General features: G+C 43.3%; 1 protein-coding gene across 1 annotated transcript; it reads left to right on the top strand.

The window, feature by feature from the left end:
- The first annotated feature begins 40,936 nt into the window (after positions 1-40,936).
- On the top strand, positions 40,937-143,424 carry GPC1 (glypican 1). The gene is made up of 9 exons (XM_069727799.1): positions 40,937-41,242; positions 126,176-126,334; positions 128,586-128,980; positions 131,585-131,750; positions 132,981-133,111; positions 135,019-135,138; positions 140,630-140,763; positions 140,855-141,030; positions 142,878-143,424. The coding sequence occupies exons 1-9, from the start codon at positions 41,077-41,079 to the stop codon at positions 143,087-143,089; spliced, it is 1,659 nt and encodes a 552-aa protein (XP_069583900.1). The 5' UTR covers positions 40,937-41,076; the 3' UTR covers positions 143,090-143,424.
- The last annotated feature ends 755 nt before the right edge of the window (positions 143,425-144,179 follow it).

The raw sequence follows: 144,179 nt of genomic DNA, 5'->3' as shown, positions 1-144,179 counted from the left end.
TTAATGAGCTTCTAATGACGGGGCACTAATTGGGTCATTAGGGTTTGTGGAAAGGATTCAGCATCAGGTCCCTCATTAATGCCCGAGCGATGTTACTTTGTAGCACAGATCTGTTGGGGCCGCAAAACCAAACAACGTTGTTTATGTAGAAAAGTCTTTGTTTCATAGAAAAACTCAAAACAGAAAAGATTTTCTGATACAACAACGCCCTGCTCACGACACTGCACAGCACCTCTCCTGTATATATACACTGCACAGCACCTTTCCCCCTGTATATATACACTGCACAGCACCTTTCCTCCTGTATGTATACATTGCACAGCACCTCTCCTGTATATATACACTGCACAGCACCTTTCCTCCTGTATATATACACTGCACAGTACCACTCCTCCTGTCCTGTATATATACACTGCAGAATTTACAATAGCTGTCACTCATGTAAGAAGTGAAATCTGGCATTGTACTATACATTTCTCTGCCATATCTGTGCATCATAAATCGGGTATGTGTTAAAGGGGGGGGCCCACTGAGACTCTTTCGCCCGGGGCCCTCAAAAACCTGGAGCCGGCCCTGACTATATGTTTAATAAATTATCTTTTGCATCATTCTTTTGCTCCGGTTATACTCCTTTCTTCCAATGATCTATATGGAGTTAGTTTGCCTTCTGGCTTTGGGCTTTTTCAGCGCTATTTAGTGCTTTAAATTCCCTGCTAATATGTTGCCTAGTTTTTTTGTTGACACCTAGTAGAGCAGATGCACCAAATCAGACACAGCCAGACTTCCCATAGAGAAAGCAGATAGGGGTTATTGCCGTCTCTGCCTTCTCTATCGCTCTATACACACCGCTTAACAAGCACTGTGTATTCATGAATAGGGAGCAGTAATGCCCCTTCCTCGTCCGGACCCAATGGTCATGTTATCGCTTGTAGGCAGAGAGCAGGAGCTGCAGAGTCTTAGGAGGCCCTGATCAGCTCTACTATACAGACAGGAGGCTCTATTGCCATTGTAACTGAGGCTATTATACCAATCACAGTTAAATGGGAAGTCAGATTGAAAAAAAAAGATTTGATGTGGAAATGCCCCCCCCCCCACCCCCCCCCCAAATATCTTTTTATTAACTTATGTGGGGCACAGTATGTAAAATAAATGAAAATAAATAAATTAAAATCAAATAATAATAAAAAAGCCTCTACCAATCATATGAAAAGGGAAGAAAATTTGAAAATGTTTTCAAGAATCTTAGACCATAATAACAAAGTGTTTAAAAAATGTGAAACAGATAAGTATTTTCTTTATTTTCCAACTGGTATCGCCTGATATCGGTAAAGAAATAAGAAAAGAAAGTGTGAAAACAAATAAAATTGTGCCGCACGTATCATGAAACAAAGATGGAAAAATTATTTGAATATGTGAAGGAAAATATTTTTTTTTCAATTCTTTAAACCGCATGTATGTAAAAAACACCTGATGGGAACATGGCCTATGGGTTCGAGTCACACATTTTGGCTCTATGCCACTTTGTGCTGTATGTTTTCTAAAAAGTATAATAAAGGGGCTGAGCGCGGGTAACCACACCAAGGCAAATTTTCAGTAATACAGAAAACTGGAAAAGTTTACAGATGAAATCTACGACAAGTATGAGCTAACAGAAAGCCCAAGAGACGCGCCAAATTTAATAAGAGTCTTGTGCCTTTTAGTAAAGTGGGCGCACCTCATAGCACAGGCTTTTGCTTCATTGGCGTGGGAAATCCCAGTCTTGACAAGTTCTATTGCTCGTTTCAGTGGAAGTACATGGTGCACCTGCAACTCTATAGTAAGGAACCATCGGGATTCCGCGAGCTGCCGAGCAGCCTCCATGCCCGTTGCTTGCTCTGTACATGAGGCCTAAATTTTGCAATATTTATGTATAAATAGTAAGCTGATATAATGCATGTTGTAAGGGCAGCCCCAACATGCAGATACATAAGGCCCATACAGGCCGGTCTTAGTAGTAAGATGCACAATATGACATGAATTAGCGTCTGTAAGCTGCCATAAGCCGTGCTTTGAAGTAGTTTTATTTTTTTTTATACTTTCTTTCCTTCTCTAAATCTCTCTTGGCCCACATTCACTCATGTGGTAATGTAAAATAGGGACATAGGTCTGCATCTTGTTACATGGGTGACCCAATCAGCGTATTTGCATGAATCGAGTGCTTTGTACATCGTGTCCTTTCTGACTGGGCTGAGGGCATATTGTCTTGTACTTTCTGTAATCTTTGAGAGCTCTGGTTGTGACGGACACATGGGGATCGCAGCATGAAGGCGTACCTGGGCTGGTAAGCCCTCAGACAGCCACGGGCGCTGCGTTTCTTCTGGTATGTCAGTTTATGAAACTTTGTGGCTTCAAAGCGACGATCACAGACATCTGCACAGATCCTTCATATTGCCGTGCACCACAACAGCTGCAGCATTTGCATTCTGTACCAGGGAAACAACACTGTTTCCGAACGCCACATTTTCTGGGTTAAGATATTTCTCCAGCTGCTATGGTAGGACACCCTGGGGGCACGGCTGCTGAATGTCAGTAAATTTACTGACAGAAATTTTCACGTCATAATGAAAACAGAAATAAAGAAAATCATGACAGAAAGATGATCAAATCTGAGTAATTATGGGTGCTGTTGCCATTTTCTTATTGCGATCAGAAAAGGGCCAGAAGTGGACATACCATTGGGCCACACAGGGCCACACAGGGATCCAGGAGAGAAGGGTCCCACCTCCAGCTCCAAAACTGCACAGACACATAAAGGGGTGCATTATGATGAGACCATCAACTTTTCTGGCACAGCGGTCTTCTTCTGTCTATGTCTGACCCTGTAAATATATAGATAAAGTTAATATATGAACATTATATTCAGTATCTATCTACAAGGTCTATATTGTCTATACAGCAGCAGAATTAGACAGGGGAGCAGGAAGCTCGGGTGTAACATTTGTGGTTGCAGAGGGTGCAACAGTGACCAGGCCAGGGTGGGAGGGGAGCCCACCATGTCTCAGCGCTGCAACACACCCCGCTGGCCAATCAGAGGCCAGCAGCTGACGTCGGCGTGTCAGTCACGAGGGGTGCACGGCAGAGACATCATGCGCTGCCCATGCCGCCACATTGAAGTCAGGTAAAAAGAGGACGCCACACATGATAGGAGCGAAGGAAGGTACGAATTATTTATCTTTTTTTATTTCATGTATTGGAAAAGACCGGCAGAACATTATACCAGGGATGGGATGGAAAGTATTACACAAGGAGGGGGCCCGGAATGAGGAGCATTACATAAGGAAGGGGCCCGGAATGTGGAACATTATACAAGGAAGGGGACCAGGATGGGGGACATTATACAAGGAAGGGGCCCGGAATGTGGAACATTATACAAGGAAGGGGACTAGGATGGGAATGAGGAGCATTACATAAGGAAGGGGCCTGGATGGGAAGCATTATACAAAGAAAGGGCCCAGGGTGGGAAGCATTATACAAGGAAGGGGCCACGAATGAGGAGCATTTCATAAGGAAGGAGCCCAGAATGTGGAGAATTATACAAAGAAAGGGCCCAGGGTGGGAAGCATTATACAGAGAAGGGGCCCAGAATGGGGTGGATTATACACTGAAGGGGCTCAGGTTTGAGAGCATTATACAGGGAAGGGGACCAGGATAGGAAGCATTATACAAGGAAAGGGGCCCCAGATGGGAAGCATTATACAAAGAAGGGGCCCAGAATGGAGAGCATTATACAAAGAAGGGGCCTAGAATGGGTAGCATTATACAAAGAAGGGGCCTAGAATGGGTAGCATTATACAAAGAAGGGGCCTAGAATGGGTAGCATTATACAAAGAAGGGGCCTAGAATGGGTAGCATTATACAAAGAAGGGGCCTAGAATGGGTAGCATTATACAAAGAAGGGGCCTAGAATGGGTAGCATTATACAAAGAAGGGGCCTAGAATGGGTAGCATTATACAAAGAAGGGGCCTAGAATGGGTAGCATTATACAAAGAAGGGGCCTAGAATGGGTAGCATTCTACAAGGAAGGAGCCCAGGATAGGAAGCATTATACAAGGAATGGCCCTGGATGCAGAGCATTATACAAAGAAAGGGCCCAGGGTGTAAAGTATTATAAAAGGAAGGGGCTCAGGATGGAGAGCATTATACAAGGAATGGGACCAGGATAGGAAGCATTATACAAGGAAGGGGCCCCGGATGAGGAGCATTATACAATTATACAAAGAAGGGGCCTAGATTGGAGAGCATTATACAAGGAAGGGGACCAGAATAGGAAGCATTATACATGGAAGGGGCTCAGGATGAAGAGCATTATACAAGGAAGGGGCCCAGGATAGGAAACATTATACAAGAAAGAGGCCCCAGATGGGGGACATTATACAAGGAAGGGGCTCAGGAGGGAGAGCATTATACAAGGAAGGGGCCCAGGATGGAGAGCATTATAAAAGGAAGGGGCCCAGGATGGAGAGCATTATACAAGGAAGGGGCCCAGGATGGAGAGCATTATACAAGGAAGGGGCCCAGGATGGAGAGCATTATACAAGGAAGGGGCCCAGGATGAGCATTATACAAGGAAGGGGCCCAGGATAGGAAGCATTATACAAGGAAGAGGCCTCAGATGGGGGACATTACACAAGGAAGGAGCTCAGGAGGGAGAGCATTATACAAGGAAGGGGCCCAGGATGGAGAGCATTATAAAAGGAAGGGTCCCAGGATGAACATTATACAGTCTATCAGACTCTAGTTACGCCACAGATGAGGATTAATCTGATTCCACTGTAACACTCCAGTTCTAGTAACAGATCTTGCTTTTAGGATGACAATTATGATTACATGGTCCTTTAGTTTTAGCCAGTAGCATTTTGTACAATATGAAATAGATAAGTACAGTAGATGTTCACCAAGAGTTCAGAACAATAACACTTTGTCCTATTTAGTTTTGTTTGTACTTACTAGGGAATGGAAAAAAAAGTTGACCTAAGTTATATCAGTGTAATATTCTGGAAAATCGGAAGATCCAGCCCTACCCTTTCTGGTCACACAGATGCTGCATTATTAGAAGGTTAATGTGTTTGGGTGTGTAGAAGATGAGTATAACAGATATTGCCAACAGTTTTCAAACGGACTCATAGAAAATCCAATCAAAGGCTTTTAATCAGATTTCAAGCAAAAAAAAGCTTTGAAAAGTCTAATTTTTTGCGCAAATGCGAGGTTGCACAAAAAGGCGGCTTTTGCCGTGTTCATGCCATTCTCACCCCAGCTCCAATAAATTGGTGGGGTGGGCAGAAAAGGAGAGTGAATCTTGCTTGTCAAATCCATGATGCGGTGGCTGGAGTAAGATTTGTGGCGAACCGCACATAGCAGCGCACACCACTACGGACTTTACCTAATTAAGAGGCGTGAGCCACTTAATGAATCAGGAACATTTGCTCCAAAACACCCCCTCTCTCGCCGGTCTTGAAATATCACCCCAGTAGTCCTTGATAACATGAAGGCTCCAAAGTGTGCTGCAGTACCAGACACAGCCACATGGGCTAGAGTTGTGCAGTGTCATGTTTTGCAGTATCAGGATTTTGATTAAGGGTGCTATACTATAAAGGCATAGGTGCTACATGCTGATCAGTGCATGTTTTCTGATGTTATCACTATTTTACATACTTCAATAAAGTCTGACATTTTTTTACCCCATCTTCAGCTAGATCTCCTCTGTATTCTCAAACATTTGCCGTCCATCGCAGTGGCAATGTTCTGGGCTCCGGAAGATGTCTTGCTGCATTGGCGAGCTGGCTTTTTCCCTTTTTTTTTTGTTATATTAAGAAAATATATTTGCACCGTCCCCCCCCTCTTACCCCTTTAACCTCTTTAAGCCTAAAACAACATTCACACTGTAGTATTTTAGTCAGTACTAGTTCATAATCTGGAAGCAAAAGTGGACTTAAAATATAGAAATAATGTAACTGTTTCAATTATACTATTATTATATTATTGGCTGCTTAACCCCTTAATGACAGAGCCAATTTGGTAAGATTACCTTGCACAGGCATGCACTACGGAGGACAGAGAATGAACTTCAATCCAATATTGCAGCCAGCATGCAGCCAGCGGGTAAGGAAAGGGTGAATCAAAAACCCCAAAACCCCGCCTCCATGGCTGAAGATTGTTCCCTCCAAATTCAGGTGACAGTGTCCCTTTAATGACCGGGCCAATTTTTGCAATTCTGACCACTGTCACTTTATGAGGTTATAACTCTGGAACGCTTCAACGGATCCCGCTGATTCTGAGATTGTTTTTTCGTGACATATTGTACTTCATGTTAGGCCTCTTTCACACTTCAGTTATTTGGCGTCAGTCTAAAACCGCCATTTTCCTCAAATAACGGATCCGTCATTTTTTTTTGACGAATCCGTTATTTTCCCATAGACTTGCATTAGTGACGGATTGTGACGGATGGTCGTCCGTTCCATCCGCCATGCGACGGATCCGTCGAAATTTGGCGGACGTTTTCTGAAAATAGACGGACATTGGAACGTTTTTTGTCAACGCCGAAATGGCGGATCGCGACAGATCCGTCGCGTCCGCCATTCCATAGAATGGGCGCCTATGGGCGACGGATCCTCCGCAACCGTTTTTTCGGCGGATCCGTCGCCCCAATCCGTTTTTTCAATTGCGCATGCTCCAAAAAGTAGATACTTCTCCCAGACAACCCCCAAGTAACGGATCCGTCAAAAAAACGGATCCGTTAGAACCGTTTTCGCAACAATTGTGACGGATCCGTCAATCCGTCACTATGTCGGTAGTGACTGACGCCAAAAGACTGAAGTGTGAAAGGGGCCTTAGAGGTAACATTTCTTCGATATTACTTTCGATTATTTATGAAAAAAACGGAAATATGGCGAAAATTTTAAAAATTTTGCAATTTTCAAATTTTGTATTTTTATGCCCTTAACCCCTTCATGACCTTGGGATTTTTCATTTTTCCGTGTTCGTTTTTCACTCCCCTCCTTCCCAGAGCCATAACTTTTTTATTTTTCCGTGAATTTGGCCATGTGAGGGCTTATTTTTTGCGAGACGAGTTGTACTTTTGAACGACATCATTGGTTTTACCATGTCGTGTACTAGAAAACGGGAAAAAAATTCCAAGTGCGGTGAAATTGCAAAAAAAGTGCAATCCCACACTTGTTTTTTGTTTGGCTTTTTTGCTAGGTTCACTAAATGCTACAACTGACCTGCTATTATGATTCTCCAGGTCAGTACGAGTTCATAGACACCTAACATGACTAGGTTATTTTTTATTTAAGTGGTGAAAAAAAATTCCAAACTTTGCTAAAAAAATAAAAATAAAAATTGCGCCATTTTCCGACACTCGTAGCGTCGATCTGGGGTCGGTTGAGGGCTTATTTTTTGCGTGCCGAGATGACGTTTTTAATGATAGCATTTTGGTGCAGATACGTTCTTTTGATCGCCCGTTATTGCATTTTAATGCAATGTCGCGGCGACCTAAAAAACGTAATTCTGGCGTTTCGAATTTTTTTCTCCCTACGCCGTTTAGCGATCAGGTTAACCCTTATCCGGCTGAATAGGTACAATTGTAACTATTCCGTTTTAAAATTGCAATAACTTTTTTTTGAAAAGACGTAGAGGGCTGAAATTTCGTGACATCTCTACATTTTTGGTCCAGAATATATTGGCCAAATTTCAATAAAATATCTCCACCCGCTTCCGAGATAAGGGGTCGAGATCTTTTTGCATCCATAACAAGCTGCATAGGTACAAATGTACCTCATATATTTTGAATGAAGATAATGCAAGGGAAAAAGCATAAATTTTTTTTTAATGATAATGCTATTTAACTATTATAAACAAGTAAAAAACTGTTCATTTACATTATAAAAGAAAATGTAAGAAACTTTTTTTTATTGATTTTCTTTGCAAGTAATGCATGTTGGCTTTGCTACAGAGTGTTCATCGCAAATGGGTTTCACACAAACCACACAAGACTTTCTAGTCTTGCGTTGTTTTCGCCTCAGGTCTCTGCAGACATAGCAACTACCAACAACAGGGGAGGGTCCACGACTACCATGAGGTATTTTGGGGCCAGCTGCTGGCTGCGATGCTACCACAATGCATCGTCCAAGCACCATTTCTACTGCACCTCGAAGAAAATGGTTTCTCATTATCATTTTGTTTGTACTACGATCTTCAATTGCAATCATACACAGCTGATTTGCGAGATCTTTCAGGAACTTTCTTCGTTGATCCTTTGCCCTGAAGCTTGGATTGTGTTCTCTGTAGATGATGTAGGATGCTAACCCACTGACATCAATCATATTGTAGAAAAATGCCAAAGTCCAACGTGATGTTCGTCGTTTCACAGTGTACTCTCCCAACATTTTATCCATAACATCAACGCCACCTTTTGTTATGTTGTAGTATTTTATTATCTCTGGCTTGGCTGCTAGTGTCTCTTCAACTTCTCCCGTCATGTGCATAGATGATAGAAGCACGACTGATTTGTTCTTCTTTGGTACATATGAACAGACTGTTGCATCATGATTGTAGGCAAAATTTGTCGAGTATACAGGCCTTTCTTTGGCAGGCTGCATGTTGTTAGGTAGGAACCTTTTGTTTTTTTCTCACTGTACCAACTAGTGTCATGTTCCAGGAGTTCAATACCTTAGCTAGTTCCATGGTTGTAAAGAAGTTATCGGTGGTGACATTTCCTCCAGAGCCTTTATACGAGCTCACTAGGTCCAATACTGTTCGTTCTCCAATGTTTACTTGTCGAGGACCATCAGTTGGTTTCCCAGTGTAGAGCTGACCTTGTAAAGGGTAGGCATTTGATGAGTCACAAGCCCAGAAAATCTTTATGCCATATTTAGCTGGTTTTGAAGGTATATACTGGGTAAATTTAGTATGACCTCTAAATGGAAATAATTGCTCGTCGACGGTGATACAATGATATGGCTTGTAGGCTCTCTCCAGATTACTGTTCAGCATTGTCCAGATGTCCCGTATTGGTGCAGCTTTATCTGTTTGCACACGTTCTGCACATGTATTTTCGTTGTCAAACCTGATAAATCTGAGTATCATCTTGAAGCGGTCACGAGACATGGCTGCACGTATAAGAGGCAGAGCAGCAACATTCCACATTTCCTCCAGATTCTCTTTGTTGGCTCTGTGCACACCAGCAGCAATCAGTATGCCCAAAAATGCATGAAGTTCAGTTTCAGTAAATTGCTTGAATGTTTTTTGTGGTGGCCGTTTGGAAGAATCAGGAAAACGTTGTACCAGTTCGTTGTTGTAAGCATCACAAACTCTCTTGGCCTTTCGATTCGTTTCCCGTAATATGATGTCACACATCTCGGGAGTCATGATGGACTTGAATAGCTCTTTTGCTGTATATAGGTTGCTGATTGCTGCAGGGCCACCTCTTTGTCGTAGGACATTACGAGATTTTGTTTGTGCATTTGGCAGTGGATTACTGCACCATTGAGTTTCATCCTTAGCAGTCCAAATGTCGCCTGCACTTTGAGGCACAGAATCATCCTCAACACTTTCGTCTGATTCGTATTCATTTTCATGCTCTATGACCATTTCTTGTTCAATGTCTGAATCTTCTTCAGTAACATCCACTTGTGGTACATAGTTTTCATCATCAGATGGAACATATGGTTCATCCTCATGCTCAGAATCAGATTCTTCTAGCATTCGCATTATTTCGTCAGACGTAAATCTGTAAATATGAAAAAATGTAAAATAAATAATTTTCCGAAATACTGCATTATTGGCTTTTCACAAAATTATACTAACCTGCAAACACGTTTTCTTGGATTATGGCGGAAACTAGATCCAGCATTACTATCACTCATGATGACTTGCTAGATGAATTTTGGCTTCGTATTTTGTGCTGAATATAAATAAAACATCGTAAAACAATATGTAGATACTAATTATTATCCATTTTTCGTATAAAAATTATACCTATAGTGATAAGTTTCATACAAAATATATGTAAGCCAAGTCCAGGCTGAAAGACAATTTGACTGTTCTGTCCCCACATAATGAGAATAAAGGTATAACTGGCTGTTAGATGCTGTGAGACTTTCCTACCTTCGTTTCCAAGAAATTGAAGACTTCACAAGCCTAGAAATGTGTGCTCACAGCAATGAGATGAACAGCAAAATGGCTAATGAGAGGAGGGAGGCAGGAAGACAAGTAGAAGCCACTCCCAGTTTGAATTAACTTAATTGACAGCAACATAAGTGACCAGTAACAACACTGAACAATAGATATCAGCATAACATTTGTAGCTGAATGAACTTTAGTTTCTGAAACCAAGTAAAGTCTTCCCACAGTGGAGGTATATGTGAAGGTACAATTGTACCTATGCAGCCTGTTAAGGTTGTAAAATTATGCAGCCTGACAAGGGTTAATGCTTTTTTTTAGTTGATAGATCGGGCGATTCTGAGCGCGGCGATACCAAATATGTGTAGATTTGATTTTTTTTAATTGATTTATTTTGATTGGGGCGAAAGGGGGGTGATTTAAACTTTTATATTTTTTTTATTTTTTTCACATTTTTTTAACTTTTTTTTTTACTTTTGCCATGCTTCAATAGCCTCCATGGGAGGCTAGAAGCAGGCATAGCACGATCGGCTCTGCTACATAGCAGCGATCTGCTGTTCGCTGCTATGTAGCAGAAATGGAGGTGTGCTGTGAGCGCCGACCACAGGGTGGCGCTCACAGCCGCCGAGAATCAGTAACCATAGAGGTCTCAAGGACCTCTATGGTTACAATTCACAAGCATCGCCGACCCCCGATCATGTGACGGGGGTCGGCGATGACGTCATTTCCGGCCCTCTGGCCGGATGCGGTAGTTAAATGCCACTGTCTGCGATTGACAGCGGCATTTAACTAGTTAATAGGTGCGGGCAGATCGCGATTCTGCCCGCACCTATTGCGGGCACATGTCAGCTGTTCAAAACAGCTGACATGTCCCGGCTTTGATGCGGGCTCACCGCGGAGCCCTGCATCAAAGCAGGGGAGCTGACCTCGGACGTACTATCCCGTCCGAGGTCAGATAGGGGTTAAATCAGAGAGATATGTCACGAAAAATAGTTAATAAATAACATTTCCCACATGTCTACATTACATCAGCACAATTTTGGAAACAAAAATTTTTATTGTTCGGGAGTTATAAGGGTTATAAATTCACCAGCAATTTCTCATTTTTACAACACCTTTTTTTTTTTAGGGACCACATCACATTTGAAGTCATTTTGAGGGGTCTATATGATAGAAAATAACGAAGTGTGACACCATTCTAAAAACTACACCCCTCAAGGTGCTTAAAACCACATTCAAGAAGTTTATTAACCCTTTATGTGCTTCACAGGAACTGAAACAATGTGGAAGGAAAAAATTAACATTTAACTTATTTTTGCAAACATTTTAATTCAGAACCATTTTTTTTACTTTCACAAGTGTAAAAACAGAAATGTAACCATAAATTTTGTTGTGCAATTTCTCCTGAATACGCCGATACCCCATATGTGGGGGTAAACCCCTGTTTGGGCGCACCGCAGAACTTGGAAGTGAAGGAGCGCCGTTTGACTTTTTCAATGTAGAATTGGCTGGAATTGAGATTGGACGCCATGTCACGTTTAGAGAGCCTCTGATGTGCCTAACCAGTGGAAACCCCCCACAAGTGACACCATTTTGTAAACTAGACCCCTTAAGGAACTTATCTAGATGTGTGATGAGCACTTTGAACCCCCATGTGCTTCACAGAAGTTTATAACGTTGAGCCGTGAAAATAAAAAATTGCATTTTTTCTACAAAAATGATCTTTTTGCCCCCAAATTTTTATTTTCACAAGGCTAACAGGAGAAATTAGACCACAAAAGTTGTAGTGCAATTTCTCCTGAGTACGTCGATACCCAATATGTGGCGGTAAACCACTGTTTGGGCGCACCGCAGAGCTTGGAAGAGAAGGAGTGCCGTTTTACTTTTTCAATGTAGAATTGTCTGGAATTGAGATCGGACGCCATGTCGCGTTTGGAGAGCCCCTGATGTGCCTAAACAGTGGAAACCCCCCACAAGTGACACCATTTTGGAAACTAGACCCCTTATGGAACTTATCTAGATGTGTGGGTAACAGGAGAAATTGGACCGCAATAGTTGTTGTCCAATTTATTCCGAGTACACTGATGTGCCATATGTGGGGGTAATACACTGTTTGGACGCACGGCAGAGCTCGGAAGGGAAGGAGCGCCGTTTTGGAATGCAGACTTTGATAGAATGGTCTGTGGGCGATATGTTGCGATTGCAGAGCCCCTGATGTACCTAAACAGTAGTAACCTACCACAAGTGACCCCATTTTGGAAACTAGACCGCTGTTATGACCTGGTGGTTAGGAGCACCCGAAATGACCTGATAGTTAAACCTCATATAGGACGAGCTCTGGGATGTGGGAGCTCTGCTGACCGCAAGCCCTAATCCTATCACACACACTAGAAATAGCCGTGGAGCGCTCCTGACCAGACCTAGGCGCCTCGTCACAGCCTAAGAACTATCTAGCCCTAGAGATAGAAAATAAAGCTTACCTTGCCTCAGAGAAATTCCCCAAAGGTAAAGGAAGCCCCCCACATATAATGACTGTGAGTAAAGATGAAAGTCACAAACGCAGAAATGAAACAGGTTTCAGCAAAGGGAGGCCAGACTTACTAAATAGACAGAGGATAGGAAAGGTAACTTTGCGATCAGCACAAAAACCTACAAAAGACCACACAGAGTGTGCAAAAAGGACCTCCGCACCGACTCACGGTGCGGAGGGGCCACTCTGCATTCCAGAGCTTCCAGCTAGCAAGGCAAAATCATGATAACCAGCTGGACAAGAAAACAGTGAACAAATAAAGACTATCAGGAACTTAGCTTCTGCAGGAGAAGGCAGGTCACCAGAGAGATCCAGGAGCGAACTGAACAAATGCAAAAACATTGACAGCTGGCATGGAGTAACGATCTGAGAGGAGTTAAATAGAACAGCCAACCAAAGGATAAACCACGTCACCTGTGTAAGGAACCTCAGAAGCAGCAGCTTCACTCATAGCCACCAGAGGGAGCCCATAGACAGAACTCGCCGAAGTACCATTCACGACCACAGGAGGGAGTTCGACAACAGAATTCACAACAGTACCCCCCCCCTTGAGGAGGGGTCACCGAACCCTCACCAGAGCCCCCAGGCTGATCAGGATGAGCCAAATGAAAGGCACGAACAAGATCGGCAGCATGAACATCAGAGGCAAAAACCCAGGAATTATCTTCCTGACCATAACCCTTCCACTTGACCAGGTACTGGAGTTTCCGTCTCGAAACACGAGAATCCAAAATCTTCTCCACCACATACTCCAACTCCCCCTCGACCAACACCGGGGCAGGAGGATCAACGGAGGGAACCATAGGCGCCACGTATCTCCGCAACAACGACCTATGGAACACATTATGGATGGCAAAAGAAGCTGGAAGGTCCAAACAAAATGACACAGGATTAAGAACTTCAGAAATCTTATATGGCCCAATGAAACGAGGCTTAAACTTAGGAGAGGAAACCTTCATAGGAACGTGACGAGATGACAACCAAACCAAATCCCCAACACGAAGTCGGGGACCAACACAACGCCGGCGGTTAGCGAAACGTTGAGCCTTCTCCTGGGACAGTGTCAAATTGTCCACCACCTGAGTCCAAATCTGCTGCAACCTGTCCACCACCGCATCCACACCAGGACAGTCCGAAGGCTCAACCTGCCCTGAAGAAAAACGAGGATGGAAACCAGAATTACAGAAAAAAGGAGAAACTAAAGTAGCCGAGCTGGCCCGATTATTAAGGGCGAACTCAGCCAAAGGCAAGAAGGACACCCAATCATCCTGATCAGCAGAAACAAAGCATCTCAGATATGTCTCCAAAGTTTGATTAGTTCGTTCAGTTTGGCCATTAGTCTGAGGATGGAAAGCCGAAGAAAAAGACAAATCAATGCCCATCTTAGCGCAAAAGGACCGCCAAAACCTCGAAACAAACTGGGAACCTCTGTCCGAGACGATGTTCTCTGGAATGCCATGCAAACGAACCACATGCTGGAAAAACAAAGGCACCAAATCAGAGGAGGAAGGCAATTTAGATAAGGGTACCAAATGGACCATCTTAGAGAAGCGATCACAAACCACCCAAATGACCGACATCTTTTGAGAAACAGGGAGATCAGAAATAAAATCCATAGAAATATGCGTCCAGGGCCTCTTCGGGATCGGCAAGGGCAAAAGCAACCCACTGGCACGAGAACAGCAGGGCTTAGCCCGAGCACAAGTCCCACAGGACTGCACAAAAGAACGCACATCCCGTGACAAAGAAGGACACCAAAAGGATCTAGCCACCAAATCTCTGGTACCAAAGATTCCAGGATGACCAGCCAACACTGAACAATGAATCTCAGAGATAACTCTACTAGTCCATCTATCAGGGACAAACAGTTTCTCCGTAGGACAACGGTCAGGTCTATCAGCCTGAAACTTTTGCAGCACACGCCGCAAATCAGGGGAAATGGCAGACAAAATTACCCCTTCTTTAAGAATACCCGCCGGCTCCGGAACACCCGGAGAGTCAGGCACAAAACTCTCCGGCGTCAGCCTTCACATTCTTAGATCCCGGAAGGTATGAAACTACAATATCAAAACGGGAGAAAAAGAGCGACCATCGAGCCTGTCTAGGATTCAACCGTTTGGCAGACTCGAGATAAGTCAAATTCTTGTGATCCGTCAAGACCACCACGCGATGTTTAGCTCCTTCAAGCCAATGTCGCCACTCCTCAAATGCCCACTTCATGGCCAACAACTCTCGATTGCCAACATCATTATTGCGCTCAGCAGGCGAGAATTTTCTAGAAAAGAAGGCACAAGGTTTCATCACCGAGCCATCAGAACTTCTTTGCGACAAAACAGCCCCTGCTCCAATTTCAGAAGCATCAACCTCAACCTGAAAAGGGAGCGAAACATCTGGCTGGCACAACACAGGGGCAGAAGCAAAACGACGCTTCAACTCCTGAAAAGCCTCTACAGCCGCATAGGACCAATTGACCACATCAGCACCTTTCTTGGTCAAATCAGTCAACGGTTTAGCAATACTGGAAAAATTAGCGATGAAGCGACGATAAAAATTAACAAAGCCCAGGAATTTCTGCAAGCTCTTCACAGATGTCGGCTGAGTCCAATCGTAAATGGCCTGGACTTAAACAGGGTCCATCTCGATAGTAGAAGGGGAAAAAATGAACCCCAAAAATGAAACCTTCTGAACTCCAAAGAGACACTTTGACCCCTTCACAAACAAGGAATTCGCACGAAGGACCTGGAACACCATTCTGACCTGCTTCACATGAGACTCCCAATCATCCGAAAAGACCAAAATGTCATCCAAATATACAATCAGGAATTTATCCAGGTACTCTCGGAAGATGTCATGCATAAAGGACTGAAATACTGATGGAGCATTGGAAAGCCCGAATGGCATAACCAGGTACTCAAAATGGCCCTCGGGCGTATTAAATGCTGTTTTCCATTCATCGCCTTGTTTAATACGCACAAGATTATATGCCCCTCGAAGATCTATCTTGGAGAACCAACTAGCCCCTTTAATATGAGCAACCAAATCAGACAGCAACGGCAAAGGATACTGAAATTTGACTGTAATTTTATTAAGAAGGCGGTAATCAATACAAGGTCTCAAAGAACCATCCTTCTTGGCCACAAAAAAGAACCCTGCTCCTAACAGTGATGACGACGGGCGAATATGGCCTTTCTCCAAGGATTCCTTTATATAACTCCGCATAGCGGCGTTTTCTGGCACAGATAAATTGAACAATCGGCCCTTAGGAAACTTACTACCAGGAATCAAATTAATTGCACAATCGCAATCCCTATGAGGAGGTAGGGCACTGGCTTTGGGCTCAACAAATACATCCCGATAATCCGACAAAAACTCTGGAACTTCAGAAGGAGTGGAAGACGAAATAGACAAAAATGGAACATCACCATGTACCCCCTGGCAACCCCAGCTGGACACAGACATAGATTTCCAGTCCAATACTGGATTATGAACCTGTAGCCATGGCAACCCCAAAACAACCACATCATGCAGATTATGCAACACCAGAAAGCGGATATCCTCCTGATGTGCAGGAGCCATGCACATGGTCAATTGGGTCCAGTACTGAGGCTTATTCTTGGCCAAAGGCGTAGCATCAATTCCTCTTAATGGAATAGGATACTGCAAGGGCTCCAAGAAAAAAACACAGCGCCTAGCATACTCCAAGTCCATCAAATTCAGGGCAGTTCTTAGGACAATCGGAGATAGCATGAGTGGAATCACCACAGTAAAAACATAGTCCATTCCGACGTCTGTGCTCTTGCCGTTCAGCTCTGGTCAAAGTCCTATCACATTGCATAGGCTCAGGCCCATGCTCAGATAGTACCGCCAAATGGTGCACAGCTTTACGCTCACGCAAGCGTCGATCGATCTGAATGGCCAAAGACATAGACTCATTCAGACCAGCAGGCATGGGAAATCCCACCATGACATCCTTAAGGGCTTCAGAGAGACCCTTTCTGAAGATTGCTGCCAGGGCACATTCATTCCACTGAGTGAGCACAGACCACTTTCTAAACTTCTGACAATATATCTCCGCTTCATCCTGACCCTGACACAGAGCCAGCAAGATTTTCTCTGCCTGATCCACTGAATTAGGTTCATCATAAAGCAATCCAAGCGCCAGGAAAAACGCATCAACATCACGCAATGCCGGATCTCCTGGCACAAGGGAAAATGCCCAGTCTTGAGGGTCACCATGTAACAAAGAAATAATGATCTTTACTTGTTGAACAGGGTCGCCTGAGGAGCAAGGTTTCAAGGCAAGAAACAATTTACAATTATTTTTGAAATTCAAGAACTTAGATCTATCACCAAAAAACAAATCAGGAATTGGAATCCTAGGCTCTGACATCGGATTCTGAACCACAAAATCTTGAATGTTTTGTACCCTTGTAGTGAGATTATCCATCCAAGAGGACATACCTTGAATGTCCATGTTTACACCTGTGTCCTGAACCACCCAGAGGTAAAGGGGAAAAGAGAGACAAAACACAGTGCAAAGAAAAAAAATGGTCTCAGAACTTCTCTTATCCCTCTATTGAGATGCATTAGTACTTTGGGCCACCTGTACTGTTATGACCTGGTGGTCAGGACAATAATCGACCTGGTGGTTAAGAGCACACGGAATGACCTGATAGTTACTGATAATAAAGGACGAGCTCTGGGACGTGGGAACTCTGCTGACCGCAATCCCTAATCCTATCACACACACTAGAAATAGCCGTGGATTGCTCCTAATGCTCCCTATGCAACTCGGCACAGCCTAAGGAACTAGCTAGCCCTGAAGATAGAAAAATAAAGCCTACCTTGCCTCAGAGAAATTCCCCAAAGGAAAAGGCAGCCCCCCACATATAATGACTGTGAGTAAAGATGAAAATACAAACACAGAGATGAAATAGATTTAGCAAAGTGAGGCCCGACTTACTGAACAGACTGAGGATAGGAAAGGTTGCTTTGCGGTCAGCACAAAAACCTACAAAAAGACCACGCAGAGGGCGCAAAAAGACCCTCCGCACCGACTCACGGTGCGGAAGCGCTCCCTCTGCGTCCCAGAGCTTCCAGCAAGCAAGACAACAATAAAAATAGCAAGCTGGACAGAAAAATAGCAAACCAAAGAAAATACAAGCAGGAACTTAGCTTCTGCTGGGAAGACAGGTCACAAGAACGATCCAGGAGTGAACTAGACCAATACTGGAACATTGACAGGTGGCATGGAGCAAAGATCTAAGTGGAGTTAAATAGAGCAGCCAGCTAACGAATTAACCTCGTCACCTGTGGAAGGAAACTCAGAAACACCCACCAGAGGAAGTCCATGGACAGAACCAGCCGAAGTACCATTCATGACCACAGGAGGGAGCCCGACAACAGAATTCACAACAGGCCCCGTACCGACATAAGTGTGAAAGAAGCCTGACCCTAAATTTAGCCCCAACCCTAACCCTGAATTTAGCCCCAACCCTAACCCTAAATTTAGCCCGAACCCTAGCCCTAACCCTAATTTTAGCCCCAACTGGTCTTCTCCTGCTGGCCGGCAGATGGCGATAGATGGCGGGCGCACTGCGCATGCGCCCGCCATTTTCTTTTCCCCGGCAGCCAGGAGGAGCAGCAGGAGGACCCAGGGACACCGGTGAGTATGATAGGGTCCCCGAATCCCCCTATTTCTCTGTCCTCTGATGTGCGATCACATCAGAGGACAGAGAATTACACTTTGCTTTTTTTTTTTTTTTGCGGTCGCCGGTAAACAGTTAATTACCGGCGATCGCAAAACAGGGGTCGGTAAAACCGACCCCGATCATGTTCTTTGGGGTCTCGGCTACCCCCGGCAGCTGAGACCCCAAAGATTCTCCCGGTGCCGGCGGGCGCACTATGCATGCGCCTGCCATTTTGAAGATGGCGGCGCCCATTGGGAGCCACGAGGAGCACCGGGGGAGATAGGTAAGTATTGGGGGGGCTACCTGGGACCCCATTTCTCTGTCCTCTGATGTGCGATCACATCGGAGGACGGAGAAATTAAAAAGAAATCTCGTTTTTTTTTGCGATCGCCGGTAAACGGTTAATTACCGGCGATCGCAAATGTGGGGTCGGTAAAAAAAAACCCCGAATCATCTTCTCTGGGGTCTCGGCTACCCCCTGCAGCCGAGACCCCGGAGAAAATCCGAATCGGGGGGGCCCTATTTACTTTTTTCACAGCGCCGTTAATTAACGGCGCTGTGGTTTAAGTGCCCTTAGTGGCCGCCGTTGAACGGCGTATTGGCGGTCGCTAAGGGGTTAAGAAAAGTTGACAATAATCCAAAAGACAGATGACAATTTAGAGATGAGTTGCTGCCCAGCTGCTGTGACTAGAAAAAGTCAAACCTTAAATGGTCAAAACCATGTTAATAAGCCACAGAAGTTAATGATTCTGCTCTGTGAAGGGATAAACCAAGACTGGCACTTTCAGGTGCATTCATCAGTAAAATCTTTAGGAGGACAAATGAAGCACGCACTGAAAAAACCAGCCTGCCTACAGTGAAGTATAGTGGTGGGTCAGTGATGCCTACAGTGAAGCATGGTGGTGGCTTGATGATGTTCTGGGACTGTTTGCTTCCTCTGTCACTGGAAACCAGCAGTACTTAAAGGGCAAGAAGGATTGAATCAAATATTGAATCAAATATTAGTAGTGTCAGGGAAAAACGAGCCTTCTGTGAGGAACCTGAAGCCTGGGCGTCACTGGATCTTCCAACAGGGTGATAATTGCAAACAAACTTCAAAGTTTACCAAGGCTCTTATTCAGATGTTTTACAATATTCTAGTGACCATCACAGTCTTCTGAATTGGACCCCACAGAAAATATTTGGTGGGATTTGAAGAAGGTGGTTGCAGCTTGCAAACCCAAGAATATTCCATGAGGAATGGGCTACGATTCCTCAGTAATACCTGCTTATGCTTCAGTGTTCTGCCATGCATCACATTTGCATCAGGTCATAACAGCCAGTGCTCAACTATATACTGAAAATGCATGTCATGAAGGGATGAACATGTTTTGGGCCTGAAGTAGTCAGTAAAAGCGACATTTTGTGTTGAATTAGGAGAAACCATGTGTTATATAAGTTATGTTTTTTTAAATTATTCTTGTTTCACAATTTTTTGGCAAACAGCAGAATAAGTTTTGGTAATAAATTTGCAATGGGGGGGGGGGGGGGTTCAATCATTTTGATTAAAATTAAAGTTCTTTTGGAGATGGAATTCTGTACATTCTTACCACTGGATGAGTCAAATAATGTTTGGTTGCCCCTTTCCAAGGGCTCCTTAGCAGCCGTTTGGCCTGTCTTCATGAGATGTACGGTATGTACATTGCTGGTAGAGTCTTGATTTTAAGGATTCATGTTTAACACAAGAGAAAGACCCAAGAATAAGCCAAGGTGGCATTGTATTTCGGAGTTCTGAACTATATGAAATCTTCCTCAGCTTCCCATTACATTGAACATATAGCTCTATGGCCATAATCATCTTAATATACCATAGCTAGCTCATTATCTGTGTCATGGTGCAGACTTTTTATCAAAGTTTTTGCCACCCCATCTAGGGGCAGAGACCCTAATTTCCGTGATGTGTCACTTACTAGGCTGCTTGCAGTCATTTTGATAAAATCGGTATTCATCTGTTGCAGATTTAGCAGGGTTCTGAATGCTCAGCTCTGTATAACCCTGTCCACACCACAGAATGGCAGCTTTCTGAATACACTGTGCATAGGCAGAAAGCTGCCAAAGAGTGATGCGTGCGGGGTTATACATGCTCATGAATATGGAGGACTACCTGGCAGCAGGTTTACTAGTCCTCTAATGATAATATCCTGCTTATAAATGAGTTATTTTACCAAAACTACAGCAAACGGCCGGAGTAAGTGACACATCCTGGGAATCAGGGTCTCTGTCTGTACATTATACTGCTATCAGATTAGGTAGCAAAAACCTGATGAGAAATTCCCTTAAAATATATATTTCATAGGACAAATGACAGGGAATGAGGGCAATTACTGTTCTGCTTGTGTCTAAATTTTTCCAAAATGGCAAATAATATAATATTCAATTCTCTTCTACAACTCTGCAAACAACACTTAGCCATGAAAATATGGGAAATGTGATGATTTATCAGTTTGTGAAATACATTTCAACACTCCTGACACAGATACTTGGTGATAAATATTCATGGATGTTTTTGTTTTCTTTCACATCCCATTAGCATTTACTTACACAGGAATATGTCTACCAATTTGTAATATTTAACCCCCCACAGATGAAAGAGGTCAGAGTGCAGAGGCCATTAGAGGATTTGACCAGGTCACAGTCAGACTGGACAGGTCAGAGGGCAAACCTTTTTTTTTGCCATGGAGCCTAGTGCCTGCTACAAATGTCTGTGTCTTCATATATTTATATCTCCCCAGTGATGGACAGTGACTGCTTGGGGATGAAGGTCGGCAGAATCTATTGCTTGTTACAGCAGTGGTTTCTTGGACCATAACTAGAAATACAGATCGAGCAATAACTAAATATTTAAGGGAACCTGTCAGCAGGATTGTGCTCAGCAACCTACAGTGTCAGGTTGGCGCCGTTATACTGATTACAATGATACCTGGGTGATGAAATCCGTCTTGTGGTTGTTTAATCTTTATTCTCAGTTTTGAGTTGATGATATGCCCGTGCTCCGGGGCGGCCTGTGGGGGTCTTCATGTGGTGCTCTGATTAGGTATTCATGTGTACGGCTTCTGACGGGTCACTGATCCCTCACTGACCTGCCCCTATTTTACATAATAAATATTAGATATATATTTTTTTTTAAATCCCCTTCTGCAGGCAGGCGCTGGCGCTGTACCATGATCGCATTCATAATATGCAGTTAATTAGTCTTTTTGATGGTATCCATAAATTTCTAAAAAAAAAGTTTCAAAATCGCGCCGGCCGCGCCTGCACAGTAGCAGCTATCAACGATCCGATAGCTGCTACTGTGCAGTCGCTAGCGACGCTATCTTTGCTACAGAAAAAAATTGCCTCTTCCAAGATGGCGGATCGCCGATAGATGCTACTGTGCAGGCGTGGCCGGCACCATCTTAATAGCGACATTTTTGCTTTCTCTCTAGTAAGACAGCGCCGCCGGCGCCTGCGCAGTAGCAGCTATCAGTGATCCGATAGATGCTACTGTGCAGGCAGCAACATCCTGGAAAAAGCTATTTTTTTCCCTAGCAAGATGGCACCGCCGGCGCCTGCACAGTAGCAGCTATTAAATCGCCGAAAACTACTGCTATCAAACCATTTTCAAACTGTTTTTTTTTAGGAATTTATGGATACCATCAAAAAGAATAATTAACTGATCCCAGTGCAGCGCAGGCGTCGCCACCAGCTCCTGCCTGCAAAATGGGGATTTTTTTTAAAACAATATAACCAATATTCATTATGTAAATGAGGGGGCAGGTCAGTGAGGGATCAATGACCTGTCATAAGCCATACAGATGAATACCTAATCAGAGCACCACGTGAAACCCTGCCTACAGGCCGCCCCAGAGCACGGGCATATCATTAACTGAAAATAAAGATTACACAACAACCACAAGACAGATTTCATCAACCAAAGTATTATTGTAATCTATATCTCGGCACCAACCTGACACTGTCTGTAAGTAACTGTGCACAATCCTGCTGACAGGTTCCCTTTAAAAATTCATAGTATCTTTAGATCAGGTATGTCAAATACACAGAGGGCCAAAACTAATAGCTTGGACAAAGTCTTGGGCCAAACTTCATATTTATTAAAAAAAACTAGATGGTGGCCCGATTCTAACGCATCGGGTATTCTAGAATATGTATGTAGTTTATTTATGAAGTTTTCAGATGAATGCAATTTATACACAGGATTCGGCCGGCCACGACCAATTAGCGAAGCGTGGTTCAAATTCCGCTCCAATTTGCGGGCGGACTGCGCCTGTCGCTGATTGTTCATGGCCGGGTGTGACCAATCAGTGAAGACAGTGCCGGCTCCAGGTTTTTGAGGGCCCTGGGCGAAAGAGTCTCAGTGTGCCCCCCTCTTTAACACATACCATGATTCATGATGCACAGATACAGCAGAGAAGTATAGCACAGCCAAGTAGCATACAACACAGCCCACGTAGTATATAACACAGCCACGTAGTATATAGCACAGCCACATAGTATATCGCCCAGCCACGTAGTATATAGCACAGCCCACGTAGTAAATAGCACAGACACGTAGTATATTGCCCAACCACGTAGTATATTGCCCAGCCATGTAGTATATTGCCCAGCCACGTAGTATATTGCCCAGCCACGTAGTATATTGCCCAGCCATGTAGTATATAGCACAGACACGTAGTATATAGCAGACACGTAGTATATTGCACAGCCACGTAATATATTGCACAGCCACGTAGTATATAGCACAGAGACGTAGTATATAACACTGCCCATGCAGTATATAACCATGGGCAGTGTCATGATCCAGGTCAGAGTTTGCCATGTTTCTCCTGCTCCGGCCTGGTCATGGTGGGGTTAACTATTCCTGCCTCTCTTTGATTTGGGAGTGGCTATTTCTTGGTTCTCTTGCTGGCAGTTTGTGTCAGTGATAGTTTTGGGCTTGCTGGGACTGCTACCTGTGAAACCCCTGTGTTCCTTTTGCCTCTGACATCCCTTACCTGTACCTGACCTGTCTCCTGTACCCGACCTAGTTTGACTCTGGTGTGTATCCCCTCCGTTTGTGACTCGGCTAAAACTCTGACTTTGTCTCCTGTTTCCCGTCTTTGTTACCACACGTCTGTCTGGCTTTTTGGCTTATACCTTTGCTCCTGGCTGGTTCGGACCCTCGGCTTGTATTTTGACCACAAGTTCTATTTTCCCCTTCAAACTATACGCTTACCGACTGTTACGGACTTGGCTTGTTTTGACCACTCTCTGTCGCCACCTGGGGCGCAGTGCAGTGTGCACTGGGCTGCGGTGTGGCAAGTGTGACCTCCTTTTCTGTCACCCACTCTCCTTCGTGGAGTCTGCACATACCTGCATTGCTGCAGCGTGACACCACATAGTATAGAGCACAGCAATGTAGTATATTGCCCAGCCACATAATATATCACAGCCACATAGTATATAGCACAGCCAACATAGTATATAGCACAGAGATGTAGTATATAACACAACCCACGTAGTATATAGCAATGTGGGCACCATATTCCTGTTAAAAAAATAATTAAAAGAAAAAATAGTTATATATTCACCTTCCGTCGGCCCCCTGGATCCAGCCCAGGCGTTTACCTATGCTCCTCGCGACGGTTCGGTCCATGTATTGCGGTCTCGCAAGATGATGACATAGCGGTCTCGCGAGATCGCTACATCATCATCTCGCGAGACCGCAATGCATGGACCGAACCGTCGCGAGGAGCGGGAAAGGCGCCGGAGTATATAATGATTTTTTTAATTTTTTTAAAATTATTTTTAGCATTAGATCTTTTTACTATTGATGCTGCATAGGCAGCATCAATGGTAAAAAGTTGGTCACACAGGGTTAATAGCAGCGTTAACGGACTGCGTTACACCGCGGCACAACGCAACCATTAACCCTGTGTGAGTGCTGACTGGGGGGAGTATGGAGCGTGCACTGACAGCAGGGGTGTAGGGAGCGGCTATTTCGCGGCCGCACTGTGCCTGTCGCTGATCAGTCAAATGGCCACGACCTATCAGCGACTTGGGATTTCCGTGACAGACAGAGACAGAAGTGACCCTTAGACAATTATATAGTCGATGTCTACAATTGAGGACATGATAACTGATCAGGAACAATCAAATGTAACTAAGAACTTTTTCATATGGAAACAAACTTAAAGGGGTTGTTACACATACAAAGTACATTTTAATTAATAGAACTTAGAATAAAACATTGGAATACTATTATATGTTTTGTAAGAGCAGTAACAAGCATATCGCCCAATGGCTTAATTTAAATATTAAAAAACAATAAAAACCTTGAAAAATACAGATAATAAAGTATGATTCAAATAAAAGTGCCCCCGAACATGGTATGATACCCCAACAGTGAATTCCTCCACAGTACCTTCCACACGCACGGTAAGACAACAATACTGTACCACCCTCCCTCAATTTCCCCGACAAAGAATGATGAACCCATCGCGGTATGATTCCCCAAACTATAATACCCACACAGCCCTCCATACAATATAATGGCCCCACACAGTGCTTCATACAGTATAATGGCCCCAAACAGTGCTCCATACAGTATAATGGCCCCACACAGTGCTCCTTACAGTATAATGACCCCACACAGCCCTCCATACAGTACAAGGGCCCCACACAGTGCTCCATACAGTATAATGGCCCCACACAGTGCTCCTTATAGTATAATGGCCCCACACAGCCCTCCATACAGAATAATGGGCCACAAACAGTGCTTCATACAGTATAATGGCCCTATATAGTGCGCTGTACAGTATAATTGCCACACATAGTGCTCCATACAGTATAATGGGACCCAAAAAATGCTTCATACAGTATAATGATCTCACATAGTGCTCCATACAGTATAGAGGGCCCCACATTATGCTTGATACAGAATAATGGGCCCCACATAGTGCTCCATACAGTATAATGTGCTCCATAAAATGCTCCATGCAGTATAATGATCTCACATAGCGCTCCATACAGTATAATGGCCCTATATAGTGCTCTGTACAGTATAATGGACCAACATAGTGCTCCTTACAGTATAATGGCCCCACACAGCCCTCCATACAGAATAATGGGCCCCACACAGTGATCTATATAGTATAATGGCCCCACACAGCCCTCCATACAGAATAATGGGCCCCACACAGTGCTTCATACAGTATAATGGCCCTATATAGTGCTCTGTACAGTATAATGGCCACACATAGTGCTCCGTACAGTACAATGGGACCCAAAAATGCTTCATACAGTATAATGATCTCACATAGTGCTCCATACAGTATAGAGGGACCCACATTATGCTTGATACAGAATAATGGGCCCCACATAGTGCTTCATACAGTATAATGTGCTCCATAAAATGCTCCATGCAGTATAATGATCTCACATAGCGCTCCATACAGTATAATGGCCCTATATAGTGCTGTGTACAGTATGATGGACCCACATAGGGCTCCTTACAGTATAATGGCCCCACACAGCCCTCCATACAGTATAATGGCCCCACACAGTGCTCCATACAGTATAATCGCCCTATATAGTGCTCTGTACAGTATAATGGCCCCACACAGTGCTCCTTACAGTATAATGGCCCCACACAGCCCTCCATACAGTATAGTGGCCCCACACAGTGCCCCATACAGTACAATGGCCCCACACAGTGCTCCTTACAGTATAATGGCCCCACACAGCCCTCCATACAGAATAATGGGCCCACACAGTGATCTATATAGTATAATGGCCCCACACAGCCCTCCATACAGAATAATGGGCCCCACGCAGTGCTTCATACAGTATAATGGCCCTATATAGTGCTCTGTACAGTATAATGGCTACACATAGAGATCCATACAGTATAATGGGTCCCAAAAAATGCTTCATACAGTATAATGCCAGAGAGAGTAAAAATAATCCCAAAATATTCTTTAACTACATAAATAGTAAGAAACTAAAAAATGATAGTGTTGGCCCCCTTAAAAATAGTCTGGGTGAAATGGTGGATGAGGATGAGGAAAAAGCCAAGACGCTAAATGACTTTTTTTCATCAGTATTTACAAAAGAAAATCCCATGGCAGACAAAATGATCAGTGATGACAAAAATTCCACATTAAAGGTACCGTCACACTCAGCAACTTTGCAACGAGAACGACAACGATCCGTGACGTTGCAGCGTCCTGGATAGCGATCTCGTTGTGTTTGACACGCAGCAGCGATCTGGATCCCGCTGTGCCATTGCTGGTCAGAGCTAGAAGTCCAGAACTTTATTTCGTCATCAGGTCAGCGTGTATCGTCATGTTTGACATCAAAAGCAACGATGCCAGCAATGGAGCTAACAACCAGCGAGAACGATAAGTGAGTCGCCGTTACGTCACTGGATCGCTCCTGCATTGTTCTGGAGCTGCTGTGTTTGACGTCTCTACAGCGACCTAAACAGCGACTCGTTGTCTATATCGCTGTAGCGCCGCTGAGTGTGACGGTTCCTTAAGTGTCACCTGCTTAACCCAGCAGGAAGTACGGCGGCGTCTACAAATCACTAAAATTGACAAATCTCCGGGCCCGGATGGGATACACCCCCGAGTACTGCAGGAATTAAGTACAGTCATTGATAGACCATTATTTTTAATCTTTAAAGACTCCATAATAACAGGGTCTCTACCACAGGACTCTTTTCAAAAAACCTGATCTGCACATCCAAACATAGACACAGTGTGAACAGGTGCTGAACCCAGAGTCGCCAACTCGTATATATTTAAGTAAATAGGGCAGCACACTGCAGCGCCAAAACATGCAAACTTGAAAACACAAAATTTGAACTGCATTACTGCACTGAAAATATGAAAAATGAGAGCTTTTAGCGCATAAAAATGGCCAATTTTATGTGTACCTCGTAGCCACTATAAGGCATCTCTCTTATACGAGGCCCTACGCTTGACCTACCTCTCTGAGAATAAACGTCTCCATCTGAATGGGTACATGTGAAACCTCTCCTTGGACTCAAATTCTCTCTCACTGTGGAGGGGTATTGGACCTATTATAATTAAAACACCTGAAGCTAGGAGGCGGGGAGTGCACGATCAGAAGGCTAGAGAATACATTTCAAAAAACCTGATCTGCACATCCAAACATAGACACAGTGTGAACAGGTGCTGAACCCAGAGTCGCCAACTCGTATATATTTAAGTAAATAGGGCAGCACACTGCAGCGCCAAAACATGCAAACTTGAAAACACAAAATTTGAACTGCATCACTGCACTGAAAATATGAAAAATGAGAGCTTTTAGCGCATAAAAATGGGCCTCGTATAAGAGAGATGCCTTATCGTGGCTACGAGGTACACATAAAATTGGCCATTTTTATGCGCTAAAAGCTCTCATTTTTCATATTTTCAGTGCAGTAATGCAGTTCAAATTTTGTGTTTTCAAGTTTGCATGTTTTGGCGCTGCAGTGTGCTGCCCTATTTACTTAAATATATACGAGTTGGCGACTCTGGGTTCAGCACCTGTTCACACTGTGTCTATGTTTGGATGTGCAGATCAGGTTTTTTGAAATGTATTCTCTAGCCTTCTGATCGTGCACTCCCCGCCTCCTAGCTTTAGGTGTTTTAATTATAATAGGTCCAATACCCCTCCACAGTGAGAGAGAATTTGAGTCCAAGGAGAGGTTTCACATGTACCCATTCAGATGGAGACGTTTATTCTCAGAGAGGTAGGTCAAGCGTAGGGCCTCGTATAAGAGAGATGCCTTATCGTGGCTACGAGGTACACATAAAATTGGCCATTTTTATGCGCTAAAAGCTCTCATTTTTCATATTTTCAGTGCAGTAATGCAGTTCAAATTTTGTGTTTTCAAGTTTGCATGTTTTGGCGCTGCAGTGTGCTGCCCTATTTACTTAAATATATACGAGTTGGCGACTCTGGGTTCAGCACCTGTTCACACTCAGTCTATGTTTGGATGTGCAGATCAGGTTTTTTGAAATGTATTCTCTAGCCTTCTGATCGTGCACTCCCCGCCTCCTAGCTTCAGGTGTTTTAATTATAATAGGTCCAATACCCCTCCACAGTGAGAGAGAATTTGAGTCCAAGGAGAGGTTTCACATGTACCCATTCAGATGGAGACGTTTATTCTCAGAGAGGTAGGTCAAGCGTAGGGCCTCGTATAAGAGAGATGCCTTATCGTGGCTACGAGGTACACATAAAATCTACCACAGGACTGGCGTATAGCAAATGTGGTGCCAATATTCAAAAAGGGGACAAAAACTGAACTCGGTAATTATAGGCCAGTTAGCTTAACCTCTACTGTGGGTAAAATCCTGGAGGGCATTCTAAGGGATGCTATGCTGGAGTATCTGAAGAGGAATAACCTCATAACCCAGTATCAGCACGGGTTTACTAGGGACCGTTCATGTCAGACTAATTTGATCAGTTTCTATGAAGAGGTAAGTTCCGGACTGGACCAAGGGAACCCAGTAGATGTAATGTATATGGACTTTTCAAAAGCTTTTGATACGGTGCCACACAAAAGGTTGATACATAAAATGAGAATGGGGATAGGGGAAAATATGTGTAAGTGGGTTGAGAGCTGGCTCAGGGATAGGAAACAAAGGGTGGTTATTAATGGAGCACACTCGGACTGGGTAGCCTTTAGCAGTGGGGTACCACAGGGGTCAGTATTGGGCCCTCTTCTTTTTAACATATTTATTAATGACCTTGTAGGGGGCATTCAGAGCAGAATTTCAATATTTGCAGATGACACTAAACTCTGCAGGGTAATCAATACAGGGGAGGACAATTTTATATTACAGGATGATTTATGTAAACTAGAAGCTTGGGCTGATAAATGGCAACTGAGCTTTAATGGGGATAAATGTAAGGTCATGCACTTGGGTATAAGTAATAAGATGTATAATTATGTGCTTAATTCTAAAACTCTGGGCAAAACCGTCAATGAAAAAGACCTGGGTGTATGGGTGGATGACAAACTCATATTCAGTGGCCAGTGTCAGGCAGCTGCTACAAAGGCAAATAAAATAATGGGATGCGTTAAAAGAGGCATAGATGCTCATGAGGAGAACATAATTTTACCTCTATACAAGTCACTAGTGCGACCACACTTAGAATACTGTGCACAGTTCTGGTCTCCAGTGTATAAGAAAGACATAGCTGAACTAGAGCGGGTGCAGAGAAGAGCGACCAAGGTTATTAGAGGACTGGGGGGTCTGCAATACCAAGATAGGTTATTACACTTGGGGCTATTTAGTTTGGAAAAACGAAGACTAAGGGGTGATCTTATTTTAATGTATAAATATATGAGGGGACAGTGCAAAGACCTTTCTGATAATCTTTTTAATCATAGACCTGAAACCGGGACAAGGGGGCATCCTCTACGTTTGGAGGAAAAAAGGTTTAAGCATAATAACAGACGCGGATTCTTTACTGTAAGAGCAGTGAGACTATGGAACTCTCTGCCGTATGATGTTGTGATGAGTGATTCATTGCTTAAATTTAAGAGAGGACTGGATACATTTCTGGAAAAGTATAATGTTACAGGATATATACACTAGATTCCTTGATAGGGCGTTGATCCAGGGAACTAGTCTGATTGCCGTATGTGGAGTCGGGAAGGAATTTTTTTCCCCCAAGGTGGAGCTTACTCTTTGCCACATGGGTTTTTTTTGCCTTCCTCTGGATCAACATGTTAGGGCATGTTAGGTTAAGCTATGGGTTGAACTAGATGGACTTATAGTCTTCCTTCAACCTTAATAACTATATAACTATGTAACATCACTCTCTGAATTAAGGGCATAAAAATTCAAAGTCTGAAAATTGCAAAATTTTCGTTATATTTCCGTTTTTTTTTTCCTCATAAATAAACGCAAGTCATATCGAAGAAATTTTGCCACTAACATGAACTACAATATGTCAGGAAAAAACAATCTCAGAATCAGCGGGATCCGTTGAAACATTCCAGAGTTGTAACCACATAAAGTGAGAGTGGTTAGAATTGTAAAAATTGGCTTGGCCATTAAGCTGCAAATTGGCTCCGTCACGAAGGGGTTAAACTCACAATACAGGGACCTCCCATGGTTTAAAGTCATATCCTATGGTAATCCAAGGTATATTCTATAGAACAAGGAGTTACCTGCCTGCTGCAACCATAATGGGGTCACTAAACTGCATCCATGTTATACTGTAGAACCCCAGGCAAAAATTATGAAATCACCGGCCTTGGATGATGTTCATTCAGTTGTTTAATTTTGTAGCAAAAAGCAGATCGCAGACATGGCACAAAACTAAAGTCATTTCAAATGGCAACTTTCTGGCCTTAAGAAATACTAAAAGAAACCAAGAACAAAAAATGTGCTAGTCAGTAATGGTTACTTTTTTTAACCAAGCATAGGGGAAAAATTATGGAATCACTCAATTCTGAGGAAAAAATTATGGAATCATGAAAAACAAACAAAAAAACACTCCAAAACATCACTAGTATTTTGTTGCACCACCTCTGGCTTTTATAACAGCTTGCAGTCTCTGAGGCATGGACTTACTGAGTGTCACACTGTACTCTTCATCAATCTGGCTCCAACTTTCTCTGATTGCTGTTGCCAGAGCAGCGTTGTAGGTTGGAGCCTCGTCATGGACCATTTTCTTCAACTTCCAACTTCTCAATTGGATTGAGATCCGGACTATTTGCAGGCATGACATTGACCTTATGTGTCTTTTTTCAAGGAATGTTTTTGGATCGCCCCCAGACACAGGTTCTCGGTACCGGGCCTCTCTGGTTCGGTGCTGAGGCTATCACGGTGGCTAAACCCGGTCCGCGACCCTGCCAAGGGGCGTCCAATCAGTGGCGTAGGAAGTGGGTGCGGGGGGGGGGCGGGCCGCCCCGGGCGGCACAATGCGGGGGGCGGCCGGCGCTGCAGGAGGAGAAAAAAAAAAAAAAAAGACGCGGGCACTTTAAATCTTCGGGCGGCGCCGTCCGCCGCCAAGACCAGGCTCCCCCCACCCCTGCTCTAATACTCACCTCTCCTGGTTCCTGCGGCGCCGGCAGCTGCAGCGTCTTCAGCGCCCTCTGACTCTGCGACGTCTCAGGGCAGAGGGCGCGATGACGTCATCACTGTGCGCGCCGCTCAGCCTCTCTGTCCTGAGCGTTGCAGAGACGGAGAGACGCTGACTGGCTGCACCGGACCTGCGCTAGGAACGGGAGAGGTGAGGATTTTTTTTCTCTTTATGTCTGACTCTGGGGGCAATGCTGGAGACACTGGGGCAATACTGGAGACCATGGGGCAGATTGCTCGACACACCGGGGCAATACTGGAGACCATGGGGCAGATTGCTGGACACACTGGGGCAATACTGGAGACCATGGGGCAGAATGCTGGACACACTGGGGCAATACTGAAGACTATGGGGCAGAATGCTGGACACACTGGGGCACTACAGGAGACCATGGGGCAGATTGCTGGACACACTGGGGCAATACTGGAGACCCTGGGGCAGATTTCTGGACACATTGAGGCAATGCTGGAGACCCTGGGGCAGACTTCTGGACACACTGGGGCAGATTTCTGGACATACTGGGGCAATGCTGGAGACCCTGGGGCAGATTGCTGGACACGCTGGGGCAGATTGCTGTGCACGCTGGGGCAGATTGCTGTGCACGCTGGGGCAGATTGCTGTGCACTCTGGGGCAGATTGCTGTGCACACTGGGGGCAATGCTGGACACACTGGGGGCAATGCTGGAGACCCTGGGGCAGATTTCTGGACACACTGGGCAATGCTGGACACTGGGGCAGATTGCTGGACACTGGGGCAGATTGCTGGACACACTGGGGGCAATGCTGGACACACTGGGGCAATGCTGGACACACTGGGGCAATACTGGAGACCCTGGGGCAGATTGCTGGAGACCCTGGGGCAGATTTCTGGACACACTGGGGCAGATTTCTGGATATACTGGGGCAATGCTGGAGACCCTGGGGCAGATTTCTGGACACTGGGGCAATACTGGACACTGGGGCAGATTGCTGGACACGCTGGGGGCAATGCTGGACACTGTGGCAGATTGCTGTGCACACTGTGGCAGATTGCTGTGCACACTGGGGCAGATTGCTGTGCACACTGGGGCAATGCTGGAGACCCTGGGGCAGATTTCTGGACACACTGGGGCAATGCTGGACACTGGGGCAGATTGCTGGACACACTGGGGGTAATATACTGGACACACTGGGGCAATGCTGGACAACATGGGGGTAATATGCTGGACACACTGGGGGCAGGACTTGAGGCATGGGCAGAATGTAGATACGGGGCATGATTGGAGACACGGGGCAGGATTGGATCATGGGGCAGGATTGGATCATGGGGCAGGACGGATACGATGGAGGCTGGTGGGGCAGGATGGGGAGATCATATGGGGTAGAATGGATACTCATGAGGGCAGGATGCGAGAACATATGGCTGGAGCCAGGAATGAGATAAACGGGACCAGGGTGGGGAATATTATTACCATAGGGGGTAATTAAGGGATATTATTACTGCAGTGATGTATTTATTTTATTTTTTGAGTATACTGTTTTAAATGAGGGGGCGGTCCTGTTACTGTGCAGAGTGACACTATGTCACCTTTTTTTCTTCATGTGGTGTAATGTAGAAGTTGTGAAAAATTAAGTAATGTGTTCTGCAAGCGGAGCTCGAGATAACTGTGTTATTTCCTGCAGAAACGAGTCCTGGCTGGAAGGAATGATGGCGGTCTGTGCTGGATGAAAGATGAAGGACTTCACCTAGAGACGTCACTGGTGAGTCAATGTTACCTATACACTGACACTATACACTGTATACTATATACAGCGGTCCTGTGTACAATGTCACCAATGATCACTGTGTTATCTATACATTATATACAGAGTTCCTGTGTATAATACCACCAGTGATCTCTGTATTACCTCTACACAGACACTGCATACTAAGTACAGATCTCCTGTGAATACTGGCACTTATGGTGATAGTATTGTGTTTTTTGTTTTTTTTTTATTATTACTGATCAGTATTGTAGTATTCAGTCACTATGTGGTGGTAATATGTGGTCTGGAAATGGTGCGGTGGTATTTGTCCCTTGTATGTAGTATGTATGTAGTATGTAGTATTTGTCCCTTGTATGTAGTATGTAGTATGGAAAGTCTACTTCTAAAGCAGATAGATGAAGCTGCAACCCATAATGAGGTCCTGGTTATGGGGGACTTTAACTACCCGGATATTAACTGGGAAACAGAAACCTGTGAAACCCATAAAGGCAACAGGTTTCTGCTAATAACCAAGAAAAATTATCTTTCACAATTGGTGCAGAATCCAACCAGAGGAGCAGCACTTTTAGACCTAATACTATCTAATAGACCTGACAGAATAACAAATCTGCAGGTGGTCGGGCATCTAGGAAATAGCGACCACAATATTGTACAGTTTCACCTGTCTTTCACTAGGGGGACTTGTCAGGGAGTCACAAAAACACTGAACTTTAGGAAGGCAAAGTTTGACCAGCTTAGAGATGCCCTTAATCTGGTAGACTGGGACAATATCCTCAGAAATAAGAATACAGATAATAAATGGGAAATGTTTAAGAACATCCTAAATAGGCAGTGTAAGCGGTTTATACCTTGTGGGAATAAAAGGACTAGAAATAGGAAAAACCCAATGTGGCTAAACAAAGAAGTAAGACAGGCAATTAACAGTAAAAAGAAAGCATTTGCACTACTAAAGCAGGATGGCACCATTGAAGCTCTAAAAAACTATAGGGAGAAAAATACTTTATCTAAAAAACTAATTAAAGCTGCCAAAAAGGAAACAGAGAAGCACATTGCTAAGGAGAGTAAAACTAATCCCAAACTGTTCTTCAACTATATCAATAGTAAAAGAATAAAAACTGAAAATGTAGGCCCCTTAAAAAATAGTGAGGAAAGAATGGTTGTAGATGACGAGGAAAAAGCTAACATATTAAACACCTTCTCCACGGTATTCACGGTGGAAAATGAAATGCTAGGTGAAATCCCAAGAAACAATGAAAACCCTATATTAAGGGTCACCAATCTAACCCAAGAAGAGGTGCGAAAGCGGCTAAATAAGATTAAAATAGATAAATCTCCGGGTCCGGATGGCATACACCCACGAGTACTAAGAGAACTAAGTAATGTAATAGATAAACCATTATTTCTTATTTTTAGGGACTCTATAGCGACAGGGTCTGTTCCGCAGGATTGGCGCATAGCAAATGTGGTGCCAATATTCAAAAAGGGCTCTAAAAGTGAACCTGGAAATTATAGGCCAGTAAGTCTAACCTCAATTGTTGGTAAAATATTTGAAGGGTTTCTGAGGGATGTTATTCTGGATTATCTCAATGAGAATAACTGTTTAACTCCATATCAGCATGGGTTTATGAGAAATCGCTCCTGTCAAACCAATCTAATCAGTTTTTATGAAGAGGTAAGCTATAGGCTGGACCACGGTGAGTCATTGGACGTGGTATATCTCGATTTTTCCAAAGCGTTTGATACCGTGCCACACAAGAGGTTGGTACACAAAATGAGAATGCTTGGTCTGGGGGAAAATGTGTGTAAATGGGTTAGTAACTGGCTTAGTGATAGAAAGCAGAGGGTGGTTATAAATGGTATAGTCTCTAACTGGGTCGCTGTGACCAGTGGGGTACCGCAGGGGTCAGTATTGGGACCTGTTCTCTTCAACATATTCATTAATGATCTGGTAGAAGGTTTACACAGTAAAATATCGATATTTGCAGATGATACAAAACTATGTAAAGCAGTTAATACAAGAGAAGATAGTATTCTGCTACAGATGGATCTGGATAAGTTGGAAACTTGGGCTGAAAGGTGGCAGATGAGGTTTAACAATGATAAATGTAAGGTTATACACATGGGAAGAGGGAATCAATATCACCATTACACACTGAATGGGAAACCACTGGGTAAATCTGACAGGGAGAAGGACTTGGGGATCCTAGTTAATGATAAACTTACCTGGAGCAGCCAGTGCCAGGCAGCAGCTGCCAAGGCAAACAGGATCATGGGGTCCATTAAAAGAGGTCTGGATACACATGATGAGAGCATTATACTGCCTCTGTACAAATCCCTAGTTAGACCGCACATGGAGTACTGTGTCCAGTTTTGGGCACCGGTGCTCAGGAAGGATATAATGGAACTAGAGAGAGTACAAAGGAGGGCAACAAAATTAATAAAGGGGATGGGAGAACTACAATACCCAGATAGATTAGCGAAATTAGGATTATTTAGTCTAGAAAAAAGACGACTGAGGGGCGATCTAATAACCATGCATAAGTATATAAGGGGACAATACAAATATCTCGCTGAGGATCTGTTTATACCAAGGAAGGTGATGGGCACAAGGGGGCATTCTTTGCCTCTGGAGGAGAGAAGGTTTTTCCACCAACATAGAAGAGGATTCTTTACTGTTAGGGCAGTGAGAATCTGGAATTGCTTGCCTGAGGAGGTGGTGATGGCGAACTCAGTCGAGGGGTTCAAGAGAGGCCTGGATGTCTTCCTGGAGCAGAACAATATTGTATCATACAATTATTAGGTTCTGTAGAAGGACGTAGATCTGGGGATTTATTATGATGGAATATAGGCTGAACTGGATGGACAAATGTCTTTTTTCGGCCTCACTTACTATGTTACTATTCGGTCACTATGTGGTCTGGTCATGGTGTGGTGGTATTAAGTCACAGGTTTGGCATGTGGGGGTGACACCATTAGGCCCAGTTTAAGTTCTACAAAACAGGAAAACCATTTTTGGTAACCTTTGTGTGTATTGAGCCGGGGGAGGTGGGGGCGCCAAACTCGGGAACAGCCCCGGGCGGCAAAAGCTCTAGCTACGCCTCTGCGTCCAATGAAGGTGGTGGTACAGTCTGTCAGGGGTTCGTGACGCCACCTGTGGTGTTCGGTCAGGGTGACCGACGCTGCTGTGGGGTCCGCTGGGGTGATGGAATGGCAGCCGGATGGTATACCTTCCCACAGGTGAAGTATGTCCCCAGGGCTTCCCAGTGGTGTAGGTAGTGATGGTGTGAGGTGCAGGCAATAACGAGGACACAGGGTTGCAGTCTCTTTACTGTAGACTTCAGGATCCACAATCCAGGGCACGCTTAACAGGGCTATCTGAGACCGGCCGGTCCGATGGGCACATCCAGAGTTTCCTTCGCAGATGGAAATCGTTGCCTACCACTAGCGCCTGTGTGTTGTAGTCCTACCCTGCTGAGCATTCGGAATAGTCCTCACAACTGTTCTCGTTCGTTCTCTACAGCTCTCTTTCTTGTTCTTTGGAGGTCTTGCGGGACCCTAGAGACGCCCCTCTCCCAATGTTGCCCCCTATGTCTTCTTAGGGAATTAAAGGTAGACAGTCAACCTATAATTAACTGTCCGGCGGAGTTTGAAGTAAGGCCTGAAGTCAGTTACTCCTGTGGTGTTCCGGCCACCGACTACGCGCCTCAGTAAGATGTTGCCTCTCTCTCACGGCACGACTCCTACTGGCTCTCCTTTGTGCTTGATCTCGTTTACACTGTTCCACAATATCCTTCCCTTCGTGTCTCTCTCCTGGATACCGCCGCAGGGTGTGCAGGCGCGTTTCCGTTACGTTCTGTTCGCTAGGCACCTGCCAGGTTCCCACGCCTGACAGGGACCCCCCTGAGCCTTCTCCCTGCAACACCCCCTGCCACGGGATGTTGCCTGAATCCAACCCAGTCAGCTTCTGACTAACTTCCTCCCCAGCCCCTAGTTTTACCAATGTGAGGAGTGGCCTAATAAATAAAGCCTTTTTCTCCCCCTAGTGGCCGGAGTGTGAAGTGTAATGTGTTCTGGTGATACCTGGTCAGGAGAACTCCTTAGTGCCATCAGACGTACCGCCACTCTCCTTAGCGGCAGAGTGCCATACTGCAACGACCAGGTCTCTGGGGCGCTGCACTTTCACAGTTTTTGCTCTATGGCAGGATGCATTATCATCTAGAAAAATGATTTCATCATTCCCAAAAATCCTTTCAATTGATGGGATAAGAAAAGTGTCCAAAATATCAACATAAACTTGTGCATTTATTGAAGATGTAATGACAGCCATCTCCCCAGTGCCTTCACCTGACATGCAGCCCCATATCATCAGTGACTGTGGAAATTTGCATGTTCTCTTCAGGCAGTCACCATTATAAATCTCATTGGCACCAAAGTTCCAGCATCATCACCTTGCCCAATGCAGATTCGTGATTCATCGCTGAATATGACTTTCATCCAGTCATCCACAGTCCACGATTGCTTTTCCTAAAGGCCCCTTCACATTTAGCGACGCTGCAGCGATACCGACAACGATCCGGATCGCTGCAGCGTCGCTGTTTGGTCGCTGGAGAGCTGTCACACAGACCGCTCTCCAGCGACCAACGATGCCGGTAACCAGGGTAAACATCGGGTAACTAAGCGCAGGGCCGCGCTTAGTAACCCGATGTTTACCCTGGTTACCATCCTAAAAGTAAAAAAAAACAAACACTACATACTTACCTACCGCTGTCTGTCCTCCAGCGCTGCGCTCTGCTTCTCTGCTCTCCTCCTGTACTGTCTGGGAGCCGGAAAGCAGAGCGGTGACATCACCGCTCTGCTTTCCGGCTCACAGACAGTACAGGAGGAGTGCAGAGCACAGCGCTGGAGGACAGACAGCTGTAGGTAAGTATGTACTGTTTGTTTTTTTTTACTTTTAGGATGGTAACCAGGGTAAACATCGGGTTACTAAGCGCGGCCCTGCGCTTAGTTACCCGATGTTTACCCTGGTTACCAGTGAAGACATCGCTGGATCGGTGTCACACACGCCGATCCAGCGATGTCTCCAGGGAGTCCAGCGACGAAATAAAGTTCTGGACTTTATTCAGCGACCAACGATCTCCCAGCAGGGGCCTGATCGTTGGTCGCTGTCACACATAACGATTTCATTAACGATATCGTTGCTACGTCACAAATAGCAACGATATCGTTAACAATATCGTTATGTGTGAAGGTACCTTTAGCCCATTGTAACCTTGTTTTTTCTGTTTAGCTGTTAATGATGGCGTTCGTTTAGCTTTTCTGTATGTAAATCCCATTTCCTTTAGGCGGTTTCTTCCTGTCCGGTCACAGACGTTGACTCCAGCAGTTTCCACCCATTCGTTCCTCATTTGTTTTGTTGTGCATTTCCTGTTTTGGAGACATATTGCTTTACGTTTCCAGTCTTGACGCTTTGATGTTTTCCTTGGTCTACCAGTATGTTTGCCTTTAACAACCTTCCCATGTTGTTTGTATTTTGTCCAGATTTTAGACACAGCTGACTGTGAACAACCAACATCTTTTGCAACATTGCGTGATGATTTACCTTCTTTTAAGAGTTTGATAATCCTCTCCTTTGTTTCATTTTACATCTCTCGTGTTGGAGCCATGATTCATGTCAGTCCACTTGGTGCAACAGCTCTCCAAGGTGTGATCACTCCTTTTTAGATGCAGACTAACAAGCATCCTCTAAGGCTGGTGATTCCATAATTTTTTCCAGGGGTTGTATTATATTATGAAGATAGGAAGAAGTAGAGAAAGAGGAAGAAGGACTTAAGGAATAAAGGATGACATGAACGAATGTCAGACATCTGAGCTTTCAGTTTCCTTCTGTGTATTTTGCTGTTTTCTAGAATTCTCCCATTCAGTTTTCTTCATTTTGCTGAGATAAAACACCATAGTAAATAACAATAACGAAGTGTGAGACTGTAGAGCTGATATCTGCCGCTGTCTCCATCAGGCACATCGCAGTATTAGACAATTATTATTGTCCCCCCATAGTGATGTGTCATACCGTTCACACCTTCTATGCCAGCATACCCCACTCTCACACCCCAGCATACCCCACTGTCACACTCCGGAATACCCCATTCTCACATCCCGGCACACCCCACTCTCACACCCCAGCATACCCCACTCTCACACCCTGGCATACCCACTCTCACATCCCGGCATACCCCACTCTCACACCCCGGCATACCCCACTCTCACACCCCGGCATACCCCACTCTCACACCCTGGCATACCCCACTCTCACTCTGGCATACCCCACTCTCACACCCCGGCATGCCCCATTCTCACATCCCGGCACACCCCACTCTCACATCCCGGCACACCCCACTCTCACACCCCGGCAGACCCCACTCTCACACCCCGGCATACCCCACTCTCACTCCGGCACACCCCACTCTCACACCCCGGCAGACCCCACTCTCACTCCGGCACACCCCACTCTCACACCCCGGCAGACCCCACTCTCACTCCGGCACACCCCACTCTCACACCCCGGCACACCCCACTCTCACACCTCGGCAGACCCCACTCTCACTCCGGCATACCCCACTCTCACACACCCCACTCTCACACCCCGGCATACCCCACTCTCACTCCGGCACACCCCACTCTCACACCCCGGCAGACCCCACTCTCACTCCGGCACACCCCACTCTCACACCCCGGCACACCCCACTCTCACACCTCGGCAGACCCCACTCTCACTCCGGCATACCCCACTCTCACACACCCCACTCTCACACCCCGGCACACTCCACTCTCACTCCGGCACACCCCACTCTCACACCCCGGCACACCCCACTCTCACTCCGGCACACCCCACTCTCACACCTCGGCAGACCCCACTCTCACTCCGGCACACCCCACTCTCACACCTCGGCAGACCCCACTCTCACCCCGGCATACCCCACTCTCACTCCGGCACACCCCACTCTCACACCTCGGCACACCCCACTCTCACACCTCGGCAGACCCCACTCTCACACCCTTCCACACTCCACTCCATCCCTCTTGCCGGCCGGCCGCCACCACCCAACCAGGACACACATGACTCCGCTGCAGGGCTGCCTGTGATGGCGCCTGTGATTGGCTGATGCTCCCCAATGTGCTCCGTGCAGCGCGCAGTGGCCGCTTCAGTCTGTGGAGGGAGCGGGGCTGTCAGCATCATCCTCCTCTGCAGCAGTAGCAGCATCGCCCCGGAGCCGCACAGGTCAGCCGGCAGTGACACGTCTCCGCAGCCGCTGCCAGCAGCACATTGTGGAGGGACCTGCGGTGACACAATGGGGGAGGATCCTGCACACTGACTGCTGGAGCGGAGCAGGTACCGAGAGGCTGCAGTGAGCCAGCTGTGCTGAGGCTGGTGACACCGCTCTGTGCTGCCTGCAGCTGGATGTCACTGCCCTGGGAGAGGACTGCTGCTACTAGAGGACTACACCCCTCAGCACAGGCTGAGCACCCTCCTGTGTAGTCACCAGCTCCATGTAGACACTGTGGACATGCCCTGTGCCAGCCACCCTGCCTCTTCATAGCCTGGGGCCCCCAGTGCCCCTGATGCCACATGAATGCCCTGCAGCCCCATTAATGATGTGCTAGCTGGTGCTTGTGCTGTCTGTCAGGTGCCCTGAGCCACACAGGACAAGATCTCAAGGGCTTCTTCCTGGTGACCTGTGCATGTTGCCTCCTTTGCCTGTGGTCAACATATTTTACTTCCACAAGTTTCTTTTATTTTGGCCTCTCTGCATCTCTCATCCACTGAGGACATGGAGTGGTCATGTGGGCATTTGTGGTGGCATCTTGGAATTGTCTTCTTTGTGCACTGGGCAGCTGGAGAGATGGGGAACAAAGCCAAGAGCTGTGAAGCAGTGAGACAGGTGTACAGTGCCAAAAGCTTCAGCCTAAGCGGGGTCCCTCAGTCAGAGATCTCAGGTGAGTGTGCACTGGGGGGCTTGGAGCTTTCTGGGGCTGCCCATACATCTATGGAATAAGAGAACAATGGGGGTCATGGGGAGAAGGAAATGGTCCAGAAACCACCAATAAGTGCAGTCTAGTTAGATGTCACTTCTGCAATGACAACATATGGTTAATAGAGGGTTAGCTATAAAAGAGTGCCTTAAGGAGACCAGAAGATGGCTCCCAATATAAATGGTCACTTGTGTATATGTACAGCATGAGATATCTCAGCCGCATACTATGGCATTGTGAGACCTTACATGTGGTGGAACTACTTGGCTTAACTACTTCATGTATTGACAATTCAAAGAATAGACTCAATTTCAGATTGAATAATTAATAATGGATGAAGTTTATATGTTTATATTGTATGAGGCCTCTGTCCTTGTTCTTCCATAACTGGCTCATCAGTAGAGTTAGTGTCCTCGTCTATGGTGTCATTACACTTTAGTGTCCTTTAAATTGGTCTTGCAGATTGGTGTCCCAATAGAAGGAGTAATGATTCAATCAAGAAGAACTCAGACTAATCCTGCAGCCTCTTCATAATGTCTTCTTCCAGTTTCCGGTCACTGAAGGAATGTTCTGCCTAAGGTCCTAATGCTCTGCCTAAGGTCCTAATGCTCTGCCTAAGGTCCTAATGCTCTGCCTAAGGTCCTAATGCTCTGCCTAAGGTCCTAATGCTCTGCCTAAGGTCCTAATGCTCTGCCTAAGGTCCTAATGCTCTGCCTAAGGTCCTAATGCTCTGCCTAAGGTCCTAATGCTCTGCCTAAGGTCCTAATGCTCTGCCTAAGGTCCTAATGCTCTGCCTAAGGTCCTAATGCTCTGCCTAAGGTCCTAATGCTCTGCCTAAGGTCCTAATGCTCTGCCTAAGGTCCTAATGCTCTGCCTAAGGTCCTAATGCTCTGCCTAATGTTCTACATAATGCCCTACCTAAGGTCCTAATTGAACTGATTCCTTGTATATTACCCATGATATGTAGCAGGCACTTCGAAGTTTAGTTATGCTTTGTGACCTAAGTTCCTCAGTTACGCGTAATATATGGTCTAACAAATGTCTCAAGGTTATAAAATTCTTCAGTGACACTCCAAAGATCTCCTCCATCTAATTTCTTCACAATTGCGTATCTTAGTTTGACATCTTTGGTGAGTTATCAGAAAGATCTAACCTGCATACCCTGCCTGCCTGACATCTCAGGTGTGTTCTCAGTCTATTTGAAGTTGGTGCCCCTGATTGACATTTTATAGGTGTGTACTGTAATAAGATTTCATCTGTGTACCAAGCCTGACAGCTTTTCTCTATGTTCTCTGGAAGATTCCAGGTGTGTAGAGAAGGATAAGTCATGAGCAGGATCCTGTTGAGACACGTAGCTGTATGCACTAGGTTGATCTCAGGCCAATGACACATCCTTGGTATTGTACTGGATACAGGTTCTCGAGGTATAGAAAACCCATACATGCTTGCCCACTCATCAGTGAAGGCACAAAGTGATGGCTGGCTACTGCATCTTACAAGGTTGTCACGGTTCATTATTTGGCCTTTATGTGCATCACTGAATGGCTTATAGGCAGTGTTATAAGTTAGTGAGGTCAGCTTTATGGGGTAGTCATTGATTTTATAGGACTTATTTATGTGGCTGATTTATGGGTCTGATGACACAGACGCTTGGTTAGTATACCAGTCTTCATCCTTAGCAAGTGCTTGTTTTCAGAGTGTTGGGAACATGGGGCTTAACGTTCACCTTAAGGGGTTATACAGAGCTCATGAATATAGAAGACTACATGGAAGCAGGTTTACTAGTCCTCTAATAATATCCTGCTGATAAAATTGTGATTTTATGAAAACTACAGCCATCAGCCCAGTAAGTGACATATCTCTGGAATCAGAGTTTCTACCTGCCCCTACATTATGCTGCTTTCAGATGCAATAGCAAAAATCTGGTGACAGTCTCTTAGGGTGGATTTTTGTTCCATTTGCAATAACCCTGCTTATGTCCATTTGGTAAAGATCCCGCCTGTAAGTTTAGTAGGTATAATAATAATATTAGCAAACACCTCCAGTTAGAAATGTAGTAGAGTTCTTCTGATTTGCTGTGTCCCTTACCCCCACGTGCAGGCAGTGCAGTAGCTTAGGTATCCATGATTACGACTGCTTACAGCTCACTAACTGTCAGTATATGAGTGTTCGCAACCAGGGATACCTAAGCCAATGCCTGCACATGGGGCAAAGTATACAGTGAATCAGAAGAACTATTCTACAGCAACATAGGTTATCAAGAGAACTATACTACATTTCTAATTGGAGATATCTGCTAATATTAATATTCTTACACCTACTTTATATTGAGATAGGATCTTGAGGCCTCACATATAATTTAGATAGCTGTGGGTGTGATCCTTTTAATCTTTGTCCTCTATTCCCATACACCTTAGATAGCTGTTGGCCGAACCATCGTTTAGCCGATCGTTGGCAGCGATCTCGCCCCGCTCTCCCATACACAGGAGTGTTTGCTTGGCCGAGCAATCCTGAGTTCTCTATGAGAAAGCCTCTGCCAGATGTCAGTGGCGGCAGCTCATCTCTAGAGAACAAAAGGATCTGCAGTCTAAAATTGGACATGTCAGATCCTTACCAATCATCTGTCGGACGCCCATACATATAGGACTGTTGGCCGATTCCATCGATATTGACCAATCTTCATCTGCAGACCATTGGCAGATCCAGTATCCAATGTCTGTTCTGGCCATACACAAAAGACTAATATCAGATCCAACTGATATAAGCGGAGTCCGCCGATGGTCAGGGTTAAAATAAATATGGATACCCTCGTTTATTCCCACTTTCAAGATATTATAAGGAAAAACCTGCACGGAAAAGCTGCAAGAGATAAAAAACTCCCCTGGTGGTGTGATACTCTCTAATTGCATTCTATATGAAGCTATGTCTGTGCGCTATACAGATATGTGTGTGTGTGTGTGTATATATATATATATATATATATATATATATATATATATATATATATATATATATATATATATATATATATATATATATATATATATATATATATATATATATATATTATACCAATTACCTTAACGCCGTTGGTAACAATACATACAGAAACTGGGGCACAATAAGTGTAATAAAAACCTTAAAAACAATATCAGTACCAGTTCACACTGTGACGTAAGCTCAGCACATAGTTCCAACAAATGATACCCGCTGCTAATATGAGCTGTTTATATAAGCATAAAGGTACATATGGTGGTAATACGAATTGTGCGTATTAATGGTATTGGTGACCGTTCACACTGCGACACAGATAAACTTGGATAATTGATAAAATGGTACCAGCTGTTATGCATAGAAATATAAAGTTGCACTAGACCGTAATTATTACCTTGTCACCAGTCAAATGTGTACAGGAATAATATACCAATGCTAAATGGTTGTTAAAAAGAGGACTTTGAGTCTGATTAGGCAAAAAGAAAAAAAAAATCAAAATGTATTGGCTGCAAAGGAAAAAAAATCTCACCAAATATTTCAATACATAATTATAGGTACAATTGTGATGTACTCCCAATGTAAAATGTTTTGACCAAGGAACAGATCAGGACATGATAGGTAAAGTACGTACAATGAAAAACATATGAGTAATCTGTCAGGAATTCATATAATCCAAACGTAAAAAAAAAGTCTAGATAGTGAAACAGTAGCTCAATGTCTGTTAAAAAGTAACAGCAGATTCATTCTGGACGTATTAAGTATTAGAGAGGTAATAGAAGAAGTTATTTATCCATTGTGTTAGATAGTCCTGCCTGCTCCCCTGAGGAAGCGACATTGACGCGAAACGCGCGTTGTGGAAGTATCGCTCCTTGCCCCTAATGGAGTTCACAATCTAGGGCCAATTCCCTTTGAAGCCAGTTATCCTATCGGCATGGCAGGAGACCGAACATACAAACTCCATGATATTGCTCCTAGTTGGAATTGAACCAAGGAGATTATCACTATACAACTGGTAAATCTGCTGCCACCATGTTCATTAGTCCTGTATAACCCCGACCCCAGCACTAATTGGCAGCTTTCTGCCTATACACAGTACGCACAAAAAAAAGAAAAGCAGCAGTGTGAATGAGGTTCTACACAGCTCAGCATTTAGAGAACTGGATTGACCTGAAGTTACGGGGTATATTGCTAGAATTGGGGTCTGCGCCCCTGCTTCATTCTGCTCTCAGATGGGGTAGTAAAAACCTGGCGACTGATTCCCGATAAATCCTTTACTGTTCCAGTGCAGCCGCTCCAGCGCTTCCTGCAGCAATTACATCACGGTAATGCATGTGACTGCTGTAAATGATCACTGGGCTTTTTCAATGTTATTTTATTATTTTATCACCTTTACATCCTCTCCCCAATGTGGACACTCTTTTGCCGAACTTGGAAGATCCCTTTAAGTTTTGGCACAGTGCCTTTTCTAAATACGATTAGACGTGTATTTGTGGCTAAATCACTAAGGTCTGGTCCTTTTGGGTCTTCTGAACTTGTACATTGTTTACTGTCCCAGCGGAGCTGCAGGATTACTGTACTGTGCTTGTTCCTTAAGGCGATGTTCTCACTTTCCGTCAGACATTTCACTTTGTCTGTTCTATCCTTAGGAACACACAGAATTGATGTGTAAAATTGATCCGTTGCATAACTGACGGAAGCAGGAGCCGAGTGACCTCATTGATTATTGTGAGGTCTGGATTCTCTACTTGTCCGTTTGTAGAACGTGAGGAAATGCGCAGCTGCTCATCTTTTTTTCTGTTTTAAAAACTGACACAAAGGGATCCCAAATAGATCCCAAAAGAATCAAGTGACCCTCTGTTTGTTTGCACATTTTGGACACAGGAAAGATATATACTGTATCTTGGTACCGTGTTAGCCAGTAGATAGAAAAATACTTAGAACTGAGAGTCCTCAGTGGTTGATACCTTTTAATGGTTAACTGAAAAGATGGTAACACATTGCAAGCTTTCAAGACTACTCAGGTCACTTCATCAGGCATGGACTAATACAAAATCTGAAGAATATTTATACCCAGCACAGAAGTAATATCATAGATAAGACAAGTTACATGAAGCAGAACTATCATTATAGGAGAGGGATAAACCGTTGTGTTCATAAATATTGGAACAGTTTATAGATAAGGAGTGTGAAAGTTTTATTGTCCTCTGATATGGATTTGTCTTTTTTCATCAATTAATGAATTTGTTCCTCAGACCTTGTGGGGGCATCACAACACAGAACCAGACCCCAATCACAGGACAATAAAATTTTCATACTCCTTATCTATGAACTGTTCCAATATTTATGGCCACCACTGTTTATCACTCTCCCATAATGGTAGTTCTGCTTCACGTCTCCTGTCTTATCTATGGCATTATTTATGTGCTGTGTTGTGCATAAATATGTGATTCTTCAGATTTTGTATTAGTCTTGCCTGATGAAGAGATCTGAGTAGTCTCAAAAGCTTGCAATTTGTTACCTTTTGATGGCTAAATGAAAAGATGGTATCAACCACTGAGGACTCTCAATCCTAAATACATTTCGAACATTAATCTGTTTGTCTGTTCCTAAAAACGTATTGGACAAAGGGAATGTCCGAATAGAAGTGTGAAAGTAGCCTTATTTTCACGCCTTCTCTGCCCTGTTTTCCAGCTTGTTGACTCCAGTAGGTTGTTAATATCGAGGTCGGTGATCACCATCAAGCAATGATCTGCTATGACAATGCTGGAGATGAAAGCTATTGCTGCCGGTAATCTTTTCCCCTCTGTGTTGCTCCTGAGAGTTGCTGACATTTACAAGGCAGTGTTGTTTAAGCTCAGTCAGTTTGCCCAATGCTTTATTAATCAGGATCTAGGAGAAACACGAGTTCTTTTCCTCCGCTTCACTATTTGATGGAGAAAACTATAGTGTTCGGGAAAACTCAATCACATGTGAAGACTGGGTGACTTTGTCACAAACAAGACATAACTTCAGATTGATTTCTGTGTCTTGATTAATGAGGAAAAATAGCTGTGGGGGGGAAATTGAGATGAAACAAGCAAATAAATCTGTAATCGAGGAAGTCATCAAGGGTATGAGATTTCCCCCTGAGGTTATCAGAGGAGTGAGTACAGGAGTGGGGAATGTGTGAATCATTGAGCTGCCGAGCGTCTGACGAATGGAGACGAGGTAAGACTTGTACTGCTTGGAATAGAAAACCAAAGATCTAACATATTCTCAAAGTGCAAAGAAAAGAAAGGCCTGATGAAGGTATATGGGGAGCCAACTCTACCATTGCTCTACGGCTGCCATCCTAACGTCAACCTGCCCAGAGGCCCATACTGCCCGCACCATTGGCAACATGAAGCAGATACTCGCTGCGTAACTGTAGTTGTGTTTGTTTTACACTGAAGTATTTAAAAGAAAACACTGTGGCCTCAATTCGTCAAGACTGGCATTGTTCACAATTTGAGTTGCACCTAAACTTTGCAATTTTGCAAATTGAAAGCTTTTATGAATCAAGCTCAAGGGCTCAATGTGTCTCTGATGACTAGTCCAAGGCAGGTACCAAGAGGTGGCTTCTATTTACTCATCTCCCAGTTAGTCTACGTGAGCAGGAGAGAAAGAACCCAATGGGACACCACCTCAAACTGGTCAACTGAGTCACATAGCCCAGCTGGCTTTCAAAGTATGTAATGATTTAGAAGGAAACGTAGAACGTAGACGACTGTGTCTAATGCTTTTTGTGGCGCGAGCGATATGAATCTGCTGACAAGCTCCCTTTCAGTTGCCCATATCCATTATATAAATACTCAGCGAATAGCCACCTCTCCCAACTCCCTCATCAATATGAACGCTCACCTCATGTGTTTTCAATGGGAGAGTGGGAAATAAGTTGCTTCCAGACACCTCTGGTGGTTGCTTATTTTCCGTGAGAGCTAAAGGAAGCAAGAAAAATAGAGTAAAATGACAGCACAAAAATACAAGACACCACGGCCCGATTCATCAAGACCGACAGCAATGTTCACTCCAGTGTTGATGAGGGTCCATGTTGGAGTTAGTCCCGATTTATGAAGAGACAATGAATCAGGAGTGTCCGCAGGGGTGGATTAAGGGTAGCCAGGGCCCCGGGCTGTTCAGACACTGTGGGCCCCCCCGGTCATGTGACGGGGTCATGCGAAGGGGTCATGCGACAGGATCATCATATACCTGAACCAGATTATTCCAGAAAAATAGTTGCTGTTTGAAACTATAACCTGTCAAACATCCATTGATCTAGTCAATTTACCCTTCAGTTCTGTGTATAGTATACAGTGTATAGTGTCAGTGTATAGGTCACACAGACTCACCAGTGACGTCTCTAGGTGAAGTCCTTCATCTTTCATCCAACACAGACCGCCATCACGTCATCCAGCCAGGACTCGTCTCTGAAGGAAATAACACAGTTATCTCGAACTCCGCTTGCAGAACACATTACTTAATTTTTCCCAACTTCTAAATTACACCACATGAAGAAAAAGAGGCAACATAGTGTCACTCTACACAGTAACAGGACCGCCCCCCATTTAAAACAGTGTCCTCAAAAAATAAAATAAATACATCACTTTAGTAATAATATCCCCCATCCTGGCCCCGTGTATCTCATTCCTGGCTTCAGCCATATGTTCTCCCATCCTGCCCTCATGAGTATCCATAATGCCCCATATGATCTTCCCATCCTGCCCCATCAGTCTCCATCGTATCCATCCTGCCCCATGATCCTGCACGTTCTGTCTCCAATCCTGCCCCATGTCTTTCATTCTGCCCCATGTCTCAAGTCCTGCCCCCAGTGTGTCCAGCATCTCTGCCCCCAGTGTGTCCAGCATCTCTGCCCCCAGTGTGTCCAGCATCTCTGCCCCCAGTGTGTCTGACTCCAGCAATCTGCCCCAGTATGTCCAGCATATTGCCCCAGTATGTCCAGCATATTGCCCCAGTGTGTCCAGCTTATTGCCCACAGACAGTGTTCAGCATTCCGGCCCGCCCTGGCCCCCCGGATTGCCGTTTGCAAAAAAAAACAAAAAAAAAACAAGTTCTCCTCACCTGACCTGCGCTCCAGTGGCGAGCTTCCTCCAGCAGTGCGCACTCGCCAGCGACTGACAATGACGTCAGACGTCGGCGACATGTGCGCTGCGCCTGCGGCCGACTTCAGCCGCCCCTGAGTGTCCGACACGTGGTGTGCACCTCACCACAAATCTTACGCCAGTCGGGGACTCCTCATGAATAGGAGAAGTTGTGGTGTCACGCTGTCGTTCCGCCCAAGCTCTGTCCATTTTGGTGGAGTTGGGTAAAACTGGTGCAAACATACACAAGGTTGAAAATTTTCAGAATTTTCAAAGTGATTTACGAGTAATTGCTCTGAGTCAGGGCAGCTTAGAAAACAAAGAACACTGAAAAGAAAGTAAAGTAGAATGTAGCATAAAAGCTCTCTAGAAAACCATATTATCCATATTCCTCCATGAGCCAAAGTGTTGTGATACTAACAAAGCAGCGGCAGTCATTGTGCCTACTTGCTCCACATGGGAGGCCCTTCATACCGGCCACATCTTCTCCAGCAACATTTACCGGGGATTCCAATCTGTCGAGACAGCCCATTTTTGCCTCTTTACTTGTACCATACAAATGTTTGGTTTGTTGCTATGGGTTAATATGTTTCATTGCATTAGTCATCCATAGTGACAGTAATGATCGTGAGCAGGGGTTTATATACACACAGACAAGTTGGCAATGCGGTTAACAGAACATTCTAGAATCATGAAATTGGAATTTCCATAATAAGCAGATCAGTAAACAGGGTTTACTAAAATGGGTGACAAATAATACTCAGTCTCTTTTCCATTAGTACATTTCAAAAACCTGACCTGCACATCCAAACATAGACTGAGTGTGAACAGGTGCTGAACCCAGAGTCGCCAACTCGTATATAGTTAAATAAATAGGGCAGCACACTGCAGCGCCAAAACATGCAAACTTGAAAAAACGAAATTTGAACTGCATTACTGCACTAGAAATATGAAAAATGAGAGCTTTTAGCGCACAAAAATGGCCAATTTTATGTGTACCTCGTAGCCACGTATATATAAGAGAGATGCCTTAACGTGGCTACGAGGTACACATAAAATTGGCCATTTTTGTGCGCTAAAAGCTCTCATTTTTCATATTTCTAGTGCAGTAATGCAGTTCAAATTTCGTTTTTTCAAGTTTGCATGTTTTGGCGCTGCAGTGTGCTGCCCTATTTATTTATTTATTTATCTTTTCCATTAGTGTCACCATTAGAGGCATTTTCCATTTTATCCATTAAACTCGTAAAAAATGGGAATGATGCGGATTGTTCTAATGCCGTAACAGAGCACGTAAAAAATAATCTTGTCTGTCCGAGTCGCTCTCTGTGGCGGCAGCCAACTAAGCCATGTTAGTAAACAGAGGGCACGGACACTGCTCCTTCAGGAAGCTCCATGTTTTATCCCATCCAACCACAATATGAATAAACATCCCGGCCGTAAAACCAAGTACAAATTTATGTTACATTTCAGCCAAATTGTAAGTAATGACCTCGGTATAACATCTGTGCAATGAGACAAGTATAGAACATATCATGGAATGTGCAGAGGGAAGAGCCGTTCTCTTAAAGGGAGCCTGTCGCCATCACCTTCATATGAGAGCGGCATAATGTAGGAAAAGAGACCCTGATTCCAACGATGTATCACTTAGTTTACTGGGTGCCGCAGTTGTGACACAATGTAGCATGTAGCAGACCTCAGAAAGGTGCCCCTGCCCACAGCAAGGTCTCTATCTACAGTGTCATGTAAAAGTTTGGGCACCCTTGGTCAAAATTACTGTTATTGTGAACAGTTAAACAAGTTGAGGATAAAATGATCTCTAAAAGGCCTAAAGTTTGTATTTTAGGCAAATATACAGTACAGACAAAAAGTTTGGACACACCTTCGCATGTAAAGATTTTTCTGTATTTTCACGACTATGAAAATTGTACATTCACACTGAAGGCATCAAAACTATGAATTAACACATGTGGAATTACATACTTAACAAAAAAGTGTGAAACGACTGAAAATATGTCTTATATTCTAGGTTCTTCAAAGTAGCCACCTTTTGCTTTGATGACTACTTTGTACACTCTTGGCATTCTCTTGATGAGCTTCAAGAGGTAGTCACCGTAAATGGTCTTCCAACAATCTTGAAGTAGTTCCCAGAGATGCTTAGCACTTGTTGGCACTTTTGCCCTCACTCTGCAGTCCAGCTCACCCCAAACCATCTCGATTGGGTTCAGGTCTGGTGACTGTGGAGGCCAGGTCATCTGGCGTAGCACCCCATCACTCTCTTTCTTGGTCAAATAGCCCTTACACAGCCTGGAGGTGTGTTTGGGGTCGTTGTCCTGTTGAAAAATAAATGATGGTCCAACTAAACGCAAACCAGATGGAATAGCATGCTGCTGCAAGATGCTGTGGTAGCCATGCTGGTTCAGTATGCCTTCAATTTTGAATAAATCCCCAACAGTTTCACCAGCAAAGCACCCCCACACCATCACACCTCCTCCTCCTCCATGCTTCACGGTGGGAACCAGGCATGTAGAGTCCATCCGTTCACCTTTTCTGCGTAACACAAAGACACGGTGGTTGGAACCAAAGATCTCAAATTTGGATTCATCAGACCAAAGCACAGATTTCCACTGGTCTGATGTCCATTCCATGTGTTCTTTAGCCCAAACAAGTCTCTTCTGCTTGTTGCCTGTCCTTAGCAGTGGTTTCCTAGCAGCTATTTTACCATGAAGGCCTGCTGCACAAAGTCTCCTCTTAACAGTTGTTGTAGAGATGTGTCTGCTGCTAGAACTCTGTGTGGCATTGACCTGGTCTCTAATCTGAGCTGCTGTTAACCTGCGATTTCTGAGGCTGGTGACTCAGATAAACTTATCCTCAGAAGCAGAGGTGACTCTTGGTCTTCCTTTCCTGGGGCGGTCCTCGTGAGCCAGTTTCTTTGTAGCGCTTGATGGTTTTTGCCAGTGCACTTGGGGACACTTTCAAAGTCTTCCCAATTTTTCGGACTGACTAACCTTCATTTCTTAAAGTAATAATGGCCACTCGTTTTTCTTTACTTAGCTGCTTTTTTCTTGCCATAATACAAATTCTAACAGTCTATTCAGTAGGACTATCATCTGTGTATCCACCAGACTTCCGCACGACACAACTGATGGTCCCAACCCCATTTATAAGGCAAGAAATCCCACTTATTAAACCTGACAGGGCACACCTGTGAAGTGAAAACCATTCCCGGTGACTACCTCTTGAAGCTCATCAAGAGAATGCCAAGAGTGTACAAAGTAGTCATCAAAGCAAAAGGTGGCTACTTTGAAGAACCTAGAATATAAGACATTTCAGTTTTTTCACACTTTTTTGTTAAGTATATAATTCCACATGTGTTAATTCATAGTTTTGATGCCTTCAGTGTGAATGTACAATTTTCATAGTCCTGAAAATACAGAAAAACCTTTACATGAGAAGGTGTGTCCAAACTTTTGGTCTGTACTGTGTGTGTGTGTGTGTGTGTGTATATATATACCGTATTTTCCGGCGTATAAGACGACTTTTTAACCCCTGAAAATTTTAAGTTAGGGGTCGTCTTATACGTTGGGTGCAGACACCAATGTGTATATGGTGGGTGGGGGGGAGTGGTCCCGATGATGAAGAGGGGGCGTCTCACAGGAAAGTGTGAGTGGAGTATCCCCCATTACCTCATTGTAGCTGCAGCGTGGGGTCTCTGTGCTGGGAGCGGCGGCGGCTGCTCCTTTGTGCCGCGTGGGTGCTGTGCTGTGGGGTGGCGGCTCCTCTTCGTGCAGCGTCTGGGCTCTGTCCTGTGGGACGGCGACGTATCTTAGTGCATAGTCAGTCGGGGCTACTCCGACATTTCCTCAAAGCCCGGAGGCCCCGGCAGCTCCATTGCTGCGATGCGGTGGTCTCCAGGAAAATGGCCGCTGGGGGCGGCGCATGCTCAGATTCAGATCTCATCCTGGGAGATTCTACCACAATTTCCTATTTTTTTTTTCTTACATTAAAACTGAATTAAAGCCTTTTATGAATATCCTCCTATAAACCTATCATTAGGCCACTAAAGAGGAATTTCGCATTATATGGCTGCCACCGAACACACGGTACACATGGATTTGCTAGGTCTTGGAAACACTCTTCTGATATGTTCACGTTGTGTTTTTGGCCTACATTTAAAGGGAACCTGTCACCCCCAAAATCGAAGATGAGCTAAGCCCACCAGCATCAGGGGCTTATCTATAGCATTCTGTAATGCTGTAGATAAGCCCTCGATGTGTCCTGAAAGATGAGAAAAAGAGGTTAGATTATACTCGCCCAGAGGCGGTCCCGGTACGATGGGCTTCGCGGTCCGGTCTGGGGCCTCCCATCTTCTTACGATGACGTCCTCTTCTTGTATTCATGCTCCGGCGCAGGCGTACTTTGCCCTGTTGAGATTCAACAGGGCAGACAACGTATGCTTGTGCCGGAGCCACAGCGTGACTAGAAGAAGAGGAAATCATCGTAGGAAGATGGGAGGCCCTGAACCAGACCGCGACACCTATCGGATCGGACCGCAGCGGGACCGCCCCTGGGTGAGTATAATATAACCTCTTCTTCTCATCTTTTAGGTTACATCGGGGGCTTATCTACAGCATTCCAGAATGCTGTAGATAAGCCCCTGATGCTGGTGGGCTTAGCTCATCTTCGATTTTGGGGGTGACAGGTTCCCTTTAATATATAAGCCATACATCATGGAAAGGCCCCAAACCTGTATATTAGTGGCTGTGATGGATGCCTGGACGTGGCGTCAGCCAATGAAGGAAAAGCAATAGTGTGCAAAAAACACACCATATATATACCCCCTGGCTCAAGACAGAATCAGCTGTGGAGGATATCCACTAATAAAACATAACTTTTAATATTAAATGCTAAAAACTGCACATCCAACAGGACACAAACGAAAAAAACATACAAAGTGCTCAGGTGAACCAGTGCTCAATAAAAAAGAATGGTTGGATCTCACCCAAGCTGCCGGACACTGTATACTTCCGTACGACACAGTAGAGATCCAATTAGATGAGGAGGGGCAGGGCTGAAGTAGTATGTCTACCCTGTAACCCCTCTGTAACTCCTGTCCTGACAAGGACAGGCCCCAAATGGACCTTGCTCTAAGGGACCAGCCCACCCAATATGTGTAAAGGCAGAGTCCCAAAACCTCTTGAAACGTAGAATCTTCCTCCCTACGCGTTTCAACTCCGGTCATGGAGAATCATCAGGGGAGTCATATGGAAAAAAGTGCCAACGGGCACAGAGATGTAAGTCCGTCTAAATTGTGGGGCCTGCAGTGGCTAGGTAACCCACGCTGGAGATGACCGTCTGTGTCCACAGTCTCTGGTAGAGTACCAAAGCCAATGAAGGACTATAATGGTATTCTTTTCCCTGATACATCATGAAAACTAATGAAAAGCTTAGTGAATGCCTGCGAAGGAGGCCGTACATTGGCTTACTGTACTGTACCACATGCTGCCATGTATACGGTGTGGTATATTTTATTTATCTAGAATTTACGTGGGAATCAATAGCAAACTCTGCTACCTGTTTCATAGCTTTTCTTGTATAATGACCCATACCCGTTAGTCAGAGGCCAAACTATGCAGGGGTGTATATTGGTCGATTTCCCAGCATACACTACAGATATACATGGTTACAGATATAACCAAAACCCTTCATGCAGGCAGACATTTAGATGGCGTTACTCATTTGTGACTCAGATTGAGCAGAGAACCCCCTCCGTGGTGCCTACATGCCCAATACAGCACCATTACAGGAAATGCTTTTTATTTTTTAAAGATCACATGCTCTCGGCTGCATCCAGTTCTTTCATTGCGGGAATACCCCTTTAATTATAATTCCATTAAGCCTATATGCCAACATAATCTATTTAGGAGCTATGGAATATTACTTTCCCATAGTAAGCTGATGTACATTATCTAGATGGGTACACATTATATAAATGGCCTCTGGGATGTACCCAGCATTGACATACATACGCACATGGGAACTTGCCTTCCAGTTGTTATGTTATAACTAGACAGCATTTACAGCTGCACAGGAAGAAATCCATGGTCTATGCACTTATCCTGACAGTTGTTGTCATTGCGTAGCAGTCACGTGGCTGTCACTATTCTTGGACTTGGGTCTTTCAATTATGGTGTTGTATTATATTCGACAGGATCCATTTGTCTATTTGATTGACGCAATTTGAAGAGGTTGTCCACTATTACATTGATGACCTATCCTTTGAATAGGTCATCAACGTTTGATCAGCCGGGGTCTGACACCTATCAACCATGCTGATCTGCTGTCATCGGTGGTGGTGTGGGCTGCGGTACCATTCGCCGGCCACTACCAGAAGACAGAGCAGCTCAGCAAGTGAGAACTTCCTGCCGGCTGCCCACGCCGCCGATAACAGCTGATCGGCGGGGGTGCTGGGTGTCGGACCCCATCCAATAAGACTTTGATGACCTATTCTAAGGATGGGCCATCAATGTAAAAGTAGTGGACAATGTCTTTCTTTTCAAATATAAAGGGGTATTCCCCACGAACAAAGTACATTTTAATCAATAGATCTTTGAATAAAAATAATTTTCACAATTGGATGTGTTTAAAAAATGTTCCTGTGCTGAGAGAAATGTGCCCCCTGCTGTGTACTGTGTAATGGCCGTGTCTGACCATGCAGGAATATGGTCTGATAATACCACAGCTCCTGGGCAGGAGAGGAAGCACAAGAGAGTAAACAGACATGACAGCACAAGATCACAGCTGATTCTTTCTGTGAGGTAGAACATGTTTTTAAACAGGCCGGGAAATGTTTTACCTCACAAAAAGAATCAGCTGTGATCCCGTACTGTCCCATCTGTATCCTTTCTTTTTTTCCTCCCCTGCCCAGTAGCTGTGGTATGATCAGATCATGTCTCTGTACGGTGAGACACAGTTATTACATAATACATATCAGGGGCGCATACAGTATATAAAATTATCTTGGCACAAGAACATTTTTTTAACATCCAATTGTGGAACTTATTTTTATTCTAAGATCTATAGGTTAAAATGTACTTTATAGTAGAGAGAGAAAACCATCTCACCTGGGCGGCTTGTGTGTAGAAGCAGGTAAATTTGTGGCCACGTGAAAAATCCAGGAAAAAAGGAAAAGAATCCAGCTTCTAAAATTTCCAAAGTTTATTTAGTAAAAATATTAAAAAGCTCAATGGCAAGATTACATTGTGTGATCTTATCTGAGAGCAACGCATTTCAAACACTCTATGGCGTTCTCACTCAAAAGCTGAGCTTTTTCTTAAAATGTACTTTGTTTGTGGGACAACCCCTCTAAGTGTATGTGTTCATGAGATGTAGCTACAGTTAAATCTGCAGTAGCAAAATACAACATGGATCTGGGTGTAGAAATGGCAGATTGAACCTTTTTTTATTGCATTTAAAAAGTTGGCTATTTGTGCTCTCTCCTATAAAAGAGCCTTCCACCAAGGACAATCTTTTTGACCAATAATTCCAATGGAAAATTTGAGACATAGTCTAGTGAAAAGTCCCATAATACAAATACATATTTATACAGTTGTGTGAAAAAGTGCCCCCTTCCTGATTTCCTATTCTTTTGCATGTTTGACCCACTTAAATGTTTCAAATCGCCAAACAAATATTTGACAAATATAACACAAGTATACATAAAATTCAGTTTTTAAATGAAGGCCTCTATTACTAAAGTAAAAACAAATCCAAACCTATGTGTGAAAAAGTGATTGCCCCCTAAACCTTATAACTGGTTGTCCAAACTTAGTGTAATGACACCAAAGGTGTCACTGGCGCAGCCTAGGGGGTGCTATCAGAGGGCACGGGAACGAACGCCAGGAGTGGGGGGAACAAGGCACGCAGTGCACAAGGACCTGAGACTAAGCAGTGAGCACAGGACCTGGAACAAAGCAGTCATGTGATGACAGGTGGGCGGAGTCACCAAGCGTGCGGCCAGGGAAAGCAGCTGGGACCTCGGAGTACAGGGCACAGAACATAAACGTAGTCAACGTAGAGCCAAGGGTCAAAAGCCAGACGAGAGCGTAGTACAAAGGGACAAGACAGAGAGTAAACCGAGATGAGCCAAGGGATCACAAAACCAGGAAGGACAGGGCAGTACAATGCAGGATACAGAGGCAAAGTCAGAGGACAAACCGGGTCATACACAGGAAAAGCTGAGACACACAGAGGCACAGCGATTACGAACGAGTAACCTGGGTCAGCAACCACATACCGAGTATACGGAAGTTACAACAACACCAAACCCAGGAACTATTAGCCATCCCAGAACCAAAGAGAGGCAGACTAGAATTAACCCTGACCTGACCAGAATGGAGATGGAATCATCCTGTCAGAGTCACGACACTTAGCAGCAACAACTGCAATCAAGCGTTTGTGATAACTAGCAATGAGTCTTTTACAACACTCTGGATGAATTTGAGCCCATTAATCTCTGCAGAATTGTAATTCAGCCACATTGGAGGGTTTCAGAGCCTGAACTGCCTTTTTAATGTCATACCACAGCATCTCAGATTAAGGTCAGGACTTTGACTAGGCCACTCCAAAGTCTTAATTTTGTTTTTCTTATGACATTCAGCAGTGGACTTGCTGGTGTGTTTTGGATCATTGTCCTGCTGCATAACCCAAGTGCGCTTCAAATTGAAGTCACAAACAGATGGCAGGACATTCTCCTTCAGGATTTTTTGGTAGTCAGCAGAATTCATGGTTCCATTTACCACAGCAAGTCTTCAAGGTCCTGAAGCAGTAAAACAGCCCCCAGACCCTCACACTACCACCACCATATTTTACTGTTGGAAGGATATTCCTATTCTGAAATGCTGTGTTACTTCTACACCAGATGTAATGGGACATACACCTTCCAAAAAGTGAAACATTTGTCTTGTCAGTCCACAAAGTATTCTCTCAAAATCTAGGGGATCGTCCAAATGTTTTCTGGTAAATCTGAGATGAGCCTTTATGTTCTTATTGCTCAGCAGTGGTTTTCATCATGGAACTCTGCCATGCAGGCCATTTTGCCCAGTCTCTTTCTTATGGTGGAGTCATGAACACTGATCTTAACTGAGGCAAGTGAGGCTTGCAGTTCTTTGGGTGTTGTTGTCAGGTCTTTTGTGACCTCTTGGATGAGTTGTCACTGCGCTCTTGGGGTAATTTTGGTCAGCCGGCCACTCCTGGGAAGATTCACCACTATTCCATGTTTTTGCCATTTGCGGATAATGGCTCTCATTGTGCTTTGCTGAAGTCACAAAGCTTTAGAAATGGTTTTATAACCTTTTCCAGACTGATAGATCTAAATTACTTTGTTTCTCATTTGTTTCAGAAGTTCTTTGGATCGTGGCATGATGTCTACCTTTTGAGAATCTTTTGGTCTAATTCACTTTGTCAGGCAGGTACTATTTCAGTGATTTCTTGATTGAGAACAGATGTGGCAGTACTCAGGCCTGGTTTTGGCTAGTGAATTTGAACTCAGCTTTCCAAAGATGTGATAAACTACAGTTAATTTATGTTTTAAAGGGAGGGCAATCACTTTTTCACACAGGGCCCTGTAGATTTGTATTTCTTTTTCTCTTAATAATAAAAACCTTCTTTTAAACTTCATGTTGTGTTTACTTGTTATCTTTATCTAATAATTAAATTTGCTTGGTGATCAGAAACTTTTAAATGTGACGAGGCAAAGACTTTTTCACACAGCTGTGAATATATATGTATATGTATCGTTAGAGGGTCAGTGGAAATGTATATGAGTGGAGATATGTATCACAAACCATGATGTCAACCACCAAATTTTCTCTCCTGCATGTTATGTGCTAAGAGGGGTTAATCAGTCATGACAAGGTTGTTTTTTTTTGTGACTAGCTGTAAGAGATGGGTGGGATGGCCACTCACCATATCTTCACCCCAATTGTGTGGTTCAGCAAGTTAAATGTCCAGCCACTGAGTTTTTTTACTCACTATCTGTGTGTTGGAAGACAAGTAAAATTCTCCAGCCTGGAGCTCCAGTGGGAGCTGAAGTTTGTTACATCCTGAGCAGGCAAATCCGACAGACATATGGACTGTGCTACAACTTATCTTGTTTGCCATTATGCCAGAAAGGCTATGTTTATTCTGTTACATCCTGCACTGGTTTATGCCATGTTTAACTAAACCAGCAGAAGAAATCTTCCTGTGTCTACCTCTGAGAGCAGCCGACCTACCACAATATTATATAAAAAACTGATATGAAAAATTGTACACAAGAACCCAAGATGTAAAAAAATACAAATTTTATTGAAAATAAAAAACTAAAAGACAAAAATACAAACATAATAGGCATTAAAAAGTGGGAAACCAAAAATTGGCAAAGGAACCCACCATGCTATCAAAAGAGGTACTATAGAGAACCAAACAAGCCAATGTAATGCACATGGTTAAACGTCAAACACCAAAATCTATAAATATAGTATAAAATATCGTTAGACGTGGAAGTACTCATCAAAGAGTTCCAATAGTAATGTGCAAATAGTTACCTCTGGTGGGTGCCAACGCCTGCCCCTACGCACGTTTCGGCGAACAGCCTTCTGTCTTTTTATTTTTTATTTTCAATAAAATTTGCATTTTTTTACATCTTGGGTTCTTGTGTACAATTTTTCTTATCGGATTTTCATGTGTTTTTGTACTGAACTGTTACTACGCCCATTGTTGGTTAAATAGGTTTTGGCATCCATTTAGTCTAATTAGATTTTGTTTTGTGCGTGGATACCCCTATTTTTTTATTCAACTCCTTTGTCTTCACAAAATTATATATAAATATAATGTCTACTACATTTATTCCATGCAGCAAAATTAAAACATATGTTGATGCATACTGGTCCGTCCTACATGGAGTAGGCAATTTTTGGCAAGCATAGGATACCTTTGGCATCAAAGTGCATATGCCAAAAAAGGGCCAAAATGAGAAATGAACTGAGTCCTCACCCTGTCATTTCCACACTTTATGATTACATGTGACTATTTTGTCGATGATAAGAAGTGACCATCAGCTGCTGTCACATCTCTGACCGTCACACGCCATGATATTCTGAGGTTTCTGATGAACTGATAACCTTCAGCAATTGTATTCGGGAGCACGGACAGTCCCGAATTATCTGACAGAAGCCATACGGTTGCTGTCGACCTGCAGCACCTTGTATTCAGCAGGAGACTCAACGACTGGTCCTCTCCTGGGATTTAATGGCAAGACACAAGGGACGTGGTGTTACCTCAGACACGGGAGCTGTCAGAAGCCATCTGATGATTTCACATGAAACATACCATATGCTCCTTCTATTCTTCCTGGGACATTCAGTACTGGTGTGCTCTGGATCAGGTATTTCATAGAAAGCCTTTAACTGGTCTTTTCACCCCTGGAGCAGAATGTAAGATTAATGGCGCTAAGCCACTAGGAAACAAAAGGACCTGTCAGCTATTGTAGTAGCGAGCAGACACAAAAAGTAACAATGCCGGGTGGAAACTCAATAGCAAGAGGCATTAGCAGTAGAAAAAGACGAGTGCTGAATGTCAGAGACAGGCCTTTTTAGGAATTGATTAGCGCATATACTGAATTTTTAGCCCCTCGAAGAGAAAAGGGTGAAGGGGCAAGCCTAACTAGCGGGAAAGTGAAAAGCCTCCCCATTGTTTCTTATATATGGAATATAATATCATCACTTTAATTGTATCTTGAAGAAATATCCATAATCCGCGGTATATTAATCTGCAGCTGAAGCATCAGATGTTCTTATGACAAGACAGCCATCAATTCAAGACACAGTGGTACAGAATGATTGCAAAAAGGATTAATTATTAGCCAAAAAAGCATCCCACTCAGATACGTGCGCACCTGCCGGTCTGGCAAATGCATTTCGAAGGGCGCACACAATTTTTTTTAGTCTTTGCAAACACCCCTACAAAAGCATCTTGTGTCCTGATCTACAGAGAAACCGCCATAGAAATTGGGAACAATAAAAGTGACACATCAAAAGCCGGACTCCTTTTTAGGACTGGTCAATTCACTATATTCATTATTGTGTCTTTTTTTTTTTTTCCTTTAATCTGAAGTAACGATAATTTATTTCTCAAAGAGTTTCTCTATCTTCACACATCCGACCTTCAGGGTCTGCGTATGATCTGGCTGCAGGATTCTTATATATGTCTGAGACCTGAATGTTGGCAGTGTTAGGCCATGTTCACACATTTAATCACGAGTGCAACAATCAGAAGAAAGTGTGATAGAAACACGTCACCACTTCGCCATAATTCACCCACTCCTGGTTTTGGCTTACAAATACTGAGGTAAAATACTGAACGTGTGATTGTGGCCTGGAAATTGTGATTAGGGTGAAAAAGAAAGTCTAGTAAGGTAGAGGAGGAGTATAACATGTAATCCCTTAAAATTCAAATACTTTAATATAATATTATTTTAAAAATACCTTATCCCAGTGCAAAACATAGTAACACAATAGGTCTATTACAATAACCTAGCAATTTCCCTATACTTAACTGCTATCCCTTCCTAGCAGTGGAGGTTGGCACCCTAGTAGACACGATTCTTTGGCGCCCCCACTCCGCGACGGCTGTCCCCGCCTAGCCCTATTAAACACTTACTTCGCTATAGGTGGGAAAACAATAAGCAGTATAAAGAGATGAAGGGAAAGGGCTTATTAGAAGGTAATTGTACAAAATTAAATAACCCCCATCCAACAAAATGCTAGTCTCTCAAAAATGAGATGTAGCCTATAATGCCAATGCATATGAAAGAATCAATATACACCAGGTAATTATAATGACAGCTTCACAATTGAAACGAGTCCCAAACCCCAAGAAGAAAAAAGGAAGGGGGGAGGAGAGGGGAATTCATATAAACCAAGAGATGATGGGTTAAACAGCCTGGTTCAAATAACGGTCATCTATACATTATAGTTCACATGGAGACATAGAAAGATAAACCAACTTGCAAAGATCAATGAGTGATACAGAGAAGACAAGTCCGGTGTTAACCCAAAAAGACTTGGCGTCCGCCACAGCCTCCAAATTAGCGAACATCATTGAATATTTCAAGAAAAGCATGTCCGGGTGTTAACCCAACACTTAGCTTCCAGCCACAACCTCGATTTATTTTTTTTAAGGTAGAGGAGGAGTCCACTTGAATAGATATCTGCTCACTGATGCCAAGAAATATGGTGCATGATCTCTGAAGCTACTGATTGACTGCAGAAGTCACATGCAATGGTAAGCAGGTAAACAAAGTTGGGCAAGTAAGGTAACCACAAGGGCCTCTGCCCTAATTTGTTGGGGGATTAAAAAGTTGAGTACAGATTTTTTGTTGTTATTTTAGGTCTTTAAGCAAAAAAAAAAGGAAAGTTCTCAAGGTCTTAACACAGGCAACTCCATGGGACCTCTGAAAGAGCTAGGAAAATCCACAAATAGCTCTCAGACCAGATATCCAACGCATAAAGGTTTGTTCTCTGCTCAGAAGTAGATACAGTCCATAATTTTGGAAAAAAGTAAAGCGGCACCTGATAATAGAAAAACATGGCTATTTTATTAGAACATGGACAAACTATGCCGGGCAAACACCATACCAATAAGCTAACGCCATTTTCAGCACATGAGTAAGTGTGTGTTCACGCAAAACGGCGTTGGCCGATGAGTGTGGTATTTTCCCGGCATAGTTCATATAAAATAAGCACATTTTTCTACTATCGTGGGCCGCTTTACTATTTTTTCCAAGATCATATTTTAGATCTTTTGCTACTCATCTTTTTCTTTCTTTTCCAAAGAGTTGGAGAACTTTGTTAATTTGCTGCTGATTGGCTGCTCCACTCTTAGGCTCTGGTAACCTCTCCACTCTGACACTACATTTGTCTGTTCCATCTAAGGCTAGGTTCACATTGCGTTTGTGGGTGTCCGCTAACGGACTCCGTTACATGGCACAATTGTCGCAATTAACGCTATGTAACAGATCTGTTAGCGCACCCATTGACTGCAATGTGCTAACGGATCGCTAACGCATCGCAAACGTATTCCATTTTTGGCATGCGTCTGCAATGTGCCCTTAGTTTTGGACGGACCTCGAACGCTGCTTGCAGCGTTCAGGGTCCGTTCCTCGCTAGCGCAGATCGGGCATCTGTGCTAGCGGGATTGCCAAACGCAATCCCTTTTTGGACATTGCGTTAGTGCAATCCGTAGCGTATCCGCTAAACAGATTGCACTAATGCAATGTGAACCTAGCCTTAGAAACAGTCTAACAGAATAAGTGACCCGTTGATCTAGTTAGACACATGATGGCAGAGATGCCCTATTAATTATTATGTGGTCCATCTGGATTCTGATTTTTGGAACAGAAGAAAAAATGTTGCTGCATGCTCAACTTTATTTTCCATTCTAAAAACAGAACACTTACGGTAACTGCATTGACACCATATTTGAAGTATTTCGTGGTGCCTGGCACAATTATCTGACAAATTCTGCATTGATTCTATTTTTCTCCTGGCCCTATTGTTTGATTTAGGGTATCTTGACACGTCAATGATTTTCTTAGGAAAGTCCATGGCAAATCTGGCAGCTCTGAGCAACAATTATCCCCATTGTCATCAGACAGATATATTCTACAGCAAGTGGAATATAGAAGATCTGCATCTTGGTTAATATTCCGTAGGTATGTTACTGTACACCTAACTTCTCAATCAGTCTTGGACATGTGAACAATTGCAACAGAGGGGAATATCTGCAAGGTATAGACTCTGTAACATTGTAGTGTGAGAACAATCTTTTATGGTTGCTACTAGAGTTGGTACGAATTGGTTTGCATGACCCGGTCCGTCAGCCATGTTAGTGATCTTTTGCCACTATATGGGAGCTGTGAAAACTGCCTTTTACTTGACAAAATCCGCTCTTTTGGTTACTTGGCCAGGCCAGCTACTCAAAAGAAGAGCTTCATATGCCATTAATTAAAAGGCGGTTTTCATGGCCCTCATCCAGCATTAAAAGATCACTGGACCGGGTCATGCAAATTGATTCACACCAACTCTAATTGCTACTTAATTGAACAATTCAGGGACATTACAAGGTCATCCTTGCTGACTTTTTGTTTGGCATGTGAGAATTAGTTGAACATTTTTAGATGTAGAGCCATTTTCAAGGTCACGCTTCCCCAAGACTACTCACGTGAAGATTTGCCAACACATGAGGGAGTTCAAGCAGCTTCCCGGAGATTCTGGGAGAGTTGACAAGTATTTACTAGCTTTGGGTGCTAGGGCTGAGAACGCTGAGAATTATCTTGACGTTATAATAAGAGTTGGTTTCGAACCGGTTAAAAAACCCTGCTGTGGCATGTGTCTTAATGCTTTTATGATTGAAGCTCCTTCGGCTAACCACAAGTGGTATGCACTTACAAAAATTCTAGGCAAAAGATCATAAAACATCTGAAGTACACCAGGTACTTTGGACCATCCAAGTCCTGAAACAACATTCATTTTTCTCCTGACATAAAGGGTTTAAAATACATTATTTTAGGTTCTTGTAACTCAAACTGGCTTATATGAGGTTCGTAGGTCCTCAAAATATCTGCACAGTATTTAAGTTTTATCTTTTGGCCTGAAGATAAAAGCCTCATTGTATTCTCTAGGGGAATATTGCGTAATAGCCGACATTTGATGAATAATATATGAGATCACATGTGTTGTGTGCAATAAAGGTCACTAATGGTGGGTAATGTGTATGTGAATTGGGCATTGGGATGGGGACCATGAGCTCTCGTGTGATACTTCAGTGTAACACCGTGCTATCGGATCGTTCCTTAATAAGTATGCATACCTTTGAGACGTATGTTTGGACAGGCGCTCAGATCTTATCTGCGGAATGTGAACGCATCGAGTCAGTGATAGAAGACACATGTCCTGAGATAGGTCGCCATGTCTGCTTTGATGATCAGGTGCATGGCATATGCCATTGGTGTGATGTAACCTACTATAAACAATACATCATTGTACCTCGGCACAGTCAGTCGCGGATAAAATTGTAAGTATCAAAGGAATAGTCGCCTCCTTATGGAGTGTGATTTTAATTAGTTCTTGTGTCTCTTTCGCACCATATTGGTTTTTGGAGTACAGTCAAACTGAGACATCCCGTTGAATTATTTATTTAGTAGCCCTCGAGGACATCTGCCTTACAAGCAACTAGCTCATCAATATTTCTTCAGCCTAAAAAACAAGCAAACAGTATAGTCATACACAGTGTACCATAGAGAGGTAAGATCCGGTGCTGAGATCACATCTTACCCAGCATATGCCATCTGTTTTGAACAGCTGACATGTGCCTCTAACAGGCGCAGGTGGAATCGCAATCCACCCGCAGCTGTTAAACGCCGCTGTCAGTCTCTGACAGCGGCATTTAACTCACGCTTCCAATAAGCGCACCAGAAATCCCACCCATTGGTGACCCCTTCACGTGATCGCGAGTCAATAATGGGTTGGCATGACAAACAGAGGTCTCCAGCAGACCTTTATGGTTGTAATAGCCAGATTGCTATAGCAAGTGAGCATTTCTGCTACATACAGGCGATCTGATCATTACCTGTATGTAGCAGAGCCGATCAGACAACTGCAGCTTCTAGTCTCCCATGGATACTATTGAAACATGCAAAAAGTAAAAAAAAAAGTTTTTAAAAATATTTAAAAAATAAAAGTTCAAATCACCCCCCTTCGCCTCATTCAAAATAAAACAATTTAAAAAAAATGAAATATACACCTATTTTGTATCATCGCGTTCAGAATCACCCGATCTATCAAGATTAAAAAAAACTAACCCGATCGCTAAATGGCATAACGAGAAAAAACCTCAAATATGTTTTTTGGTTACCGCTACATTGCAATAAAATGCAATAACGGGCGATCAAAAGATCATTTTTACACCAAAATGGTATCAGTAAAAACGACAGCTCGGACCACAGAAAAATAAACCCTCACCCAACTGAAGATCATGAAAATGGAGACGCTACAGGTCTAGGAAAATAGCACAATTTTTTTTTACCAAAGTTATTTTTTTTTCACCACTTAAAAAAGAACCTAGACATGTTTGGTGTCTCATAATGCCAGGTCAGTTGTAGCATTCAGTGAAAATGATAAAAAAAAATACCCCCAAAACAGCTGTGGAATTGCAGTTTTTTGCAATTTCACCTCAGTTGGATTTTTTTTTTATGTTTTCCAGTACACAACATGTTAAAACCAATGGTGTTGTTCAAAAGTACAACTCGTCCAGCAAAAAACAAGCCCTCACCTGGCCATTTTAACCAAAAATAAAAAAGTTATGGCACTGAGAAGGGGAGTAAAAAACGAAAACGCAATAGCGAAAATACCTCCGATCATGAAGGGGTTAATGGGTTGAGGAAGCTAAGAAATGTTGTTTCATATTAGAAAAACAGATGCAACAAGCATTGTAAAGACTAACATTCTGTATGAACCAAAAGTGGGTGCCGTCCAGCACATTGAAAAAAATACCAACCGTATTCCACATTTGAGGCAAAAAAGATGCGTTAATCCAGCCTTACGCTTGAATATATCTAGGGGATATCTTCAGGCAGACTCAGCCCACCTGTGTGGTGCACATTCAATGGCCGATCATGTAATATATGAATAGATTAGGATCCATTTACAGCAACACTTGCATTGGCAGACAGGAAAGAATCCCTGCAGTAGGAGGGAACTCAACTCTGATGTCCATATGCTTTAGTAGGGCGAATGAAAGAGGGTTATCTCAGCAGATGTGAGGAGAACACTAGTTAGTAATGGCTCATTCAGACGTCCGAATTTTCCACATACGACAAAAACAAACTGATTCTGTTCATACTGTGATCAGAGTTTGATCAGAGTGTGGTCTGAGCGTTATTCGATGTTCTCATACATGGAGAAATTTACAAGAATAATTTTCTCCACTTCCTCCTTTCTAACAATCAGTGAAAATTGGATGTTATCCGAGTGCGGTGCAATTTTTTCACAGACCCATTGACTTGTATAGCTTATTTTGATCTGACTCTCGGATCAAAATTGGACATATCTTTGCGATTTTGATGAAAACTCATGGACCTGTGAATGGCCCCAAAGAGTATCACAGGTACGAGTCCTATCCGTGAAAATCACAACTAGCACTGGTATGTGAAAATCGGACGTCTGAATGAAGCCTATCGCTGGCCATACACGTTAGATGGCTATGGGCCAAATGATCAGCTTGGCAGCAGCTAATCTGTAGAGAGAACAAAAGGATCAACCACTGAAATTCACACTGCGCGATCCTTATCTCATCCGACATCATCTGTCGGGGAAGAGTTGGTAGGACGCCATATGCACATTGGATGGTAGGTTGATTGACTGTAATCAAATGTGTGGGAGCCTTAAAACTGTCCAAAATTATTTCTTGGAAACTTTGGTAGGTTTTATATTTTCCAGGATTCTCTCTTAGACCCCTCAGTTCCACATCTTTATTAGTTCCGACACAGAAAAGACTAATTCTGAAGTGCACCATTTACCTGTCTACATAGTTTCAATAGCTAAACAAGCCCCTTTCTCTAGTGCGACTGACCCAGAGACAGACAATCGGCCTGGTAAAGCCATTAATTAAGCCACTCAGTCTACGTCCTTCATTGCAGGCCGATAAGGAGGACCAGGAAAACTCAATTCTAATGTTTGAACCAATGTATAAGTGGGATTGCTCTGACCAGGACAGTGGTGCAGAACTTATGGCAGATTTAAACAATTTAGTAAATGTAACTATGAAACATTTCATACATACCGGAAGATATTTTTATTGCACTGAATAGCTCCTTTGAGTTTCTTCACTTGGGATAACCAGCGGCCCAATCCCAAACATCTGGAATATGGCTTTTACCACAGATTTGTGGAAACCCTTTTTCACACCCAATTTTGATATATATATATATATATATATATATATATATATATATATATATATATATATATATATATATATATATTAGTTGAGTAAGCCAAGGAACTGCCTTGAATATGACAGTGTTGTCTCAGGTGATATCAGTATATAGGAACCTTCAATATCTGTGTTGCCTTCATTTTCTAGGCAGGAAAGATCATGTGTGTGCAGATTAAGGGGGCAGAGAAAGATCACATCTAATTAACATTAGGGCTCATTCACACGTCAGTATTTCTCCGTCAGTATTTCATCAGTATTTGGATGCCAAAACCAGGAATGTCTTTAATCTTTCAATTGTAGTTTTTCTCTGTAAGTTCCACTCCTGGCTTTGACACTGTTGCAAAATACTGACCTGTGAATGAGGCCTTAATAGGATTTTCTTGTGTAATTTGAATAAAAAAGTGCGGTTGAAGGGTCGCAATGTACTAATTCCTAAACATTTTCTAGATTTGTGCTTACTGTCAATGAAAGAGAGCATTCTTGGGTACACCAACATGGACCTAGTAGTGCCCAGTCCAGACAATCTTCTGTGAACTAAAGAGCCAGGACTGGAATTGATACGTACTACCTACATTGGATCTAAAGTATTTAATAGATAGACAGGTCAGGATAGAGATTTGAGTGGCTTCTTATATATTCAACTCATAAAGGATGTCCAAGCTTGATACTTTCATTCTCTACAGTATTGCTGTTGACAGTGGAGTACGCCACTCTGCTTCATTCTCGACCTACTGTCCAATCAGACATTAAGATCTAATCTCCATAGGATGGGGATGACTTACTAATCACTTGAGTCCGACCCCTCGGACCCTCACTGACCCTCACTCTACAAAGCTCTGTATGACTAAGGCAGAGGTCAAGCACGCGCACCTCCACTCAGTTTGTATGGGTGTGCCAGAAATAGACAAGAACTGCACTATCATATTCCACAGCACTTTACAGACATCATCACTGTCCCCATTGGGGCTCACAATCTAAATTCCCTATCAGAAAGTCTTTGGAGTGTTGGAGGAAACAGGAGAGCGAGGAGAAAACTCACGCAAACATGGGGAGAACATACAAACTCCTTGCAGATGTTGTACTTGGTGGGATTTGAACCCAGGACCCCAGTGCTTCAAAACAACAGTGCTAACTACTGAGCCACCGTGCTGCCCGTACAGTGCTCAACTATCAGTCAATCACGCAGAGAATGAATTGGTAAAAAAGATCAAGCTAAACCATCCTCTGTGAGCTAAATACATAAGAAGCAGCACTAATCTCTGCCCTGTCCTGATTTATATTCTGTGTATTCCATGTAGTAGTAAGTGCTATCTCCAGTACCGGCTTTTTAGCTCACAGAGGATTATTTAGCCTGGACATAGCTACTGTATGTTGGTGTAATCAAGAAAGCTATCATTCACTAAGAGGAAGCAGATCCCTTGAAGTTGGTTAATTCTGTGCATCAGTGCAGGTTCCAATGGATGGGCCGCCAGCTATCAGTAAATTATCCCATATCCTATATCGGAATGAGCGGAGGTCGAGCATGAGCAACTCTGCTTTTCTCACCTTTTCCATGTAGCAGTGATGGAATCTGCTGAGAATCTGAATTACACAGTGTAATCTTCCTGCAGACTTTGCTGCAAATTCATCAAGGTTTATGGTGAAATACATAATGGATTTTTTCTGATATACAGCTCTGGCATAAATTAAGAGACCACTGCACAGTTTTATAAAAATCAGCTTCTCTACATGTCTGACAGCCATTCCATTCCACCGTCAGTTGAATTCCAACCAGAGTACACCTCATTCTACTTAATGTACTTATGATTAGGTGATCACGTGAACCAAATCTTATTTAACGAAGGAAAGTATAAAAAACACTGCTGTGGCGTTCACAATCCACTCGCAATAGGACAAGCTGGATGGCAAAACAAGTGCTAGTAATATCCCAAAAGTAATAGGAATGAAAATATAACTTCTAACCATGCCAAAGGTGAAGAAAAGTCTTGAGTAGTGTTGAGCCATCTCCCTAGTATTCGGGTTCGGTTTGGTTCGTCGAAAAGGGACGTGTTCGACGAATGTTTGTCGAATGTTCGAACACCGTCGTACCCCATTGAAACCAATGGCAGGCAAACACATACAAACACATAGAAAACACCTTAAAAGGTGTCCAAAAGCTGACAAACTGCTCAGAAGACACAACAAACACATGGAAAAGTCACAACTACATATAGTCATGCGAAAAGAAAAGAGGTGGAGGAGTAAAAGGAGGAGGAGACACAGATATAGGCATGTCATGCCCTTCTAAAATCAAGAAAGGCTGGAGTAAAAATCTAAAATCACTCTACCAACACCCAGACGTCTTGACAAAAAAAATTAAAAAAGAAATATCTTTCGGTAGAATGGTGGCGGGTCCATTCAGAACACTTTCCTTAGAAGACGTAGTGGTACCCCTGTTGGGAGTTGTGCCAAAAAATGAACCCAATACACTCTCAGACTAATCCACCATTTGTCATATCCAAGGGGCAGGTCAGTAAATGACAACATCGACGCGGAACCAAGTACAGTACTATGTACTGTACCTCCTTTGATGAGGCAATCAGGCGGGTCAAGTAGTTGGTAAGGGGCACCCTAATGGCCAAAACAGACATTGAGGGGGCGTTCCGGTTTCTACCTGTGCCTCCGAATAGTGTCCTCCCATTGGGCTGCTTCTGTGAAGGAGCATACTACATAGATCGCTGTTTGCCCATGGGGTGCTCCATATCCTGCTCACTATTTGAGGCATTTAGTTGCTTCCTCGAATGGGTCATCATGGACGTTTGTAAGGCGGCACATATTATCCATTACCTCAATGACTTCTTATGCCTGGGCCCAAAAGATTTGCCAGTGTGAAAACACGCGGTAGTCCACCTGTGAGAAGGAGAGAGGTGGATGGAGAGTGGACACCTGTTGTGAATTCTGCTCTTGGGCTCCCTCTGGTGGTTGTAAGTGGCACTTTTGTGAGTTCTGCTCTTGGGCTCCCTCTTGTGGTTTCTAGTGGTATGGCTGCTCCTTGGAGTTAGCTGTCATCAGCTGCCTCCACTTATCTTCTCTTCTGCTCGGCTATTTAGGCCTGGCTCTGTCTTCAGCCAGTGCCACTTGTAAATGGTTTCTGGTTGGATTCACATCTCTTTGGAGTTCCCTGTTATCCTGACCAGTTCAGCTAAGCTAAGTTTTTGCTTGCTCTTTTCTGTCCATAGATTGTGGACTTATCCATTCTGTGTTTTCTATGTTTGTCCAGCTTATCAGTGTGAATTTATTCTGTCTTGCTGGAAGCTCTGGGAGGCAGATTTGCCCTCCACACCTTTAGTCAGGTGTGGAGTTTTTTTTTGTAAACTCTGCGTGGATTTTTGTAGTGTTTTATACTGACCACACAGTATTCCATCCTGTCCTATCTATTTAGCTAGACTGGCCTCCTGTGCTCATCCTGGTTTCATTCTGTGTATGTCTTTTCCCTCTCCACTCACAGTCATTATTTGTGGGGGGCTAATCTATCCTTTGGGGATTTTCTCTGAGGCAAGATAGTTTTCCTGCTTCTTTCTTTAGGGGTAGTTGGCTCTTAGGCTGTGACGAGATGCCTAGGGAGAGTTAGGAGCATTCCACGGCTACTTCTAGTGTTGTGTTGAGCTTAGGGACTGCGGTCAGTACAGTTACCACGTCCTTCAGAGCTCGTTCCGTGTTGCTCCTAGACCACCGTATCATAACAGACACCCCAGAACCGAGGGGTTAGATTGAGAAAGGAAGAAGGCGGTGTAGCTTGCTTCATGGGTGGGATACTCTGCTGAGTAGCAGAAATTGCTACTAGGCCCAAAAGGATTTCCTGGGCTAGATGCCGTTACAAAATAGTAGTTGGGTAAACAGGCGGTGTAGCTTGCTTCATGGGTGGGGTACTCTGCTGAGTAGCACAAAATGCTGTTAGGTACAAAACAATTTCCTGGGCTAGATGCAGTTAAAAATTAGTAATTAGATCAACAGGCAGTGTAGCTTGCTTCACGGGTGAAGTACCTTGCTGAGTAGCACCAAATTCTACTAGGCCCAAAAGGATTTCCTGGGCTAGATGCAGTCACAAAATAGTAGTTGGGTAAACAGGCGGTGTAGCTTGCTTCATGGGTGGGGTACGCTGCTGAGCAGCACCAGATTCTACTAGGCCCAAAAGGATTTCCTGGGCTAGATGCAGTTACAAAATAGTAGTTAGGTAAACAGGCGGTGTAGCTTGCTTCATGGGTGGGGTACGCTGCTGAGTAGCACCAGATTCTTCTAGGCCCAAAAGGATTTCCTGGGCTAGATGCCGTTACAAAATAGTAGTTGGGTAAACAGGTGGTGTAGCTTGCTTCATGGGTGGGGTACGCTGCTGAGTAGCACCAAATTCTACTAGGCCCAAAAGGATTTCCTGGGCTAGATGCCGTTAAAAAATAGTACTTAGGTAAACAGGCGGTGTAGCTTGCTTCATGGGTGGGGTACTCTGCTGAGTAGCACCAAATTCTATTAGGCCCAAAAGGATTTCCTGGGCCAGATGCCGTTAAAAATAGTACTTGGGTAAACAGGCGGTGGGTGGCTGGGCTACTCTGCTGACTAGCAGACACTGAAGCTTTGGAGCAGACCTCTACATCCCAGGCCATAGTATGAGTAAACAACTCTGCAGACGACCCCACCCACCTGGAATTGACGATGGCAACATCATGTAAAACTCAGCAAGGGCACTAAAGAGTCTCCATTTTTTCCAAAAATTCGGCCACAGACACCACTTAAATGGCATCAATTTCGCCAGAGTTTTTTAAAACGGCTGGTGAGGTGATTTTCAAAAATCATCAAGCTTTTAGTCTCCCCAAGATGACACAGGGGTAGAAAGGTCCTTGCGGATCCAGGATTTGTTCATCTTGATGAACGTTAGTCTGTCTACATTGTCACTGAACAGCCGCGTGCGCTTATCTGTCATCACACCACCAGCAGCGCTGAACACACGTTCAGAGAGAACGCTGGCTGCGGGGCACAACAAGATCTCCAAGGTGTGAGTGGCGAGCTTAGGCCATTTTTCAAGATTGGAAGCCCAAAATGAGCAAGGGTCCATAGTCATGGCATCGATGTTAACTTGGAGATACTCTTGTACCATCCTCTCTAGGGTTGGCTGTGCGTGAGGCTTGTCTCCTGTGGCCTTGCAAAGGATGGTCTAAAAAAATCTTGAAACGATTGGAAAAATTGCTGTTACCACCAGATACAATGTTATGTTACGGATTGAGTGATGACTCGATAGTCCCACGGTTGGCAAGTTAGAACTCAGAGACTGACTACGTGCACCACTGGTGTTTTGGGGAAAAGCAGATGTTAGATTCTGTAACAGTGTCTGCTGATACTCCTGCATGCGTGAATCCCTTTCTATGGCAGGAATTTTCGCCAAATTTACTTTTGTACCTGGGATCTAAGAGTGTGGCAACCCAGTAGTCGGCATTACTTCGGATTCTGACAATCCGAGGGTCATGTTGCAGGTAGTGCAGCAAGAAGGCACTTATGTGTCTTGCGCATCCAGGAGGACCAAGTCCTTGTTGTCTTGGTGGTGGCGAGGTGAGAATCATGCTTCCTTCCTCTGCCCTCTCCCCCCAACCTCGCACAACAGAAATTTGATCAAGGTCTCCCTCATCTGATGAGTCTTCCATGCCCAGCGCCAGTTCGTCCTCCACTTCTTCTTCGCCTCCTGCACCTTCCTCATCAGTTTGGCTGCTACCATGCGCCCTCGATAATCCCTCTCCCCCAGCCTCCAATGCCAGCCACCTTGGTGCTGCCAACCTTCTTGACCTTGGAGATATTATCCCTTCTGCATATGACTCCTCCTGTTCCTCCTTTTCCTCCTTTTGTTCCACCACCTGACTCCGAACACTGTGTAAGGTGTGCTCCAGCATGTAAATCACCGGAATAGTCATGCTGATAATTGCATCGTCAGCACTAAACATCTTCGTTGCTATTTCAAAACTGTGCAGAAGGGTGCATAGGTCCCTCATCTGAGACCACTCCTGCAGCGTGATTTGCCCCACCTCTTGATCTCGGCCCAGGCTGTACGTCCTAACGTATTGCACCAGAGCTCATCGTTGCTGCCACAGTCGCTGCAACATGTGCAGAGTTGAATTCCACCGTGTGGGCACATCGCATTTCAGCCGGTGAACTGGCAGGCCCAACGACTTCTGTAGAGATGTAAGTCGATGAGCTGCGGGATGCGAACGGTGGAAGTGAGCACACAGCGACCGTGCCCTCTGCAGAAGCCCTTCTAGTCCGGGATAGTGGGATAAAAATTGCTGGGCAACCAGGTTCAAAACATGAGCCATACAAGGCACGTGTGTGACATTGCCCCGGCGAAGGGCCGCACCCAGGTTTGCAGCATTGTTGCACACAGCCTACCCTGGCTGCAGGTTGAGTGGAGACAACCATTGATGGAACTCGGTCTCCAGAGCTGACCACAACTCCTCAGCTGTGTGACTCACATTTCCCAGACATTTCAATGTAAACATTGACTGATGCCGTTGAGCCCTGGTGACAGCATAGTGAGGAGGTGTGCAGGATTCCTTCTATGTAGTTACAACGCGGGTGGCATTACCAGACAGGCTTTGGGTGCAGGTGGAGGACCGAGAGGAGGTTGAGGAGGCAGAAGCAGTGGAGGAACTTCTAGATACAGAGGATCGATGAGCAACTCGTGGGGACGGCAAGTCTTGGACATCAGCCCCTTCTCCTGATGTCACCGTAGTTACCCAGTGCCCAGTCACTGACATGTAACGCCCCTGTCCATGTCTACTCGTCCAAGTGTCTGTGGTGAAATGCACCCTGTCACACACAGAGTTTCTCAAGGAAGTGGTGATGTTGTGTGCGACATGCTGGTGTAGCGCAGGCACAGCTTTCTTTGAGAAGTAGTGGCGACTGGGCATCTGGTACTGGGGCACTGCGACGGACATAAGGTCTCAAAAATCCTGTGTCCACCAGGCGGAAAGGCAGCATTTCTGTAGCCAACAACTTGCAAATGGGGAAAATCAACCTCTTAGCTTTGTCATGGCTAGGAGGAAATGGTCTTTTACTTGTCCACATCTGAGGGACTGAGGGCTGGCTGCCGTGCTTAGACGGAGTTGAGTAGGGTATCCCCGGCAAACTGCTGGTCTGTGAGGAAGGTGCAGGCGGAGATGTTATGCTGCCTTGATCAAATTGTGTCGATGTAGGAGAGCGTTCAGCAGCAGCAGGTGTTTCCACTTGCAAATGTCCTGACACCTGTCAATCACACTGGCTGTTGCGGGTAAAAAGGTGTAAGTTCTGCGTCCAAAACCATGTGCGACTGCTGTCCCCACAGTCAAAGAGGATGAAGAGGACGTGGATGCACTTGATGGGGCAAATGGTGGTTGAGCCGGCCCTCTAGGCCGCATTGTAGCACAGTGAGCTTCCCACTGCAACTTATGCCTCATATCCATGTGACGGTTCATGCATGAAGTACTCAAGCTAGTCAATTTTTGTCCTCTACTGAGATTTTGTTGACAAATCTTACAGACAACATGAGTTGGGTCATCCTTTGCAATGTCAAAAAATGCCCAGGCTATGCAAGGCTTAGAGCCCGTGCGATCTGAAGAGCCACCATGACTTCTGGTCTGAGGCACAGTTGGGGTTGAGGATGCAGTTGTTGCCGTGCTTCCAGTACTCCGTCTCTGTCCAGGAAGGCGCAACGTAACCTCGTCGTCAGACTTGTCACTAGCATCCTACTCCACCTCCTCTGCTGACCTCATGGACTGGCGGACTGGGGGTTGACAGTAAGTGGGGTCTACAACCTCGTCATCATCATCCTGTGTGTTCTCACACCCATCGTCCTCAGAGCCAACCTCTTCCTGCCCCAACCGAAAAGTCAAGCTTTCGTTCCAATCAGGTATCTCAGTCTCATCATCATCTTCCTCATTGTGTCCACCAACAGGAGTTAGTTTGGGAACAAGGGTCTACATTATGCTCAGAACCTTCTTCATCTGGACCTTGATCCGTCTCACAAAGATTCTGGGCATCAGTGCAGATCATTTCCTCGTCTGGATTCACAGAAGCTCTGGAGCAGACCTCTGATTCCCAGGCTATAGTATGCGTAAACGGCTCTACAGACTCAACCGTGTGTGTTACCCCATGCTCAGGCGGGCAGCTGGAGACTTGGGAGCTGTGAGGAAGCAAGTGCGATTGGGGTGACAACTCTGAGGACTGGAGTAGTTGTGATGAAGTTGACATGGAGGAGAGCCCACTTGAACGAGCACTTGATATCCGTTCAAGCACCTGCTGTTTTTGTGCCTCATCTGGAATTTTTGGCGATGCTTGTAGCAATGGTCGTAAGAAAGGAATCATATCAGATTGTCCACGAAAAGAAGTAGACATCTTACTTTGGCTGGAAGATGGTCTTTCTTCTGCAGATGTTACTGTTGCTTTACCACCTACCCCACGGACACAACCTTTTTTCCCTTTCCAACACGCCTATTCCCCTTTCCACCAGCAGCAGGCCTTTTGGCACTCATTTTAGTGCTTAACTAACTGTATCTGTAGTTGTTGGCACAACAACCGATGGATGAAAACTGAGCAGAACTGAGTGGCCAAACTGTGGTACAAGGCCCAAAACTATTAACTGGGTTAGATGCTGTAAAAATTGAGATACACAGGCGGTTTAGTTAGTTTCACAGGCGGGCTAGTCTGCTGACGTGCAGACACTGTTCCTAGGCCCAACACTATTAACTGGATTAGATGCAGGAAAAATTTAGATACACAGGCGGTATAGTTGGTTTCACAGGCGGGCTACTCTGCTGACGCGTGGACACTGCTCCTCGGCCCAAAACTATTAAGTGGATTAGATGCAGTAAAAATTGAGATACACAGGCGGTGTAGCTAGCTTCACAGGCGGGCTACTCAGCTGACTATCAGACAATGCTACTAGCCCAAAAGGATTGGCTGAGCTAGAGTACACCAAATGCTGTGGCAAACACTTGCAAGCACTGGCACAGACCTGCCTGGCCAACAGTGCTATGAACTGCTGTAACCTACCCTGAAAAGGGCTGATATTGCAACTAGTCCCGACTCCTCCCGACTCCCTAAACCTATCTCTCTGAAAATTTGCTCCAAAAAAACACTTAGACTGTATAGCGCCCACAGCAGCAGCGGTGCCGTCTAACACTAAGCTGCAGCAGTGAGGAAATGGTGGCGACGGGGCAAATGACTGGTTCCTATAGGGCAAGGACATGTGACATACACAGCCAATGACACATGCCCTTGCTTGTGTGCATCACATGCACATTGCTGTGTGTGTGTGCACTGCTGATAGGCTGAGAGACTGCACCGCCCCACTGTAAATACGGGGAAAAAAAAAATGGAGATCAGCGTTATTTCAGCACAGATCTATCCCTCGCTCCCCCCTCCCCCCGCCCACTATACACTGAAACAGTCTATTAACAATGATAAACAGTTTTAATGTGCATATCAAGTTAGGGTTTTGGTGAACGAACAGTTATCGAACAGAAACTCGAATAGCCGAATTTTAAGCAAATTGTTCGAGTTCGTCGAACGACTTGAACACTGCCCAAAACAGCTCGAATTTGAAATTGGCTTACAGTTCGACTCGACCCGCTCATCTCTAGCCTTGAGTGAGGAGAAGGAGGGCTTAATTCTGGCTTTACTAGCAGAGGGACACAGTGAGCGTCATGTTGGCTCCATTCTTAAAATTTCTAAGACGGCAATCCATTACAAGGTCAAGCAGCAGATATTGGGGACAACAAAGCTACAGACCGGTAGAGGGCAAAAACGACTCTCCACTGACGGGGATGACCATCATCTTATTCGAATGTCACTCTGCAACTGCAGGATGACATCAAGTGACCTACAAAAGGAATGGCAAATGGCAGTTTGGGTGAAGTGCACGGCAAGAATAGTTTGTAACAGGCTCCTAGAAGCAGGGCTCAAGTCATGTAAAGCTAGAAAAAAGCCTTTCTTCAATGAGAAGAAAAGAAGAGCCAGGCTGAAGTTTGCCGTAGATCATAAGGATTCGACCATAGAGGACTGGAGTAAGGTAATCTTCTCTGATGAGTCTAATTTTCAGCTTTGCCCAACACCTGGTCATCTAATGGTTAGACAGAGACCTGGAGAGGTGTTCAAGCCAGTGTCTTTTACCCACTGTGAAATTTGGAGGAGGATCGGTGATGACCTGGGGACACTTCAGCAAGGCTGGAATTGGGCAGGTTGTTCTTTGCGAAGGACGTATGAATCAAGCCGCATACAAGGTTATCCAGGAAAAACAGTTGATTCTTTCTGCTCAGGCAATGTTCCCCAATTCCGAGGACTGGTTTGTCCAGCAGGACAAAGCGCCATGCCACACAGCTAAGTCAGTCAAAGTGTGGATGAAGGATCACCACATCAAATCCCTGTCTTGGCCAGCCCAATCTCCAGACCTGAACCCCATTGAAAACCTCTGGAATGTAATCAAGAGGAAAATGGATAGTCACAAGCCATCAAACAAAGAAGAACTGCTTAAATTTTTGTACCAGGAATGGCATAAGGTCACCCAAAAGCAGTGTGAAAGACTGGTGGAAAGCAAGCCAAGACGCATGAAAGCTGTGATTAAAAATCAAAGTTATTCCACAATATATTGATTTCTGAACTCTTCCTGAGTTATAACATTAGTGTTGTTGTTTCTAAATGATCATGAACTTGTTTTCTTTGCTTTATTTGAGGTCTGAAAGCACTGGGTTTTTTTTTTTTTTTTTTCATTTTGACCATTTATTTTTTTCTTTGTCAGAAAAAAAAATTACAAAATGTATTGCTTGGAAATTCAGAGACATGTTGTCAGAAGTTTATAGAATAAAAGAACAATTTACACTTTACTCAAAAAAAATCTACCTATAAAGCGAAAAATCAGACAAACTGAACATTTTGCAGTGGTCTCTTAATTTTTGCCAGCGCTGTATATGTTTCCAGTGGACTTATCCTTCCATTACCTCAATGAAATGTGCACTGAAAACGCGGTAGTCTGAGATTACGGTATGTAAGACCACTTAGAGGAAATAGCAGGCTGAAAGATTACTGGACCCCATGCATTGACAGGGAAAGTGAGACCACCTCTGGAACTGCAACCAAACTCCGGAGCAAAGATAAATGGACGTACACTGCCTCCTGAATCGAATGGAAGTGGGCACACGTCTAGTCTGTAATGTTAACGCTATATGGTCAATTTCTCCCCGTAGACAGGACTGGTGAGCTTAATTCTCTATTTTATATACTTGGGCGGGTTCTTCTAGCTAGTCTTGACCCTTTCATGTCACTGGCTGTTCATGTGTTACCTGCCTGCGGGGTACAGAGCTGCTTTCCTTTCACTCCTATTTCAAACACTTTTATGACAATTATTCTGTATTTCGAGACCTGTCTGGGAGGTTTTCTTAAAGAATGAAGCGATGAAAGGCAAGCAGAATGGCTTTTGAAGTCTTCCAGTGTGAGCTAATGGTGTCTGCATGGCAGGGAGCTGTAGACTGCTGGATGAGGTCATGGAAATCAATTTGAAATGCAATTTGTGATATAATAGGAAAGCCGAGGGCTGAGTTATGGGTCATATTTATGGATCTCAGGAGCTGCTAATTATTGGTGGTTCTATAATTCCTCAGCGCTTTTTGTAATGAAATGAAGGTCTAAGCGTTCGATCTATAAATATGAGGGACAGGCGAGTAGAGAGCTGCCACTCTGGGAAGTGCATGAGTGGGAATTCCCAGATGATGGCTTTCAATTTAGTGGCCTATAATTTAGTGTCAAACTGCGGAGAAGAGTTCAAGTCTTCAAAATGGCACTTGGATTTAGAAGAATAGTCAGATATTAAAGTAATCGTTGAAGAGGTCACTTGGCGCATTAGCTGTTAGCGCCGAGTTCTCATAGGATGACTTTCCGTATGGTCCCATATTGATGGTTATCCATATGCCTTGCAGAGTACATGGCTCTGTTATTTGAATATGCAGTTTTTGTCTGTGTTCCTTAAATAAATTAATGGTCACATTTTGATTGTACCCAATTATATTGGCTCTACAGGCACTCACTTGGTTGTCTCACCGTCTCTCATGTTCTTGAATGAAAAATCAGGCTGGGGCAGCCATTTCTTTTCCTAGGCACAAGCATTGGGATCAGACCTGGTCCCAATGGCAAGACACTTGACTATGACACTTTTGGGTATGGCGTCCATCTGAACTGATAATTTGATAACCACAGATTCAGTCAATCTCTATGTTTTGTTTTCCTCTGTATCAGTTTATAGACATTGCACAAAGGAATCACATAAATTACCACCAAGTTTTACTGTAATCCATCTCTCCAACTCCGACCATCGTATGTGGTCGTCACTCTATTGAAATTATGGGAGATTTTTGAAACATATACTCTGTGTCAGTGCTGAGTGGAACTTTGTTCAATCCGGAAAGACCTACACGTTCGTGGTTCAACCTAAAGCTATTTTCTCAAATGTTTCAATTTTTTTAAATCAAAATACACACTAGCAAAATAATCTGCTCTGATTATTGCATTTTTGCAGTGTTTTTATTCTTTTTCCTTTCTTTCATGCTTTCTGGAGCACATTTGATCCAGATTTAGTTCTGAGATTCTGTAGTTGAAAATGCAATTGAATTTTTTTTACATGCATTTCTTTCACGCTCCCTGTAGAAGCCTTCACACTATCAGTATTTGGTTAGTATTTTAACTCAGTATTTGTATGCCAAAACCAGAGTGGGTGAAAAATTCAGAAGTGGCAATGTGTTTCTATTACTCTTTTCGTCTGATTGTTCCACTCCTGGTTTTGACTTACAAATACTGAGTTAAAATACTGACCAAATCCTGAACAAGTGAACTTGGCTTCAGGGGATGAAAAAGGACGGAAAAAAAAACACACAATGATTTGCAGTTTTCATGAAATCACACCCACTATACTCGAATAGTTAAACACAGCAGATTTGCTGTACCAAAAAAATGCAGAAGAAAAACGTAGTCCTTACGCTAAGTGTGAACTTGGCCTAAAGGTACCGTCACACTCAGCAACTTTGCAAAGAGAACAACAACAATCCGTGACGTTGCAGCGTCCTGGATAGCGATCTCGTTGTGTTTGACACGCAGCAGCGATCTGGATCCCACTGTGACATCGCTGGTCGGAGCTAGAAGTCCAGAACTTTATTTCGTCGCTAGGTCGGCGTGTATCGTCATGTTTGACATCAAAAGCAACGACGCCAGCAACGTTTTACATGGAGCTAACAACCAGCGAGAACGAGAAGTGAGTCGCCGTTACGTCACTGGATCGCTCCTGCATCGTTCTGGAGTTGCTGTGTTTGACGTCTCTACAGCGAACCTAAACAGCGACGCTCCAGCAATCTAGTTTAGGTCGGCACGTTGTCTATATTGCTGCAGCGTGACGGTACCTTGTCTTCACAATCTATAACAAGTATTGACTATGCTAAAGGGGCAAGGTAGCCCCTGAAACAAAGGTAATCACTTGGCATCTAAGCACTCACTACTGCTCACTACATATACACTGATTCAATAGCTGCATACACTTTTTGAGTCGCTGAGATTTCATTACAAGACTTCTAAATTTAATATCACTTTTTGTTTTTCCACTCTCTACTTTTGCTGTACTTTGCCTTGTATCTGAGCATTCTCCCTGCACTGATGTAGATCTGAGAGCGGGAGGACATTCCATCTGTGCGAAACACGTTGCTGCTCGTTCAAACACAAATGGCTGGATAAAAAGAGCATTACACAGATTTCTCAGGGCTGTCAGCTCAGAAGATATCACATTCATTTGCATTCAAATCAGTCTTCCACATAACATTCTTAACACTTCAACTCCCAGAAAAAAAATAACACCCAGTGAATGAACTTCTCATATAAACTACTGCATCTATTAGGCTACGTTCACATGTTCATCATTTGGTCAGTATTTTACCTCAGGATTTGTAAGCCAAAACCAGGAGTGGGTGATAAATACAGAAGTGGTGACGTCTTGCTATTATACTTTTCCTCTGATTGTTCCACTTCTGGTTTTGGCCTAGAAATACTGAGGTAAAATGCTGACCAAATACTGAACGTGTGAACGTGGCGTTACTTTGACTTTTGACATGAGCCTCTATATCACACTTGAGCAATGTATGACCACTTTCTCTGTGACCTGTGGCAAGGAGAGACAGATGCAACATCTCCACAGCATTGTCTCCTAATGCCCAAAATGTCTGTGGAGGTCTGAATGTGACACAGAAGAACTGTGTGTCAGGCTTGACAGCTTAAAAGTCTCCTCACCTTGGCTTGGCATGTCTTGACATGTCACTCTGGACATGGAGAAACATTACCCCTAGGATGCTGTCAGACACCTCTTACCCAGCCAATCCCGACCTAACACTTTGCACTGATGAGGGGCAGTAACCTGAAACAGTGTCTGCAAATTGAGATTCTTGTTTTGTCTTTCATCCCAAGTCATGTGACAAGGCTCGTTAGTGGGTCGATATTGACTTTTAGGATTGCTACTTCCTGTAGGTGGCACTAGATTTCTAGTCCTCTTCCTTCTCGAAGAGACAATTTGCAGAAGAACTGGTGACACTTACCCGGACATCCGCCTGTGTGTCACAGGAAACTGAGGCATAAAAGTAATTTTCCAGTGGCAAGAAAGGAAGATATATTGTCCTCCTTTATATTTCTTTTTTTATATCTGGTTGTTTAGTTTGTTCAATACGATTGTGAATAATTTAGAAACTTGAGAGTTTTGTGATGTGACTTGTTAAAATAATGACTTAAGTCAGGGTTTAAAGGTCTTGTCCAGTGCTATTATATTTTTTTTTACTATCGGCCTAAAAACTAACTGGAAGGTAGTTGCTAACAGAGATAACTACCTGCTTTTTCTACCCAGCGTCGACACCGAGTGGACACTGCCAGCGAATAAACTGATCAACGTCAACAAAGCGGCTCCTCCTCTTCTGCTGTCGACCTGGTGTGACTTTTGACCTCATGCTGATTGACACCTGGCTCCCCTCAGTTAAGCTGCGGGGAACCGGCTGTCAGGTAGAAGTTAGCAGTCACACACCGTCAATAGAATAGAGCGAAAGAGAAGCCACTGCTCTGTCGACATGAAGTCAGCGGAAGCCACTGAATCGCCAGCAGGAGAAGTCTATGACCGCTCTACACCGGCAGAGATTGGAAACGGTCAATTTTGCTCTCGTTGTGATCTAATTGGCGACAAAAGCCTATAGCAATCCACTGTAGCCCAAAGGGATATTTTTTTCTAAAAGATCCCATTTTTGGCATCCCTTAATTTGCTGTTAGACTCCACATCAGTCTAGGAGCCTTTATCTACTTCGATGTTGAAGGGCAGTAGTGGATACCACTGAAGATCTCTACCATCAGGGCTCTACAACTGTTGCCCACACCCACAAAAAATTGTGTGCAATATTTATTTGCCAGTAAATCAACCATGTCAGCATAACTTATCTTGGGATGTAAATCACAGGAGAATGCAGTTCTTGCAACAAGAAAGCACATAGGCCCCGATTAATCACTTGTGGGTTGTTGTTTTTTTAAAGTCACTCTGCTTTTTTGTCTTGTGGTATTAGTTGCTATTTTAGCACCAGATTAAAATGGCGCACTCAATTCATGCATTTGGTGCAAAATCCAAAAGGGGTTTTCTTCCTGCCTTGAATTATTTGTGTTACTTTTTCACCAATTTAAAATGCACAAGTGGCGACTGAAGTAAAACTGCACCAAATTTTGCTACTTTTTAAAACGTTGCAATTGAAAAAATCAGCCGAAAACATCCAGAATTGCTAGACTCTGCCCTCAAAGTGGAAAACAATATAAAAACAGACAAGCTCATATACAATAGACTTCAAAAACGCGCAAATAAAATAATGAATTAGGTGCAACCAAAACAAAAGGCGCAAAAAGGCACAAAAGTAGACAAACAGGCGCAAAGGCAATGATGAATCGGAGTCATAGCTTTCAGAACAGTTAATCATTTTTCTTTTTAGAACAAAGGGGTGCTCTCTTGCCCTTTGAGGCAAAAAAATGTGTTTTTGAAATGCAAAATAAAACGTATTTACTTAAAGGGAATCTGTCAGCAGGTGTTTGCTATGTAATCTGACTTCCAGCAATGTGTCACTTAGTTTACTGGGTGCTGTAGATATGACAGATCACCGTTTTCTCTTCAGCAGATCTAGCAGAGATCCGCTGTTGAGATGTATATAATCCCGTCCACACCACAGCCTCCCGTGTCCTATGTATATTGACAGAGAGCTGCTAATCAGTGCTGGTAAAGTGGCTGGACTACGCTGCACGTGCCAAGTTGTCCTGTAATGATAATCTGATATGATTGTCTCAAAACAGCAAACCATAGTCTAGTAAGTGACACATCACTAGAATCGGGGTATCTGCATGATACATCCTACATCAAATTACATAGCAAAAACCTATTGACAGATTTCCTTAAATTTTTAAATTTTTGATGCATCACACAATTTAGATCTCCTGGTCCCAAAGCTTAAATTTCCATGTTAATTCCAACACAGGCAGATAGATTCCCTCCTCTCTATGTCAGTGACATGCCTGAAGGGGTGGTCTGAGGTGCTCAGTTCATTAGCTAAGCCAGTCTTCTTCAATAAGGTTGCTTCAGCAATAATGAAGAGTTGGGCTGGCTTATCTAATGAACTCAACCAGACTGCCAGCCCCTCATCTGCGTCACTGGCTAAATCTCACTGTGTTGTGAAGGTTTCAGGACCAGGATAGAGGGTCTGAAATGGGACAATGGGACAATTTCGGCTGAATTAGGTACATTAATACGTTAATTTATTTTACATACCATAATCAATAAACAGATGGTTGTCTGTGGACAACTCCTTTAAAGGGTTATCCGGAGAAAGTATTGTCCCCAGCAATACCCGAAATGAGGCTGTGGATCCCAAAGACATTGATGGGATAGGCTCTGTTTTTGAGATCCGTGTCAGAAGTCGGTCCCACTGCAATCTGTTTCGGAAATTTTGTATTCAGAAGGTAAAGATGTGATCTTGTCTAGGGAGGGAAGAAATATTTGTTTCTTCACAATTTTCAACCACCATTAACCCCTTTACCCCCAAGGGTGGTTTGCACGTTATGGACCGGGCCAATTTTTACAATTCTGACCACTGTCCCTTTATGAGGTTATAACTCTGGAACGCTTCAACGGATCCCGGTGATTCTGACATTGTTTTCTCGTGACATATTGTACTTCATGATAGTGGTAAAATTTCTTTGATATTACCTGCGTTTATTTGTGAAAAAAATGGAAATATGGCGAAAATTTTTAAAATTTCGCAATTTTCCAACTTTGAATTTTAATGCAATTAAATCACAGAGATATGTCACACAAAATACTTAATAAGTAACATTTCCCACATGTCTACTTTACATCAGCACAATTTTGGAAACAAAATTTTTTTTTTGTTAGGGAGTTATAAGGGTTAAAAGTTGACCAGCAATTTCTCATTTTTACAACACCATTTTATTTTAGGGACCACATCTCATTTGAAGTCATTTTGAGGGGTCTATATGATAGAAAATACCCAAGTGTGACACCATTCTAAAAACTGCACCCCTCAAGGTTCTCAAAACCACATTCAAGAAGTTTATTAACTCTTCAGGTGTTTCACAGGAATTTTGGAATGTTTAAATAAAAATGAACATTTAACTTTTTTTCACAAAAAATTTACTTCAGCTCCAATTTGTTTTATTTTACCAAGGGTAACAGGAGAAAATGGACCCCAAACCTTGTTGTACAATTTGTCCTGAGTACGCCGATACCCCATAAGTGGAGGTAAACCACTGTTTGGGCGCATGACAGAGCTTGGAAGCGAAGGAGCGCCATTTGACTTTTTAATGCAAAATTGACTGGAATTGAGATGGGACGCCATGTTGCGTTTGGAGAACCACTGATGTGCCTAAACATTGAAACCCCCCACGAGTGACACCATTTTGGAAAGTAGACCCCCTAAGGAACTTATCTAGAGGTGTGGTGAGCACTTTGACCCACCAAGTGCTTTACAGAAGTTTATAATGCAGAACCGTAAAAATAAAAAATCATTTTTTTTTCACAAAAATTATCTTTTCGCCCCCAATTTTTTATTTTCCCAATGGTAAGAGAAGAAATTGGAACCAAAAAGTTGTTGCACAATTTGTCCTGAGTACTCTGATACCCCATATGTGGGGGTAAACCACTGTTTGGGCGCATGGGAGAGCTCGGAAGGGAAGGAGCGCCGTTTGACTTTTCAATGCAAAATTGATAGGAATTGAGATGGGACGCCATGTTGCGTTTGAAGAGTCACTGATGTGCCTAAACATTGAAACCCCCCACAAGTGACACCATTTTGGAAAGTAGACCCCCTAAGGAACTTATCTAGAGGTGTGGTGAGCACTTTGACCCACCAAGAGCTTCATAGAAGTTTATAATGCAGAGCCATAAAAATAAAACAAAAATTTTTTCCCACAAATTATTTTTTAGTCCCCAGTTTTGTATTTTTCCGAGGGTAACAGGAGAAATTGGACCCCAAAAGTTGTTGTGCAATTTGTCCTGAGTGCGCTGATACCCCATATGTGGGGGGGACCACCGTTTGGGCGCATGGGAGGGCTCGGAAGGGAAGGAGCGCCATTTGGAATACAGACTTAGATGGAATGGTCTGCAGGCGTCACATTGTGTTTGCAGAGCCCCTAATGTACCTAAACAGTAGAAACCCCCCACAAGTGACCCCATATTGGAAACTAGACCCCCCAAGGAACTTATCTAGATGTGTTGTGAGAACTTTGAGCCCCCAAGTGTTTCACTAGTTTCTAACGCAGAGCCGTGAAAATAAAAAATAAAAATTCCCCCCAAAATTATTTTTTAGCCCCCAGTTTTGTATTTTCCCAAGGGTAACAGGAGAAATTGGACCCCAAAAGTTGTTGTCCAATTTGTCCTGAGTACGCTGATACCCCATATGTTGGGGTAAACCCCTGTTTGGACACACGGGAGAGCTCAGAAGGGAAGGAGCACTGTTTTACTTTTTCAACGCAGAATTGGCTGGAATTGAGATCGGACGCCATGTCGCGTTTGGAGAGCCCCTGATGTGCCTAAACAGTGGAAACCCCCCAATTATAACTGAAACCCTAATCCAAACACACCCCTAACCCTAATTCCAACGGTAACCCTAACCACACCTCTAACCCAGACACACCCCTAACCCTAATCCCAACCCTATTCCCAACCGCAAATGTAATCCAAACCCTAACCCTAACTTTAGCCCCAACCCTAACTGTAGCCCTAACCCTAGCCCTAACCCTAGCCCTAACCCTAGCCCTAACCCTAGCCCTAGCCCTAACCCTAGCCCTAACCCTAGCCCTAACCCTAGCCCTAACCCTAGCCCTAATGGGAAAATGGAAATAAATACATTTTTTAAATTTTTCCCTAACTAAGGGGGTGATGAAGGGGGGTTTGATTTACTTTTATAGCGGGTTTTTTAGCGGATTTTTATGATTGGCAGCCGTCACAAACTGAAAGACGCTTTTTATTGCAAAAAATATTTTTTGCTTTACCACATTTTGAGAGCTATAATTTTTCCATATTTGAGTCCATAGAGTCATGTGAGGTCTTGTTTTTTGCGGGACGAGTTGACGTTTTTATTGGTAACATTTTCGGGCACGTGACATTTTTGATCGCTTTTTATTTCCGATTTTTGTGAGGCAGAATTACCAAAAACCAGCTATTCATGAATTTCTTTTGGGGGAGGAGTTTATACCATTCCGCGTTTGGTAAAATTGATAAAGCAGTTTTATTCTTCGGGTCAGTACGATTACAGCGATACCTCATTTATATAATTTTTTTAATGTTTTGGCACTTTTATACGATAAAAACTATTTTATAGAAAAAATAATTTATTTTGCTTCGCTTTATTCTGAGGACTATAACTTTTTTTATTTTTTTGCTGATGTTGCTGTATCACGGCTCGTTTTTTGCGGGACAAGATGATGCTTTCACCGGTACCATGGTCATTTATATCCGTCTTTTTGATTGCGTGTTATTCCACTTTTTGTTCGGCGGTATGATAAAGCGTTGTTTTTTGTCTCGTTTTTTTTTTTTTTCTTACGGTGTTTACTGAAGGGGTTAACTAGTGGGACAGTTTTATAGGTTGGGTCGTTACGGACGCGGCGATACTAAATGTGTACTTTTATTGTTTGTTTTTTTAATTTAGATAAAGAAATGTATTTATGGGAATAATATATATATTTTTTTTAATTATTTAGGATTTATTTTTTTTTATTTTTTTTTTACACACTTGTAAAAAATTTTTTTTAACTTTTTTACTTTGTCCCAGGGGTGGACAATACAGATCGGTGATCTGCCAGTTTGCACAGCACTCTGACAGATCACCGATCTGTCTCAGAGCGCTGCAGCGTTACCAAGTGCCTGCTCTGAGCAGGCACTTGGTAAGGCACCTCCCTCCCTGCAGGACCCATCCCCGCGGCCATCTTGGATCCGGGACTTGCTGCAGGAAGGAAGGTAGGAGACCCCCGGAGCAACGCGATGCTTCCCTGCACCGCCGGCACATCGCGATCATGTTTGATCGCGGTGTGCCGGGGGTTAATGTGCCGGGGGCGATCCGTGACCGCTCCTGGCACATAGTGCCGGATGTCAGCTGCGATAAGTAGCTGACACCCGGCCGCGATCGGCCGCGCTCCCCCCGTGAGCGCGGCCGATCGCCTATGACGTACTATTCCGCCCTTGGGAAGTAAGGCCCACCCCACATGGACGGAATAGTACGTCTAATGGCAGAAAGGGGTTAAAAGAGTCTTTATAGTCGGAAATAACTGAGTTAAAGCTTTCCCCTGTGATCCCACTTTTAGGTTAGTATCAAAGAATGAGACAATAGCTTCCAAATGATTATTTATTTTTTTTTTAATCGGAGGATTAGATTCCTGGAGTTTGTTACTTAACCTCTCATTTCTCTTTGTCCATCTTCACTATTAGACTTCACAGATGGGAGCAGATGATGATAGTTACATGTATGGGGCTTCCGGAGGCTTTCAACGTGAGCTGAGGTTTACATCTTAGGATAGGATCACAACGGCGATTAAGGTTTCGTTGTCTTGTTCCGTTTCACCAACAGAAAAACAGAACTTCTGTAAGAAACTGATCCGATACATAATGTCCACAAAAGATACAACATTGACTATTAACTGGGCTCACTTGGTTTCTCTTTAGGGGAAGTAATTTTAGCTACAAAATAGTTTATTGAACAGATAAGTAACATAACATTATTCTCATTTCCCCTTTGTAGTAAAACCAGCATGAGCAATGTATAAGCACAATCATAATGAACCTTAATTTGCAGATAAAGGGGGAGAGAGGATGAAAAGTGAGGTAGACCCTAATCACAGGCGGCACAAAGGATGAGGAACACTAATGGGAAAGTTTTCATAATAGTCTTTAAATGTCTAGAGTACAACAGAGACCTGACACATCTAGAGACTTACCCGATGGCTCTCAGGATATTGGGAACACTTGCTTGTTCTAGTAGGTTGTATCTAGTCATATTGCGTCCTACTGGAAATCGGTATATCATGGCTGACCTGGCTAGACAATGTGGAGGACTTCTACTGTGCCACAATGTGGATTCGTTCAGCCACATTGTGAGAGTTCATGTTTCTGATTCTGGAGGTCTGGTGGCAATTTGTCTTTAAGCAAGAGTGGTGATTAGAAAGACATTAAGTAGTAACTGTGCTACTTGTCTCCAACTATAGGGCTTAACCACCCGATATGGATATGGGAACCATTTTCAGAACACGCTTTGGAGCATATGGGGTATGTGTGTTGTAATTTGTGCTAGGCAGGTTCTTTGAAGAATTTTGATAAACATTTCAGCATAATCTATTCTGTGACTACTGCCCTTCTGAACCGCAGTGCAACGATAGTGCCATCTAAGCATTGAAACCGGCAGATCTGATTCTCACTTCCGCACGGTGAGGAGTTTTTGTTCCAGGAGAGGTTGGTTAAAAATTAGAATAAAGGAACCAATTGCAAGAATAATGTACGTTGTGTGATCACTGAAGAATGAAGCAGAAACCAAGGCGGACTACCGGAACAGTGGCATCGGAGCAACAGGGATTGAAGAGGTGAGCATTGGCTTTCTTTTTTATATAACCCATTTACTACTCTGGATAAAGCAAAAACAAAGTAAAAAAAGTCATGGCCACACAAGGCCCATTCATACAATAAATTTACACAAGACAACCAGAATGTGGGAAAAAATGGCCGTGTTATTTATTTTAGAGTTACTCAAAATTTCCATAACATAAAATTTGATCTTAAAATTTCAATCTTAAAATAACCAGAAGTTTAAACCGTTATCATAACCAATCCACCCATAAGGGCGATTTACCTCACAAAATAACTTAACACGACAGGGTAGCCCTGAAACAGAGGGAGGGTGGGAGGGGTCTTCGGTTTCTTCAGTTCACCGACGACTGAGGTGAAATTAAAATCTGAGGGCTTTTTATAGCCCTGAAAAAGCCCGCCAATACCGGCGTTAACCAATCAGGAACTCGTGTTTGAGCGCCGAACAAACACATTCAAAATACTAGTTTTAACTGCTTCTAGCAAAAACGCCAAAGCTTACTTTTGACCCAATATTATCACAAATATACATGACACAAAATTAAAGCTTTCCTTCAGAGCCTGTGAGGCCATGAGAGCCCCCCCCTATAATTTTAATATTATTGACGGGGGAGGGCTAACATGGCCACACAAGGCCCATTCATACAATAAATTTACACAAGACAACCAGAATGTGGGAAAAAATGGCCGTGTTATTTATTTTAGAGTTACTCAAAATTTCCATAACATAAAATTTCAATCTTAAAATAACCAGAAGTTTAAACCGTTATCATAACCAATCCACCCATAAGGGCGATTTACCACACGCCAGGGTTCAAAGAAACCTGGCCCCTCCACTAGCGCACAGCCATTTTTCCACTATCGTCTGAAGGTTTAGGTTGAAAATGTCCAAACCTATATCTGAAAGGTGAACAAAATCATGCCTGTAAAGTCCTGGTACAAATCCTTCAAGGTCATCATGTCTAAAGGAGAAGCCACTAATCATGGGAAGGAATTTTGACATTGCTCGGTTAATCCTTTTCCGGATTTTATCCATAAAAGAAAGTTCGCAGCAATTCCATAACAACCTAGGAATGATCTCCGAAAAAACAAAAGAGGAATTAGGAGAAAACTGTTTAAAATACACAAAATCAGATCTCAAAAGAGCTAATAATTCCAGTGTTTTGGTTTTCCCGAGATCATTCCCTCCTACGTGAAAAATTACCAAATCCGGAGAAGGAAACTTAGAAAAACATTTTTTAAACTCCACTGGATGGTTATACCACGACATCCCTCTTACACTATGCCAAAAGACTTGAGCAATATCCTGGCTGAAAGAAAGGTTCTCCGAATAAAAACGCAGCCTAGCTCTCTTCTGAGCCCAAAAAACATAAGAGTGTCCCACGATCCATATTATCTTGGAACCTGAAATAAAATTAAACTTGGTTATCATACAATTCATGTCTTATGTACAATTTGAATCTACCCGATTCCCATCTTCCCAGCCGCATAATCTGGGAATCCTGTAAACCAGCTCTAGCTGCCTCCGTTGCTGCCCCTATTCGGAAAGAATGAGAAGTAATTCTTAAATGATCCTTTTTTAAAACTTGCAAGCACTTTTTTAATACTGCATTAAACTGAAAAATGGTTACTGGACTGCCATCCGAATGAGCGAACAACGGCCCAGATATATTAGGCCTAACACTCAACCACCTCTTGACATTCTCAACTGGGCAAAAATCCTTGTCCAAAACAGCATCAAGTTTCAATCTGAAACCTCTGCCTGACTGATCTGTTTTGGATCTCCTTATATAAAGAAATAAATGAGACTCCAAAACCGAAACATCGGAGACCATCAATCCTGATATATTATCTTTTTTTGCCGAAACTAATTCACCTACTCGTAACGCTCCAAAAAATGCCAGCGAAAATGCCGATGCAAATAAAGATGGCTCAAATGAGCTAAAACACACTTTCCGAAGGGATAGACATAGGTCTTTTAAGAGCGGGAGGGAAATCGGGCGTCTCGTATCTGGCTTAAAATTAATTCTCTTAAACCCTTTCAAAAACTGCTTGATAGGAAACAAACCTGTCAATGGAACTTTCCCAAACAACTTCAAAAAGAATGACACCCCTGCCAAGGATTTTGCGACCGCTGAGTATGATAACCCTTTTCTACAAAGAAATTCAACAAATCTTAAACCAGAGATGGGGCTAGAAACACTATAATCAAAACTATTTACACTACAAAAATTAATCCATTGCTGCCATGCGGCTGAATAGTCAGCCCATGATCGTGTCGATAATGAGTTTTCGATAAAATGTGGAATTAGCTCAAGACCATGTCCCAGAGCTCCTGCGGGCAAGGCGTCGGATCCATATCTGCTGTAGGAACCTGTTGACGAAAAATTTCCCATTGTTGATAACACAGAGAATCCGATACTGAATCCAGCTTACTTCTACCCAACTTGGCTTTCAACCATATATTCAGCTTTAGGCACAATAGAACTAGTTGCCTCAAAATTTTCATTGCCCAAAGATTTTTTGAAGAAAGTGTGTTAATCCCGAAAAAAAACGCCTTTGTTATTAGATAGGATTATAATCCTAGAATTCCTCATTAGGTGACCCCATAAATAAAAACCTGCATAAATAGAAAAAAGTTCCAACACCATCACATTATCAACTAAATTGTTATGAACCCAAGAATCAGGCCATTTATGAGATACCCAATGAGGGGAAAACAGGATACCAAGACCTACATTGGAATCACAAGAAAAAGCAAAATTGAAGGTATCCGCCAAAGCAAAAGACGATTGCCAACAGGATTTACCGTTGTAACCTGATAAAAATGCGCGCCAAATCTTAGCGTCCTCTTTCAAATCTAATGAGACTCTGATATGTGACTCGGGAGATGAAACCCCAATGGTGGCGTTATAAAGTCGTCTAGAAAAAATTCTACCCATTGGAATAACGCGTAACGCGAAATTTAACAGACCCAGCAGGGATTGCATCTCTTTCAGAGTTATCTTCTTTCTGGCCAGAAATCTATCCAAGGAACTGCACAATTTTGAAATTTTGTCTTCTGGAAGCCTACATTCCATTTTAACTGAATCAAGAGTAATCCCCAAAAACTCGATCACATTGGTCGGTAGGCAGGTTTTATCGCCAGCCAAGGGAACCCCAAATTTCTCGCACACGGCTATGAAGCAATTTAATGTATCCCGACAAGAGCTAGAGGAAAAAGGACCGACAAACAAAAAATCATCTAAGTAGTGTAATACTCCAGAGCCTTGAGAGCTGGATTCAACTACCCAATGAAGAAAAGACGAAAAACTTTCAAAATAAAAACAGGATAGGGAAAACCCCATGGGTAAACACATATCAAAGAAAAATTGCTTATCAAAATGAAAGCCCAAAGAATTGAATCCTGATGGATGGACAGGAAGCAATCGAAAGGCAGACTTAATGTCAGATTTGGCCATTAATGAGAACCTACCAAATTTCCTGAGAAGATCAATTGCCGAATCAAAAGAAGAGTAAGAAACTGAACACAAGGATTTATCCACTTCGTCATTCAACGAAGAACCTGCAGGATATGATAAGTGATGGATCATGCGGAAGCTACCTGCTTCCTTTTTTGGGACAATCCCTAATGGTGAAATCCGAAAATTCTCAAATGGAGGAGAAGAAAATGGGCCCGCGATTCTACCTAAACTCAGCTCTTCTAAAATCTTCTTCCTCGCCACATCACTATGCAAATATAAAGATGACAGATTCTTTACCACGACACAACCCTGGCCATTAAATTGGGGTACTTCAAAGCCATGACAAAATCCGTTAAATAAAAGATTACTGGTCGCTTGATTTGGATAGATGCTTAGCCACCATAGCATTTCTGATAGTCTCACCGGGGTCTGAGCTCTTTGAAATTGGATCCCTTGAGGATGCTTGAGCAGTTTGTTTACGGAAGCATTTGGACCCGGGATGCTGGTTCCCACAAAAGGAGCACTCATGCCGAAATCTGCATGAGTTGCCCCATTTGCATGCAGACTCGTTTAAAGCAAAACAGACCCCTTTTCTCTGAAAACTAGAAACTGGTTGTTTGCTAGAATACTGCCTTTGTGGAAGCATCAGATTTATCCACAAACCCACATCTTTTACACCCCAAGAAATATTTGGGTGTACTGCCAATTTTTGCCTAAACGCCTCATCGTAATGGAGCCACGCCGTGCCTCCAAAATTGCGAAAGGCTTCCAAAATAATATCTATGTGCTGAAACAGCTTACTACATAGATTTGGAGACTTCTCCCCCAAAACTGCTGAATAAATACAGAAAGCTTGAAGCCAATTATTAAAAGACTTCAAAGGGGCACGTTTAAGGTCATCCTCAAATTTAGCATCTTTATCTGACTTAAATGCATTGTCTTTCCGTGGAAGTAATGAAAATAAATCAACATAGCCATTATTCCAAATGAGCTCTTTAACCGTCGAGCTCAAATGGAATCCAAGAGGTGTAAGCTCACATGTCAGAGCCTCCTTATATGTATTCAGAGGTATAAGGATACCCTCTGAAATAACAGGTGTTCGCAAACGCATAGAAGTATTCAAACATTCCCCTAAAGACTCAGACAGCACATTCCTAATCATATCTCTAAGTTGGTTCGGGTGCACAGATAGGGGCATATTGATTATCTCACCCCTTCCTGAAGATCCTTCCTTTCGCATCTGCTCCTCAGGGCAGCTAGTGCTCAAACCTTGCACAGAAGGCGAACACAGCTGAAAGTCTTCTGACGCTGGAGAGATCCGCTCTTCGTCTGATTCTTCGTTCCTGTTGCTGATTGTCGGCACTGCTTGTTGAATGCAGGGAACAGGGGCTGGTACAGCCGCCGACACCCGGCGAGAGCCTACCGCTGCAGCGCTTTTACGGCTGCTAGCAGGAATAGACCTCCCGGCGGTGTGACGTGACGTAGATTGGACCGCTTCAAGATGGCGCTGAGAGTCTCGCGCCGGACTCCGGGATTTGCTGGCAGCTGGGCGGCGTGGCCTCTTACTAACATCCGGTGCGCGGCCCCTTCGATTTGTAGGCGGAAGGGGCGGCGATAAGTACCTCTGCGGCGTCTTCCTTCTCGAACTCCTGGCTGGAGTTACCGCCGCAGTCACTTCTTGCCCCGTCGGCTGCGGCTGAAGGCTCGGTATTGAAGATTCCGTACCGGCATCCGGAGGTGTAGGTAAGGGATTACTGGCTAAACAGCTTTGCAGCCATTCAACCCCATCCTCTTTACCGGCTCTTGATAGAAGTTGCTGAAACAGGTCCTCCATTTTCAACGCGGTCTTCGGTTTCTTCAGTTCACCGACGACTGAGGTGAAATTCAAATCTGAGGGCTTTTTATAGCCCTGAAAAAGCCCGCCAATACCGGCGTTAACCAATCAGGAACTCGTGTTTGAGCGCCGAACAAACACATTCAAAATACTAGTTTTAACTGCTTCTAGCAAAAACGCCAAAGCTTACTTTTGACCTAATATTATCACAAATATACATGACACAAAATTAAAGCTTTCCTTCAGAGCCTGTGAGGCCATGAGACCCCCCCCCTATAATTTTAATATTATTGACGGGGGAGGGCTAACATTCTTCTTCTAAATTCTAGTAGGAAAACCTAAGCTCCCATCAATTCAGAACATTTATTATTTTGTTGTTTATTTTGATTTTACATTAACGACTGCGCCTTTTTTTGTTTGTGCCTTACTAATTTTTCCATTCGAGCCTTTTTTGAAGTCTATTTTAAATGCGCTCACCTGTTTTTTTTTTTTTTGTTTTTTTTTTCATTTTTTCAGTTTGTTACTGTGGGACGAGTGGTTTTCTAGATATTTTCATTAGATTCATCACTTACAACAAGCGTACTCCAGTTCCCCCATGGAGTGATTTTCTGTACGCCAGATATTCATGTGCAAATTTTTTGCCATTTTGCAAATTGTGCAACTTTTTGCACTATACAGTCCCAAAAGAGGTTAGAGACAAAAATGAAGACCAATTTTGACTGTGTGAGAATTTCTTGAACAGTGTGTGCCATTTTAAAGAATTTGCCACACAAAACTGACAACTAATACCTCATAAAAAAAGAAAAGTAACACACACACACACACACACACACACACACACACACACACACACACACACACACACACACACACACAGACACACACACACACACAGACACACACACACACACACACACACACACACACACACAATGTGTCCGGACCATCATTTTATCTAATCCTGGGCAACCCTTTTAAATACAAATATCAAGATTTAGATTTAAAAAGCGCCCTAGATGTGATATAAGATATATGCGAGAAATATAGAACCTATCACATTTGAACGGTACATAGCTGATGGGGATGAGCAACAGAAAATAGCGTAGTGTTCCAGATCCCATGAGGAAGCTTTCTACAACAGCTGAAATACTATTTTTTGCAGGTAATTGGAAGGCATTTACTTTTTCCCTTTGGTCACTTATCTATCCCCAAAGTGAAATGTGTTAGGTTATCCATTAAATTAGAGAAGTGAAGTGTACTTCAGAAGAAAAGATTAGTTGAAACAAGAGGTCAGCAGTCAAGTTCAGTGTGAACGGCAATAAAAGTAGAGCAAGTCACACATAATAATTACTAGAAAGGAGATATCAAGGTGGACCGCAGAACACTGTACCTGCCCTGTAGCCATCAGGGCTGAAACGACTGCAAGGATCAGAGTTGCATAAGCCATCTTTGAGGATCGGAGAATTTAAAGACAGAGTATTGTCTGTGGTGTCTGCTACAATTTTATATGAGAATATAGCACAGATCATTTTGCAAGATCAATGAAGGAGGATCGGGCATGCGCAGGGCACAGCCCTGGACGCCACAGGATGTGGAGGGGAGGTACCCCTTTTTTTGGGCATCAGTCTGGCGGCAGGTATAAAGACAGGTGAGCTTAACCGGGCATTTAGCTATCTATCATCAAATATGACACTGAATATCGGGGTATCAGGCCTCCTGATGAGCCCAGAGAGGCGAAACGCGTTGAGGCGCTAACCAGCCACGGCGAATGAGGGATTACCGCTGTTATACATCTATAGGATGAGTACTTATATATTCCATTCATTTATTTCCTCTATGCAGATGATACGGGGTATCACCAGTTGGTCTGGTTCCCACTAATTGAGCATATGGGGTATTTACATCGCATGTATCTATATGTACAGTCTGGAATTAGTACTGTCCACTGACTTAGCGGTATCATTGATTTCTATATATCTCGCTATGTGTTCATACTATGTTTTTACTATGATTGGGGACCTAGATTTTCCCTAGCACAGGTTTGCTCTTTGTTTAGTGACAGAGGACCCTTTTAGAATGTGGGTAGAGGCTCACTAGTGGCTGTAGGACATATCAGGGCCTGTAGGGTCAGCCATCGTGGAGCGGTGGCGCCACAATGTTCCCCCTAGGGCGTCAACCTCCGCAGATAGGAAGGGGCAACTGCAGTCTGGCAGCTAGGGTCATCTAGTTTTCCCCATTAGGTTTTTGTTTTTTTCTTGTTTTGAGCACTATTTTGTTTGTATTTTTTGTCACGAGAGTTGGCCTTGGTTTTTAATAATAAAAAGTGTTTTTATAGTTAGGGTAGTTACATGATTTTGACTTGTTTCCCTTATACTACTATATATAATTTTGGAAGTATTTCAATGAAGGAGGAAACAATCATTTTTATAGGTCTAAAAGGGGATATCCGTGACTTAAAAACAAAAAAGGCATGTCGTTTTTTAGAGGGAGCTATGTGCCTGTTGTACCCGGCGCGGTCATTAACTGCTCCCGCAAGAAATTCAGCTGCTCCCTGTCAATAGAGCAGCAGTTTTTCTTCCTGTTGACAAGTGGGACTACTGGTGTCATGCTGATTAACAACAGCTTTACACTGCCTAAATGGGGGAGGCTGGCTGTCAATCAGCATGACACCAGTAGTCCCACCCTGTTAACGAAAAGAGAAACTGCTGCTCTGTTGACCAGGAGTAGATGAATCTCTTGCAGAAGCAGTCGATAACTAGCGCAGGGTACAACAGACAGGTAGTTGCCTCTGTTAGCAACTGCATGCCTTTTTTTAAGTCCCAGATATTCCCTTTAAGTAGAGTTGGTACAAATCGACTGGTAAAACCCAATCCATCCACCATATCAGTAATGGGCACCGCCTCCTATCTACCGAGTCTTCTTATGATTAACTGGCAAATTTCTAGGTTATCATTACGACCTGGCGCACTTGTGACATCGTCCCAGGCTAGCTAATCAAGAGAGAATCCTGATGACGATAAGTAAGAGACGGTTCTAAGGCCTCCCGTCCAGTGGTCACAGATTCCTTGCATGACCAGTGGACTGGATCCTTCTAAGTGATTCTAATCTTAGGCCACGTTCACACGTTCAGTATTTGGTAAGTATTTTACATCAGTATTTGTAAGCCATAACCAGGAATGGGTGAAACCTGTAGAAGTTGTGCACGTGTTTCTATTATACTTTCCCTCTGGATGTTCGACTCCTGATTTTGGTTTACAAGTACTGATGTAAAATACTGACCAAAAACTTGTGAACTTGGCCTTAATGGGGTTTTCTCATTAACAAAGTACATTGTAATCTGTAGATCTTCAAATGAAAATAAGTTCCACAATTGGATGTGTTAAAAAAAAAAAAAAAATTGCTGTGCATAGAAACGGTAATCTCACACATGTGCCTCTGTAAAGTACTGTGTAATGGCTGTGCCTCACCGTGCTGGAACATGATCTCCACATACCACAATTCCTGGCTAGGGGAGGATGTAAGAGAGAGTATAGTGGCAGGAGAGCATGGGATCACAGCTGATTCTTTCTGTGAGGTAAAGCTATTTCTGCTTGTTGTTAAACATGTTTTACCTCACAGAAAGCAGTATCTGCGATCCCATGCTGTCCTGTCTGATTACTGTGCTTCCTCCTCTGCCAGGAGCTGTGATATGTTTAGACCATGTACTGGAGCAACTCTGCATTGTCATACGCAGCCATTATGCAGTATATAGCAAAGGCACATTTATAACACTATCTCCACACAGGAACATTTTTTTAGCACATCCAATTGTGGAATTTATTTTTATTCCAAGATCTTTTGATTAAAATGTACTTTGTTTGTTGGAAAATCCCTATAAATAAATTTGTTTGGTGAGAAGTGACCTACTCTGTGAGGAGAAGATCATTAGGTGATTTACCTAGCAGCTGGGAACAAGTACATGGCATACGTAGGACACTGCCGTTGTGGCACATGACATAAGAATTATCAGGAACCCTGCTGCAGACTTACTACAGTAGTAGTCCGCGCATGTGTTTCAAGTGGACCGAGTGTGTGTGCGGAGAGCTGCGGCAAGCTTATCTGCCGACGTGAAGGACCTGAAACACATAACCACCGGGTATTGGCCGGAGGCAGAGCCAGACACCGAGTGGCGGCGGTGGCCGGAGATCCCAGAGAGTAGTCAAAGTGCCAGTCAAGCCGGGAGGTCAGCGTAGTACAAAAGGGTGAAACGTAAAGGGAGGTCAGATAGCCGGAGATAGCGACGCAGTACAAACGGGGCAGGGAGATGGGAAGAAAGAGAACCAAGCCAAGAGTCAGAGCCAGAAACGGATAACAATGACAGTCACAAGACACATGCACAGACAAGAAAACGGACCGGGTCATACCCTAAAAAGCAAACAGAGAAAACAGTATGCAAGCACATCAGGGGTCAGACAAACAGACAAGAACGAATGTATCACTGACAAGGATCCCCAGACAGAGGCAGGTAAATATAGCCCCCACCAAACCAAAAGGAGGCCATGCAAAATTAACCCTGAGAGGACAGGAAGGGGAATCCTGTCCACAACCATGACAAGAATAATACATGAATACATCATATAATTAAGGTTTAAAAAAATAAGGAAGTAAATATAATAATTTCCATTTCTATAACTGGAATGACATGATTTGAAATTGCAGCTAATGCTGGGAGTCAACAGTTTCTCGACACTTATGTCAGTCTGCTCAGTCTAGATATCCATCTAGGACTGGCTGATGACTTGTCTTATTAGGTCACCCGATGACATTTTGTTGGCTGGTCCCGATACACACAGTTGTTTTCACTGCAGTAATTGAAAATAAATACAGAATATTAGTAAAACTAATGTTCTCATCACTACCGTCTGTAAACAACTTATTTTAACTATATGAGTTTTGAAAAAATGGATGGACTATTTGCTCTCATTCTATCACATTAAATACAGTATTTTTCCACAGAATTTGACTTGATCATTTTGGGAAACTTGTTGCAGTTTGACATGAAGCTCTGTTTGGTTTTGCCCGTCTTTTAGTTGAATATTGTTTAATTTGGCCACCTTCTGTATAATTCTGAATGGTTGACTGTGTGGCCTGTGTATAGCAGAGTTGACATAAATTGCTAAACAAACATCAGGCCACTCTTGGATGTACTTGTTGACAATGGCAAATTTTTAGAAGTGATCCATCATACACTTGGAGATGTCAACTGAACCAAAAATAAAGCTCGAAATAATAATGTAACAGTCTATGACAGAATTCCAATTTAGAGGACAATTCTAAGAAACAGTTTACAAGACTAAGTATACTAATGAAACGGTTTGGAGAAGGTTATATTTAGGGTATTTATTTTATTATGTCCCACATTAAAAGGATTTTCTGAGATTATAATGCTGATGATCCACGCTGAGGCCTTCAGTGGGATTTTGACTCCTGTAACCTTTAACTATCAGCTGATTTAAGAGTTTCTGTACAATAGAAGAGGCACAGCTTTGTACATGGTATAATGGCCATAAATAGTTCTACAAGCTCATTCCCATTCACTTGTGTAGCAAATATCTCGCTTTACTATTCACAGGCACTACACACTTGCAATGTAGTCCTGGAAAACCCTTCGTAAGTTCCAGTCAATTACATTAAGATGCAGAACTATGTTTCTATGTGCACATTTCCAGGAAGCATAGTATGGTGAAACCATGAAGGTTGGATGATTAGCCGTACAGTATATCATGGAGATGGCTTTTTACTTTCTGGTGATTTCAGGAGGCAGATGGTCTTGGCACATTCAGTGAAGCTCTATGCTCATGATTTTAAGGTGCTCCTGACCGTGCAGCTGTTGAGGTCTCATGGATAAATCTTCACTCATGGCCACTGAAGCAGTGAAGATACTCATTGACATCCTATTTTTTCAGAAAATTAAAAATGGCTATTACCAGTTGCGCTAATCACTGATCTTATCAAGGGCATCACACTTCTTTAGTACAAGGAGGGAATATTTTCATTACCTGTACATATAGCTTTGATGCTAACAATCTATCCTTTTTCACATCGCTATGGTTTTATCTAAAAATTCTGAAAACGTCTGAAGATAAAAGGTTTGGCTTTGTCTATATGCTTATGGCGAGATGTCTGGTGTCTGATGATTTCAGACCACTACCAATTCATTAACATTTTTTGCATCATTCCAATTAGCGGCTTCTTTAGTAGACGCACATACATGCAAATTTAGAAATTACTGCTATGAATTAAATGTTTTTATGAAACCTCTAAAATATAACAAGCATTTCCTAATCCTGCGGTGAAGATCAAAGTCAGGAACTGTAAAAATATTTTAACTCTTGTTTGTACTGTGAAATTCTTTTAAGCTTAGATTTCATAATCTAGAAAGTCTTACAATCCATCGCTGTATTATGGGGAATATCACAAGTGCAGAAGCAGCAGCCAGAGCGGAAAGAAACAAGAAAACTTGCGTTATTGCAAAATTATAGTAGGTGAATGTGTCTTAACATGTTATTGTAGGCTATTAGAATATTTTATATATCTTTTTATCATCTGTTGAGAATATTGGATTATCCGTTTCTATTAGTTCTTGATTAAACAACTAGGATCTGAGTTTTCTCTGAGCTTGGCTGGTTGTGCAGGAGAATACATATTAGTTCTAAACATCCTGAAGTGAGTACTCCTGCAGATTCCTTGCCCCCCATTTGGGGAGGAAAAAGAAAAAACCCAAACCCTAAATGACAGCAATCATGTCAGAGATGGATGCACGAGCACAGAGACAAACACCCTCCCCTACTCTCTGTAATCTGTCTCTGCAGCTCTGCTTCTTGATATGGATTACACTTGACAACAGGCATGTTAGAAGACGGACAAAAAGTGACGCCATGTTGGAGTGATTTTACAGATCAATCCAACATGATTTTATCACATCTATCAAATTAGATCAAGTTGTGTGAAAATGAAGAGACCATTTAATGGGAACTAATCATGTAAAAATTCTGTTAATCTGCAGGTTAATAGTGTTATAAAGCTGTGTGGCTGACGCACTGAGAGCCCCGCTGCCTGGAGGAAATGAACTTTGAGCTCACTGACAGCCAGCTCAGCATTAGAGCCGCCTGTCCATCACTTGTTGTGGTTACAGCCGCTGCTCACTATGCACTGAGCAGTAACTGAAGCCATACCGGCCCACCCCTATGACTTGGAAGCCCAAGGCTACTGGAATGGATAAAGCTCATTTTCTCCCGGCATCGGCCTCTCAGTGTGGCGGCTGTACTACTTCAGAATGCTGTTAACCTGCAAATTAACTCAACTTACAGATTGATAGCATTGATAGAATTTATTTTTACATAGTAGGTTCTCTTTAAATACCTTTAGTAGTCCACTCCCTGCAAAAGTTTGTGTGAGTGTGGGGCAACAGCAGTGCATTCACCATGAGCCTGGGTCAGTATCCTTCCCTGTTATTATACTCATTAGTTCTTGTATAGATTTTATTACCTTATATCACACTCGTTATATCACTCTATACTTTTTAGTGTTTTTCTGTGGCTTCTATGACACATACATTTGATGTATTATTTTCTGGCCATTAACACTACTTTGTTCTTTTGGGACATCCTATACATGTTGCTTATACTTAGTTATTTGTGTTTTTCTCTCTGGTATTATTATTCTCCCTTTATTACATTTTTTTTTTATTCTTAATTGCTTTCATTTATTCTATGATTCCTGGTTCATGGTGGCCACTGTCCTCCACCTCCTTTCTAGTGTGTGTTTTTATCCTTGTCTTTTACATGTTTTTTTTTATTGTGTCCTGGTTTGTCAGTTGGTGTTTTTCGCAATAAAATCACCCTTGTTTTTGCTTTACAATTATTTTGTGTTCATCCAATGCAGATTTTCTAGGTTTGGAAACTGACATATTTCTTCAACCCTCCAAACCTTATGTCGGTCAAATAATAATAATAATAATAATAATAATTTTATTTATATAGCGCCAACATATTCCGCAGCGCTTTACAAATTATAGAGGGGACTTGTACAGACAATAAACATTACAGCATAACAGAAATACAGTTCAAAACAGATACCAGGAGGAGTGAGGGCCCTGCTCGCAAGCTTACAAACTATGGGGAAAAGGGGAGACACGAGAGGTGGATGGTAACAATTGGTCAAATGACCAAACTGTCCAGGAGTCTATGAACGCTCTTAATGAATGTCATGTAAGTGCTTTTTTACGCCTCTTATTCAGATGCAACACCCGAGAAAACAAAAACGCACTTACCGGTATATTACGCTCGTCTGAAAGTTGCCCAAGTTTTCAATATTGAACTTCCATTGCCTTTTTTTGGTTCTTGTCTGTAAGTGGATGTGTGATTATCCCTCTTATTGCGCTATTGATGTAGGCGATGAATACCACTGAAATAATGGTAGATTTCTATACTGACTGCAGGCAAGTGACTGCACTTTAGGGTCAATCGGCGAGACAGCTTTTCCCCCTTCTTAATTCACCATGGTTAGCAATGATTGCTTGATTAATTACAGTATACAATACAAACAGACAACGTGCGTATTGTTCACAAGGGCTTTTCATGTGCTCGCTCCTCTTCCCATGTCAATCTGCCTTAGTTTGGGTTGGCCTCATGCATTTCTTCTGCCTCATATATAGAGTCATAAACAGTGTAATTCCAGGATTTTGTGAGTCTCGCGCACACTCCCAGGAGCACGTTATATAAGTATGGCAGTGCGCCAGGCTCCACTATCCTTCTTGAGAGTTCTTTGTTTTTTTTGTAACTTTAGACAGGTTTAATACGCTTTGTAGATCCTTAATTTTTCATTATACTAGGGATCCTAGAACGTTGGCCAAACCACGGGGAGATATTTTATGAGCGGTGTCAAGACCAAAGCAGAGTCCTGGTGCCCAAAGGCTCCACTGGCCCCTAAATGAACATAGTCATAAAAATGGGGCAGCTCCGAGGTGTAATGGCATATCACAGTACCATAATGTAATATCTGTATACAGACTGACCTCCGTATCCAAGGAATATACTTTACTGCAGGTATACAAGTCTGTGCCATCTAGCTCTATTACCGCTTGGTCACTCGTGCTCCGCCTATAGCCCCGCTAAAGGGAATCTGTCACTGAGTGTCTGCTGCTCCATCTGAGAAAAGCATGATGTAGGGACAGGCGCCGATTCCTGTGTGCCACTTACTGGTTACTGTAGTTTTGATAAAATTACAATTTTATCTGCAGTTCTCTGAATGCTGAGCTGTGTATAGCTCCGCCCACACCACTGATTGGGTGCTTACTGTGTACACTGTGCATAGGTAGAAAGCAGCCAATCAGTGGTGGGGCGGGGTTATACAGAGCTCATGAATATTGAGGACTATATGGCAGCAGGTTTACTAGTCCTCTAGTGATAACCCGTCGCTAAAAGTGATTTTATCAAGACTATAGCAAGCAGCCCAGAAAGTGACACATTACTGGAATCGGGGTCTCTGTCTCTACATTATGCTGCTCTCATATTAGGTGGAAAACCCGACAGATTTCCTTTAATACTGGAGCATTTTATGCAATACTAATGATGTGCCAGATCCATGATGAACATTCCCATCGTGAATTTTTTCAGCAGGAGAATATCACCTCGTAGATAGTTGTGATTTCAGTGATCACTACCATTTCTACAATTGTGACTAAATCAATGGCACAAGTAAATATTACACATTTTGTAACATAGAAAAGACCGTAGTCGCCCTCCTGGAGGAGAGCTAATTTGCACATTCCCCCATGGGCATTGAAGACTCCATACTCTGTTAATGAGAATCAGCACTTCGGGCGTTTTTGAGTTTAACCTCAAGGAGATCAATGGCAAGTGTGAATAATAAGCCACCGTTTTATGGAAACAGATATATATTTTTAGATTTTTCATGTTATATTGATTCAAAGTAGGGTTAAAAACTTATAGGGTAGGGGAGTTATTGCTGGGATCATTTTTAACTTTTTTTTCAGCATTTTTCATGTTTAGTGTTCATTTATTTGTCCTTTACAGGGTTTGTCTCAAAATAGCATGTTATCACCTATCTACAGCATAGATAATAAAGTGCTGATTGTTGGGACCCCACTAATCCTGAGAATGGGGCTCTGAAGTCTCCTGTTTGTAGGGAGCATTGACTTTGCATGTGTGACATCACTCTGATCATTGTCTTTGGGAATGGCTGAGATGATGGAGCGCCATACTTGGCTATCTCCAGCCGTCTCATAGATAGTGATTGGCGTGGGGGCTTATGCATGGCCATCTACCCATTCAAATTGGGCACTCTACAGACCTGTCTTCAGTATTGGGTCAGCAATTAATCACCGATCCTGTCGATAAATTGGAATAACCACCTTGACCCATGGAATAATTCACTATGTCTACGTCTTGATGTTACAAAATTCCTGATTTTTGACGTATCCAGATGCTTCCTCCATTATTCTATTAACTATCAGATAAAGGCCTGGTAATTTTAATTTCTGCGTTTCCTTTGCTGTAGTTGACATATAATTGAGTTTTTTCATATAATTGCAGATTAGATTGAAATAACTTGTATCGGGAAAATTCTATGTGAAATTACCAAGAACACGTATGTAGGTTAAATCACTCATATCGTTAGGTCAACTTATGTTATTACCCGCACAGCACTGAGATAGACTCGTTATTATAGGACATCTCAAGGAAACTGATCTCCCTGGTTCTTTGCAGAGTGCGGAAATCGCAGCCTTGTATAAATGGGCGCGTGTAATGGATCTCTTTCTATGGCTGCACACCCATGCTTAATTACAGATAGCAGCGTGTCCTTAATTGATTGATGAGCTATTAAAAGCAGCTCTGTTTTCTGTTTATGTTGATAGACTCAAAACAATTGTCTCTGCTCCGTTCGTTGCCCCTCAGGGACTCTGTCTTATTAACAGCTCGTGCACCCTTGGAAATATGCCCAGGCAGGTAACTGTGGCTCGGTATTGCGTGTGTGTCTTATTCTCAGAATTAATTACTAATACTTGGCTCTATCGTTGTGTTCAGGATTAGTATTACGGTTCATATATGACATTTCAGAGGCGGACGAGGCCTAGAGGGAGAAGGAGAATGAGACTTCCCATAAGATAGGCCACCATCTTTTTCCTCTGTATTTGATTGTTAAAGAGGAACCGTCACCAAGTCAAAAGTGAAGAATTTTTGCTCCTAATTTATTCTTGATGCTCCCATGAGTATGACTTTTTTTGTTTGTTTTTTATCTGCCATACGGTTTCGGGAATATGGCTTTTTCTATTTTCTGTTATTTGTTTATAGTCTTTACCAAGTGGGCGGTGCTCACAGGATTCTCTAGGGGCGTGTCTTTAAGCGGCTTTATATTATCACCCTGGGAGCATCACCCCTTTACCTTCTGAACACTGCCCCTCACCTTGTGAGCACTGCCCCCTTACCTTTTGAGCATCAAGCCCTTATTTTGTGAGCATCACCCCCTTACCTTGCGAGCATCTTCCCCTTAACCCCTTCCCGACCTGTGACACAGCGTATGCGTCATGAAAGTCGGTGCCAATCCGACCTGTGACGCATATGCTGTGTCACAGAAAGATCGCGTCCCTGCAGATCGGGTGAAAGGGTTAACTCCCATTTCACCCGATCTGCAGGGACAGGGGGAGTGGTAGTTTAGCCCAGGGGGGGTGGCTTCACCCCCTCGTGGCTACGATCGCTCTGATTGGCTGTTGAAAGTGAAACTGCCAATCAGAGCGATTTGTAATATTTCACCTAAAAAAATGGTGAAATATTACAATCCAGCCATGGCCGATGCTGCAATATCATCGGCCATGGCTGGAAATACTAATGTGCCCCCACCCCACCCCTCCGATCGCCCCCCCAGCCCCCCGATCTGTGGCCCGCTCCCCTCCGTCCTGTGCTCCGCTTCCCCGTCCTCCTGTCCGCTCCCCCGTGCTCCAATCACACCCCCCCGTGCTCCAATCAAACCCCCCCGCACTCCGATCCCCCCCGTGCTCCGAACCACCCCCCCTGCACACCGATCCCCCCCCCTGCACACCGATCCACCCGCCCGCACACCGATCACTCTCCCCCATGCTCCGATCCCTCCCCCCCCGTGCTCCGACGCCCCCCCGTGCCCTGATCTCCCCCCCCTGTGCCCTGATCTCCCCCCCCTGTGCCCTGATCTCCCCCCCTTATACTTACCGATCCTGGCGGGGTCCGTCAGTCTTCTTCCCCGAGCGCCGCCATGTTCCAAAATGGCGGGCGCATGCGCAGTGCGCCCGCCGAATCTGCCGGCCGGCAGATTCGTTCCAATGTGAATTTTGATCACTGTGATATAATCTATCACAGTGGTCAAAATAAAAAAACAGTAAATGACCCCCCCCCATTTGTCCCCCATAGATAGGGACAATAATAAAATAAAGAATTTTTTTTTTTTTCACTAAGGTTGGAGTTAGAACTAGGGTTAGGGTTAGGGTTAGGGGTAGGGTTAGGGGTAGGGTTAGGGTTAGGGGTTGGTGTTAGGGTTAGGGGTAGGGGTAGGGTTAGGGGTAGGGGTAGGGTTAGGGTTAGGGTTTCGGTATGTGCACACGTATTCTGGTCCTCTGCGGATTTTTCCGCTGTGGATTTGATAAATCCGCAGTGCTAAACCGCTGCGGATTTATGGCAGATTTACCGCGGTTTTTCTGCGCATTTCACTGCGGTTTTACAACTGCGATTTTCTATTGGAGCAGTTGTAAAACCGCTGTGGAATCCGCAGAAAGAAGTGACATGCTGCGGAATGTAAACCGCTGCGTTTCCGTGCAGTTTTTCCGCAGCATGTGTACAGCGATTTTTGTTTCCCATAGGTTTACATTGAAATGTAAACTCATGGGAAACTGCTGCGGATCCGCAGCGTTTTCCAAAGCGTGTGCACATACCTTTAGAATTAGGCTATGTGCACACGGTGCGGATTTGGCTGCGGATCCGCAGCGCATTGGCCGCTGCGGATCCGCAGCAGTGTTCCATCAGGTTTACAGTACCATGTAAACCTATGGAAAACCAAATCCGCTGTGCCCATGGTGCGGAAAATACCGCACGGAAACGCTGCGTTGTATTTTCCGCAGCATGTCAATTCTTTGTGCGGATTCCGCAGCGTTTTACACCTATTCCTCAATAGGAATCCGCAGGTGAAATCCGCAGTAAATCCGCAGGTAAAACGCAGTGCCTTTTACCCGCGGATTTTTCAAAAATGGTGCGGAAAAATCTCACACGAATCCGCAACGTGGGTACATAGCCTTAGGGTTAGGGTTGGGTTGGAATTAGGGTTGTGGTTAGGGTTAGGGGTGTGTTGGGGTTAGGGTTGTGGTTAGGGGTGTGTTGCGGTTAGGGTTGTGGTTAGGGTTACGGCTACAGTTGGGATAAGGGTTAGGGGTGTGTTGGCGTAAGAATTGAGGGGTTTCCACTGTTTAGGCACATCAGGGGGTCTCCAAACGCAACATGGCGCCACCATTGATTCCAGCCAATCTTTTATTCAAAAAGTCAAATGGTGCTCCTTCCCTTCCGAGCCCCGACGTGTGCCCAAACAGTGGTTTACCCCCACATATGGGGTATCAGTGTACTCAGGACAAACTGGGCAACAATTACTGGGGTCCAATTTCTCCTGTTACCCTTGAGAAAATAAAAAATTGCTTGCTAAAACATCATTTTTGAGGAAAGTAAAATGATTTTTTATTTTCACGGCTCTGCGTTGTAAACGTCTGTGAAGCACTTGGGGGTTCAAAGTGCTCACCACATATCTAGATAAGTTCCTTGGGGGGTCTAGTTTCCAAAATGGGGTCACTTGTGGGGGGTTTCTACTGTTTAGGCACACCAGGGGCTCTGCAAACGCAACGTGACGCCCGCAGACCATTCCATCAAAGTCTGCATTTCAAAACGTCACTACTTGACTTCCGAGCCCCGACATGTGCCCAAACAGTGGTTTACCCCCACATATGGGGTATCAGCGTACTCAGGACAAACTGGGCAACAATTACTGGGGTCCAATTTCTCCTGTTACCCTTGAGAAAATAAAAAATTGCTTGCTAAAACATCATTTTTGAGGAAAGAAAAATGATTTTTTATTTTCACGGCTCTGCGTTGTAAACGTCTGTGAAGCACTTGGGGGTTCAAAGTGCTCACCACATATCTAGATAAGTTCCTTGGGGGGTCTAGTTTCCAAAATGGGGTCACTTGTGGGGGGTTTCTACTGTTTAGGCACACCAGGGGCTCTGCAAACGCAACGTGACGCCCGCAGACCATTCCATCAAAGTCTGCATTTCAAAAGTCACTACTTCCCTTCTGAGCCCCGACGTGTGCCCAAACAGTGGTTTACCCCCACATATGGGGTATCAGCGTACTCAGGAGAAACTGGACAACAACTTTTGGGGTCCAATTTCTCCTGTAACCCTTGGGAAAATAAAAAATTCTGGGCTAAAAAATTATTTTTGAGGAAAGAAAACGTATTTATTATTTTCACTGCTCTGTGTTATAAACTTCTGTGAAGCACTTGGGGGTTCAAAGTGCTCACCTCACATCTAGATAAGTTACTTTCGGGGTCTAGTTTCTAAAATGGGGTCACTTGTGGGGGGTTTCTACTGTTTAGCCACATCAGGGGCTCTGCAAACGCAACGTAACGCCCGCAGAGCATTCCATCAAAGTCTGCATTTCAAAATGTCACTACTTGACTTCCGAGCCCCGACATGTGCCCAAACTGTGGTTTACCCCCACATATGGGGTATCAGCGTACTCAGGAGAAACTGTACAACAACTTTTGGGGTCAAATTTCTCCTGTTACCCTTGGGAAAATAATAAATTGCAGGCTAAAAGATCATTTTAGAGAAAATAAAATTTTTATTTTATTTTCATGGCTCTGCGTTATAAACTTCTGTGAAGCACTTGGAAGTTCAAAGTCCTCACCACACATCTAGATTAGTTCCTTTGGGGGTCTAGTTTCCAAAATGGGGTCATATGTGGGGGATCTCCAATGTTTAGGCACACAGGGGCTCTCCAAACGTGACATGGTGTCCGCTAATGATTGGAGCTAATTTTCCATTTAAAAAGCCAATTGGCGTGCCTTCCCTTCCGAGCCCTGCCGTGCGCCCAAACAGTGGTTTACCCCCACATATGGGGTATCAGCGTACTCAGGACAAACTGGACAACAACATTTGCGGTCCAATTTCTCCTATTACCCTTGGCAAAATAGGAAATTCCAGGCTAAAAATCATTTTTGAGGAAAGAAAAATTATTTTTTATTTTCATGGCTCTGCATTATAAACTTCTGTGAAGCACCTGGGGGTTTAAAGTGCTCAATATGCATCTAGATAAGTTCCTTGGGGGGTCTAGTTTCCAAAATGGGGTCACTTGTGGGGGAGCTCCAATGCATAGGCACACAGGGGCTCTCTAAACGCGACATGGTGTCCGCTAACAATTGGAGCTAATTTTCCATTCAAAAAGTCAAATGGCGCGCCTTCCCTTCCGAGCCCTGCCGTGTGCCCAAACAGTGGTTTACCCCCACATATGAGGTATCGGCGTACTCGGGAGAAATTGCCCAACAAATTTTAGGATTCATTTTATCCTATTGCCCATGTGAAAATGAAAAACTGAGGCGAAAAGAATTTTTTTGTGAAAAAAAAAAGTACTTTTTCATTTTTACAGATCAATTTGTGAAGCACCTGAGGGTTTAAAGTGCTCAATATGCATCTAGATAAGTTCCTTTGGGGGTCTAGTTTCCAAAATGGGGTCATTTGTGGGGGAGCTCCAATGTTTAGGCACACGGGGGCTCTCCAAACACAACATGGTGTCCGCTAAAGAGTGGAGCCAATTTTTCATTCAAAAAGTCAAATGGCGCTCCTTCCCTTCCAAGCCCTGCCGTGCGCCCAAACAGTGGTTTACCCCCACATATGAGGTATCAGCGTACTCAGGACAAATTGGACAACAACTTTCGTGGTTCAGTTTCTCCTTGTACCATTGGGAAAATAAAAAAAATGTTGCTAAAAGATAATTTTTGTGACTAAAAAGTTAAATGTTCATTTTTTCCTTCCATGTTGCTTCTGCTGCTGTGAAGCACCTGAAGGGTTAAAAAACTTCTTGAATGTGGTTTTGAGCACCTTGAGGGGTGCATTTTTTAGAATGGTGTCACTTTTGGGTATTTTCATCCATATAGACCCCTCAAACTGACTTCAAATGTGAGGTGGTCCCTAAAAAAAATGGTTTTGTAAATTTCGTTGTAAAAATGAGAAATCGCTGGTCAAATTTTAACTCTTATAACTTCCTAGCAAAAAAAAATGTTGTTTCCAAAATTGTGCTGGTGTAAAGTAGACATGTGGGAAATGTTATTTATTAACTATTTTGTGTCACATAACTCTCTGGTTTAACAGAATAAAAATTCAAAATGTGAAAATTGCGAAATTTTCAAAATTTTCGCCAAATTTCCGTTTTTATCACAAATAAACGCAGAATTTATTGACCTAAATTTACCACTAACATGAAGCCCAATATGTCACGAAAAAACAATCTCAGAACCGCTAGGATCCGTTGAAGCGTTCCTGAGTTATTACCTCATAAAGGGACACTGGTCAGAATTGCAAAAAACGGCCAGGTCATTAAGGTCAAAATAGGCTGGGTCATGAAGGGGTTAACCCATGAGCATTGCCCCTTGTGAGCATCGCTTCTTTACATTGTGACCATTGCCCCCTTACCTTGTGAGCATCGCCCCTTTACATTGTGAGCATCGTACCCTTACCTTGTGAGCAACGTCCCCTTACCTTGTGAGCACGCTCGGACTGGCCCATAGGGTAACAGGGGAATCCCCCGGTGGGCCCCTGTGCAGATCTGGGCCCTCAACCCCACTGTATGGGCAGTACTTGGCATAATTCACGGGATTCAAACAGCATCTCGTCATTCATTAACTAAACTATCCAGTCTATTATTATATAGCGACATAGGTAAATTTGTGGATGACGGTAGTGTAATATTTGCATGCAAGTGAAAAGTGCCGCATCCCCCCCCCCCAAGTCAATTTTACTGGTTGGTCCTTGCAATCCCAGTCCAACACTGCTTCTGTGCATCGCCCCCTTACCTTGTGAGCATTGCACCCTCTCACCTTGTGAGCATCGCCCCCTTACCTTGTGAGCATTGCCCCCTTACCTTGAGAGTATCACCCAATTACCTTGTAAAGAGCATCATCCCCTTACCTTGAGAGCATCACCTTTTTTGCCTTGTGATCATTTTGCCCTTACCTTGCGAGCATCAACCTTCTACCTTGTGATCATTGTGCCCAAACCGTGTAAGTATAGCTCACTTACCTTGGAAACATCGCACCTTTACATTGTGAGCATCATCCACTTACCTTGTGAGCATCCCCCACTTACCTTGAGAGCATCTTCCCCTTACCTTGAGAGCATCACCCTTTTATCTTGTGATCATTGCGCCCTTACCTTGTGAGCATTGCGCCCTTACCTTGTGAGCATGGCCCCCTTTTTCCCTGTGAGCATCGTGCCCTTACCTTGAGAGCATCACCCTTTTACCGTGTGAGCATTGTCCCCTTACCTTGCGAGCATCGTCCCCTTAACCTTGTGAGCATCGTGCCCTTACCTTGAGAGCATCACCCTTTTACCTTGTGATCATCGCGCCGTTACCTTGTGAGCATCACACATTTACATTGTGAGCATCGCCCACTTACCTTGTGAGCGTCGCTCCCTTACCTTGTGAGCATACCCCACTTACCTTGAGAGCATCGTCCCCTTACCTTGAGAGCATCACCCTTTTACCTTGTGATCATTGCGCCCTTACCTTGTGAGCATCACGCCCTTACCTTGTGAGCATGGCCCCCTTTTTTCCTTGTGAGCATCGCGCCCTTACCTTGTGAGCATGGCCCCCTTTTTTCCTTGTGAGCATCGTGCCCTTACCTTGTGAGCATGGCCCCCTTTTTTCCTCATGAGCATCGCGCCCTTACCTTGTGAGCATGGCCCCCTTTTTTCCTTGTGAGCATCGCGCCATTACCTTGTGAGCATGGCCCCCTTTTTTCCTTGTGAGCATCGTGCCCTTACCTTGTGAGCATGGCCCCCTTTTTTCCTCATGAGCATCGCGCCCTTACCTTGCAAACATCGTCCACATATGTTTGGGTTTTTTTTCTGATTAAATTTAAGAACAGCGTTTTTTAAATCTGAAGCAGTTCAATTTTTTCAGCATTTTTGCAGGGTTTTTTCACCCAAGAGGAGCAATAAGAAAGTGTAAAGAAACACCAAACAGTTTTTTTTGCTGCATTTTTGGTGAATAAAACAAACTTTACTAAACATGTACTGTAGGCAAAGCACATGTAATCCGCTCCCCCCCAAAAAGTAACACAAACGCAGCTAAACCTGTGTTTTGAACGCAGCATTTTTATTACCAAGATAGCAGGTTTTGGCAGCAGAAAAAACGTTGCAATAATGCTGCGTGTGAACATAGACTAAAAGGATTGGGTATATGGACATGTAATAGTTCAGCATGTCCAGTCCTTGTTGTCTAATAGTTGGATCACCCCACTGCACATTAGAACTTTGATGGGTCATTCAGGCACAATGAACTCTCTATAGTCCGCTTCAGGGCGCAGTCAGATGGTTGTATTACTGATGCGACGATCGCAGTGCTCGGACTGGCCGTCAGCTCTCCTGACCTGAGCGTGACAGCATGTATTTCTATGCAGCTGTCACGTTCAGGTCAGGAGAACCACCTGCCAGTCTGAGGAGTGAAATGCAATCCTCGCACAAGTAATACAGCAGTCACGACTTAACCCTTAGTGTTGTTCTACTAGACATACAAAATATCTTAATAAATTATCAATATGACTAATAATGTAAATATATCTTGGTGCTCCATTTGTACTCCAGCTGTACTGTGGCTCCACTTTGTACCGTTTCATACAGAGTGCATGGAGACTGTATGGCTTCTTACACAGCCATCCAGTCTCAGTGCACTCTGTTTTGCCATGTGCATGAATCCCTGAAATTATTAAGACTGGTTGGAGATCAGTCAGTGGCAGCAATAGGACTTGATCTGACTACTGAAATCATATTCTTGTTCTTTGCCATGTGACTCCATCATAGATTTGATCTAATGAGTCATGAATCCTTGTGAGACAGATCGGCATGCCGGTCATTGATTATCACTAGATGATCAGGCATGCACAAAGTCATTACCATGGGGACATGGGGATGATTCATCTGTTCATTTGTGGGATACATTTATTTTGAATATTCCTTTGCAAATCAAGAACAAATTATTCATCATTTGTAAGTAAAATCATTATGTTTATTGCCAGTACAATGTATGCAAAGGTTGGATCAATATTTAGCATATTAAAGGGCATCTGTCATGAGGGCAGACCACTTTAAGTTAGGTTAAGTGCTGATCGCAAGAATAGAAAATGCTATATTTGCATAGAGGTCTACCTTTGGTGGCTTCTTTGGACGATTAGATGGCTCATGAAAATGAAGTTGAAGTTTCCTTGACCAAGTCTAAAGTGAAGAGTAAGACACAACCAGGAAACATTTTAAAAAAAAATTTGTCTAGCCCTTTAAATGTTTTTTTTTTTTTTTCATAAATTACAATGACTTACTATTTATGTGTCTTTCAAAGACAAGTCCAGCAATATTTTTACTTAGCCAGTGCGTTTCTCCATTACTGAGGCATCATTGATTGAACTTATAATCAAATGATGCTAAAAGTCTACGGTAGATCTGAAGCCTCTGTCACTCCAACTCTATTCCTGCCCAGCTCCGCCTCCTGCTTGACTGACAGCCTTTATGCCATGACAATTCAGACAAAGGAGCCATCAGTCAAGCAAGAGGAGGCAGTGCTGGGTGGGCAATGGAGCTGGAGTGACAGAGGCTTCAGATCTACCATAGCTCTTCAGCCTCATTTACATGTTCATTCAAACGCTGATTTCTCAGTAATGGAGGAATGGACCGGCCCTGTAAAATTATTGCTGGACTTGTCTTTGAAAGAGCTACATTCACATATAAATAGTTTCTTGGGGTGGGGTGATGATTTAAGGGTAAGATTGTAAGCTCAGTGATCAAGATGTTCATGCTTCTCATTAACGGTATAAATGAGCTTTATGGGTTCATGCCCTGTGCCTATATGCAGGGAGTGTCTAATTCCGGTGCGTTAGAGAAATAGGCCGGGTGTCCTTGCACGGAGCTCTCCTGACTGACTGCTCCTGGATAATCACTTTAAATTGCTCTTTGTTCCACAAGACCTATGGATTTTCTATAGACGTGGAAAAATCTATATGAAAAGTTCTCTGACGCTAATACACAAATACAAATTTGGAAAAAAACAAACAAAACAAAAAAACCTCAGCAGTTTTGACTCTTGGGCTGTATAGGTACAAATTCCATTTACAACTCACACAAAAAAAGAAAAAGAAAAGAGAATCACAAATGCTTCTAGATGATATAACTTGGTGTAAATTATTGATTTCTTGGAAGTGCATGGTCTGGAGTAAATTGGTACCATTAATAGAGCGAGGATATAATATGTCCTTGTCTTTCGCTTCCCTATAGAAGCACAAATGTGTTTTCTAAGGACATTTTTCAGTATCATAGGAAGCTGCCAGTACAAAGCCGTGATGGTGTGTGCGCTAAATAAACCAGCACGGTCAGTTGTGTGCGTATACATGCTTATATATTAGAATATACGTGTACATTACACTGTTACTCAAGTGTAATCATAAAGAGGTCTTCTGATAATGAATAACTAAAGGAAAAGTCATTATTAATAAACTCTTACATTCTTTTAATTAGCAAATTATACTAGTTTTGTCTCTGGAGGTAATCGCAGAAGCCTGTCGTAGGATGTTAATAGGACCAGTAGGAAGCTTCTCTTCATAAATATATTTCTAAATAAAGATATTCAGGAACTTATTTAGAATGATACTTCATTCAGTTATTTATTTATTTTAAGAAGGTATAGGCCATGCTGTGTAACCAGCTCCTCCTCTAGTAGGTATAGGCCATGTTGTGTAATCAGATCCTCCTAAAGTAGGTGTAGACCATGTTGTGTAACCAGATCCTTCTAAAGTAGGTGTAGACCATGTTGTGTAACCAGATCCTCCTAAAGTAGGTGTAGACCATGTTGTGTAACCAGATCCTTCTAAAGTAGGTGTAGACCATGTTGTGTAACCAGATCCTTCTAAAGTAGGTGTAGACCATGTTGTGTAACCAGATCCTTCTAAAGTAGGTGTAGACCATGTTGTGTAACCAGATCCTCCTAAAGTAGGTGTAGACCATGTTGTGTAACCAGATCCTTCTAAAGTAGGTGTAGACCATGTTGTGTAACCAGATCCTTCTAAAGTAGGTGTAGACCATGTTGTGTAACCAGATCCTCCTAAAGTAGGTGTAGGCAATGTTGTGTAACCAGATCCTTCTAAAGTATGTATAGGCCATGTTGTGTAACCAGATCCTCCTAAAGTTTGTGTAGGCCATTTTGTGTCACCAGCTCCACCTAAAGTAGGTATATGCCATGTTGTGTAACCAGCTCATCGTAAAGTAGGTGTAGGCCATGTTGTGTAACCCGCTCCTCCTAAAGTAGGTATAGGTCAAGTTTTGTAACCAACTTCTTCTATATTAGGTATAGGCCATGTCGTGTAACCAGCTCCTCCTATAGTAGGTATAGGCCATATTGTGTAACCAGCTCCTCCTAAAATAAAGGAGGAGAGCTTCCAAAATGTGCATTGGGGTGAGCGCACGGACCCAGGGAACCCCCATATCTGCGTCTCATCCAAGGTAATACCCGTTTCATAATTTATTTATTTGGCCCTCTGCGGTGGGAATTTTTCCAAACCGCAGCTCATATTGTTGGTATAAATCTTTTCTCTATTGTCAGGTATATTATGATGATTTGCAGGTATGTCCACATATCATAATGAGCTTTTACTTTAGTTAGTCCCCATTATAGGAATGGAAACTTTTAATATACAGTACAGACCAAAAGTTTGGACACACCTTCTCATTTAAAGATTTTTCTGTATTTTAATGACTATGAAAATTGCACATTCACACTGAAGGCATCAAAACTGTGGATTAACACATGTGGAATTATATACTTAACAAAAAAGTGTGAAACAACTGAAAATATGTCTTATATTCTAGGTTCTTCAAAGTAGCCACCTTTTGCTTTGATGACTGCTTTGCACACTCTTGGCATTCTCTTGATGAGCTTCAAGAGGTAGTCATTGGGAATGGTTTTCACTTCACAGGTGTGCCCTATCAGGTTTAATAAGTGGGATTTCTTGCCTTATAAATGGGGTTGGGACCATCAGTTGTGTTGTGCAGAAGTCTGGTGGATACACAGCTGATAGTCCTACTGTTAGACTGTTAGAATTTGTATTATGGCAAGAAAAAAGCAGCTAAGTAAAGAAAAACGAGTGGCCATCATTACTTTAAGAAATGAAGTCAGTCAGTCCGAAAAATTGGGAAAACTTTGAAAGTGTCCCCAAGTACAGTGGCAAAAACCATCAAGCGCTACAAAGAAACTGGCTCACATGAGGACCGCCCCAGGAAAGGAAGACCAAGAGTCACCTCTGCTTCTGAGGATAAGCTTATCCGAGTCACCAGCCTCAGAAATCGCAGGTTAACAGCAGCTCAGATTAGAGACCAGGTCAATGCCACACAGAGTTCTAGCAGCAGACACATCTCTACAACAACTGTTAAGAGGAGACTTTGTGCAGCAGGCCTTCATGGTAAAATAGCTGCTAGGAAACCACTGCTAAGGACAGGCAACAAGCAGAAGAGACTTGTTTGGGCTAAAGAACACAAGGAATGGACATTAGACCAGTGGAAATCCTGTGCTTTGGTCTGATGAGTCCAAATTTGAGATCTTTGGTTCCAACCACCGTGTCTTTGTGTGACGCAGAAAAGGTGAACGGATGGACTCTACATGCCTGGTTCCCACCCTGAAGCATGGAGGAGGAGGTGTGATAGTGTGGGGGTGCTTTGCTGGTGACGCTGTTGGGGATTTATTCAAAATTGAAGGCATACTGAACCAGCATGGTGTTATGAATAGGTAATTCAGAACCACAATGGACCTTGAAGTTCAGAGCACACAAGTGACCTGACAAAAACCACAAAACATAGGACGAGCTCTGAGACGTGGAAACTCTGCTGACCGCAATCCCTAAACCTATCAAACCACACTAGAGGTAGCCGTGGATTGCACCTAACGCTCCCTATGCAACTCGGCACAGCCTGAGAAACTAGCTAGTCCTGAAGATAGAAAAATAAGCCTACCTTGCCTCAGAGAAATTCCCCAAAGGAAAAGGCAGCCCCCCACATATAATGACTGTGAGTAAAGATGAAAATACAAACACAGAGATGAAATAGATTTAGCAAAGTGAGGCCCGACTTACTGAATAGACCGAGGATAGGAAAGATAGCTTTGCGGTCAACACAAAAACCTACAAACAACCACGCAGAGGGGCAAAAAGACCCTCCGCACCGACTAATGGTACGGAGGTGCTCCCTCTGCGTCTCGGAGCTTCCAGCAAGCAAGCAAAACCAAAAAAGCAAGCTGGAAAGAAAATATAGCAGCAAAAGTAACACAAGCAGAACTTAGCTTATGCTGAGCAGACAGGCCACAGGAACGATCCAGGAGGAAGCAAGACCAATACTAGAACATTGACTGGAGGCCAGGATCAAAGCACTAGGTGGAGTTAAATAGAGCAGCACCTAACGACTTAACCTCATCACCTGAGGAAGGAAACTCAGAAGCCGCAGTACCACTCGTGACCACAGGAGGGAGCTTGATCACATAATTCACAACAGCATGGCTACCACAGCATCTTGCAGTGGCATGCTATTCCATCCGGCTTACGTTTAGTTGGACCATCATTTATTTTTCAACAGGACAATGACACCAAACACACTTCCAGGCTGTGTAAGGGCTATTTGAGCAAGAAGGAGAGTGATGGGGTGCTACACCAGATGACCTGGCCTCCACAGTCACCAGACCTGAACCCAATCGAGATGGTTTGGGGTGAGCTGGACTACAGAGTGAAGGCAAAAGGGTCAACAAGTGGGAAGTATCTCTGGGAACTCCTTCAAGATTGTTGGAAGACCATCCCCGGTGACTACCTCTTGAAGCTCATCAAGAGAATGCCAAGAGAAAGCAAAAGGTGGCTACTTTGAAGAACCTAGAATATAAGACATATTTTCAGTTGTTTCACACTTTTTTAAGTATATAATTCCACAATTGTTAATTCATAGTTTTGATGCCTTCAGTGTGAATTTACAATTTTCATGAAAATATAGAAAAATCTTTAAATGGGAAGGTGTGTCTAAACTTTTGGTCTGTACTATAAGTGTAATTCTAATGTGATTGGTATGGTCCCCTTGCTCCGTGTGCTCTCGTGCGGGCCTGCATTCATGCAGTGGTTGGTACTCTTTTTTTTTTTTTTTTTTTTTTTTTTTTTTTTTTTGGTGCACTTTTCCTCATCTGTTCTATGTATTATATTTCTTAAATAATTTTTTTCATTTTTATACATATGGATTCTATGGTCGTTTGTTTAGGCTTTGCCTACCGCCTTGCTCCTCTCAACATAAGTATAGGCTATATTGCATTACCATTATCGTCTTAAAAGGGTTCTATTTTTTTCTTAATTTTAAATAATAAATACTAAACTTTCATTTCTTTTAATAATTTTGTCCAGCCTAAGGCTACTTTCACACTTGTATCGTTTGTTGTACGTCCCAATGCGTCGTTTTGGAGAAAAAACGCATCCTGCAAAGTTGCCCGCAAGATGCGTTTTTTCTCCATAGACTTGTACTACCAACGCATTGCGACGTATGGCCATATGTCGCATCCGTCGTGCAACGGATGCGTCGTGTTTTTGGAGGACGCGACGCACAAAAAACGTTCAATGTAACGTTTTTTTGTGCGTCGTGACCGCCATTTTCGACCGCGCAGCCGAAACTCCGCCCCATCCTCCCCACTCATCGCAATGAGCAGTGGATGCGTTGTACAACTGCATCCGCTGCCCACGTTGTGCTACATTCAACACACTGTCCGTCGGCACATTGGGCCGACGGTTTGCGACGGCCCCGTACCGACGCAAGTGTGAAAGTAGCCTAAAAAGTTATGAAACTTTGCAGCTTATTAAAGGATTTGTCTTGATTCATGTAATTAAAAATGCATTTAGTGGCTTTCAAACCTTTGTGCTCCCTAGGCTATTTGTGATATCAATGCAGCTGAAAATAGGCAATGTCATTATTTGTAATACATATGTTGGCAGTGATGGGTCAGCACCTGTGTCCTCCCCTTAGTGAGCTCAGCCAGTGCTTCTGTCACATTGTTTGTGGCTGGTCCAACCCACAACTAATTGCCTTTCACTCCAGTAAGATTAATAATAGCAGTAATGTTTGATAATAGACAGGCCCTCTTTGCCCCTTTTATACTGTATAGCATTGGATCTGCCCCCACAGGGACCTTGTTCTCATACCCACTAGTGATAGATACAGTTGTTTAAAAAAGTGTTCGCCCCTTTCTGATTTCCTATTCTTTTGCATGTTTGTCACAAGTAAATGTTTCAGATCACCAAATTTAAATATTAGACAACGATAACACAAGTAAACACAAAATATAGTTTTTAAATGAAGGTCTTAATTATTAAGGGAAAAAGAAATCCAAACCTACAGGACCCTGTACGCGAAACTGATTGCCCTTCATTAAAAAATAAATTAACTGTGGTTTATTACATCTTTGGAAAGCGGAGTTCAAATTCCCTAGCCACACGCAGGCCTGATTACTGTCACACCTGTTGTCAATCAAGAAATCACTTAAATAGGCCTGACAAAGTGAAGTAGACCAAAAGGTCCTCAAAAGCTAAACATAATGCTGCAATTCAAAAAGAATTCTGGAATAAATGAGAAACGAAGTATTTTGAGATCTATCAGTCTGGAAAAGGTTATAAAGTCATGTCTAAAGCTTTTTGACTCCAGCAAACCACAGTGAGAGCTATTATCCACAAATGGTGAAAACAAGGAACAGTGGTGAACCTTCCCAGGAGTGAGCGGCCGACTAAAATTACGCCAAGAGCAAAGCGACGACCTATCCATGAGGTCACAAAAGACCCCACAGCAACATCCACAGAACTGCAGGCCTCAACTTTCCTCAGTTAAGGTTAGTGTTCATGGCTAGAGATGAGCGAATTTGATCGGGTCAGGGCTTAGCAAGCTATAGTCTTACCGATAAGCTGCAGAGGGAACCCGGCTTCCTGGATCGCTCTGGCTGATCAGCTGTCTGGCGCCGCATGTGTTGTGGCTGTGTGACAGTCACGACACATGCATGGAGATCCTGTTTTTGGCAAAAAGAGTAACCATCGTTTTCCCTTTTATTTCACAAATCAACGGTGCACATGAAAATAACTTTGTGATATATCTTCTAAGAAAAATCTGTTTCTTTCACTTACTGGATGTATTTCTCACTCTCAATTTATGAGTAAAGTCTATATACAGTGAAGGCAGATTTTCACATTAGTAAGATAGAAGATGACTGTTCGTGCTTTTAAAGTTCTATGGAGGGGGAAATGTGAGGAGCTTGAAACAGACAAAGACTTTCTGCTGCAAGTTCTCCTGAAATGACAGATCCAATTCTCCATAGAACTTTATGAGCACCAACTGTCATCTCCCATCTCAGTAATGGGAAAATCTGTATTCACTGAAAATAGATTTTATTTTGAGAATGCACGATCAGACCGAGAGGATAAAGATGTGGATTTCTCTACTAAGACATATTACAATTTTTTTTTTTTTTTTTACATTTGATTAATGAATAAAAATGATACTTAAGAAAGATTTTTTTAACTTTTTATTACTTTTTTTTTTATATATATTAATCAGAACACCTACAGCAGACCTTGACACTATCTGATATTTCTAGGAAGGTGTCGCGGTAGCGATCAGTTATATATAGGAGCGAGCGGCGCATGTGAGGCACACGTTTATCCCGCTGTAAAGCGAAGGGCGCCGATCAAATGGATGCTGAGATGTAAGAGCGAGGAGGAGAATGTCAGACAAGGTGCCGCTTTTGTCTGCAGGAGGATTTTTGGCTTCCAGAATTCCTTCTTTCTTGAGTCTCTGACCTCACGTTTCATTAGGATTTAATAAAGTTCCCGTGTAATGACATTGTGCTGAGTTCCCGCGGCTGACGGAGGACGCCACCTTCCATTGGATCAGAGGCCACAATGAACTGTCTCATAGATAATTGTCCTTGATCCTTCGCTTCAGACACAGGCTGCCGCCGATTTGATTCTATTAATTGACAAAGAAATATTGTAATGTCAGTAAAAAAAAAAAAAAAAAAAAAAGCAAACGTCTGGTGATGACAAACTGTCTAAGGGGAAATTAAAATCAACACATCTCTGTGGGAGGATTTAATTAAACAGAGAGCTGGTGCATGTGCCGTAATAATCTGCGCGTTAACACTTACCCACCCGGGAAGCCTCCAACGCCAATTTTTCACTTATACAATATCTTATGCGGAAAAAGAAAAGACTTTATACAGGTAAGTCCTTGATTGTAAGTGTAATCGTCGCTGTGCCCGTGTAGCCCCCTGATCGGGTGGTGCGGTGAGCATTTCTGGATAATCTGAGGACTTGTGTCCAATGATCCTCCCTGATAATCCTGCAAAAATCATCCACAATACGAAGATATGAAAACTCTCAGGATCAACAACACGTCAGACTAAGCCAGGTCCTTCATCCGTCATCGCTATTTCATCACTCCCTGCCCATCGTTGTAATCTTCCTTTTTGTCTACCCTAAAAGTCATTTCAGAGTTACCGCCATTTTTGTCTTATGATATTTTCATTTTGCTTTATGTGCTATGCTTGCTTTAGACATAAAGCGGCAAACTATGAAAACGCCAGTCTTAAGGCCCCTATACATGGTGAAATGTCATCCAGATTCCGACGCTAGCGTTTGACGCACCGCACAACGGGTGCAGCGGATGCATTTCTCCGGCGCATCCGCTGCCCCATTGTGAGGTGCGGGGAGGTGGGGGCAGCAGATGCGCCGGAGAAATGCATCCGCTGCACCCGTTGTAACGTTTTTTGCTCCCGGCGGTCCGCCACAACACGGCGCAACCATCGCACGACGGTTGCGACGTGTGGCAAAGTGTCGCAATGCGTCGCTAATGTTAATCTATGGGGCAAAAACGCATCCTGCAAACAACTTTGCAGGATGCGTTTTTTGCCATAAACGACGCATTGCGACGTCTGGCAAAAACCGCCAGTGTGAAAGTAGCCTAAGACGTTCATTATCGCTGGTGTTTCTCATGTACAATAGAAAAGCCTAAGAAAAAAATGGCATAAAAAATCCCATGTGTAGTGCGTACTGCGTTCTGAAATCCTCACATACAACAGAAACACTTCCAGAATGGCTGTAAAAACCAATATGGACTAAAATATTAATGGCTTTGTTCATTTGCAAGAACTAATATCAACCTGTATATATGGCTACCTTTAAAGGAAATTTGTCACCAGATTTTTGAGGACCCCATAATGTAGGGGAAGAGACCCTGATTCCGGCCATGTGTTACTTACCGGGCTGCTTTCTGTAGTTTTAATAAAATTCCTGTTTTATCTTCTGCAGATCTACCAGTTCTCTGAATGTTGAGCTCTGTGTATCCCCTCCCACTCCACTGATTGGCAGCATTCTGTATTCACTGTGCATAGGCAGAAAGCTAGGGGCGGGTTTATACAGAACTCTTGAATATGGAAGACTACATGGCAGCAGTTTTATTACTCCTTTAGATTTAATCTCCTGCTGATAAAACTGTGGTTTTATCAAAACTACAGCATGCAGCCCAGTAAGGGACACATTGCTGGAATCGGGGTCTCTTTCCCTACATTATGTTGCTCTCAGATTAGGTGGCCTGGTGACAGATTCCCTTTAAAGAACTTCTGTAATATAAGTTGTAATCGGTCTTGTCGAGCCGTTAGATGCTGTGTGGAGGGGAGTTAACGGGACGTAATTGTAAGTATCACTCCAATGATTTCCTATTGGATGGATCGCATTTCCTCCAGTGACCTCATTTAGATTGGGGTCCTCTATAATAACGTATCTCTGATGGCATTAATTAGAATACTTGTGATGAGAGGGGCTCCGATCACTTTAGCCCCCTCTATATGGTGCCACTATTTTTAGTTGAGCAAATGTTTTGTGCCCACTCACCAATCCTAGCGGTACAGATCATGTACATGACATGCACAGCTTTCCTCCTATCGCTTGTACTGTAAAGCAAGAACCAGATGAATACATTTTTTGCAAAACAGATGACGTCACTGATTGTAAAGTATCCGCCAATTATGCAGTGCTGAAAAGTGTGAAGTGTCGTTAGCGTCGGGGCTTCTTGTGCTCTTTTACCAGCAGTTGCATATGGTGATGTGTATTTCCATAAGTTTTCCGAGTTTCCTGAATCTGCCAGGATCTCGGTCAGCTATTGTAAGTGAATCCGTTCATTGGCAGGAGGACTCCATTCTGATTTATGCGCCGAGGTTGATTTATCAATACTGTTGCTGAGGGCAGGTTCTGCAGCTATGTACAAACTCATTAATCTGAGTAATGGGTGCAACATACTGTATTTCTAAAATATGGTGCGCCTTATGATAAATGTATGGTGGTTTCCTGCTCTGATTGTATGTAAAGCAAAGCCATTGTACAGAAACAGAGACTAATAGACCAAGATTCTATAGAAACAAACCCTGATATAGCGTCTCTGGTCTGTGGACCTTTCATCACTTTTTGTCATGTTAAACTTGATACCTTATGGTAAACGGGCTAAAGAGATGAATAAAACATTTGTTTTTATTTCTCCCCTCCATCGTACGTAAAAAGATATTCTTCTGGGGGTGGAAACTGTTTCTCCTGTATGGATTTGACCAATCCTAACAAGGCAGGAGAAAAAAATAGCACACGCCCCCAAAGAATTCAGAGCTGCCATTTTCAGTGTGATTTGGTAAGACTGTGTCTCACCTGATCTCCTAACTCCCCGGCGCTTATTGACAGAACAAGCTTTGGGAGAGGAGCCTTAGCTGTCATTACATCTAACACTCTGGATCTATCCCAGATATCGGCCTGTACACCCCTGGCCTCAGCTATTCGACAATTCAATTGTTCACCTATTAGAAAATCTCCATTATGCTGTTTTGACAGACATGGTCATTCTTGTATCTGCTCTTCTAGGTGAACACCTGAGGATTTGTCCACAAGGTTACACATGCTGCACCACGGAGATGGAAGAGAACTTCGCCAATATCAGTAAAATGGAGTTTGACAACTCGTTGAGAGAGTCCAGCCTCTCCGTCCAGGGCCTGCTCTTCACTCAGAACCGAAACTTTGACAGTAAGAGCCTTTTATATAACATCACATAGAAATCAGTCCATAAAATGGGAGAACTAAAGGTGATCAAACATGGACCATGTCTCCCCACTATACTCTCAGGCCTTATGCACTTCGACAGTGTTCATAAATCTTGTTAGAATTGTGACGACTAGTAAAAGCAGCAAAAGGATGTAGAGTACGAAATGTGTGTCCATATTCTGTAACGGAGTGTAGGTCAGTCTTGTTTTACTTGAGGTCTTCAGTGAGGTTTGTCATGACAACTCTGGTCACACTAAAACTACGGTACACTATGCCTGCCTAAGGCTACAGTACACTATGCCTGACTAAGGCTACAGTACACTATGCCTGCCTGACTAAGGCTACAGTACACTATGCCTGCCTAAGGCTACAGTACACTGTGCCTGCCTAAGGCTACAGTACACTGTGCCTGCCTAAGGCTACAGTACACTATGCCTGCCTAAGGCTACAGTACACTATGCCTGACTAAGGCTACAGTACACTATGCCTGCCTAAGGCTACAGTACACTGTGCCTGCCTAAGGCTACAGTACACTATGCCTGCCTAAGGCTACAGTACACTATGCCTGCCTGACTAAGGCTACAGTACACTATGCCTGCCTAAGGCTACAGTACACTATGCCTGACTAAGGCTACAGTACACTATGCCTGCCTGACTAAGGCTACAGTACACTATGCCTGCCCAACTAAGGCTACAGTACACTATGCCTGCCTAAGGCTACAGTACACTATGCCTGACTAAGGCTACAGTACACTATGCCTGCCTGACTAAGGCTACAGTACACTATGCCTGCCCAACTAAGGCTACAGTACACTATGCCTGCCTAAGGCTACAGTACACTATGCCTGCCTAAGGCTACAGTACACTATGCCTGCCTGACTAAGGCTACAGTACACTATGCCTGCCCAACTAAGGCTACAGTACACTATGCCTGCCTAAGGCTACAGTACACTATGCCTGCCTAAGGCTACAGTACACTATGCCTGCCTGACTAAGGCTACAGTACACTATGCCTGCCTAAGGCTACAGTACACTATGCCTGACTAAGGCTACAGTACACTATGCCTGCCTAAGGCTACAGTACACTATGCCTGCCTAAGGCTACAGTACACTATGTCTGCCTAAGGCTTCTGTACACTATGCCTGCCTGACTAAGGCTGCAGTACACTATGCCTGCCTGATTGGCTTCTGTACACTATGCCTGCCTGACACTGCCTGCCTGACTAAGGCTACTGTACACTATGGTACACAGTGGCGGTATGTCCCTGCTAGACTACATTTGCGTGGTCTATTCTTTGCCACAAGGGTCAGTGACCCATTTAGCTTGTTTTTTTATTAATTATTATTATTATTATTGAGGTCCTGATATAAATGAGTTGATGCTACTGACAAGTTTGATTTTAAAAAATTAATGTTTTTTTTTTCCAGTTTTATATAAATAAATAGTAATCAGTGTTTAAATTGTTTATCCCACCAATAACATTTATCACCTCACCATGAGTGTCTGAGCGTATGTGCCCACGATCCAGAGTTACTACAGGTTTGACACAGCAACATACACTGCGTCCAAAGAACTGCTAGTTCCGGATCGTGGGCACCCAGACTAAGGGGTAATGTTTCTTCTTGGGAAGAGATATATGCCTGACATACCAGTGTAAGGAGACTTATAGGCCATGAAATGCTCCTCTGGAAGTAGCAATGCTAAAAGTCTTTTAGGATTGCTACTTCCATTAGGTGGTGCTAGAGTTCAAGACCTCTTACTCTATGAAGGGAGGCAATTTGCATATCTAACCATGGGTGGCGATACATATGTGATGACAGGAGTCTGTCCACTAGGACCCCCACGGGTTCTAAGATCAGAAGTGATAGTGCACATGTGTGACCACCTCTCTATTCACTTCTATGGGAGAGGGCATGCACTTATGTGACCACCCCACCTATAGACAATGAATAGAGCAGTGGTCACACATGCTCACTACTGCTCCGTGTCCACAAAAGCCGTTCTCATGATTGGCGAGGCTCTCAGGAGTTGGACCTCACAGATCATGCTTTTATCACATATGCTGTGGATGTGTAATACATTATGTTGGTGGGATAACCCCCTTAATGAAAAGTGTTCAGTTTTGAGCCTATGGATGTACCCATAGATGGCTCCATACAGTGACTGCACGCCATTCTCACAGAACAGTTTTTCCATTCTATTCCTTACGTATAATATCTCGCTCCTTTCCAGGATATTTTCTGGACCTGTTGAATAAATCCGAACAGATTCTCATGGACACATTTCCTAATTTGTATGGAGAACTTTACACCCAAAATGATGGGAAGATATTCAGAGACTTGTACATCGAGCTGCGCCAGTACTACCGCGGCTCCGGAGTCAATCTGGAGGAGGCGCTGACGGAGTTCTGGAGCCATCTACTGGAGAGCGTGTTCAAGACACAGAACTCACAGTTCACCTTTTCTTATGAGTATTTGGACTGCTTGGCAAAGCAGTATGACCAGCTGAAGCCATTTGGGGACATTCCACGGGAAATGAAATTAAAGGCAACCCGGGCGTTTATCGCAGCCCGATCATTTGTCCAAGGACTTGGCGCTGCTGCTGATATCGTCAGGAAGGTCACCCAGGTATGTGTTCACACTGAGTGTCCTGTACACGCAACATACAATGGACACATCACTATCGTTATTGGCAAAATGAGACTCATTAGTCAGGCAACCATGGTATGGTTGTCATTCTCAATTAGCATACTCCTCTTATTCTTCTTTAGAGGATCTGTTGTAGACTTTTCTGCTCTATGCTAACCCAAATATTGTGCCGTTTGGCAAATAGAAGCTATTAAAAAGTGCAGACATACTCCTTCCCTCTCACGCACCACCCGTCCTCTCACCAGTGATCAAACATCTTGTAAATATATTTATGAAGTTACATTACCATACATAGGTTAAATCAGCTCTCCAATGTAAGATTTAAGCAGGGTTTACACGGTGGCTTTGCCTCGACAAAGAGCGCTATGCATAGCTGCTACATCACAGTGCACAACAAGTAAATGGGACCGCATTGCCACCCTTAGGGTACCGTGACCTGGACAAGAACAGTACAAAAAAATCCGACTCCGTTGGATATTTTGCAACTTGCTAGTGGCAGTTAGGTTACCATAGAGGCCACAAACTGATACATTGGAACGGATTTACTAATGTGGCTGGGCCTAGGTCGTGACAAAATATGCACCAATCGCAATCCAATGGATCAGTTTGGGACCGCTAGTGTACCACAAATGCAACAAGCAAGTTGCTAAAAATCCAACAGAGATTTTTCAACATGCTTGTCGAAGTCATGGTACCATAGAGGTCGCAAACTGATACATTGGAAGGGATTTACTCGATTGTGGTGCGAAAAATGTACCAAAGTTTGGTGAAATTTGGAGCATAATGTTACAATAAGCTTTATAGCTATTTGTTATGTGTTTTAGACACTTTTTTCTTCCTTATTCAAGGGACAAAGAGTAACAAAGCAGATGAGGGGAGCAGCGTAGATGAAAAGAGGAGCAGCGTAGACGAAAAGAGGAGCAGCGTAGATGAAAAGGGGTGCAGCATAAATGAAAACAGGAGTAGTGTAGACGAAAAAGGGAACAGCGTAGACAAAAAGGGGAGCAGCGTAGATGAAAAGGAAAGCAGCGTAGATGAAAAGGAAAGCAGCGTAGATGAAAAGGAAAGCAGCGTAGATGAAAAGGAAAGCAGCGTAGATGAAAAGGAAAGCAGCGTAGATGAAAAGGAAAGGAGCGTAGGCTAAAAGGGGAGCAGCGTAGATGAAAAGGAGAGCAGCGTAGATGAAAAGGAGAGCAGCGTAGATGAAAAGGAAAGCAGCGTAGATGAAAAGGAAAGCAGCGTAGATGAAATGGAAAGCAGCGTAGATGAAAAGGAAAGCAGCGTAGATGAAAAGGAAAGCAGCGTAGATGAAAAGGAAAGGAGCGTAGGCTAAAAGGGGAGCAGCGTAGATGAAAAGGAGAGCAGCGTAGATGAAAAGGAAAGCAGCGTAGATGAAAAGGAAAGCAGCGTAGATGAAAAGGAAAGCAGCGTAGATGAAAAGGAAAGCAGCGTAGATGAAAAGGAAAGCAGCGTAGATGAAAAGGAAAGCAGCGTAGATGAAAAGGAAAGCAGCGTAGATGAAAAGGAAAGCAGCGTAGATGAAAAGGAAAGCAGCGTAGATGAAAAGGAAAGGAGCGTAGGCTAAAAGGGGAGCAGCGTAGATGAAAAGGAGAGCAGCGTAGATGAAAAGGAGAGCAGCGTAGATGAAAAGGAAAGCAGCGTAGATGAAAAGGAAAGCAGCGTAGATGAAAAGGAAAGCAGCGTAGATGAAAAGGAAAGCAGCGTAGATGAAAAGGAAAGCAGCGTAGATGAAAAGGAAAGCAGCGTAGATGAAAAGGAAAGCAGCGTAGATGAAAAGGAAAGCAGCGTAGATGAAAAGGAAAGCAGCGTAGATGAAAAGGAAAGCAGCGTAGATGAAAAGGAAAGCAGCGTAGATGAAAAGGAAAGCAGCGTAGATGAAAAGGAAAGCAGCGTAGATGAAAAGGAAAGCAGCGTAGATGAAAAGGAAAGCAGCGTAGATGAAAAGGAAAGCAGCGTAGATGAAAAGGAAAGGAGCGTAGATGAAAAGGGGAGCAGCGTAGGCTAAAAGGGGAGCAGCGTAGGCGAAAAGGGGAGCAGCATAGATGAAAAGGGGAGCAGCATATACAAAAAGGGGAGCAGTGTAGATGAAAAAGGGAGCAGCGTAGATGAAAAGAGGAGCAGCATAAATACAATTTGGAACAGGAAATGTCTCGGTTGTTTAAAGCAATTGTTTAAAGCAAACAATTGATGGCTGAAAATTCGACTAAACTGGCTAAAGAGGCACAAAATTTATCATCCATTATGAGCCAGCATCACAGATTTGGCGCATATTCAGACTGCACTCTAATGCTGGATTTACACCAGCTACCTTTTCTAGATCCCATGCACCCAGATCCTTTATACGTATAGTCTGTCACCGTTCATCATCAGCACGTCTTTTTTTTTTTTTTGGTACATTCTAAATTGATCTAAACTGATTTCCAGAAAAAAGAAGGGGCATCTTTACTCAGAACTCTGGTACAAATGTGACCATGGGATCAGTTTTGCAGATGTTTTCCTTCAGCTGCAGCGAATCTTCATTCTGGATTAGACTCGATACATGACCGTATTTCATGCTTTCAGGTCCCTATTAGTCGAGAATGCACGCGAGAAGTCATGAAGCTCATGTATTGTCCTCTCTGCCGCGGCCACTCCAATGTAAAGCTGTGTGATAATTACTGCTGGAACGTCATGCGAGGATGTCTAGCTAATCAAGCAGATTTAGACCCGGAGTGGAGGAATCTGATCGGTAAGTGAAGTTGTCAGACATCCAGATGATCAGGTTACAGTCTCTTGTCCAATATTTTGTGTTTGTATGACGATCACAGTAATAAATGGACAGTATGTAGTTATATGGATGATCAGAACATGTTGGGAAACCCAGTAACAATCACGTGAGTCATCTTTGTATTCATAAAGGAGTGAGTGAAGTGATTGCACCGTGTCAGTGCTGACACGGTGGGTGGCCTCAGAATCGGGGAGGTCTCGCAAACCAGTGCTTCATGTATTAGGAAGGTCATGCATGCACGCTACCACTCCGATCATTGTCTATGGGACTGATTGGCAATCTTTCAGTCCCATAGACAATGAATGGCGTGGAGGTGTGCATGCATGACCATAGCTCTAATAACACATGGGTCTATGATTCGCGTTTCTGTTTTCATGTGAAGCTCTGTAAGGCTGACCATATATCTATAAGTATCAGGAAACTAACGTCAGCATTTTCCGGCCTCTCTGGTGTAGTCATGCCTCTCTTTTTGCCTTATTTGCAGGTCTCACGAAACCTCATTACTCCATTCTTAATAGAATCCCATTTGTTAGCTGTGGGCCACACACCTAGTTATGACCCATAGTTGCGATCATGAAGCCTGGGGTTAAAATCTCTCCCAATCAATCTGAAATAAATTAGCACTTAGACCTTCCCGGACCCTTGAACAGAAATCTATGAAGCCAAATAGCTGGCAAGTGCTTGGGCAGTGGTCCTGTGTGAACATGTAGTGAACTGGCTGCGTACTCTGGTGCTTGCAGATGTTCTCTATATATTCATACATGGAAGGTTGACAATGGCACCTGGGATCATTATTTGGACTTGCATTAACGGCTAGAAGACCTCATGGTCACAATTGATTACACGTTACAGAGACGCTTTCTCAGCACATCGACCTTTGCACATTTGTATCCCTGGTTTTTACTATTCATAAGACAAAGGATGGCCTTCACGTTGCAAGAACAGTAATAGTGCTGAAAAGCAAATGTTCCAGAAGAGCAGGACAACGTTACAAAGATGTGAACCATTGACTCGTTTCTGTTTCTAAAGTGTCCTTTATATAGTAACATCGATCCTTGTGCTCTCGTATATATTCATCTGACCAGCTAATGCAAGAATGTTGGATCCAAAGAGGCAAATAGAGATGACAAAAGGAAGTTGAATGGGTTAAGTGATGGGGTAATGGTGTCTGTCTCTCCGTATCTCTCATAGAATCCTTATTGCTCGTGGCTGGCAAGTTTAATGGAGTTTCTGGAGTGGAAAACATTGTGGGAACTATTCACATGAAGATCTCGGAGGCCATAACCCATATGCAGGAGAACAAGGAGGTCATAACAAATAAGGTAAATGCTAAGCAGTAATGTAATCTGAGGCCGTACAAGTATAGAAAGTAGAGCAGAAATTATAGACGTTCCTGAGCTCCTCGTATGTTCCTCTTCCTACAACACTACAGGCTGCGGTGCTTGACAAGGGTCATAGCTCCAGATATTATTCTGATGGTACCTGTTCTCACATTTGCTTCTTATACATTCATGACATATCTACCGGATACACCATAAATGTCTCATAAATGCACGTTCTACCTCTAGTTAGAGAAGATTAGCGTGCACACAGTCTTTTCATGGAGGTGCTGGTGGACGGGGTGTGGAACCCCAAGTATCAATATGGAACAATAATATACAGCTCTGGAAAAAATTAAGAGACCACTGCAAAATGTTCAGTTTGTCTGATTTTTCTCTTTATAGGTACCGTATTTTTTGGCGTATAAGACGTCTTTTTAACCCCTGAAAATCTTCTCAAAAGTCGGGGGTCGTCTTATACGCCGGGTACGGAGCTCTGAAGTTGCCGCATATTGTGCAGGGAGCGGTCTTGGATGGTTCCCAGGGTCTGGAGGAGAGGAGATTCTCCTTCAGGCCCTGGGATCCATATTCGTGTAAAAAAAAAGAATAAAAAAAAAAAAATATATGGATATACTTACCTTCCGACGGCCCCCAGAGTTCTCCTGGCTCTCCGCGATGCATGCGGCGGCTTCCGTTCCCAAGGATGCATTGCGCGCCGCGAAGGACCTTTGTGGTGTCAGTCACGCGACCGCGACGTCACAAAGGTCCTTCGCGGCGCGCACTGCATCCTTGGGAACGGAAGCCGCTGCATGCATCCCGGAGAGCCAGGAGAACTCCGGGGGCCGTCGGAAGGTAAGTATATACATATTTTTTATTTTTATTCTTTTTTTTTTTTTTACACGAATATGGATCCCAGGGCCTGAAGGAGAATCTCCTCTCCTCCAGACCCTGGGAACCATCCGGGACCGTTCCCTACACATGCCGTATATGATGACCCCCGAAAAGTTGGTGGTCGTCTTATACGCCGAAAAATATGGTATATTTTTGAATAAAATGTAAATTGTTCTTTTAATCTATAAACTTCTGACAACATGTCTCCGAATTTCCAAAAAATAAGTTTTGTATTTTTTTTCTGACAAAGAAAAATGGTCAAAATAAAAAAACATAAATAAATAACCCAGTGCTTTCATACCTCAAATAATGCAAATAAAACAAGTTCATAATCATTTAGAAACAACAATACTAATGTTATAACTCAGGAAGAGTTCAGAAATCAATATTTTATGGAATAACCATGATTTTTAATCACAGCTTTCATGCGTCTTGACATGCTTTCCAAGAGTCTTTCACACTGCTTGTGGCGCAAAAATTTTAAGCAGTTCTTCTTTGTTTGACGGCTTGTGACTATCCATCATCCTCTTGATTACATTCCAGAGGTTTTCAATGGGGTTCAGGTCTGGAGATTGGGCTGCCCCTGACAGGATTTTGATGTGGTGGTCTCTTAATTTTTTCCAAAGCTGTATACCCTGTCACACTTCTCCCTGCGCCTCAGTGTGTCTACTTCACATCTACAAATAAAATCTTACTGTATTTTGAATGAAGAGTGTGTGATGAATTGTTCAACATTGTCCTAACTCTAGAACAAGGGTCTCTCCAACCCTTGACTTGATTAATGGTGAATGAGGTGGGCTTGCGTGGACATGCGTGTGCTGCTGCGTCCATTAACTTCCATGTGAATTCAACAGCCAAGCATGGCTTGATACTATTACACATACATACATAGACATACATGGTGATTTGCTATTGGTTGGTCAGATGGCTAATTGAGAGGACAGTGGTTGATTAATTTGCTTATTATCATTATTTTTTACATGATATATGACCATCATGGTGTCTTTGATTTTCTACAGGTGTTCAAAAGTTGTGGAAATGCCAAAAAGGCTAACAAAGGATCCAAGTCAGAGGAAAGAAAGAGAAAAGGAAAAGCGGCTCCAGAAGATAAATCCCCAATTCCTAGCATGGACAACCTGGTAAGTGATCTACGACTAGACTAACGAAGCCAACCATATACAAAAAATGACGGTATGAGTGTCTAAAAGTTCAGAACACTTTGGGTGCGTCCACACACGACTGATGCCCTATCGTACCAGTATTGTCAATGACATTTGGTGAAATATCTTCCATACATTTTGTAAAAAAAAACTAGTGTAAATTGGTCAGCATTGTGGATCTTAAATGTATTGTGTGTGTACAAGTATGGTTCTGATTTTGTAAGTTTGCCCACTGACAAATACATGAACAATCTATAACTTTAAAGGTAGGTTAATTTTAACATTGAGAGATAGAATATCAAAAATAAAATCCAGAAAATCACATATAAATTCTATAAATGTATTAGCACTTTGCAGTGAAAAATAAGTATTTGATCCCTCTGGCAAACAAGACTCAGTACTTGGTTGCAAAACTCTTGTTAGCAAGCACATCAGTCAGACGTTTTTGTAGTTGATGATGAGGTTTGCGCACCAAAGCCATAATCCTCAACATTAACAGAAATAACCACGTGAAATCACTCTGTAATGACTCCTTATAATATGAGCTTCACATATATATATATATATATATATATATATATATATATATATATATATATATATATATATATATATATATATATATATATATATATATATATATATATATATATCCATATCCCCCCTGGCATTTTTTGTGCTTTGCTACCTCACAACCTGGAATTTCAGTTTTTTTGAGGGCTTGCATTCGGCAATGGAAAGAGCATGCCTACAACTGTGAATACTTAGTGATATATATATATATATATATATATATATAATATAGCTCAAAAAATAAAGGGAACACTTTAAAACAACAGAATATAACTCCCAAGTAAATCAAACTTCTGTGAAATCAAACCGTCCACTTAGGAAGTAACACTGACAATCAATTTCACATGCTGTTGTGCAAATGGAATAGACAACAGATGGAAATTATTGCCAATTATCAAGACACCCTCAATAAAGGAGTGGTTCTGCAGGTGGGGACCACAGATCACATCTCAGTACCAATGCTTTCTGGCTGATGTTTTGGTCATTTTTGAATGTTGGTTGTGCTTCCACACTCGAGGTAGCATGAGACGGACTCTACAACCCACACAAGTGGCTCAGGTAGTGCAACTCATCCAGGATGGCACATCAATGCGAGCTGTGGCAAGAAAGTTTGCTGTGTCTGTCAGCGTAGTGTCCAGAGGCTGAAGGCGCTACCAGGAGACAGGCCAGTACACTAGGAGACATGGAGGGGACGGTAGGAGGGCAATAGCAGGACCGCTACCTCAGCCTTTGTGCAAGGAGGAACAGGAGGAGCACTGCCAGAGCCCTGCAAAATGACCTCCAGCAGGCCACAAATGTGCATGTGTCTGCACAAACTGTTAGAAACCGACTCCATGAGGATGGTCTGAGTGCCCGACGTCCACAGTTGGGGGTTGTGCTCACAGCCCAACACCATGCAGGACCATGCATTTGCCACAGAACACCAGGATTGGCAAATTCGCCACTGGCGCCCTGTGCTCTTCACAGATGAAAGCAGGTTCACACTGAGCACATGTGACAGACCTGACAGAGTCTGGAGACGCCGTGGAGAGCGATCTTCTGCCTGCAACATCCTTAAGCGTGACCGGTTTTTGGCAGTGGGTCAGTAATGGAGTGGGGTGGCATTTCTTTAGAGGGCCGCACAGCCCTCCATGTGCTTGCCAGAGAGGTAGCCTGATGAGATTCTCAGACCCCTTGTGAGACCATATGCTGGTGCGGTCGGCCCTGGGTTCCTCCTAATGCAGGACAATGCCAGACCTCATGTGGCTGGAGTGTGTCAGCAGTTCCTGCAAGATGAAGGCATTGACGCTATGGACTGACCCACCCGTTTCCCAGATCTGAATCCTATTGAACACATCTGGGACATCATATCTCGCTCCATCCATCGACGTCACGTTGCACCACAGACTGTCCAGGAGTTGGCAGATGCTTTAGTCGAGGTCTGGGAGGAGATCCCTCAGGAGACCATCCGCCACCTCATCAGGAGCATGCCCAGGCGTTGTAGGGAGGTCATACAGGCACCTGGAGGCCCCACACAATACTGAGGATCTTTTCCTTGTCATGAGGCATTTCCACTGAAGTTGGATCAGACTCTAATTTGAGTTTCCACTTTGATTTTCCTAAAATGCATCTAAGCCTTAGTGTAACAAGTTTGAACGTTATTCTAGAAAATCTTCCGGTCTTTGTCCAGTCTTACTCATTAGCACAAAATGCTGATGTCACTCCTGTAATCTGAGTCTTTACTTCCAAATTTAACTCCAAGCCATAATCCATGTTACTGACTGGCCAAAATCAGTTGTACGCTGCAGTGATTGAACCATTTTGGTTTAGTTCTCGCCGCAGTGTATTCTGTTATTTTTGGCTTCTAGATAGCTGATCAGTGCAGAATGCTGCAGACTCACCGTTTATGGCTTACTGAGGACATATTAATAACTGACAGATTGTTCATTATAAATAATTATTATTATATGCTTATTCCCAAGTGTTCCCCACACAGCGCCAGGACTTAAAGGGTAAATTACTAAGTGCTGAAAAATGGGCAGCAAATACATAGATGTCATTTGGAAGCGTATTCAGTTCTGTTAGTTACAAGCTTCATAGAGATTTGTTCAAAAATCTTAAAAATGTTTTTCATGTCTGAATTTTGACTTGTAATTGATCAGACAAGCTGTATTCCTGGAATTGTGCTTTGGTCTCTCGGAATGTGTAACTTGTGTATTTCGTCACAATCCCTCATTTGTTTGGCATTAGTGCAACCATACAGGGACTCCTCCGTGTCAGGGCAACCGAGGCAGGAACCTCTAGGACTGCGCATATGGGGCCTCCTACTGAACTGATGTGGGTCAGTTACAAAAATAACGTTTTGGTCGTATCGGCTACAGTAAAGAGTCTCCCAGCCCAGACTAATAGTAGAAACTAAGCAGACAGCATTAAGGCAATGTAGCCCCTATAAAAAAAATAGTATACCTTAATGGCTCATGCAGATGTCCATGCAAGCTGGTCTGAGATCGAAACGCAATTCACAGGCTGGACAGCCGACCTACTGACCCGAGAGTGACAGCCTCATAAAAATACATGAAGCGGTCATGTCCGGGTTGGTAGACCCATGGACAGTCCGTGCATTCGGGGTCCATGCTCAGATCATTTTGCATGGACGTCTCCATGAGCCCTTAGTCTTCTAATTGCTGCCTTCATTCAGCAGAAACTGAAGATTAGTCAAACCCTATAACAAGGGTCCTCAGTGCACCCTTGGTGAGGCCGAGAGGCTCAGTGCACTGTTCCTCAGACTAGTTCTGTATGCCCCAACCTTCCCCACTGGACACTGACAGTGCTGGTTTGCCTGAGCGTTTTGGGCAGACACTGCTGACTCTATGTAAGCCAGCGCTGTCAAGCGCCAGTGTGGGTGGAACGGTGCACCGAGGGTCTCGGCCACTCCAAGGGTGCACTGAGCTCCCTAACTAGCATGTCTGGGAGATTCCCTGAGCTTATAAATGGGGTCTTCCTTTTATTACACACATTGTTACTCTTTGTCCCTGGGCTGTGTCATCTATTGCAGTTTAGCTTCATGCAAGATGATTGGGCTGAGCTGCTATACTAGAACCAGCGGAAAACACATTTTATGTTCCACAGTCTCGTCTCCTGCCAAGATTCTCCTCTAGGGTGCTCCCAGTCAGGACAGACGGGGATGTGATGGCAGATCAAATCTCACGAGTTCCATTATTAAGTAGGAGAGAAACTCTTCTATGCAGGGTTTGATGGTCCTGGTATTCTTCTGCCCAGCTTCTTCTCTAGGATACGCCTAGTCAGTACACATAAGAAATGATGCAGGACAAAATCTCACATGAGTTCTGCTAATGAAGAGGACATGTTGCCAGGTCAAAAATGGCTGGTTTTACTCCTAATTTATTCCTGCTGTTCACCAAAGTAATAAACCTTTTTATTTAATTTTGTTATAAATCTGCCATTCTAGAGATCTAGTAATTTTAATGCTCCTTTTCAAGCGAGCAATGCTGACAGGATTCCATGGAGGTGTCTTCAGGCACAGTAGCAAAATTACCCTATAAGCAATGTCTCATTGGTTAAAAGAATACAAATTTCCACTAAATAAAAAGGCTCTTAACTCTGGAACCATACGGTGAATGTAAAAATAAAAGAATCAAATGAGAGCAAAAACTGGCCACTTTTGACCCGATAACAGGTCCTGTGTAAGTACTGGAGAAACTATGCAGACTTTAATGATCCAGTTTTCTGGCTTCTTCTCTAGGGGCTCTTAGGACACACAAGAAATGATGCAAGGCCAAATCTCAGTTTAGTTAAACTATTAAGTTGAAGAGTAAGTCTTCTTGTAATCCAGCTCTTCTTCTGCCCGGCTTCTTCTCTAGGGTACTCCTAGGCAGGACAGACAGGAAATGATGCAAAACTCAATCGTACATGAGTTCAGCTATTAAATTGAAGGGAAATTCTATTCTGCAGCCTCTTATAATCCATCTCTTCTGCCCGGCTTCTTCTCTAGGGTACTCCTTGGCAGGACAGACAGGAAATGATGCAAGAGAAAACCCTACAAGAGTTTAGCTTTTAAGTTGGAGAGAAACGTTATTATGCGGCTATAATGATCCAGCCCTTCCTCTATACAGTTTCTTCTCCCAGTCTGGATAGACAAGAAAAGACTTTTACTCTGCAAAAATGTTGGGTTTATCGTAGATTTTTTTATTTAAATATTGAAGTCTACAAAGTTTCTTAAAAACATGGAAACTCTTTGTATGCATCTTATATAAGTAGACCGCATGATCACTTGTATATTAACAATCCATTCCTCCTTTCCATGATGATGTCTGTAATTCTAGTGAACACTTGTCACAGTGAGACGCCATGCATTCAGTGTGTACGTTAGGGTTTGGGGACATCAGTTTAAAAGGAGTCTGTCACCGTGTTTTTGTCTCCAAATCCTAGAACAGAAATATGTAGAGAAAGAGACTCTGATTTCAGTGATGTGTCACTTACCAGGCTGATTGCTGTAGTTTTGACAAAATCACTGTATTAGCAGAAAGAGACTTTCATTAGAGGGTTGGTAAATCTGCCGCCAAGTAGTTATGTATTTTTATGAGCTCTGTATAACCCGCCCCCTTACCACTGATTGGCAGCTTTGTGTTTACAGTATGCATAGGCAGAAAGCTACCAATCAGTGGTGGGGGCGGGGTCATACAGAGAACTGGTAGATCTGCAGAAGATAAAACAGTCCAGTAAGTGATACATTGCTGGAATTGGGGTCTCAGGGTTAGCAGAAGCCTGTTGACAGATTCCCTTTAAGAATACTCACCTTTAATCGCAACTTTTTAGATGAACGTGGGAAATATAGAATATTAGTAATTAAACCTCCATCACAATGTACCTAAATTAACGATGATAATATTTTTTAAAGGTTTCAGATGTAAAGGTAATGCTCACTGAAGTTCAAGATTATTGGGTGTCTCTACCAAACCTATTCTGCAGCGAAAAGGTTATTGCTGGTCCAGGAAATGAAGACAAGTGTTGGAATGGAATGGCCAGAGCAAGGTCAGCCTTGGTCATATATCTGATCCAGCTGAATAAAGCTTTTTTTATATTTCTTCTGAACTCTTCAACATTGTACGTTGTTTTTCTTTAGGTACATGCCTGAGCGCATGGGCAGCGGACTCGCCAACCAGATAAATAATCCTGAGATTGATGTGGATATTACAAAGCCTGACATGACCATCCGTCAACAGATCATGCAGCTGAAGATTATGACCAATCGTCTCCGCAATGCCTACAATGGAAATGACGTGGATTTCCAAGACACAAGTAAGAGGACCAGTACAAAATGTCATTCCAGAGCTTAATGGTGATCCCACAGGAACACAGAGGTTTGACCTTCTTACACTGATCAAATCACAGCTATCCTGTCCAGGATGTCTTAGTCAGATGCATATTCTTCTTTCATTGAGCTTGGGGGATTCTCCAGTGCTGGGGGCAGCGGACGTGTGACTGTAGGTATGTGACTTGCATACATGCGGTCATGTGCCGACTAGATGAATCAACAAAATGCAAATTGGGTGAGGTTTTACTGCACCTCCAACCCAAAGCCTTTGCATCATACTGATTATTATTTATCAGCCATGTATTAAAGGGAACCCGTCACCAGAAAAAGCGCCCTTAACCTGCAGATGTGTGGTTAATCAGCAGATTAATAGCATTATTAACCTGCCTGGCGCCTGCACTTACCTGATCGCTGCAGGGAGAAAATGAACTTTATTGCCCCCAGTAGCCTCTCTGAGTACAGAGAGTGGTGGATGTAACCGACACCCGACACTGACTAACAGCCGGCACTAATGCAGAGACCGTGTCAGACAGTGACGCGGCTACAGCCACCGCTCTATACTCAGTTCGATGACTGAAACCCGGGGAATAAAGTTAGTTTTCTCTCTGCAGAGTTCAGGTAAGTGCCAGGCAAATTAATAACACTATTATTAACCCGGTATTTGCTGGATAATAGCATTTTATCTGGTGACTGGTTTTTAGATGTCCCTGTGTACTATGTAAAGTGGAAGATATTGTTGCTCTTAAAGGGTTACTGTGCAAAAGAAGGGATAAGCTGCTTGTAAAGGGTTAATGAGAGTTTCTAACTACATAATGTACAGACTGATAGACAGCTATAAAACAATGAGAAGTCTATGCCTGGAATCGCTTCAGTTGCAATCTAGTGTCTCCTCTTCCGGTTGCTCCATAATATCCATGAATCTCTTATATCTCATGTACACACAGAATGAAGAAGGATATCAGCACACATCTGTAGCGTTTGCATGCTGCACATTCCCGTCTCCCCCACACAGTGGTATCTCCCAGCTCATAAGCATAAAGCCTCACAGTTGTCAAAATAGTGAGACAGCGAAGAGCCCAACTTTGGTCTCTTATAAACCCAGAGCTATTATAACCGGATTAAACACTTTTTTTTTTAGGTTTCATAATTATATATGTTTGGGAAAGGTTTTACACAAATTACGGGACATGTCTGATGATTGCTGAGGTCTTTGTGCCGATTCATTTCTCTGGTAGGAGAAACTGACTTCTAATATATGGTAAATTGTATTGTGAACTCCTGGTCTATGTTTTGACACCCAACACAACCCATTTGTACAGGAGTAGAGTTTGAATATGTTGTCACATATGATCCAATATTGCTTTTTTTAAACTCAAAATTCACACAGAAACTTACCAGATCACAGGCTAAAGTTAGCCACACACAATAATGTCATCCAGACCCACCAATTTTGGATGTATCATACAACAATCCAATGCGTCCAGAGGTTTCCTGATACTCTCCATGGCAGATGTTATGGGAAACAAGGATCGGGCAGTTTGATTTCAACATGCCTAATCATTTTTAGTGGAAATAAGCTGCAGCGAGAGGAGTCTATGGTCAGTAGGCATAGCTGAGTATTTGGTAGACAGCAATCTGGAGTATTTGGCCTGGTTAGGAGGTTTTTCTTGACCAAGAGATCATCCAATGCATTTATTATTTGGCAAGTCAACCAATTTATAGACTCTGCTCCACAAAGATTATCTGATAAACTGTCCTCAGCAGGTTTGATGAGCCGATAATGGATTTCGATGCTGGGTGTTACCAAGTATTAACCTCTCTATTTTTGCAGGTGATGACATCAGTGGCTCGGGGAGCGGAGACGGCTGCTCCGACACCGTGTGCATCAAAACAGCTTCTGGAGACAACACTGTAATACACACACAAACACATGTCGTCCGAAAGGGACATTCGCCAGGGCTGAATGGAAACGCCAGCTTCAAATCGTGGGATCTATCGCTACTTCTTGCCGCTTTGCTTGTGACACACGTTGCCAGGTGGTAACCTCTGTGAACTGTTATATAAAGGGAACGCGGTCACTTTTCTCCCTTAATAAACTTGACTTTCTGCTGTATTTGGAAGTAGATGAAAATGGAAACGACTGCTGGAGATTAGGCCACTATAACACTGTGCTCTTCTGCAGGCCCAACCTGTCTCCATAACTGTACATTTTTTGTAATTGCGTGTATTTTATTTTCTGATACAGATAAACCATATCTGGCTGGTTTTTTTTTTCCTTTGGTTGATAGGAAAAAAAAATGTTAAAAGTGACATAAAGCTTCACTAATATTGTGTCTCTTTTCTAAAATTAAAAATAAAATTGCAAAAAAATTGTAAAATATTTATTAGTGCAAAGACATACCGTTCTCTACATACACAGGTGACAAGCACAAAGGAGCAATGTATGCAATTTTCCTGGTTTCTATATAAAGTACATTTTTCTTCATATCCGTCACTGGGAGTTTTATTTTGTCAATTCTCTGATTCAGCAGAAAGCCCCTGGCTCTGAGCAGGGCCGCTGATTCCGGTTTACTCAGAAAGCTATGACTTGGATCAGTAAGCCGGGAGGACTGATGTAGCAAAGATATAGTGAAAATATTGCGACTTTTGGCTGAATGCAGATCTCCTTCAGAATCTGCCTACAAAGCATAGAGGGGTCATCCCCCCCCCAAAAAAAAGGACATTTTAATCAACAGATTTTGGAATAATAATAATTTAGAAAACTGGATGTGCTAAAAAAAATGTTCCTGTGCTGAGATAATCTTATAAATGTGCCCCTGCTATGTATTGTGTAATGGCCGTGTCTGACTGTGCAGGAACATGGTTTGATCATACCATACATCTTAAAAGATGATTTATCCACAACACGGCATCTTATATCACTTTATGTAAATGACTTTTTCGAGGCTCTGTGGAGGATGCTGCCTGGAAGATAACTCTGCCTCCAGAGCTTATTTTACATGAAGGGTGAGGAACCAGTGTGATGGCTGCTCTTTGCTCTCCTGATCTCACTACAGAGCCCTGTGTGATTATACCTGCAGGTTCCTCTCAGCTTCCAGCTCACAGGCAGACATGGTTGCAATATTGTTGCAGT

Source organism: Ranitomeya imitator, chromosome 5 (assembly GCF_032444005.1).
Source record: "Ranitomeya imitator isolate aRanImi1 chromosome 5, aRanImi1.pri, whole genome shotgun sequence".
Taxonomy (NCBI): domain Eukaryota; kingdom Metazoa; phylum Chordata; class Amphibia; order Anura; family Dendrobatidae; genus Ranitomeya; species Ranitomeya imitator.
This window is presented reverse-complemented; position numbering and strand designations above follow the sequence as displayed.

What these genes read in the sequence shown, in the direction of transcription:
- GPC1 (XM_069727799.1), top strand. Translation starts at nt 41,077, where the DNA reads ATGGAGTGGTCATGTGGGCATTTGTGGTGGCATCTTGGAATTGTCTTC. An exon ending in TCAGAACCGAAACTTTGACA is followed by an intron (nt 126,335 to 128,585) that starts GTAAGAGCCTTT and finishes GCTCCTTTCCAG; the next exon opens with GATATTTTCTGGACCTGTTG. An exon ending in TTCCTAGCATGGACAACCTG is followed by an intron (nt 135,139 to 140,629) that starts GTAAGTGATCTA and finishes TATTTTTTAAAG; the next exon opens with GTTTCAGATGTAAAGGTAAT.